Consider the following 105,195-nt stretch of genomic DNA (forward strand, 5'->3'; position numbering starts at 1 on the left):
CTTTTATGGTATAAAATAAAACAGAGAAACTTCAGGGGAAAATGGGATCCACTTATGAAATAAACAAAACTTAGATAGAAGGCAATGCCATGTTATTAGGCAAACATATTAATGAAGATAGAGTAAATAGCAACAAATCTAGTTAGGCTTCAACCTACTCATTTTCAATAGTATACTCTTACATAGTTACAAATTTCTAGTATATAAATGACATACAACATGTATTTATCAAAGTTAGAGAATCAGTAAATCCAAATATTTGGAACGTAGACAAGAAATTCATCAACACTTTCATCAATATTTATTTACACGTGTTATCATCATAAATATTGTTCGATAAATCCAAAATTAAAATCCTAGGTCCGTCACTTATATAGTTATATTTCGAGTCGTGTGGTACATAAAGTAATGCTGTAACTTGATTAGAAAGTAAACGGGTGGCATAATAAGGCATGACCCAATCATTAAAATCGGGAGGGTTGGTTATGTCAATACAACATAAGTAAATTTGGTGGGAGCACTTCATTCAAAAGGTATCAAACAATATTATTATACATGAATTTAAGGTTATAAATATATGTTTTATTACCTGCAGTCCTTTTAAAATAAGTGTAAAATAATAATATACACTGTATTTCTTAAAGTTCTAGAATAAAAATAGTAAATTAGTAATGCAACTTAAAAAATAACAAAAAAAAAAATCAATAGTAATACAGCATGGAGTAAATTAAAAATCTGTTGTCATATTATTATATTAAACCTTTTTTTTTTTTTTCATGACATGTAATTACACTAGTTATTTTAATTTTATTTTTTAGGGTTTGCTAAATACAGCCCTAAGGACTGTGTTTAAGGTGTATAAATTATTTGTACATTTATCATGAAAATCAGGGGGCAGACTTTTAATATGGAAGGTACAAATTTTTTTATGCACGCTAAATACAGCCCTGTATTTAGCATTTCCCTTATTTTAATCAGATTTTTTTAACGCACATTAAATAACATGTTGGTTTTATAATACTTCTTAATCAACTAATAATTGTTAACATTATCGTTTATTCCAAACAAAACAAAAATAACTTAAAAATATATGTTTCAAAGTACATCCGACTTCAAGAGTTAACAGACTCCTTCGTGAACTTTGGAAAAAAGGAAGAGTAAATTACATAAACCGTCCTTATGGTTTATCTATTTTTTCTTTATTCATACCTTGTTGAAAATATTGGCATAAACCATCCCTATAAAGATCAACTGATAACATAAAGTCATAAACCGTTCCTTATCCAGCTTAAATGACGAAATTAACCTTGCTTCAATATTTGACACCATCCAACAAAGGATGAATATGATAAAATGATAGACCATAATGACTGTTTTTGTAATCAACTTTTTCTTTTTTTAATATCTAAATACTTGAATTGAATATTTGAATATGTTTTAGGTTGAATTGCGAATTTGGTTTATTTTTTGATAACTTTATGCCCCCGTAGGATCGTTATTGGTTATATCCTTTTAAGTAATGTAACCAGTGAAAGATGAGTAATGTTTAAGCCATCATTATTATTTTGTAGCTTGTTCATTTCTTAAATCATGTAATATAAACAATATATGCTTATAAGAAGGTGCCTTGTCCCGTTCGTGCGTGGTTCGTCCCCCTCTCAGGGACGAGTCAACACCGGGGGGTCAGACTCGTCCCTGGTTCGTCCAAGGGTGGTTCGTGTGTGGCCAGACAAGTGGCTTGAGTTATTTTTTTCCTAACAGTTACTTGATTAATTTTTTTTTTTTGAAAGTTTCTATTTTTGACACATTTGGTCCCTAAACGACTAGTAAGTTCAAATTTGAAGTTTCAGCAGTTGGCAGATTTGGTCCCTAACGGATCAAATTCTTCAACACCAATATATCCACCACCATTTACCTATATTTCTACCATTAAACTCACATATTACTCTATAATCGTTCATAAAAATTTTCAAATCAACCATGTCAAACTTCAACAACCAATGAGCCGACGATTTCTACAAAGCGACTCTAAACTTCACACCCGCAAACCCAAGTTCAACACCACAAATATCGAACAACTTACCGTGAACACCACAATATCCAATGTTTTCATCACCCGTTCCTCCAATCCAACCGATGATGCCATATCCGAATGACCCCCGTTTTCATCAATTCATGCAAAGTTGCTTCAATCAATTCTCGCAACAACAACAACCACCGAATTTTTACCATGGTGGCTCATTGTCATCGACACCATATCCATCCGATCCCACTCCCACCCCCACACCCAAGCCGCTCCAATTCCCGTACCCAACCCTACACCTGAACCGTCCCGTCGCAGATGATGGAAAACAAAAATGATGTCTAGGCGCAAGAAGAATAAGGGACCAATGGAAACCACCAATCTAGAGAAAGCATCTTGGTCCGAGTTAGAAATGAAAATTCTAACCGAATGATGGATCGACGTTTATTAGGATCCACTCCTTGGCAACAACCAAACCGGCGACTGTATTTCGAGAAAAATCATAAAAAACTACAATGCCCAAGTGCCCATTTAACGAAGGCCTAATCAAGTGACGTGAAAATGGAGATAGATCAAAGAAAAAGTAACAAAGTTCAACTCCATTTGATCGGGTTATGATTCGCAACGAAAGAGTGGTGAGGACGACAAGCAGGTCATGGAACAAGCCCGTTCAGAGTTCTTCAATTAAACCAACACTCAGTTTAACATGTACGATTGTTAGAAGCTTTTGAAAGATGGGTTGAAGTTTCTCGTGGTTTCGGGTGTTGATGTGATGGGTCGAACCATGGAGAATATGCGGGATGTGAATGTATTGATAGTGATGATGATGATGTTGAAGACCCTGACCCTATCGACCTTTCAAAACCATACATTTTCAGTCGTGATCCGTTTGTGGCCCCTACTAAGTCAAAGATGCCACGGACCTCGGGCACATATGATGCGGGGTCGTCTTGGTCATCGCCTAGCTGCTTGGCTCAATAGGATTGGGAGCACCAAAGAAGCTCTTATGGACGAGCAACAGGAATCTCTTTCCATCATTCGTGGGAGGAAAAGAAACGCACCATGTACATGACTCAAGCTTTTGTTGGTCAAACCCAATGCAACGAGCAAGAAAAGGAATTCATCTCCCTCGCGAAAAAGAAATTGATGGTCGTGTATGCCCCGTTTCTTCACGGTCCCGACAACTAGTTTGTTTTACGTTTTTAGAAACAATGTCGTATTTCTATTTTTTTTTTCTAAGTATTTAGGAATGTTGTTTTTTTAAGTATTTAGGAATTTTTTTTAAAAGTTTTTAAGAATGTTTTTTTTAAGTAGTTAGGAATGTTTTTATTTTGTTTTATTTAATTTTAATTTTATTTTTAATGAATGTGTGTTTTATTTAGCTTTTTGTTAAATTTTGGGGGATTGAAAGTGTAGAATTAAAGAAAAAGTGTGTTAAAGACCTGTCTTTGATATAAGGTTGGTTTTGCAAGGATAAGTTCTTGAATGGGTTTTTTTTGCTGATGTAACGTTGATTAGGACTAGTCCTCCTGAGGACGAGTCATGGCATAAGGTGTTGGAATAAACTTGATTTGATTCAAGGAAAAATACTCACCAGATGATCATGTGGAACTTGTAAGGGCATTAAACATATTTGCCATGTATTTCGGGTTCCCAAAATAAGGTGATTGAGTAATGATGAGATGAGTAATTCGGTTGTGGCTTATCGCACGAATTGGAGAGGAGAAAACACACGAAATTAAAGAGAAATTATGTGTAGGGATTAACCTTAACTTAGGATTAATTGCTCTTTATTTATATGAAAGTAATTACACATTTAACCCCTCTGGTGTTCTGTCTTTACTTTACCAGCTTCTCTAAGATATCAATCACTAAACTAAACAAAGTAGCAAAAATCATAAGAGAAGAAAAGTTCACATAAGAGAAGTAATGTGTGTATCATTAGTCCTTTTAGTTACAATCACCTAATGCGAAACCCTATATTACGTCTTTAAGAGTAAATACGCCGATCATATATTTACTTAGACATAGGGATTTCAGTTATCACTAATCATCATATCAGAAATGATAAATGATCAGTGACGGTCACACTAACATAGTTCCAACATAAGGCACCCTCTAAATATACAATATCATTATGCATGTAATAATGATATAATCATAACACAGAAGGTTATGTTTATCATTTTTCATATTTTAAATCATAAGTATTGACTCAAGAATGACATACATGCTCCACAAAAAACTCAAACTCAAGCTAATTTATCAATAAAGTATCGACTGTACGTTATGAACATATATATTGTTCACATAATATGATCAAAGTAGCAAATACAATTAATCACTCTCTAGTTACATTACTTATAATGATATAAATTAACAATAAGTATCTTATAGAAGCATACATTTATTAAAGATTAAGCCAAATTCGTATTTCAGTTTATAAAAGATCCAATTCAGATATTTATAATTTTATAAATATAGAAAAGTAGGGGCGGAACCACATTGAATTGAGGGGTAACCCCAGGCTACGCATCCATTAAATTCATGTAGTTCAAATTTTTTTAAAAATAATATATTTTTTATTGGTGCTACGGGTCAAATAAATATGTGATACCGGTCAATGTAACCAACTTTAAACTTTTAAAATATTTTTCTATCAATAAAACTTAAAAAAGTATATGTGTATAACTAAATGATAAATTAAAACTACTAAAGTGCCAAAAGTTCTTAAATTCCATTGAAAATAGCCAAAAATCATTAAAAAATATTGTTAAAAATCATAATAGTTTAATCTTTATCGTTACTTTATGCTGAGGCTAATGGAAAAATAATTGTGTAGGGGTGAGCAAAAACCGAACCGAAAACCGAAAAAACCATGAAAATCGAAAAATCCGAACTGAAAGAACCGAAAAAACCAAAAACCATTGGTTTTAGTTTTCTAAAAACCAAAAGTTCCGCACAGTTGATCCAGCAAAAAAGAGAATCTAGTCTCCGTGAGTCTATACCAAAATTACACTTTCTGGTTCGGTTTTGGTTTCTAATGAAAACCGAACCATAAAAACCGAATCGAACCAAAAATATATATATATATATATATATATATTGTTTGTTTTATTTTATATTTATGTCATTTGATTATTAAATTTTTGGAAAATATGTTAATATATTTTCATTTTTAGGTGTATATAATAATATCGTTTATATGTTTCAAGTGAAAATACACAACAAGATTGATTTGCTTTAATAATTGTATAATTAAACAATGCGTAAAAGATATAAATAGTTTTATATATATATAATTTGTTTGAAGTTTGTACAACTTATTTGTATGGATATGTTGTCATTGTTGTAGTGCTAGTGTAACTAATATTATTTTGAAAACTTGTTGAAATTAATTATGGTGTAATTATAGGGTATAAATTTATAAATTTTTCAAGCTCAATTTGACCCAAACAACAAGTGGTTAATAACCGACTAAAACCGAACCGAAATAGACCCAAACCGAAAAAACCGAAAACCAATGATTTTAATTTTCAAGAACCGAATTATAACAGTTCAGTTTTCAGTTTTAGTCAAAAAACGACCCAAACCGAATCGTACTCACCTGCTATGGGTCGCTTTGTTTTCTGGGTCCGTCACTAAGAAAACACTATAAAAGGATAATAAAAAAAATAATAGATTACAAAAACCGTCCCTGTGGTAACTTCATTGATAACTGGTTTTGAATTTGTCTAACATAGAAGATTTCATTTCATGCATTACAAGCAGACAAAGTTAATAATGAATTAACATTAACATAAAAAATATAAGACTTACATAAATATAATGTATTCAAATATAATAAATCACATTCACAAGATTAAGAATTAATACAGAATGTATTCAAATACGTAAACGAAATCTTCAATATTGTTTATTACTCGCCTATAGATATTTAAGAATTGTTATTTTACATTGTTCGTATGCCATACGCCCATACGACACTAAACACTAGCAAGCAAAGCAAGGAGACTACGTGAATTCTTAATTAAACTTACAACACTAATTTTATGTAACAAAGAAGGTGAATGACAATTAATTAACACAAGTAGAATTAGTCATTGACAAATCTTATAACAAAAGAAATAGTAGTGTACGAAAGTTAATAGTGGTAACATGGACCAATATGAGTTGTCTCATCAAAAGCTTGATATGGACCAAATCACCAAAATATGAGCTGTCTCGTATCAAACTTTTGATGGCGCCATTTGGGTTTACGAAAGGAAAAAAAAAAGATTACTTCAACTAATTATTATAATCTTTGTATAACAAAGAGAAAGAAAAAAGTTACTCTACAAGACAAGGGCTTTTATGAACATGGTAGTGGGGGTGTAGCGAACATGTATCATGTGGTTATCCATGTGATTAAAAAAAAATTACCCCTCACCCATGACCCATTTACCTTTTTCCTCATTTGCATTTTGCCTACCCTGTTTTTTATACTTTTTAATAATAAAAGGGTAATCATAATAATTCATATACATATATATCGTCCCCATAGTTAGTTATTCTGACTTTCAACACCCGTATTTTCTTATTTATTATTTAACATTCATAAATACGTATCAATGCTTGTTCTTACATTTAACATGTGTTCGGTAGTGTTTGATAATGACTTAACTAAAAAGTCATGACTTAATTTTGATTGACTTAATTTATTAAGTCAATTAAATATGTTTGTTATTGACTTAAAAAGTCATAGACAAAAGCATTAATCTCCAACCATGCTAAATGATATAAGCTGAAACAGCCTCTCGACCTTTGTAGAGGTAAAGGTTGTTTACATCTCAACTTCCCCTATGTACACCTCGAGATATTGGGACCTAAAATCCATGAAAGACGACACTAAATGTTTACTTACTTACTCATTGATTATTTTTAACATTGTGATTGTTTTTTGAGTGATTTTAGATGCAATTTTAGATTTTACAATTACGTGAAGCCATGGATCTTCATCCGTTATACAATTATGTAGAGACATGAATTCTATGAGCATACGTGCATGAATAGTGCTATAAGCATATGTATGCATGCCAAGCATACGTATAGAAAATTTCAAAATTGTAACATCTTTATACTACCCATAAGTTATTTACCACAAAAGTTCAAATTGTTAGCAAATCATTTGTAAATTCTACCATTTGAATATGAATTAGATCGATCTTGAACTTTTTGTTATTAATTTCGATATTACAGGCTTTGTATAGATCACTAATGATCATTAATTTACTATCAACTATTTCTAATTCTAAGGAATAATCAAGTTTACCCAAGGGCACCTTAAAGAAATTTACAAATGGAAAAGTATACAAATCACTTGGTAGCTCCAGAGGTGATGAAAATGAACACAAACAGGTGTAGAATTTGGGTTTCAAACCGGCCCCCAGCTGCTGCCTATCTCCTAGCCTCTCTCTCCTATGCTCAGGCCACGTAATATATCCTCCATCTTTGGACAGTTTGCTTTTAGATCGATGATCGGTGACTTAAAACAATTAAAATACAATCGATATATATTGACTCGGACAATCGTACGGACCTTACCCAAATGCTGAATACTGTCACAATGGTAATTACCAAATGCCACATTGGTTGTCTTTGACAGTACCTTTCACTTTTATTATTATTATTATCGACCAACAAAAGTATTGCCGTATTGGATAAAATTTAAAAAATATATGTATTTGGCTAATAAAAAGTGTAATTTATTTTCATATTTAAGAAATTTTTAGATTTTTGAAATAAAACTAAAAATATAATGATAAACTAGTATGTAAGTATCTAATAATGCATGCTACAAATATACTCACGCAATGCGATTGCGGTTTGGTGGCGGCAAGAAAATCATGTTTTTTGTTTTGTTCATATAAATTGGATGCATATTCATCAAAATGGATGCGCAAAATAAAAAACTTGATTGTTTTGATTTTGGTAGATCAATGTGTTGTTAAACACCTAAGTAATGATAATTAGGTATACACTATGTTAGTTTTATGGACTTTTAATGCATCAAAATCATATTCTTAAATGTTTTTAATGTATTCTCATTTTAAAGGTGTTCCCACTTAAAAACCTACCTATGATGTAATAGGTAAAATGGAAGTATTGTTCATTTCGCATATAAAAAAGTTTTGTGAGTCAGAAAAAAAGTTTTGTTTTTTCGCCATAAATCCACTATATATACACACACATATACATTAGTCGTCAGCCGTTACCCAAATTTAATTTTTTTTTGTGGCTTCACCTAAGGTTTGCCAAACCGTGCACCACTATATTGGGCCCAAGCCATGACCTCGACGGTGTGTAGCCGCGTGGCTTGTGGCAAACCGTGTCTTCACAAAATGAGAAATTCTAGTCCCCTAAATGTTATTGTCGTAAAAAATTTTTGGTTTGCATCAATTTTGTTTTCTTCTTTGATGTTCCCTAAATCCCTTTGTTGATATGATTTTAAATATTTTTTTTTCTTTGATCATTTGTTTGCAACATGGTATCTAGCTTACGTTGTCTTAACCGGGTCCGCGCTAAAGAGCCCTCTCACCCTCAATACCTAGTAGGAGGATAAACTCTCAATTAAATCGCCCGAAGGCACGATATTTAATTGGGATAAAACCATGTCTGCTCTGCAGGATTCAAACTTGTTTCACTAGAGGACTTCATTGTGAATTTCCTTCAAATGTCTTTCTCATGTCTCGAACTCGAGACTTCCAACATATAAAGTTAGTGTTCAACCACAAAGCTAATAAAAGCCGATATTATCATTTGATATTCCTTCTATGATTTAAAAGATAAGATGGTGTTTTTCACTTTTGATGTTCTCATCTCTACTTTTGTGAGTTTGTCAACCAAAACATATTAAACTTCAAGGTTTTCAAATCTTGTAGGATTCGCGTTATGAGGATTTTAACTCCATAAACTAAACACCAAGGATGGTTCAATTCAATTTCGTTATAGATTAACTTGATCAAGTTGGGATTGAGTTTGGATTAAGTTGCTTTACATTAATCTTGGCTCGTCTGTATACATAACATTCAATTATAGAGGAATAATTTGTGAACGGAGTACAATAACAATATCATTTTAGTAAATTCGATAATAGTAGCTCTAAAAGCTATTTTTAGGTTAAGATAAACAAACAAAAGTGGCAAACCCATCAAGGCATGCATAGTGGATACTTCTTTTAATTTGTTGTTCCTCACATATGAAAACATGTGTTATTTCGTTTAAAGATGATTGACCAATAATATAAAGGTACTTTGTTATCAAAGTACTTATATGATTAAAAGTAGGGATGTGAGAAATGGAATAAACATCGATAAATTGATAAAAGTCTAAAAAATCAATGGTTTTGTTTTTTTTTTAAAGTTTTATCTTTTGGGTTGGGTTTCGGATTTATATGAGAAACCAATCGTTAAAAATTAAATCAAACTGAAATCATTTTTTAAAAGTTTTTTATGTATGTATCATTTATATATGTTATATCTATTATTATTTATTCTTAGTAAATATATTTAAACCTTTTCCATTCTAACTGTAAAATTAAACTTCAATCATCGTATGTTTAAGTGAAACTACAAAACAAAATTAATTCAGTTCATAGAAAATAAAAATACAAAGTTCAATACCTAAAAGATAAATCACTTAAAAGTATCAAATATGTGTTTTGAGCTTGTTATAAAATTATTTGTTTAATTGAACGTTATAATTCTAACTTAATAGCTATTAAATAATAAAAAATATTAGTTATAGCAAACAAAAGAAACTAAGGCCAAACCAATAACCGAAAATACAAAGAGATTAAGACTGAGGGGAGTGGGGCGATAGTTGGGCCGGGTCACCGTTCCTATCGCCAGCTACACCATCCCCGTGTAGCGATCCATCCAAAACGCCCCCTTCGACGACCGATTTCTATCGCTTAAATCCTCTTTGACCAAAGCAACTTTTTCAAATTTCAAGGCTTTTTTTATTTATATTTTTGTTTATTAACTTTTTTTTTTGAATTTTGAATTCAATGTATGGGTGATTAGAGTTGCAAGTTTTAAGGGAGGAAGAAGATATATCTATTTAATAAAAATCAGTTTTACACTTTAGTCCCTTTAGTTTTACTGTAGCTTCAATAATGCATTTACTATAATGGTTGAGTGACAAATAAATCTTTACTAATAAGGTTTAAAAATATATGTGGACCAATGATATAAGGAGAGAGAGTGAATAAAGAGAAATGAAAAATAATTCCATTGGTGATTATGGATGCTACATATGTTTGTAAACCATGTTAGTAAAAGTTTTTTTTGTCACTCTAGCATTATTCATTACGATTTTATATTCTAGTCCTTGACGTTTTAAAATGTTACAATTATGGTTTTTTGTATAGAGATTATTTTAAAGACATGAATTTCAAAATTTTATAAGTTATATATAAATATATATATATATAAATCGTATTTGTTTTTTTATAATTTAAAATGTATTTAAGTTAATCTAAGTTGTTTTAGTCTAGTTTTTTAATTAACAATGTAATGTCTTTTATATATTTCTATATGTATATATAATTTTTAGATATAGAAAATTTAGAAAAAAAAATATTAAAAATCAATAATTAAAAAGTGACACATGTCTAGAGTCTCCCATCTTCCTAGATAGTCTCACTCCCACTTTTTTAAGAGACTACCCAATGTGTGACATAGCGCCACATTTCTTTTAGCCGAAAAAGCATAGTCTCACTCCCACTTTTTTAAGAGACTACCCAATGTGTGACATGGCGCCACATTTCTTTTAGCCGAAAAAGCAAATCTAACGGTTTTGGAGTTTTCACTTCACCTTTCACTTTTAGAAAAAGACCAAATCAAACTATACAATGCATACCCGGCCAAAATACAAGTGCCACGTGGGTGGGCATGAGCACAAGCAAAACCTTGCCTGGTCCATGCAAACCCAAAATCCAACAGTACAACAAAATCGAACCTGTGACCTGGCCCGTTATCCCATCGGGCGGGTCGGTTCAAGTCACGTTGGGTTCAGTTGGATTCTCAGGTTATAGAGACATTTGTTCATTACATATCAAAACCCGAAAGTCCAACAAAATTGAACCTGTGACCCGGCTCGTTACCCTATCGGGCGGATATATTTGGGTTGGTTTCAGGCGGGCCTAGACTGGGTCTCGGATTTTTAGGTTATATGCTAAATCTTGCATACCATTTTCTTTCTCTGTCAAGTTATATTCGCAAGAAGATGTAATGGAAATTATATTAAATTTTGAATAAGTAATACAATTTTGGGGGTTGATTCAAAAATAAGATAGCCATGTCAACTCTATGCGTTTCTATCATATCACAAATTTAATGTTTCAAATTGTACTTCTCATTATAGCTCAATGGTTGAGTATCAGCTTTTCATGCTAGAAGTCTCGAGTTTAAGACATGGGAATGACATTTGAGGGAATTTCACAATAAAGTCATTCAGTGAAGCAGGTTTGAGTCCTGTAGAGGGGTCAAGGTTTTATCCAATTAAATGTCATGCCTTCGGGCGGTTTAGTTAGGAGTTTCTCCTCCTACTAGGTATTGAGGGTGAAGGGGCTCTTTAGCGCGGACCCAGTTAAGACAACGTAAGCTAGATCCCCTGTTGCGAGCAAATGATCCACATCTTTCAAAAAAAAAACTCTACTACTTGTGTCAAGGCTCGGAATGTTTTAAGCACATGACCCGATTTTTTAAGGTTTTGAAATTTATACTATCACTTTTACATCAATTACATTAACATCACTTTAAACCACTTGACATCGTCACCACCATCAATAGTTGTCGTCACCACTAAACCACCGTCGTCGTCATCACCACCGCATTGCGTGGATAACGTGGTATTGCAGTATACAAATTCTTCACCCTTTATTTTAAAAAAGTGCTACAAAATAGTTAGTTACGAAATGACAAAAATACCCTTAATGAAACCCCCTCTGGAAAGAGTTGAATACAAAATGACCATTCTACCTATTGAATTAAATTTCTCTACAATCCCTATTTTCTATAATATATCCACTGCTCCCTTTAAATTAATTACATGTACAGTAATTACGTACACAAATCGTCGTCACCGCGTTGCGCGCTTACCATGGTTGTATTACGTGATATTGAAGATACTCCGATAAGTGAACGATTGTCATTTGATGATCATCATAGATATTCTAACTTATAAAATGAAGATTTCTTTTGCAATATCTATTCTTCATTATTAGTGTCATAGATTATTCAAATACAGATATATACTATTATTACTATAACCTAGCGATTAATATCTTAAGGACCGTTTGATTCTCAGAATCTTTTTAAAGAAATTAGAATTTGTCAAAAGAATTAGAACATGAAGTTATTAGAATCTAAATGTATTGAAATCTGTTAAAATTAGAATTTGAATAAATTATAATTTGTTTCTTGTTTAGTTGACCGGAATTAAATGAAATAGAATGGAATTGACAATATAAATAATAATAATAATAATAATACATAAATTTTTATAAAATTAAAATAGTATTTATAAGATAATAAATGTTTTATTAACATTTCTAGTTATTATAAATTAATAAATTTTATATAAAATAATAAAGTTTTTATAATTAACACTATTCATTATTAAAAATAATTATTTTATAAAATTATTTATTTTTAAATAAATATAAAGTTTTATAAAAGAATAATGATTTTCTATAAAATTATGATTTCCAGAAACCAATTTAAATATTATTAGTTTATAAAATATTAATAGTTTTTATTTTTATAAAATAATAAACTTTTTATAAATTAATAAATTTTATAAATTAAAATATTTTTAAAAATAATAATAAAATTTTATAAAATAGAAATAAATTTTAATAAAATTACAATTTATTGTCAAAAATAATGATTAACAATAAAATTATTTTTAATACATAATAATAATAATAAAAATAATAGATAAATACACTTTCAAATATAAATTAAGTATATAATAAACTATATAATCACATAATAATAATTTTAGAAGAATTATTGTTAACAATTTTTTAATTCCATTAAAATTCAAAACTTTCCATTACATTTATCAAGGAATCTTGAATTTCTTCAAATGAAGGAATCCAATTCCTTTTCCTTAAAAACTAAACAAGTCATGGAATGGATTCTGAATTCCATTTTGTCAACCAAACATGATATTGAATGGAATTTAGATTTTCAATTCCATCAAACTCCAAAGAATTCTGCGAACCAAACACCCCCTTAGTCTATTTACAAGAATTCTTAAATTCTAAGCTTCCCAGATATAACCGAAAAGCTCACCAAAAGAAATTTCAAAGACAATTACAACATAAGCTAATTAGACTGCCAACATTTTCTTTTAGAAAAAACTCGTATTGTTTGGATTTTGGATAAATAAAAAATCGCTCAATCAAATAGATGCCCCGAAGGTGTCATATCTCCAAACTATGTTATCAAATAAATCTTTCTCCTCCTTTTCTATTTATTGCGGGTCAAGGCCGGGCTCTTCTTCTTTCAGGACTTTAGCTATTTAGGCTGAATGGAGTGAGCGGTTATTCGAACCCCTCTTTTTGCTAGATGTTTGACATGTGGAGTTTCCCACCCCATAGCGGGTTTCCTTTAGAGTGAGGGGTTCCCCATAACTCCCAATTATATAAGTAAAAAGAAAAAAGAAAAGAAAAAAGGTCCAATGAAGAAGCTCCAAAGTGTGTGGAGTCAAAAGAAAAAGGGAGTGAATGAGGCGTCTAAAATCGAACCGGAAAAAGCTTTTTATTGCAAGGAACGCCCTTGGGTGAGGGGGGGGGGACAATGTAGTAGGGGTTCCCGGGATGTTCACGTTGCGTTCCACATGCTTTTTGGGCGTTCCTTGGGAAGGAGACGCCTCACTCCGCATGACCTTACAATGCAACATTTTTATTGTTTAGTTAACTTGAAAGCGAAAAGGAAAAGAGAAGGGAGAGGAAGTTTTCCTTCACACCTCGAAAAAGAGTGGAAAAGTGTGAAACAAAAACAAATACACTTTCTTCTCTTATCCTCTGCACTCTTTTCCTTTCCACACATAAAAAATTTTAAGAATAGATTTTATCCTCTTAACTCTCTCATTTCCACACTTAAAAAAATTTTAAGAATGGATTTTATGATTTTCTTTCTCTTCTCCTTTAGGGGCAGTTTGGTTCGCAGAATGTTTTTGAGGGAATTGGAATTTGTTAAAGGAATTGGAATTTAAAGGAATTGGAATCTGAAAGTTTTAATATTTGTCTTGTGTTTGGTTGACATAATTCAATGGAATTCAGTTAAGGGAATTCAAATATAAACTATGTCAAATGACACAATTAACCTTTTTTATATTTTTATAATATAATTTTTTTCACTTTTATAATAACATACTGTTATACATCTAATCTAATAATAATAATAATAATAATAATAATAATAATAATAATAATATAGATGATAGATAATAATTACTCATATGCTCATTTACGGAGTAACACACCACATAGGCCTTATCGAAGACAAAAAGCCACCCATCAGAAACAAAAAACCCCATCACCGATTCACTGATATTTTTTTCACCCATCAAGGTCCAACAAGTACACACCTGTGTTACTCCGACGGTTCCCATCAAGATTTTGTTTTTTTTTTTCCGAACAACACACCTATCAAGATCCCTTTTTCACCCTTATTAATTTTCTCCGGTGGCTATCTATAATGGTTGTTACTCCGATCGCCGTGAATAAGTAGTGGCGGTAGTGACAAACGTCAGTGGTGGTGGCTTTTACTCCGATAAGCAGCGGTGGTGGTGGCTACTGTTACTCCGATAGTCAACAACGGCGACTGCTATTATTCCGGTAAGCAACAGTAGTGGCGGAGAGGATGATACGGAGAAGAAAAGATGAAAGGTAGGCTAAATGAAACTAAATTAATAATATAGGATCTAACTGTAAGGAGGTTTTTTTTTGTCAAAGAATTCAAACATTCCATCAATATATTGAAGGAATCTTAAATTATGTCTTTTGAGGAATTTGGTGAAAAATTTTGAATTCTAATTCCATCATTTATCTCAACCATACGTGATTAGGAATAGAATTTAAATTCCAATTCCTACGAATTTTAGGAAATTCCGTAAACCAAACACCCCTTTAGTTTTCATACTTAATTAACATAAGGAATTAAGTCATCAGCTCTTAATGAAGATTGAATTTGGCATCCGTAAACGTATAATAAATAAAAGTCAACATTCAAGTGGTACCCACCAAGGAGAATTTTATTTTACCACCCAAAACCAATACTGAATACTCCCTCTTTCATCTCTCAAATTACTATAACCACAAGCTTGTAGGCCATGGTATTGAGTAAAGCCGTAAAGCAATTATTAAGGGTGCCCCATCTATGACCTTAACATATATTGCCATTTTCATGCTTTACTATTTATAGTAAATAAATTTATTCTCTTTTGCCTTAAATTAGTGTTCATCTTGTTAATTGAAGTTTTTTTTATACAAGAATATACTAATTACCTTACTAACACGTTATCCGTGCAATGCGGAGGTAGTTGTGATAGTGACGATGTGGTGGTGGGGGCGGCTGTTGGTGGTAGATAAGACATCGAGTGATGTTGATAATTGATGTAAAGGGTTAATAAAGATATTTTCAAAGATAAAGAATTAATAGTATAATTTAATCATTAATGTTAAATGGGTAGTGTAGGTAAAAATATTTCTGGGGGTAATAAGTGAAAACATTGTAACACCCCACCAGTCGCGGAAACGTGAGATGCAACTGAAACGAGCTTGCAAATGGATACTACTCGAATAAACTATATAATATTCATTTAAATACAACATATAAATCCCATGAAAGAGATAACAAATCGAGGCATCGTGTCCGAGTCTAAAGATCTAGAATGCAATCAAATGATCCTTAAGTCCATCTATAGGAATTGTAACATCCCAAAACTTTTCGACGTTGACCGTTAATTTGTCGTTAGCGACCGTTAGTTACTATGTGTTTTATATGTGCTTACGTGAATTAAATGATTCACGTGAGCTATGTGTTAAAGTGACTTAAAGTAATGAAATTAATGTTGATAATGATTAATAAAGTTAAATAATGTTCCCGATAAAATATAAGGGTTGATAAGTGTTCCTGTAGGCGTTAAATGAGCCGTTAAGTGACGAAACGAGTTGTAACGAAGTGCGAGGGCCTAGATGTAAAGTTTTGAAAGTTGTTCCAGCATATATAGGGCATAAGTCACGACCCTAATGCCCTTTGATCAGATTAAAACCCTAGAAAAATCTTACACACAAAACCCTAGGTCAATTCCTCAATAACTAGTCGATTTTGGGGGATTTCGGAAGGGTTTTTGCTTGGTTTTTGATCCATTGATCAACCCTACTGGTATTATATCATCAATTGATTGTTGATTAAATTTTAAAGTAGGTTTTGTCCTTGTAGATTCGACCATGAGGGCTGGGGTTGTTGAAAGTGGATGTTTCGGTTTAAAACGACGTTTTCGTGAGTAAAATAATTAATAGAGTTGGTTAATGATGTGTCATATTTTATACCGTTTTCCACGTGATTTTATGACCAATTATTCGTTATTTTTATAGCTTTATATCCAACTTTCGATGCTTTGAGGTATTATTGAGTGTTTTTAGGTTGAAGAATGATTAGACGGATGGATTGATTGATTATGATGATTTATAGAAGAAACGAAAAAAGGATTCGGTCGAAATAAAGTAAAAGACTAACAAATCTAGCTAAGGAGCATGTAATGCCTGTTACATGAGTAACGACCGTTAGGCCTGTATGCTCTGTAACGGGTGTGTAAGTGCCGTGAGCAATCCTTCACTTGTGTAACGCCCGTTAAAAGTTTAACGGTCGTTAGGACTCGTTTTGTCAATTAATGCTAATTAATGATTTAGGGCTCCGTACTGTAGCGTGTGTAACATCCCAATTTTTTTTATGTTTGACTATTTGACTTTTCGTTTGTTAACGTTAGGTTTGTTTTGTTTATGTGCCATATAAGGGATTATGTAAATAAATGCATATGTGTTTATTATGATATGATCAATTTGATGATTAATGAAAGTAATTGAAGTAAAGTTAAGTAATTAAGTGCTTGTTAGAATGTTAAGACTCCCGGTAAGAAAGTTAAGCTATGAAAGTAACGTTTATAAGTCGAGGGACCTAAAATAGAACTTTAGGAGTTGATGGCCAGGGGTTAAGTGGCAATTAGACATCCCTAATTGTCATTCATCTGCACCATTACGTGATTGAGACCCCATAGTCGCCCCTTCCCTTTTCCATAGCAATCCTTCATTGAATTCTTCTGTTTCGTGGTGTTTCAAGCAAGTTTTGTTAAGATCTTGAATTCCCTAAGTCATCTACAGGTAATATAGGTAATCTTCCCTTTGAAATCTGATCTTATAAGTCATAGATAAGTATTCAATCCATGCCATGGGGTTTGGGTTGGGTTAATAAGTTGATTGATCATCGATTTCATGTTTTCGGGTGATCAAATGATTGTATTATGTTAGCAAATGATTAAAGGATCAATTGATTGATTAAAGTCATCAAAATTGTAATTAAAAAGGTCAATTTTATGTCCCCAAGTCGATTTAAAGAGTTAAAGTCGTTTAGGGTTCCAATAGGTATTGTTCAAGAATGAAAAAAGGGGGTTTTTCCCGTCCAGCAGTAGGTGCGACGCACCCATGTGGGAGGTGCGACGCACTCACTATTCCCGAGAGGAGGTGCTGTGTTCTGGTGTGGTACACCTAGTGGTAGTCATTGGGGGTGCGGCGCACCCATCATCTAGGTGTGGCATACCTAGTGTATTTTTGCTGAGTTTTGTCATTCGATACTTAGATCATTTGTGTTTCATTATAGGTAGTCGGGAGCACTTAGAAAGCACTATAATCAGTTCATAAGTTGTACCAAGGTAAGATAACATCTTTTGTCACCTGGTGGTACAACAAAACACGTTTTTCATAAGTAAAACCTTCCAAACGTTTATGTATGATTAAAAGTAAAGTAAAGGGGATTATGGGAGGTTGATATGGGATATGATGCTTACCTTTCTATGATGAATGACATGTATATGCAGGTTGCAAAGGCATAAGGTAAGTTCTCATATTATGGAATGAAGATATGCATATGAAATGTGAATATGATATGATGCTATGTGATGTTATATGGTCATGATACGATGTTATGCATAAGTTAAATGATCATGATATAATGTTATGCTTTTGATATGTGAACACATAATGGTGACATGTTTATGATATGATTACATGTATGGCTTTATCACCTAGTCACTAGTCCTTTGATTAGGATTACCATGTTCACGTGCACGTTAAGGTCCCTAAAGTAAAGATGATATGTGATTAACTTAGGTGAAAGTGTATCCTACGTTAGTATAAAGTAAAGATAAAAGTGATTAGTTTAGGTGAAAGTGTAGCCTAAACTAATGTAATAAAGAAGTCTCGAGCATATGTAAAGTTGTGTTAAGCTTAACCCGTGCTAGTTGTAAAGCTAGTGCGTACGTGGTCACTTGAGTTGCTCATTGTGGCATAGTTATGTTTGTTTATTCCGGGTGGAGTAACTAACCACCAATGCGTAAAGGCATAAACGGTTTATTCAGTTGGAAATGACTTTGTCTTTCCTTAATGACGCCGATGGACCCCTTATTGGTTACCCATCATGTCGGGTTTGAGGACTCCCTGTATGGTCTCTGACCGCCTACATACAACCCCACATCCCTAAGTATGTGTGACTTATGTCACATAGCCTACGTCTAGGCAAAAGAAAAGTAAAAAAATAAAGAAAGTAAAGAAAGATGAAAAGTAAAGCTTTATGATGATAGGCACACTTAGGATTATGATGTTCCTAATGTGTTATGCTATATGACGCTTACGATGTTTATGATGTTTTTTATGTTTATGATGCTCATGTGATATTAACATATAATGATGATATGATTTTGTTAATATATCTAATCGGAAAATGTTTTCAAATATGTTATTCTTACTTAGCTAATTTATTAGTTAACACTTGCTCTTTGAAAATGTTGTGCCATCAGATTAGATGAGTTTGGAGCTAAAGAAAGGATAGCTTGGTGAGCATGGGTAGAGACATTAAAGACGATAGCATTTATGTTTTTGATGCTTAAGCTACCCTTAGCCTTTTGTTTGGCTACTTCATTTATGATATTATGATTAAAGACTATGTAATAATGCTTGACATTTATGTTGGTGCCAAGACTTGTATTTTCTTTTATTATGTCGATGATGCATATAGTAACACCAAATGTTTTCAAATGTTTCATCCGGTTACGGATGGACAGATTTATATGAGATCTTTTTTCGCGATTATGAAACGCCGTTAGGCGAAAGTTTTTGAAAATCCAGGTTTCTAAATGACGGGTGTTACAGCGTGTAACGCCCGTTATACTCTTTAACGGCCGTTACACGGGGTTTTGATATATAAACGTGATTAGCGTTCTGCATCAAGGACGAACTTGGAGAGGTTTTATTTTAGCATAACTCATTGTTTTAGTATTATTGGAGCAAACAAGCTGTTAGGGTTTTCATTTTTCAAGCCTTGGATTACAATCATTGTTGCTACCGGATTCTTTTCAATTTATTGGTATAATATGAGTAGCTAAATTCTTATTCATCCATCTTGATGTAGCAAAACAATATGTAGGATTGCACAATGTTATTAATTCAAAGTTGATTTCAATTATCGTTGTGTCGAGATCTTGATGATTTAATTCCTTAATAATTATTATTTTGATGTTGGTGGCATATGTATTCTTCATTAGTGGTACTAGTCGAATACGTATGTGATTTTCTATTAATTATTTGTTTATAAATAGTTATCAATAGTTCATGGTATGATAGTGAATATCATTTTAATAAAAGGAGTTATTTTGTCAACGTGTTATGTAACGGTTGGTGGTACCACGTTATCTTCACATAGGTACAATTGTTAATTTGATAATCAAACAGCTAGTTGGTTAGGGAAATTGTTTTAAGCATTGGTGGTACCGGCTTTTACAAAGGAACTGGTTAATTGGGTGATTGAAATGATTTTACAAACGTTGGAGGTACCAGTTTGTGTCTTTTTTTTTGTCACGATTATCTTTATCAACTTAACTGAATTTGAACTTCATTTATGTGCAATCCAAATATATTGTTAAGCAAAATCATGATGGATGACTTTTAAATATCTTTTGTCATAAGATTATTTTTCTATCGTTTGAGGACAATCCCTGCCCCGGCCATACCGGATTTCATTTCGATTAATCCTCGGGATTACTAATTTTTAACTAACTTTTGCAAAGTGGCAATTCGGTCACAACCCCCCCCCCTTTTCTTGAATCACTTTATTTTTATGATTACTTACAAACTCCTTGTGTTCGACCTCGTACTTACCAAGTCACTATATTCCATACGAACGGGTACATTTCCCGCAAGTGTGTAGCAGACAGTAGCTAGGTAGTTCGTGATTATAAATTTTTAAACTTGAAATTACACATCAATTAACTGTGTCAAGATGCAAACTTAAATGTTGAATAATGTTGTTTTTATGTAAATAAGTGAATCCAGGTGCTTAACTAGATCCATGTGTGTTCAATTGTGTTTTTGAACCAAACGTTGCGGTTTTGAGTCGTTTTGATGATCAAAAGGAGGGATTCATGTTTGCAATTAATTCAAGGATCAATTGATGCTTTCAATGGCTTAATTGTGACCTAGTTAATGTTAATTTAATGGATATAAGTCGTGGTGGAGGTTTGGGATCCATTTGGAAGGAGATAAAGGAGAAACGAAGTGAAGAGTGATGGTTCGTCCAGTAGGTGCGGTGAACCTAGTGTTTTGAGGGGAGGTTTGGTAGTGTGTCATCAGTAGGTGCGGCATACCTTACCTTTTCTGTTATTGTTCCTTCATCTAGTGCGGCGCACCATGTATATGGGTGCAGTGTACCTAGCCTATTTGTGTTGAAAATCATTGTTTAATGCTTAGCTCGCTAATCATTCGTTCTAGGTTTCCGGGAGTATGTATCAAGCACTCTAAGCTTACTTTAAGTTGTTGTGAGCCCGTATAAGGTAAGATACATGACTTTTCTCACGCTAGAGGCAAAACAAAATGTGGTTTTCTATAATTAACCTCTTAATCGGATTATGTAACATCCCAAACTTTTCATGTTTGACTTGTTGACTTGTCTGTTAATTAACGATAGGTTCCGTCAAGTTTATGTGCCTTAAGTAGATGATGTGATTAAATGTATATGTGTTTAATATGTGATGATTAAAGTAAGTCGAATGAAAGTAATTAAAAGTAAAGTTAAGATAGTCAAGTGCTTGTTGGGTTAATAAGTGTCCCGGTTAGTAAGTTAAGCTTAGAATGCGATGTTTTAGAAGCTGAGGGACTTAAGATGACAAAAGGAAAGTGATGGCCAGGGGTTTAAGAATTAATTAGGTTTTCCTAATTCTCAAAAATCTATATCTTACGTGTGTGTGAGCCCTAAGCCCCCCCTCCCTCTCTTCCAAAGCAAATTCCCTCCAAAACCCTATGTTACTTGGTGTTTGATTGAAGTTTGATCAATATCTTTCATCCTTGTGATTATATACAGGTAATAAAGGTGATTTCCATTTGATTTTTGATGATATGAGTCAATCAATTAGATTCAAATCTGGTCTTAGGGTTTGGGTTGGTTTAATTGCAATCCGTTAATTGATTTCGAGTCACTCGGGTGATTAATCGAGTGTATAATGATGGTAAATGATTCAAGGATCAATTAGTGTTTTCAATGAGTGATTTTGGTCTTATTTTAAGTGTATTTGATGTTCATAAGGCCTGGAGTTGTGATAAAGTCGAATGGGAGTCGAATTAGGTTAAAGATGGAAAGTGCTGATCTGGTCATCAGTCTAGGCGAGGGCACTTTTCCCCCTCGGCGAGATCATCATGGCTAGTATGGGTCTGGAGTTTAATCTCGACGAGGTCACTATTCCCCTCTACGAGATCAAACAGCAGAAAGGTCTAAGGTGTGTTTAAGTGTCTAGTTGACTTATATTTCAATCATTATTGTATCATAGGTTGTCGGGAACACTTGTCAAGCACGGTAAACTCGATTGTGATTGTTGAGTACTCAATTGAGGTAAGATACATGACTTTTCTCACGCTGCAGGCACAACAAAAGTAGTTTTATTTAATTAACCTCTTAATCGGATTATCTTATGTGTGTTGGGTTATCCGGGTCTTGCGGGAGGTTATATGGGAACATATGCATGTTGAAGTAGTTAATTATGTTGTGATGACGTTTAAAGTTGAAGTAATTATATGCATGTGCAGTGTGATGATTACAATGATGTTTCCATGAAGTGTTTATAATATGTGTTGTTGAAATGATTTATGTTGATATGTTGACATTTAAAGTAGAAGTAAATATGTGCATATGAAGTATGATGCTTATAATTACGTTTCCATGATATGTTTAAGATATGTGTTGTTGATAATGTCGTTGATATGCCTTAATGTTGATATGTGATGGCTTATATGTGCACTTAAGAATGAAATGTCTAGTTCACTAGATACATGAAGAAATGTTATGAGATGTGCACGTTAATGTGGTTAAACGTTGAACTAGGTGTGAAACTCATTAGGTACTGAATATACCTAAAACTAACGTTTTATCAAAATGTGTGTATTTTACTTAGCTAATTTTATTAGATAACACTTGCTTTTATGAAAATATTGTGTCCTTCAGGATAAGCAGGTTTGAGCTAGGAAAGGATTAGCTCGGTGAGATGGGTGGATGCAATAAAGAAGACTAGCATAGTTTGTTGAATGCTTAGACTTCCCCTTTTAGCCTTATGTCTTGGCTACTTTCATTTACAATTTATGAACATGTAATCATGATGACATTTATGTTGGTGCCATAACTTGAATTTCATTTATATTGTTTTAATGATGCACGTTAGTAACACCATTTTATAAAGGTAACATCCGGTTACGGATGGAGCAGTTTTAAAGTGATCCTTTTCCGCTACTTTTTAAACGCTGTTTGGCAAAGTTTTTTTGAAATCCATGTTTTTAAAATGATGGGTGTTACAGATTATCTTATGTGTGTTGGGATTTCCGGGTTATGCGGGAGGTTATGTGGGAATGTATGCATGTTGAAATGATTTGTGTTGATATGATGACGTTTAAACTAGGAGTATATATGTGAATATGAATTATGATGCTTATAATGAAGTTGCTATGATATGTCTAAGATATGTGTTAATTGTTGATAATGTCGTTGTTATGACTTAATGTTGATATGTGATGGCTTGTATGATATGTCCAGTTCACTAGATACACGTGGGAATTGCTATGAGTTATGCACGTTAGTGAGATTAAATGCAAAAGTAGTCGTGGGACTAATTAGGTAACGATTGTACCTAATATTAAAGTAAAATGTGTGATGTGGGAAACCGTTCTAGCCTTAGTGTTAGTGTGTAAAAAGTAAGAAAGATATAAATACGTGAGAAATGTTATAGCTAAATACGTGAGATTGACGTGAGAAGTGTTAAGCTTAACCTATACTAGTTGAAAAGCTAGTGCGTACGTGGTTGCTTGAGTGACTCCTTGCGCCATAGTTACGTGGGACTAGCATTTTCAGGTGGAGTGACTAACCACCAATGTTAAATACGTGGGAAATGTTATAGTTAAATTAAGTTTGTGGTTTTTTCTTGCTTGAAATCGTTTTTATATCCTTAATAATTTCTCATATTAGCTTATGATAATAAGAAGATTTTATTAAGTCTAAAAACAATAAAATTGTAATCAACTGTTAAAATATTAGAGAAGGGTAATTTAATCATTTAAATTGCACGAGGGACAATTTATGTTATTAGTTTATTTCATACAACAATTTCCAGCAAGAGATATTTAGTAAAACTATTAACAAACTATAAGGATGGTCTTATATAATCTACTCTAAAATCTATGAAGCTCATAGAAAGAGTCTCCAACTCAATTACATTTAATTACATTAGATCATGTAACAAGAGTCAATTATAGGAAGTGACTAAATATTTTATTTTGGGGAAATGATATATCATCTAAAAAATCCTTCTAATGTTATAAATATATAAAAATTGTTATCAGCTAACTTTTTCTCATAATCTCATTTTTTCACCCCCCCCCCTCTTGATATGTCCATTTATATATATATATATATATATATATATATATATATATATATATATATTCCCATATCGTTTCTAAGTCGTTTTAAGCTTAATTATGTGCAATTTGTACCTATATTCGATGTTTTGATGGTATTGTTAGTGATTTCAGACTTAGAACAGGTACGATGGTTAGAAATGGCATTTGGATGGCTAAAAGATGCAATAGGATGGTTCGTGGACGAGCTCGTTTGAAGTTAAGATGAAAAATGTGAAGTTTTGATGAAAAGTGGATTTGTGCGGCGCATAAAAGGTTTGTGCGGAGCATATGTCAAGACAGAAAGTTGGATCAATTCTGGACAAAGGTTTGTGCGACGCATATCGGCAGTCATATTTGGAAACTTGGTTTTGTGCGACACACAGAATTGTTGTGTGGCGCACAAATTGAGTCGGCAGAAAACCTTTTACTTTTGCACTATAAATAGAAGACCAAAACCCTCTCATTCGATATACTTTCCCTTCCAGTAGAATTTAGGGTTTCTTGAGGCACTTTTCGGCAGCTTATTCGTTCTCAAAGATCTTTAGGTTGCTCAAGAGTTTCAAGGCATTCAAACATCGTATTTCTTAGCTTTTCATTCTTTCACACTTTGGTACAAGATGTTTACTCTTTCTTTTACACTTTGTGTTATGTTTATGATTATGAGTAGCTAAATACTTCATCATCTACTGAGATGAAGTGATACAAAGACGATGGTTGCATAGTTTTTAATCCAAGTTGATTTTCCTTAACGTTGTGTCGTGATCTTAATGAATTGTTTTCTTGTTCAATATTATTATGCTTGTTGGTGATATTTATACACATCACCTCCCCTCCCTCCCTTCTACCCATTTTTAAAATGGTAATTCTATCTACGAATTTTGCCCTCACTATTTATTTGTATTCATTTCCTTGTTAATTTATCAAAATATCCTTAATAAATTAATTTACATCATTTTCCCTCAATTACTAACATACTGCGATGTCTTCTTTTATATCAATTATCTTTACATCAATAACACACTAGTCAATGTCGCCACTAGTCGTTGCCATCATCACCCATCACAACCATCACCAAAACTAGTCGACACAGCCACCATCATTACACCACTGGCATTGCGCGGGTACCCCGTAGTTTACATATCTTGAGCATTTGCTTCGTAACGAAAGGTTGTCCTTATATCATGCTAGATTTAGGTATCCTGTCGTATCTATGTATTCCCAAGGTGAAAACATCTACATTTGACTGTAGAAGTGTGCACACTTCAAAAAACATTGAAATCATCCACACTTTCAGTTAACTAAACAACTTATAAAAGTTTGTCCCGTTTTTATTTGTGAAAAACTATATTGAAGTATAAATTTGTCAACACTAAAAAGTGTGACAAGTTATATATGATAGTTTACACCTAAAATTGTAGATTTTAAAACTTCACACATTTTAGTGTGGGCAAATTATACTTTAATATAGTTTTACACACATAAAAACATGACAACCTAAATATTATTTGTACATTTTGTTAAAAAAAAATTGAACTATCAAACTTATCTCATCAAATATATATATATATATATATATAATTTATCATTCAAATGAGATTTATATATATCAAAACTACAATAATAAAGTAATAAACTAAAAAAAAAATAAAAAATTTGAGACGTTTGTCACAAATTAACAACCAGCCAAAACTATTATGTTTGTTTCCTATACGGACACGACTATACCTAATAACCCAAATACAAATTAATTCTAGAGTAAATTACATTTTTCGTCCCTAAAGTTGGCACGTTTTGCGCTTTTTATCTCTTAAGTGAAAAAATTACAATTTTGACCTTAAACTTGGTAGAATTTTGCAATCGACGTCCCTTGGCCATACGGTGTTAAGTTTCAGCCGTTAAGTCCCACACGTGCAAAACACGTGAGGGACTAAAAGTGCAAAAGGTGACTAGTTCAAGGACGAAAACTGAAATTTACATTATATATTGTCATCATCTTCATCTTCTCCGGTTGAGTGGCCGGAAAATTCGCCGAAAAACTTAAAATGCTGATATCTCACTCGTTTCTTCGAATTAGACAACGAAACCACCACCAAACTTCTCAAAATTAATTTCCGCACGAGTCCTAACAAAAAGATTTCATATTCAACACTTGCCGAAAAACTCAAAATACCGTGGTCACAAAACCGAGCGTAATAGAGTAACCCGCCCTCCAATTAGATAAAACCGAGGCCTTCCATAACGAGAGTCGTTCCTCGACTAAATCAAATACTAGTTTCCAACTCTTGAATAAATACCTTAAGGCCCAAATACATGAAAGGAAAAGGGATTAAAGCACCAAAGTGTAAGAAACTATATCATTATGTCTATGTTATGTACTATACTATACATTTGTCTAAGTCATGTAAGAAACTTATTATTTTGGTCAAAAACATGTAAGCGATTACCAGTTTCAAACTTAGCTGGTTACCAATCCCATTTGTGTTGAAAAAACGTCTGACATGGCATTGACTAGATATATTATTTATTTATATACTCATTTTTACCTTATTTTAATACATATATACATATAAACACACACTATTCAGATCCAAGATTCCTCACAACCCTCAAAAAACCTTTTATCTTTTTTGTTGATCTACTCGACACTGTATCAGCTAAAACTCACCATTTCGAGAATTAAAAAAACTCTTCGCTATATTCAGGTAAATTCTCATCTATTTCAAGATTTATTGGTCTGTTATCTGTTTGATCGATTTTGTAAACAAAATTTAAGGGTTTTTTTTTAGGGTTTTCACTTGTTTTTTTTAATTGAATATTTATTTATTTCACTTGTTAAATATGATATTTAGTTATTTATCGATATTATCTTTTTTGTACATAGAAATGCATCAAGAGTTTACGATTCACTTGCATTATGATGGGGTTTTTTTTTCATTCATTACGATGTGAACATGGCTAGTTGTTAACTATTAGAATGACGCCAAAACCATATGTCGAGTTTCTGTATGGTATTGAGCAACATACTGGTGATCCTTTCACTGGGATGTACAATGTTTTACATAATGGGTTTGATTCATTGATGCCTTTAGCAAATTAGGAGGATGCAGAATGCTTTTTTAAGATTGGTCACTCAAATGGTTAAATGACAATGTATTTGGATTATCTTTCATTGAGACATATTTCAGTTTATTTCGCAACTTAAAGATGGTGTTGAAGGTGGGTTTGAGGAAAGTAAAGGTAGTAAGAAACCAGAAATAGAGGAAGGTGATGGTGGCAGGAGGAATTGTTGTAGGAGAAGGGAAAATTTTGGGAGAAAAGAGGTTAAAAAAGGTTATTATATTAGGGAAAATTAGGGTTATTACGTGGCATTTTAGTATGGCCTTATTTAAAAAAAAAAGGTGGAGCAACTGGTACACATAAGCTGGAAACTGGGTGTTTACATGCTTTTAACCAAAATAATAAGTTTCTTACATAACTTAGACAAATGTATAGTACACTACATAACATAAACAAAATGACATAGTTTCCTACACTTTGGTGTCATAATCCCAAAGGAAAAGTAGGACTTACAATGTAGTTTATCCGCTAGCTCAGAAATTTCGGGTCATCAACACTGCTTCCATAAAGATTAGACTTGTAGAAATTGATTTTTAACCCCAAAACAAGAAAAAAAAAACTCCCATAAGTCTAGTGATACACTCCACATTGGATTTAGATCAAGCAACAAAACGTCATAGTTTCATGTTACTGATCTTCTATCTCAAATCGATCTGGAAATTACAAGGTTTTATTCGAGATAGAGTTCTGGGCATGTTGATGTGATGAATTCTTCATTTCGTTGAGTTTAGTTGGCAGTTTGTTTTCCGGCGAGATTTTGAGTTTTCTGGCAAGTGTTGAATATGAAATCTTTTGGTTAGGATTCGTGCGGAAATTAATTTTGAGAAGTTTGGTGGTGGTTTGGTGGTCTAAATCGAAAAACGAGTGAGATATCTGCATTTTAAGTTTTCCGACGAATTTTCCGGCCACTCAGTCAGAGAAGATGAAGATGATGACAATATATAATGTAAATTTCAGTTTTCGTCCCTAAACTAGTCACCTTTTGCACTTTTAGTCCCTCACGTGTTTTGCACGTGTGGGACTTAACGACTGAAACTTAACGTCGTATGGCCAAGGGACGTCAATTGCAAAGTTTTGTCAAGTTTAAGGTCAAAATTGTAATTTTTTCACTTAAGAGATGAAAAGTACAAAACGTGTCAACTTTAAGGACGAAAAGTATAGTTTACTCTTAATTCTATCATTTTTTGTAAAACCCAAATTAGGTGATGGCATTCACTTTAGGAATCTTGGTTTTTGCGGCCCATTAAACAACCCTTTTCAATTATTGAATCGGCTAATACAAAAAGATCATGATAACAATAGCTAATGAAGGATTTCACATAAACTTTGAATCGACAACAGACAATCCTATGTACAAGCCCACTTCTCTTTTAAAGGAACAGTAACGGATAATATTATTTATTGGCCTAAGGAAATTAACGATAACCTCAAAATCAACCCCATTCAAGTTCATCAAAGATATATTTAATAGTCGGTTATAGATGGAATGAGAAAGTAATCATTTAGACTACCATCTAGTGATAGATAATGTGATTAAATCTAGAAAGATAAAATTACAAAACTGTTATAATAATGCATCCCAAATGAATATAGAGGTTATAAATTATATACAATTACGGATTTGTCCTCGTTGCAGTCAAATAAGTATAGCTTCGTTTTTAAACCAAGTGAATTGTGAAAATGATATCTTGAAAATTTGTGGTTGTGGTAGATTGGTAGTAATTTTAGAGATAACAATAACAATTGGGTCACTATTGGGTAGGACCCCTTTGTGTGTAAAGACGCTTAAAAGTAGGCACTTCAAAAGCCCATATTGAACATTATCACTAATTGTATCGGGTCCCTGTCAATTCTTAATGATATAGCCCGCTATCTTTTTTAACGGAAAACAAATATTAATATCCAGTTATCCTGAGATATCTAATGGCGAAAGTCATCCCAATACATTTAGCTAAAACGCTGGGTAACCAAAGCACACCAAAACCAATGGATTCAAACTATAGACTTTTGATCTCAAATCTTTATTTTAAATTTTCCCATGGCAATCGAACCAAAGCTATAGCCCACTTTTAAGACACAAAGAGATCTTTAAGAATTATCCCAATTAACTACCGAAGAACGTAAGAGTGATATTAGATCGCGATTTTGACATTTAGGCTCACTCAAATTGATCCTAAAATTTGATGTCGTCTAACAAATGTGTCTTTCGAGTTTTTGTCAAATGAAATTGATTTAGTATGAGTGATGATGCGACTAGTGAGTATTAGTTGCTCATTTGCTTGGCCATGTGTAACGCTTCTAGGTCATTTCATACAGGGGAGGCCTTGGGTACGCAAACCCTGACTTTCGTCTTGGGCCCAATTTTCTAAAGTGCGTAATACTATATTGATTCCATCTTCCTTATTAATGCCTAGAATATAGGGCTTTGTTTCATGTATTAAATAGTTGTACAATTATCATAAAATTCAGAAGGTGCACTTTTAATATGAAAATGTACAACTATATTATGCACGTTAAGGGAAGACCTAAGAGCTTCATTTAGCATTTTCTATAAAATATATACGTTTATATATTTGAATTCATTAGAGGTGAGTGTTTTTTATTTATTTATTTCCGATTAGGTTTGGACGCTAAGATTCTCGGAGCCGTCTCTGATTTGATATTTTAGCTAAAGGTAAACATATGAAAAGCTAAGTAAAGAAATCTTTAAATTGTGTACGAGAATGAACTTAAAAAAAAAAAGGAAAATAAAAAAAAAAAGTTGGCAACACATTATCGGATATAACTAAATTCGCTTGACTTATACACCCTAGTGGATCAGTGGATGCACATTTTTGTACAAACGCATTCTGTGTTTATCGACCACTACTTGCTTATTACAGTATCTTTATTTTATGTGTTCTTTCTCTTTCACATATTGTGTGGACCCAACGGTCAAGTCCCTCTTGCAGGTTGTTCGTCTAACATATATATAATTAGGGGGTGGAAGGCTCCAACCTTTCCATCTCCCTTCAACCAACCAATCAAATTACTCCATCTCATTTCAACCCTTCAACTTTTTTTTTAACCTTTTTTAGTGGCATCCGATACTCTCAACCTTTTCTTTAAAAGTTTCAATACTTATCCTTAACATTAAAAATTTGCATTCTAAACCCTTTAACAATATAGTTAACCAAATTATATTAAAAACTAACATTAATATTATTTAATAAGTTCGTTACACAAATACGATTAAAAACTAACACAAATATTAATTAAAAGTCACAATCCCAACCATACTTCTCGGCAATAGCTCGCTTTCGATTGAGGATCCATTCCAACATTGCCCCCGTAGCTCGATGATGTGATTTGTTGAAAAACTTGTAATCTTCATTTTCTTGCACCAGGGAGGGAGCCGACACCATTGAGAGAATAAGATTGATTTGGTTGAGAAGTAGAATGTCATGGTAGACGGGAAATTGGTTCGGGTCGATAGTATTGTTGCGAGGTCGACCTACTCGCATGAAATGGATCAACTGGTACTTGATGTTGTTGTCGCATCGTTTGTTTTGGCAGCCGATATTGTTGTCGAGCGGGTGGTTGTTGATGGCCTGCTAGACCGGTGTTGTTTCGATTAGCCCGTCCACGACCTTGCATCTTTGTATTTGTGTTTTTCATTTTAGGATCCATGATTTGTTGGCTAAGATATGGTGTATGTATGTTTGTGTGATGTAAATATAGCTGTGTATGTATATATATAACAATGGAGGAGTGTAAATTTCTGGGTCAAAAAGAAACCTCCGACTTCAAAAATTTGACGCATTTGGTCCCTGTAACGGTCACTTGCAGGTTTGAATTATTTTCGTTTTTAGCCCCTCAACGGTCACATTTGGTCCCCTCCGCTCCAACCTTCAACGAGCTTTGATCTCGCCCTCCCTCCATCTCGCTCCAACTCGCTGCAGTGGTAGCCGAAGCTCGCCATCTCCTTTCCATCTCGCAATGAGCTCGCGCTCAGCTCTCTCCCCTTAGAGTTTAGAAGACATGTACTTGGAAGAATGACATGTTTAGTAAGTTAATGTTCAGAATACTACAAAATGACATTTGTTGAGGAATGACAAGGTTAGTAATTAGAAGATAGTAAATTTCAGTTTTTCACAACAATACAAAATGACATTTGCTGACATATTAATCAGAGTTTTTATTTAAAAATAATAATTTTATCAATTTATAATGCTCAATTTTATTTTTGAGATAAAAGATCGATTTTGAACGAATTAAAAAAATAAAATGATTTATGGAAGAGAGATAAAAATGAGTGGTTGAGATTTGAGGAGAGAGAGAACAATGAGTGGTTGAGATGTATAAGATGTATTATATATTATGCATTAGTAGGTGTACATTGTTGAAAAGTTGAAAAAATTTGAAGGAAACAAATGCTTTATAATGTAGTATAAATAGTAGATATAGAGATTTTTATGATGTATAACGATTTTCAATTAAAAAATTATATTATTTGTTTTTTGTTTTTTAACAATAAATTTGGGCTCAATGGCATGACTATTCATAACCAACTTCAATTCCAGATCAACCACACAATGAGAATTATAATATTTATTCTATTTGAACTAAAACTTCTAATATTTTTCTCATACAAACACCTTGTCGTGTAAGGCACTATTTATAGCTGATAGAAGTCAATTCTATTAAGGCTTTAAACAGCTAACTATAAAAGTTATCCTTTTGTAAAATCAAGATTGAAATTATTTCAAATTTCGGATTAAAAATATAGACAATTTTAGAAAACGATATCATCCCAAATTGTCATGCATATAATAATGTTTATTTCAAATGATTTTATAATGAGATGGTTACAATATGTGAAAAGTCAATCAACTATACACTAAATTAAATATTCTCATTGAAATTAATCACTTTAAAATAAAATAAGTAAACTTTTCTTTAAATGATGAAAGTGAAGGTTGATAGGTTAAATATGGTTAATTTAGTAATTTCCCAGTCTTTTGCTTTACAAAAAATGTCCCACTTGAGCGTCACTTGTTCTTTTGATTTCAACTTACGTCCATTTCACAGATGGATAAGATCCGTTTGGACCGTCTCCTAAAATTTACCAAGATATCTTTTCTAGTTACTTAACATTACAAAAAATTTACCGATAAGATAGTTAAATGGTTTTAGAGAGACGTGTTGTCTTAGTTCAAATCTATATTTTAACATCTAATTATTAACTCTAAACACACTAACTAATAATAATTAACATTTTTTGATAAAAAAACTTAGCATGACAAGATGATCATTTATTTACTTGGAAGATGCCGTGGTGATGATCACCCGGGGTATGCGCTAGCGCCCTTGATAGACACTCCAAAACCCGCCAACCCTCGTGAAAAATTGTAGTTTTTTTAAAATTGTAGTTTTATTTGCATTTAAATGCTCTTTGAGTTTTCTTAAAGGCTAACTTTGGTTTCAATATTATTGTCTTTTCGTATAACTTAACTTTAAATTCAGAAGAAACTCATTTTTAGGAAAATCATGTCTTCATTCTTAATTAAATACATTTTACACACACTAAAATCTAATTTTAAGAACCACAAAGACCAAGGTCTCAAGTCTCTCTGAAAAACAATCGTTTGAGACTTTAAGTTGAGTATACTAACTTATTAACTTCATAAATTTTGTTCCTAATCAATAGTCTTCTAAGAAAAACGACAAATACCACTGAACAAGCAAATCACTTTTGGGTATATATAAATTTAGCAAATTAATTAAGAGCATTTTCAATGGTGTTTGATCAAAGACTTATTTTATAAAAAAATAAATAATAATAACTATTAGAATAGGTTGATGCCATTGGGAAAAAAAAGACTTTTTTATACAAAAGTTTGAACTTATTCAAGTGGTTGATGACATAGTTTTTTACTATAAGTTTCATTTTATCCACTTACAATTTTCATTTATACCCCTTATTTTTCATATTTATGTTTTCTACCCTAATTAAAATTACGAGTAAATATTTAATCTATTTTGTTAGATATTTACACTTAATATTAATATTTCTTTAAAAACAAAACTTATAATTGAAATGATCTCGTCAATACAAATCTAATGAGCCTAAAAACATATTTTTTTTTATCACTTTTTATTTTGATTGAAAAAATATATCTTAATAACTATTTTTGTTTAAGTAAAAAAAAAAATATGAGGTGGAAACAAAAAAAAAGGTTTTTGAGAAACTTGATGATTGTGGATGCTCTAAGCTAATTACACATTAACGATAAAATTAGATGCATGAAGGGTAAACTATGAATATTCATGCTGGTCAAGACTAATATGAAAGAGCTTTTTGGGCTAGAATATTCGTTTATAGATTTGTCTCTTATAATAATTAATACTTTTCTTTAATGGATTTAATTTAAGTTATTAAAAGTTGTTTTAACATCTGAAGTATGTCATCCAATTGCCTGAAAAATAAATGATACTCTATCTTTAATTTGATGTACTTCATACATGCATGTGTATTTTTTTAAAGGTGAATTTCGTTTAAAACTTCGTGTTGTAATTCGACAGTAAGAGGTTTAGCATACATTGTTTTAACCGAGTCCGCATTAGAGAGTCCCTCGAAGTAGAAATGCATATTTCAAATACTCAATGGGAGAAAAACCTCCCACTAATCCGTCCGAAGGTACAACGATATAGGGGTAAACCATGCTCTCTCAAACTTGAACTTGGGTATACCTAAACCAAGCTCATCATTAATATATCTCAAAGTTGGTGGAATTGAGATTTGAACCTGGAACTTATAGATCACTAGGGAAACTCCAAACCACTACACCAACTCATTATTAATATATGCTATGTGTATTTAAGTGTCGCTTTGGGTTACTTGATTGCAATACAATAAAAAAAAAACATGATTTATAGTGGACAAATAAAAAAAGTTAAATCGATATACTATACATTGGAGAAAGAAGACTCTAGAAAAACTAGAAACCTGTTGCTTTGTTTTTGGCATTTTGAAAACCAAAAGAAACTAGATTTTCAGGCTCCGTTCAAGATTATAAGGGGCAAGGGTGTGATGCCGATTTGTCAAATTTTTGGCAAAAATACATCCAATCAAAGCTTGACACATGGCCAAACAAAAAAAAACCAAATTTAGCCAAAAGTTATCAAAATAATGAGTGTATGGGATCAAACGGTTCCTATCAATCTACCGTTTTTTATACTCACCAAATCCTTTTTCCTTCCTTCTTCTCTTTTCCGGCGGCCATGCTTTCCGACAACAACTTCATTTTCCGGCGAAAATATAACAACTACTCCTTTGTGAGTTGTGTGGAATTTGACTTTTTTTTGTTGCACCATCATCATCTTCAACGTCTCACACATACATATATATATATATATATATATATATGTAACAAATGTAATGGTGGTTGTGTGGACTTTGGCAAAGAAATTAGGGAGGAGAAATTTTTTTTTATTATTTAAATGAAAGAGCCGTTCGGCAATTTTTAGTCATATATATATATATATATATATATATATATATATGATAGATATCAAATGAGAAGGTACCTTAAGGAGAGAAAGGATAGAAGGTTCGTTTTTTATTTTATTTTTTTGAACTTTTTTTTCATTTTTCACTTTTTTTATTCTCTTTTTAATTAACCAATTTCATATAAAAATTTTTAAAACTAAATATTTTACTTTCAAAGGGCGTAGCCCGTAAGTTATAGGCGAAGCCTCTCAGACTATGTCGGAGCCATGATAGCTAAGGGCGAAGCCCGTAAGGTAGATCACTCCATCACCGATCACTCCATATGACCTATCACCCTCAATGACCTATCACTCCCACCAGCTACCCTTTATTAATATCATTAAGAGCGAAGCCCGTACCGTACCCTTACATGTATAAAATTTATTTTATGGATTGAGTTAATTAAAAAAGAATAAAAAAGGTGAAAAAATGAAAAAATATTTAAAAAAAGCTATAAAAATTAAAAAACGGATCTTCCCTCCTTTCTCTCCTTAAGAACCTTCTCTCTAGATCTCTACCCTATATATATATATATATATATGTCTTTGATTTTTTTTGAGGTTGTTTACCTCGATCGATGCACACCCAAACGTTCACTTGCATCGGCCAAATGTGGTCGATTGAATGTGCCGATGAGCCGAGCCGATAGTTGCCGATGAAGAGGTTGTAGTGTTGTCGATTTGCTGATGGTTGCCGATGGACTTGCCGATCCATTTTACCGACTGTACCCTTGCCCCTAACACCCTCGTTCGGGTTTTTTTTCTTTTTAACTTATGTGAATTATGAGTATATGTTTGTTTTGGCTTCTTTATGATGTATTGAATCCATATCCTCATCAGTTCTCATTCCATTTTTATTTTCAGCTACAAAAAATATTTTATGCAATTAACAGGTCTAAAATATATTTAGTCTGTGATCAAATGAGTTGTAATAATATCTATAAATAGCCAGATTATGCATAATTAGATATGTTGGGTATAGTTTGTTCACCCGTGAGAAAAAGCCCAGTAAATAAGCCCAAACCTAAAGTCAATGATTTTTGTTAACTTTGGATAGAAGAAGTATTGTACTTAACAAATTTTGGGCAGCCACCATCATTAGCAGTTTAGCACAACAATAATAGAAAGAGAGTGAGAGTCAAAAGAGGGAAAACTTTCAGATTCGTTTTCTACCTACAACGGCCTATAAATCGATCGACCCAAAAAATTGAACCGTTGGATCGTCGAGATATAGTGGCTAAATTTTAGACGGTTGAATTTGTCTCAACATTTTAGACGGTTGAATTATAGGCTGTTGAGACAGACAGTACCTTCATAGCATCTGTGCCAATATTTTAGACGGTTGAATTTGTCTCAAGTGTTTTGGAACTCGAGATACAGTGGACGGAATAGAGGAAAATAAATTAAGTGATGTTTTTCTTCTTTTGTCTTTAGTTTGTTTCCATACATTTTGATACTTTATTCTAATGTATGATAATTGTTGTATACTACTAGTATATCTAGGAGGGTATGATTGTAACCTTATTATTTGGATCATTTTAGGTGTTTTTTTTAAATATAGGGTTATTGGTCCATATCCTCATCAATTCTCATTTATTTTTTATATTCAGCTACAAAAACTATTTTATGCAAGTAACTAAAATACATATAGTTTGTGACTAAATAAGTTATTTTTTACTATAAACGAAACACGACATATGACACCATTCTATAATTATTAACCTTTTCAAATTTTGGCAAAATTTAACAAAGTGGTAACATCCCCTTCAACTTTAATTACCTAATCGTTACTTTGTTGTCACATTAGATGGTTGCACATGTTTCCAAATTCCAACGTCTCATGAACTTTTTTTTGGTAATGTATATTTGTTGTGGGAAAATGAATATGGTGTTGTCTCACACCCAACTTAGGTGAAATACACTCACATACTATGTTAAAAAGACACATACAATTTTTAAAATACTATCTGTATAATTAATAAGTGATTAGGCCGCCATGAATTTTATGGAATAAAAAAACAAGATGTAAAGGTTTTTTTCTACCCAAATTGGGTCAGAAACAGTTCCACCTTCACTTCCCCATCTGTATAATATGATAACTCCAATAGCTTATCATCGCAAACTTCTTTTTGCAAGATTATAGTTAAAAAGACAGTTTTGAAATCCATGTAGAATAACCATGAATAACTTTGCACAAAAGAAAGCCGTAACATTCTTATAGATCCAACCTTTGCAATTGATGCAATGTTTCATACAAGTTCACACTTTACACTTATGTGTACAGTATACCCGTATGTTAAGAGTTTGAATCGACCTTGTTTTAGATCATATAGCCGTAACATATTTTTAAGCATCGTTTTTGGTTCATTAATTAGATTAGATGAAGCATAACATACCATATCACGATCCCATAGCGCATGATCAGAAATTTCCAAAAATATTATTAGAAATTTCGCATGGTGGTTCTGTTTATTCGTGAACATTGGTTTTTTAGTTAGTCGCACAAGTGACTAATTAATCATGCCTAGGCCTTTTCTTGAACGTATTTGACATTTTTAATTTTCGAAATGTTACCTAGACTCCAACTTCTGGATGTTCTGGTGATTTTATTCAAATTTTATTTTTGGATCATGAATATTTGTTGGGTCTATATAGTTCTCTACTGCTATGGCTTCAATGTTAAGTTGTGGGCTCATATGGAATGTCAAATATAAAGAAAAATAGTAGGCTAGCTAGAGGGACAATTACTATTCTTTGAAAGATGAGCCATTTTTTAGTCAGATGGAAGTTCTACCAATTTCCAATACCACACCAAGATATATGTCTAAGACAAGATTAAACTTGAAACCTCTTATAAGAAAATATAACTCATTGCCACTAAAACACTTTGTACTGGCCGGTTGGATGGTGATCAATCCTTTTTGTGGATGAAAGGATTTGTGATCCAAGTCCTCTCCACAAGGCCGGGACAAGCAAGTGCAACCAAAAACTTTTATATGTAAAAGCCACAAGATGTAAAAAGAGATACAGATTTATACAGTAGTACTTTGTGATAGAGCACTTTGTGGTAGCATTTTGTCATTTTGTGATTATCTTTATGTAACACGTACAGCTCCGTACTACTATACTATTGATAGAGTCATGACTACTGTGATGTGAGCTGGGGCCGAAAAAAGGAAAAGGTGGATGGGGTTTTTCTTGCTTTTGGCATAATGGCTCCCATCGAGGGGGACCTAACTACGGGCTATTAGTTCAGTGGGTAGGGCGTAGAGGCGACCATGTGCGCTCCACACGTTGTACTTAACAGACGTGATTAAAATACCGGTACAAAATCATATACACAATATATCTTAACCCCTGAAATTTTTGAAACTCGCCACCATAGATGATATAATTACCTACAATTCAGGACTACTGCATATAAGGTAGCTTTTATTACAAATAATATGAAGGAAAGTAACATGGTTTTATGGACAGAAATTGACAAAGTAACAACCGCACAAGGACAACAAGGAGATGGGTAAATGTTGCCTTACTTGACTCTCTTTATGCCTTCTCTTCAGCTGCATACAGTGCCTTGATTTCTTCAACATCATCATAGCTTCCAAGGAATATTGGAGATCTATCGTGAATCTTCTTCGGAACCAAGTCAAGTGCCTGTCAGTACAATGTGTTAGATTTAAGTTTCAAGCTTTATCTGACTTGACAGAGCTTTTGCCACGGAACAAGAAATGGATCAACAAACAATTCAAAAATGCCAACACGGGACGGTCAGCTTGATGAAATAAATAATATCCTAGATAGGCATATCCGCTAAGCTGGTATAATGTAAAAGTGGTTAAATGGCCAGGTTGATTAATATGTCAAAACTGGTTCGGGTCAAAGTGATGTGATGGTCAAACCTGACCCGGCCTAACAGCACCCTTTTAATATGTCTTCTTTATTGTACAAAGTTTTAATATTTGATAAGCTACCAGTAAAGCAGTATCTGAATTAACCCTTTCAATCGACACCTCAATAAAATATGATGCTTAAAGGGATCATTACCCGTTCCTTTCCGGTAAATGACTGTCCTCCAGCTTGTTCCATCAAGAACGACATGGGGAAGACCTCATAGAGAACCCTGTTTTGTATACGTTTAAAGCAGTTAGTAACAAAAGATTGCAATGTAATTAAGAAAATACCTTCTAAAAAGACATTTAATGTACCTTAGTTTCCCATTGGGACTCTTCTTATCAGCAGGGTACAAAAACACACCTCCATACAGTAAGGTGCGATGAACATCAGCAACCATACTGTAGCACACAAGAGAACATATTTTATTGTCAGTCATGTGAAACAAAATAAAGTTTTCCTACAAGAAACCAAGAAGAGGCATAAAAAAACTTTTCGTATTATTATCTGAGCCAATTTAAGTCACTGAGATGTATAGAACTAGCAGTGGTAAATTGACCCATTCATAAGTAAATGAATGAAATTGTCACCTATCCACCTCACCAACAAAACTTTATGATGATAAAACAATAACAATATAGTATGCAAAATTTTGAAAATTTTGTTGTATGCATGCTAGCTATGTTCAGAATAATGTCAGAAATATTGCGTCGTAAGTTAAAATGGATTAAGTTTCGATTATTCAGTTCAAGTACCAAATTAAAAAATTATAAACAAAGTGAGAGTATATTGTTATCATTGCAATTTGGCTTTACACAATCCAAGTACCTGCCAATGTATCTTAGAGACTTTGCCGATGAACCATCAGTTGGGAACTTGCATTTTTCCACAAACCTGAAACACATAATATGTCAAAAACACATCCTAAAGCGACCAATGAAAAAGGACACAAGAAAATCAATATACTTTGCGGTGGGACCATCCCAGTTCTTAGCATTTCCTTCATTAACTGAATAGATCTTTCCTTTCTTTGGGATCTGGAAAGGAAGTTGTTAGTTATGAAAAGCTTACATAAATGAACAAGCACCGTGTTGAAATGAAATGCAAGTAGAGTTCTAAAAAGGAAGTGCAAGCATAGTTAGCAAAACTCGAAGCCACGTTTGCAGCCAAAGGGTTGTAGACTTGTAGGTACTAAGATAGTTTTTCTTGAATTTCGTAACATGTTACAATGTTTAATTTTTCATCAAATATCCAAAATACTCTTCAGCAAAGACTGATAAAGGTGTCATATGAACCCAAATTAGTATCGTAAATGGCAAATCCTGCTTTTACTTTATTATGATTTTGATTCTCGACTTTGGATTATTAGTTTCAAAATAATCAGTTTGGAGCGCAAGATAAGAATAGATAAGTAATTACTGAGATAATCAGAAATTCTAACCAGCTAAAATTTAAATTAAAGTGGTTATCAAGTTATTTGATCCTTGATTTACAAAGATAGAAAAGTTGCAAAGGGGTTTACCTTGATGTCCGGGTGGGTGAGTATAAACTCTCCTAGAGATGGATCAAGAGTAAATCCATTGACACCAGATCCAGTACTTAACACAAACTGAAAAATAATATAATGTGCAATGAGTAAGTTAAATAATACATAAAATCTAAGCATCAATCATAAAAGTTAAAAACCTTGACAACTGAACAAGGTTCTTCCACTAGCTACTACACAAATCAGGAGATAACTGAATTATTAAAAACGAGTAAAGATCAAATAAGTCATAAAATACCCTTTGGGCAACATTCGACCCATTTGAGCGACCCGTATCCTTGAGTTATACAGTATTATAAACCATAGCCCGCATCTACCCAGTAGTAACAAAATCCATTAAAACGGCCGCCTAAAAAAAGAGATCATTCTCACCGTGCAAGAGCTACCATACATGCAATATCCAGCGGCTAGCATATTCTTTCCAGGCTGCAACACATCTTCTAAGCGTGCCTCATCGCCATCTTTTATCATGTAAATTCCAAAAATCTAGATGAAAGAAACATAACTTATTATGCAGGTATCTTGAAGAAATTCCATTGAATGTATGAGAGTTTAAGTAATAGCTCAAATGGGATGTCATACTGTTCCAATGGAAACACCACAGTCAATGTTCGAGGACCCGTCCAGTGGATCAAAAACTACACAATATCTGCATAATATATGCAAGTAAATTCCAAGAAATTATACCTAAAGAGACTACATTAAAAAGGAAAAGGAAAAAACTAGAAGGAAGGAGATTTTTGACTCAGAAAACAAAGAGAATTTGCTCACTTTCCACGCTTGGACGGTTCCACAATGATTGCATCTTCATCCTCTTCAGATACAAGTATGCACTGAAAGAATGGTAATTGAAAACTTTAGAAAGAAAACATGATAAGATGGGCAGATTGGGTAAGAATTCCTGTAGAAACGGGTATATTTCTACAACCAGTCATAACGGGTTGGGTGGAACCACAAAAAGGGAACGAACTGAGTTTCGTTTCCGGGTTTATGGAACACTAGTTTGTCAAACTTTTACACTTCTTTATAAGTAATCAAATGGTTAAACTTTTACTATGAAAAATCAAGGATAAACAAAAATTCAAAACTTTCAACTAAAGCAATTTAAGGAGTTGTGTGCATTAGTAATACACTTTGGCCCGTTCCCTTTTCACCCATATGTAAAACAAAGCCAACCCATTCATATGAAACAGGGTCAAACATGCCACACTAAAAAGGCACTCACCGTTCTGCCACTGCTGACCAAAGCCTTCACAAAGACTTCATTCGACAGAACATCCAATTTCTTCTGCTCTTCTCCCTGCAGCCAGAACAATCACACAATAAAGTTGTAGGAACACGAACAAAAATCCAACATGTATAATTAGAAAAAGGGCGATTCGTTTGACTTGCCTGAACATTGGTCTCCCCAGCAAGTCCAATGAGTTTTGCCAAACCTGCCTGCGCAATTTAACTTTAGACTATAAATCCATAACAAATCCTTCTCCTTAACATATATGGCAGGATGTTTATTGTTTCACCCCACCAGAACACAAGGCAAGAAAATTTTCCCTTTTTTGTTTTACACTTCATCAGTTAATTTTTCGTAACAACTCCGCGTATAAACTTTACAATCAGCACGATGGTAAACTACATAGAAAATTTTACCTTTCAACGTAATTTTTTTCTTTTTTTACCATTTTGATGTAGCCAACTTACACCATTTTTACCACTGACTCCGTGACTCTATATATAACCATATATCACAGCCAAATTTATACCCATAACACATATAATTCGAACAAAAAACAGAGTATATTGTATGTATATATATATATATAGAGAGAGAGAGAGAGAGGACCTTATTAACAGCAGCACAAACGAATTTGCAACCAAGAACAATGTGACTAAGCAAAATACTAAAATCACCCCGTGATTCCGGGTGCTTGGATTGTTCGTTCAACACAAACCGCGTTATTGTCATTAAATCCGTACGGAATGCATCTGCGGCGTGATCCATCTTCCTTTCTTTCACTTACTTTTCTTTTTTTGTTAACGATCGATCAATAGATATATAGATATAGATAGATATGGATACAGAAGACACGTTGTTACCTTTTTTAATTTCTTTCAATTTATTATTTTGTTTGACAATTAACAATAGGCCACTTTCATATTTCTTTATTATTATTTATTTATTATTATGAAAGATTGAATTTCATCGGCTGACAAAATCACGCATATCAATGGAAAATATGAAAGATATTAAATTAGATTTTTTTTTTTGTATATATATATATATAGGGTGAATGTATTTTAATGTAGATGAGGTTATCTGATGTCAGTGGAAGTTTAGATGACACGTGGCGTGAGGACGGCGTGACGGTGACGCTAGAGGTAGTCAGGTACAGTGTTTTAAGATTGATAGATACTGTGTGTACGTGACAAAAGCAGCTTCTTGTTCTGTTATGGAAGGTAGCGGGAGTTATGGACAAATTATTTCGGTTTGAAATAACATGTTTCTCCCCCATTCAATTAATTCTTCACTTTCTCATCAAATTTATCACATTATGTCGACGTTTTTAAACTCACGTATCACTATCGATAACATTATTTCACCCCGTAAAAAAAACCACAAACGGTGTCTTATTCTCGTCGCTTAAGACTCCATCAGCAAAAGTAGCCATGCCATGATGCCAAATTGCCAACAAAGTCGCTTAACCGCCAGTTGTCGGTTTCAACTCATGTACTATTGGAACGGGCCTTAGCATGACCATTTTTTTTTGGGTCAGTTTTGTCACATTCAGCGTATCCATGTACATTTTTTCTTACACTATTAGACATTAGATACATGGGCGTAAGGAGTAGGGTGAGTGAGGGTGCCTGGTCACCCCCAATTGGCCCAATAAGTCTTGTTTTTTAATAGCCCAAAATCAAAGTCCAATTGTTATATACATATGGGTCTCTGCCAATTGCTAACGGTCTATTATTTATGCAGTAAATATAAATATCTTTTATTAAATAATCTTATCTCTAATCAAAAGGTAAGGTAAAAAAGGGTAAAAGGCAATGACGGAGATTGAGTGATTCGACCTCCATTGATTGTTCAAAGCAATTCAAATTCCAAATAATTCCAAGTGATTTCGATTTTTCAATGATATCATCTTACATTCTAAATTTCTGATATTTTACTCTGTCTCTTTGTTAAAATTATCTTATAATTTGGTAAATTAACCTTCTAATGCAATGATACTTCATACTTGATCATGTTTTTCTTGTATTTGCACCACTTCACCACTTGTATTATTTATTTGATTGAGTTTATTTTTTAATATAGAACACACATACCAAATTAGGATCATAAACTTACTAGCAATACATAAAAAAAAAATAGTTTTAAAAGCAACATAGATGATTCAAGTTGTTGAGTTACAGTCTCACGACCTAACAACATTTTTGGTTACTATTAGCATTCTTATTGACTTTTTGTTTAGTTTATTTTAAGAGTTCTAGATTACTCTTGCTGATTAGTGCTTTACAATAATGATTTCAGTTTGAATCATGGTGCAAAAAAGAACTATCGATTCTTTTTCAAACGAAAACAGGACGTTGTTCATGGAAACCAACCTGAACTCGTACCTCAACAAGAACCCAAACCCCAACCTCCACCCAATGTTGAAAACCTTATGGAAGAATCTCCTATAGCTCAACCTAAAACAAGCATTCATAACTCAACAGATAATAACCAGATTCTCTAATTCGTGACCCGAGTGTTCAATCTCCAAGCTTAAGTTATCCAAGTGACCAACGTGATGAGATTAGACGTGCATATATTAAACTTGGGCCTTATCAGCTTTCTAAATCACATTACCCTCTTAAGCCTAGTGGTTCTCGTGGTCATATGTGTAGCTTTCAAGAAGCTTGGTTTAAGAGATTCTGGTAGTTAGAATATTCTGAAAAAACTGATTCTGCATATTGTTTTCCGTGTTATCTTTTCAGTAAGAAGCCTATTGGACGAGTTGGTTCTGATACATTTTCCGTCAAAGGGTTCAATAGTTGGAGAAAAGTGAATAGCGGCAAGGACTACGCTTTTGTCACTTATGAAGGTAACACTCTTGCATCAGCTCATAACTTTTTGGTTAGATGCTATGAAGATTTGAGAAACCGGCCATTTATGTCACATAGAGAATGTGATCGAAAGGCAAACACGTCAAGATATAATGGAAAAAAGATTACGACTTAAAGTTGTTATTGAATCTCTTAAGTGGCTTACCTTTCAGGCATGTGCTTTCAGAGGTCATGATGAACGACATACTTCCAAAAATCAAGGTAATTTTCTTGAACTGATGAAATATGTTGCTTCTTATAATACAGACGTTCTTAGAGTCTTGGAAAATTCCCCTCAAAATGCGAAGTATACATCACCAGATATCCAAAAGGAAATTCTCTTTATTTACGCATTGAATGTACAAAAAGCAATGCGAGTTGATATTGGCAAAAGGCAAAGTTCTGTTTGATAGTTGATGAGTCCCAAGATGAATCTAAGAAAGAGCAAATGGCCATTGTTGTGAGATTCGTTGATCAGTATGGAGATGTCAAAGAAAGGTTTTTAGACTTGGTTCATGTTAAAGATACAACTGCATTGACATTGAAAAATGAAATACTAGCTTCTTTATCTTATCATCAACTCGATGTTCAAGATATTCGGGGTCAGGGATATGACAGGGCTAGTAGTATGCATGGAGAATGGAGTGGGCTAAAAGCATTAGTTTTGAAAGAATGTCCTTATGCTTATTATGTTCATTGCTTTGCACATCAATTGCAATTGGCTCTAGTTGGAGCATCTAAGGACGTGAGTGAAGTGCATGCTTTTTTTAAGAATTTAAGTTTTATTGTTAATGTGATTGGATCTTCCAGCAAGCGTAATGATCAATTACAAGATGCTCAAATTGAGGAAATTTCACATCTAGCTGAAATGGGAGAGCTTCAAGGTGGAAAAGGAGCAAATCAAATGAGATTTTTGCAAAGGCCCAAAGATACTAGATGGAGTTCACACTTTAAATCAGTTTGAAGTTTGATAAGATTGATTGGGCCAACCATTACAGTATTGAATGACATTTGCATTTAAGGATCCACGTCTTCTCAAAGAGTTGTGCTAAATATGCATTGACAACCTTACTTTCATTTGACTTTATTATTGTTTTGCTTGTAATAAAGGAAATAATGGAGATGACTGACAAGCTTTGTCAAAGTTTACAAAGAAAAAGTCAAGATATTGTTAATGCCATGAATTTGGTTTGCACCACAAAGTTATTGATTCAGGATCTCAGAAAATAACATATGGCAATCAATTCTAGATGAAGTTTTTTTGTGTGAAAGTAATGAAATTGTCGTCCCTGATATGAAAGCTATTTATATAGATATAATTCGTTCCCGTCGTAAGAAAAATGATGTGACTACCGTTGAGCATCATTATCGGGTTGATGTTTTTATTGCTGCTATTGATAGCCAGTTACAAGAGTTGAACTCCAGATTTAGCGAGTCGGTTACAGAACTTCTTCGACTTAGTGTTTCATTGGATCCAAGGAAGTCTTTAAATACTGATGATATTTGTAAGTTGGCAACAAAGTTTTATCCTTTGGATATTACAGAACAAGAAAAGATCCAATATAATTAAAGCTTGAGTTAAGACATTTGCAGAATCATTAAAAACTGAAAAATGCCTCTTCACTCTTTGAGTTGTGTAAAAGGCTCCATGAAACCGGGATTTCTAAAAATTATGAATTATTTGATCAGTTGATCCGCCTTGTGTTAACTCTTCCTGTTTCAACCGTGAACACTGAAAGAGCTTTTTCAGCCATGAAAATAGTGAAAACCAGACTCCGTACTAGGATGAAGGATGACTTTCTTAAGAGTTGCTTGATGCTCAACATCGAAAGGGAGATTGCTAATAAGTTTACTACTGATCAAATAATTGATGATTTTTATTCCAAGCAAGGAAGGCGTGTTAAGTTTAAAATGCATTGGGTAATTACTTATAACTTTTACACTTTTAATAGTTTTATATAAATACTTGTAAAGTCTTCTTATTTATGTACTAATTAAGTGTTCATTTTTAACAGGGGACACATTAATTAGGCAATGAAGTAAAGAAGTAGCTGATTACTTTTGAAGATTGATCAATGAAGTAAAGAAGTAGCTGATTACTTTTGAAGATTGATTTTGGCAATTGAGAACCTCTTTTGTTAGTTTGAATGATTCTGAATTGGCAAAACCACTTTTATTAGTTTACTTTTGTTATTTTGATATATGATGTGGTAAACTTATGTAGTTTGTCATATATTTAAATGTTATTTTGGCAGAATTGTGATGGTATTTTGTAATGTATATTTCTCATTAGTCATTTATAAAAGATTTTGGTCTCCGACAACGTAAATTCCTGGTTCCGCCTCTGTATGGATAGTCTCCAACTTGTTTCCTTTACTACAGGTCTTATTTTTTTATATTTTTTTCTTCAGCATATCATTCTATTCCTACCTTTTCATTATACAAAAACCTGAAATGGAACTCAGCGCGCAATTTTCGAAAAACCCTCTATCAAACAACCCTATATATAAAAGGAATAAGATTGAGACTCGAACCATAGTTGATTCTTCCAGTGTCAAAGACCTTAATAATGGGTCACCAACATCATTGGCTACTACAGGTCTTATTGCATATGTAAATGTAGATTATGATGAATGTTTAACAATACGTCGTTCTACCTCTTATTCTATATATCTATTTGATATTCTTTAATAATGGTCTTCGGGAACGTCAAGCCGTCAAGGTATCATCTCATTAGTATCTTGATTGATGTGTTCAGGGCCAGCCCAACGGACATAGTGGGCTTTACATTCGCCTAAGACCCACATGTTAAAGGCCTCAAAATGATCAGGACTTGGGCTTAAGTAGTTTTAGCTTTGGGCTTACAATTGCTAAGAATAAATTAATAATCATTCTTTCAAATTTCATCAACCATTTCCTCTTGTTTTGGGCTTGTAATAGGGCACTTGCTTTGATATATTCTAATACTACATCGATGACAACACCCCTTCAAATTACACAGACGATTATCTTTGGAGAAATCCAAAAATCATAATTTGTAACTAACTCGCACCACTCTCTAGTGAATCTGTAACTCACTATTCTAGAAAATCAAAAGCTGTAGTTACAAACTTGCAATTCAAAAGCTGTAATTACTCTCCTTATGAATCTTAAAAAGTAAAAAGTTATGCCACAAGTTCCAAACCAAAGGCTGTGGTTACACCTTTTTTGCTTTACTTTCTTATTGAGTATTATCATCTTGCTTTTCGTTGGATGTCTTCTAGTATTGAATTGAGTTTTGTTGGACACAAGTGAATGTGTGATTTTAACGGGTTACAAGTGAGATTAATATATATGGTTGTATAGGTTGCAATTTCGAAGGAACACTTCTTATATGGGAGCTCTCCACACTCGAACATCGTAAGAAGGCGGTTCACGAGAGCTCTCCTCGAAAACGCCAACTTTTCAAAGAAATAAAAGAACCCTTTAACTCCTTGGAAATTTTTCTATTGTATGTAAATGCTTGTGGAACATGTAAATGCAAGTGCAGTCTCGTTTAAAACTTTCATTATGACTTTAGCAATGATAAATTAAATAATTGCTCCACATGCAAATAGCTTATTATTAATCCGCTAGGTGCAGCTGTCTCTGATATATCTATTACGAGACATTATTATAACTAATCTATACTATATTATAAAAAGAATAACCTCATCTTAAAAGTTACATAGACAAAATATCTAAAATATCCTTAATGATATATTACATTATTAGTTCATTAATCTTTTAAAATATCTCAATTAACTCTTTATATTAAAAACTTTTACATCAATTATCTATATCACTTGCCGCCTCTACCACCAATAGTCGCACCCGCTAACACCGTCGCTGCCACGAATACCGCCGCATAGCGCGGGTACCGTGCTAGTCATTACTAATAATCATTGATATTTTTTCAAAAAAATTAAATTATATCTACATCTATACTTCTCTATACTACTATACTAGATTTTAGACCCGTGTCCAACACTGGACACGGGATTTACAATATTAACAATATCAGATCTTCATACATTTAAGTCATAAAAGCTTACAATTTTAAAAAAAACACGGTTTTAAGTGTTATATTTTGCAAGTTGTAGTACAATAATCATAGGTTTCTCACTATCATTATTAGCCTAGACATATTGATGGAATTGTTTGCCGTAGTCATTCCACAAGGCACATGCTATATATAATAATTTCTCCATTATAATATATTTTGAAACAGATGTACTCATAATGTGATATTATTAGGAAAAATAATTAAGAATTAAAATATAAACATATTTGTGATCCCGAACTTGACATTCAAGTATATGTATTTAATCATGATGCGCGTTCATAACACGCATATGTTTATTTTCAATCACTTATTCTATGATAATATGATAACAATTAGGATTGTTATTATATTCTTTGATAACAATTAGGACTATCTAATATTTGTTAATAAGTCATTAGGTTTTCAAATAACTTTTTATAGAAAATATTTCATATGTTAAATTTTTTTTATTTAACTAAATGATTGTAAATTTTAAAAAATTCTCTCAAGTTGATGGCTAAAAATATATATAAATTAAGTGTTCAGGGCTAAAAAGTGTAAATTATTGATGCAAAAAAAAAGTGTAAATTAATGAGACTTTTTTTACAAATTAATATAAATACTAAAAATATATATAAATTAAGTATTCAGGGCTAAAAAGTGTAAATTAATGAGACTTTTTCTACAAATTAATATAAATATTAATATAATAATATATTTGGATAATGATTATTAAGATTTTTAATTTGTAGTTTATCTAAATTGTGACATCATCAAAAGTCAATTTGATGAAATCGAACGATGTGATTGGTTAATTAGTCATTAGTTCAACTGTCTTATAGTATATATTAAGATAAAGCAAACTACCCCTCTCCCTTTAGGTAATTAAGATTTTGAAATGACCATATTACCTCTCTTATTTATTTACTAATTTACTAACCCCTAAATAACCATATTAACCCATCTCAAATCAATTAATTTACAATCACTATCACGTCACCAACAACCACCGTCGCCGCCGTCGCACATCGCCACCACCACTGTCGCCATTGCCATACCGTCGTCGCAACCACCATCACCGCTGCATCACGCGGGCATCCGTCTAGTCTCTATAAAGCAAACTACTCTCCCCCCCTTTAAGTAATTAAGATTTTGAAATGAACATATCATCCTTCTTCGTTATTCAATAATTAAAATATCTTCACCTATTTACCTATAATACCTTTATGAAAAAATTACATCCTCCAACCCTTAAAAACCATACTAACTCTTCTTACATCAATTACTTTACATTCACCACCACGCCACCACCACCGTCACCGCCGCACATCACCGCCACCACTGCCTCTGTTGGCACATCTTCGTCGTTACCATCATCACTGTTGCATCGTGCAGACATTCATCTAGTAATATAATATAAAAGCTCTTATATCATCTTGAACCTTGTACACGAGATAAAAAATAAACTAATTTTATTTTATTTTAATCCTATCTAGTAGTTAATCGAGTAAAGAAAAAAAAAACTCAAGAATAATTGTTTCACCTCATATGTTCACCATAAATGGTAAGCCCACTCACGTTGGCACTCGCATCGGTTGACACCAAAGCTCCAACTTGATTCGCCCCGAAGCACTTGCACCCTGATGGTTTATGCTGGTGTCATCAATTCTATCGGAGTCCCGCTTATACGTAAAAAGAAAAAAAAAAAAAAACAATTACCAACCCCCGTTTATTTGGCGTTGACGGTCTCTGACCCTATAAATAGAAAATGACACCAGCGCATCTTCAAAAATTAACTTGACAACTAATGACAAGAAATCAATAATGTTTTGACATTACCACAATTCATTTCCTTACATTATATTGTGTGTGTTAGTGTTGGGAGGGTGAGGGACCAGTTAGCTTGAAAAAGAAAAAGTGAAGTTGAGGGTGGGGGACCTCTTAGCTTGAATTAGTGAAGGTAACTTCTAGTTAAATGTACCTCAACAAGGTAGTATTAGCCTAGTGCTACACTTCATTAAATTTAATTTTCTTCTTTATATAATTTTGTTAGTTAGATCACTTCATTCACACCCGCCCACGCTCACTATATATATGCTAAAATGCACATGAATAAGAACACTTTACTTCTAGTTTTTTACATTAATTTCAAAACATATATATTGAAATATGATTGAGTAACCCAACTTGTAAACCTAATACTCTAATATACATGTTTCATAGTAACAAATTCAGAAGAAATTTTGAAAAGCAAAAACTCATATTGTCAATGTCACGCACTCAATGGATTAGATATATCAGTGGGGTTTGTGTTGGAAGTCTCCAAATTAATGCTCGATTTCTCATGTATCTTTGTCCATTTTAATGTTTCTTTACATATCATCATCATAAAAAGACTATAAATTTGGGTATTCCATTTGTGTTAACAAGTCAATTTGACAATCTAAAAATATTTTAAATATATAATTTATTAAATTAGTCAATCCACCAACCTAATTGATCGAAAATAACATACGAATCTTATTTATTTTACTTAAAATTATTTGCAACCTGCTTGGCATATTTGATTCAAAATCAACTCGTCAACTGAACTACTAATTTCTAATCAGAGTTGTTCGAGTTGTCAGGTTATAGGCCAGGGTTCAATTTTTCAAACCGATTTTACTTTGGTTAGGATTAGATTTTTCATATGCATATGAAAAGGAAATAATATACACCAATATATTATTAAGGTGAAGTTAACTAAATTAATCTAAGCTATTTATAATTCCCAATCTCTTGGCTCGAAATTACGGAATATTTATAGGCTTTCAAACCACCGAGATAACACGCGTAATCTTTGTCAACTTTGACTAATTCTTCTCTACCAAATTGCATTTTTATATTATTATCAAAAATAACAAATATCAATCAATATCAATTATTTAGTCTTATCTGTAGAATTTTGTTTTCATAATAGTTCATGTTACACTCAAATTGTAATACTTTATATATATTTTATTAAACATGTATATATAAACACATTAAAAAAAAGTTGTTGCACTAAACAGGTTGGCAAGAACGTGATGGCTTTAAATAATATTATGAAATATGAATATAATATTTTTGCATTGCTTTCTACTCAAAGAATTTTTATCTTTTGGTCTCCATACCTTCCAATTTTTTGTTTTTTCTCCTCCCCTGTCTAACAGATCCTCTGTTTTCCCTTTCCTTTTCTTCCCAAAATTCTTTACAATTCTATGTTGATCCTATAAGTTTTCATCATATTGAATACCATTCATCCTATATATATCGTAATCGGGTCGATTTTCGTCGAATTTGGCGATCTTGACATAGTTTTCAGGTTAGATATTGTCTCCTTTGTTTATACATATTATTTAAAAGATTGTGATACTATGGTTTAAAGCTCCCTCTTTTTTTTTTTTTTTTTTTTTGCATTTTAATGAAGTGAAATGATATGGGTATTTAAGTTTAGTACTTTCAAAGACTTGTTAAAGTTGAAATATATGAGATTATATAAGTTTCATGTGAATTATTTGGTTTCCAAATGTTTATTTATGCTTGTTATAGTTTTGATCATAAAAACTATATTACTTCCCAACTTATTCACCCTTGATGGATCCAAAAACTACGAAATGGCCCTTTTGAAACCGGAAAATGTAAGAAAGAAGTTCTTAGAGGTGCCACAAATTGTATGGGGGTTAAATAATCAGAAGATTGCTTTTGCAAGAGCTTGTTTAACTGCAAGGATGTTAAATAGATCCCTTTTAATGCCTAGTTTAAGTGCATCTTTATTTTACAAAGAAATCGATAAATTAGAGCCTATTTCGTTTGATAAGGTTTTCGACTATGAGAAGTTTAATTCTCTTTGTGATGGTTTTGTGCATTTGAGTCAATATTCTAATGTTAGGAATCAAAGTGATGTATTTGAGCTTCAAAAAGGGAGTGGTAGGAGATGGACTATTGAAAAAGATTTTGATCAATTGAAAGAGTTTAGTAAAGAAGATTACGATTTATATGAGACTATTCGTGTAGTTGGGAAGAATCCGTTTCTATGGCATGATCATTGGCCGGTTAGCGATTATGCTAAGGTGTTTGAATGTTTAGTATTAGTAGGCGAAATTTCTCAAGAAGCGAATAAGGTTGTGTCAAAGATTAGAGAGTTTGGAAATGAAGTAAATAGTGTTACATCCTATCAAACACCATATGTTGCAATTCATATGAGAATTGAGAAAGATTGGATGATACATTGTAAAAAGCGTGAACAAAGATCAAACTTATCCGACATTTGTAGTAGTAAAGAGGAAATCATAACTAGAGTGGCAAATATTGCAGCCCTAAGACCGCCAACAGTTCTTTACCTAGCCGTGGCTAATGAACTTCTTGAAGGAAATTCCGTTTTAAATGGTTGGAAAGAAGGTATGCATCCGGTTGATAAGAAAGGACTAGGTGTAGTCGATATATACAAGCAACATCCGTATCTAATCCAAGCAGCAATAGACTATGAAGTTTGCTTGAGGGCGGATGTGTTTGTGGGCAATAGTTATTCCACATTTTCTAGTCTTTTGGTCCTCGAGAGATCACAAAAGATGATCAAATCGGGCATTTCTAATGCGTGTGGGATCGAAGGAAGGTGGCCTTCGTATGCTTATAACTTAGAAGGGGAATCCAGTGGTCCGCGACCATGGATGACAAATTTTTCGGATTCAAGTTTACAAGCAATTAGTTATGGTTCGAATAGTGTCTCTTGTTGAGTGTTATTTTTTTTTTCTTATAATCAAAGTGGCCACATTCACACAATCACACATACTTCCACTCAAAAATATTAGTTCACTCGAATTCTTTTAGTCCTGTTCAAATATTCATTTTTGTTAATATGTTAGCTTGTAAAAGAACCCTATTCATTGAGTACTTTATGTTATTATCCAATTTGTAAATCAAATGCAAATTTCCATGTTCTTTTGTTTTGAAATTTTTACTTTAGAGTCGTATAACTTGTCTAATTCCTCTAGTTTTTTTTGTTAATATTGCCTACTTGTTCATTGTTTTGTATCATACTTAAATAAGTAATGGTGGTGATTTAAACCAATTAAAGTAATCTTAACGAGTCACTATTTCATAGACTTATAAAATATGTACTAGTAATTTTTTTTCAAATGATGACAATATTGGATTTGAGTTGGGTACAAAAGTTTACTTGATTGAGACGATTCATGGGCCAAGTTATAACTCTTTATTTTGACATGTACTTTTACCTGAATGCCTTTTGTTACTGACCCGTGAATCGTGTCACTTTTAAAGGCCTAAAAATTTGCACTAAAGATTCAGCACCGTGAACAATTTTGATGCTGTTTATAGATTGTATCGAACGAATATTCATGCAGAATCTTAGTATTGTTGCCGTGTATAATGTCATATATGTTTGTTTCTGCCGTTTATACAAGGCTATTTGTAGTATTATTGATGTTGAAAGTACTCATGGCGGTTCAGTATTACTGTTTTATTCATAACTTGTTTGGAAGAAAGAAAATGTTATATTATTTTTAGGTCTCGTGACTTTAGTCCCCGTGATTAGTTTTTTTTTCCCCGTGCCTTCGGCCTCCCGTAAAAGAAACTTCAAAATCTCTCACTAGAAGAATTCACGATAGTCGCGTGTATTAGACTTTTTTGAAAGGTGTATTTCGACTCAGACGTGGCTGGAGGCAATTTTAACCAACTATCATTGGACCTCGCGAGATGCTGAGCATAAGCTGCAGTCTCTCAGCCCTCTCCTTGTGGAAAATTCCTAGATGGGAAACCCAAAGATTGTGTTAGCCAAGGCTCGATCCCACAACTTTAGGAGAAAACTCACCGGGGCTCCACATAGTGGGAAGTGTAAACACCCCTGGCCACTGGGGTTTAAGCCAGTGGTTAACGTGTATTAGACTTAACTAATCAACTACGAACACACTTTAAAACGTACTAATCAATTTGAATAGATTTGTTCGTATACATGGTGTTTTAATTTTTTTTATTCTTGCACGCTCTAAACAATGATGCTTTTGACAATGACCACACAAGACTTTAAGACCAAATCCATCTAACTTATTAATAAACAGTGAGTGTAAATGGAGTGGGACGACCCACCTATGACGCCCCCGCAACCTTGTCGCTGGCTAGCTTTTCTTTCCTTTTTTTCCAAAGCATGTTGGTAAAAAAAAATACCCACCTTTTTAAAGAAATCCAGCTAATAGAGTGTTATTGATTTCTTGTCAATTGTCAATTGTTGTTATTGTTTATGAAATTAACAATATGTTGCTATTCTTAAAAAAAAAAAAAGTGTAATGTTGATGGCAATTTGAGAGTAGCCTCACTCTAAGATTTTTGAAAGACTTCTAACACAATGAGATGGTGTCCTATGGTACAAGTCCACTCCTTTAAAAAGAAGCTCTAACTCCTCTTCTCAAGTTATTTTAAATTCTTGTAGTTCTTGACAAACCCAAGAAGCGAATAAGGTGGGTAATATTGTCTGCTTATTTTCTCGTAAATACATCCCTTAATTAAGACGATTTAAGGCAATTAGGGCGACTAAGCCGCCTTTTCGGGGAGGTGAATTTGGGAAATAACGGGTGGCAAAAGATGATCATACAAATGATACATGTGCAACTCGTGAAGCAGCAACTTGGTAACTAAAATAAGTAAATACAGTAAATTGACACATGATTCTTGCTAGACACATAATAGAGGTCCAACATGCTAAACAAAACTAAAAATTATAATCCAAAAATAAAGCATTCTCAAAAACTAAAATGCTACTACAAGTTATTTGATTACATGCTTAAATTATTAGACCCATAGTGCCATATATATATAGCCTCAACCTACAACTTTCTCAAATACAGTAATACCCAAATGTCAACTCTATGATATCACATTGTTTCGAAAAAGATAACAATAGACCATTGATTCTCCGGCATACTCAACCGAATGGGTAACAAAAAGATAGACAAAGTCACAAAATTACCCATTATGACCCGTTCCCACACTCACTAATTAGTATAAGAAAACCATTAGCTAGTATAATCATATCTAATGACAAAACCTCATGTGCACTGCTCGTTATAAAGGCAAGATACTGCTAACATGTTTCAATCCTCACAAGCAAATGTGCATTTTTATTTACGAGAGCAAGTACCCATGCATTGCGGCGGTGAGATGGTGAGGGTGATATGCCATAGAGTATGATAGGTCATAGAAGGTGATATGCCATAAAGTGTCATAGCCAAATTTCTTAGCTGTACGGGCTCTGCCCTCGGATTTAAAAATTCATCGAAAGTATATTGAATGACATCTCTAATGAAAAAGCATGAAATTTTGAGAACACCCATATAATTTTTATAATTTATCGATTTATGGTTTTTGAGATAAAAGATTTTGAAAGAATTAGATGAATAATATGATTTATGGAGAGGAGAGAAAGTTGTAGGCATTGATGTATGATACATTATGTATTATCATGTGTACATTGTTGAAATTGAAAGTTGAAACCTATTTGCTTTATAATATAATATAGACGAGCATAGTACCCGCGCAATGCAGCGGCGATAACATTAGTTTCGATGTGGTGGCGTCGGCGTCAAGTGGTGTTGGTAATTGATACAAAGATGTTTTATTTTTAGGGATAGTGAAAATCTTTTAAAAGATTATGGAATGGTTGTGTAAGTTAATTAATTAAGGGTAAAATGGTAATTTTGCATGTCCCAAAATTATAAACTTTTCAACATAGGGGTATAATTTTTATATAGTAGTATAGATAGTTCAAACTGAATGCTTTTTCTTAGCTTAAAACTTCCAAATTTGTTGTTCAAATTATCTCAACTAATTAGATACTAATGACAAGTGTCACTATGGTAGCACGTATACGCTCACTGACGTCTAACTCAATCCAACGATATCTAATCATGCCATGAACAGGGTAGTGACTAGTGACACTGTTTCCCACCCATGAAATAACCAAGGCTTTATAATCGACTATAACTTGGAGGAAAAAAAAAAAAACTTGGAAGCTGGCTTGTACTGGATTCCTAGGACAAAAAAGGGTTATGTGATCATGGTACGGTAATTTAGGACAACAAAAACACTTTTAGAACTAGCTTTTTTGCACACAATTGATTCTATCATATAGCTATATTTACTGTGTAGGTAAACCTATTTCACATATAATAACAACACATATATTTACTTCAATCCTCGCCCTTGGGGTTCCCAGAAGTATATTTAGGACTATGTCGCTTGCTATCATTTTGGTCGTAGATAGTATAATTGTAATTGTAATCGTACTATTTCGGCATCTAGTACTTTGTTAAAGGCCTTTGTTGATGAGTTAAAGGATTCAATTGAGAGTTTTAACTTGATTTTGGTATCAACTTGGGTTTAAATTAGATTTATTTAACTTGTCAACCCAAAGCCATTGACACCCCTAAACATGTAGCATTAGTACACCCGTATCATTTTCTTCTATCAAGTATGTTTTGCTTCTAAGAAATGTATTTACTCGTATAAAACATGTTATGTATTATTTTATATTTATTAACGATTTCTTAAATGTTTAGTTTCGTGTTTTTGATTATATTTCTTTCAGTTTAAACGTAAATATTTTTGTTTATGTTATATAACACTAGCTAATTAACCCGGATTCAATCCGGACATATTAATAAAAGTGTTATAAAAACCTATTTTCGTTACTTAAGTTGCGACAGTCTAATGGTACTCATAACCTCAAAATAATAGTCTCTATAATTGGTTTACTAACCCGCATAATATACGGATAATTTATAAATATATTATGAGAAAATTATTTAGATGATGAAAATTAAAAGACTATGTATAAATTATTAGAGTTTTGGAAAGAAAATAAAAACATTTTGTTTAAAAAAATAACATCATAAAATAACAAAAATAAAAATGAAATAAATTTTAAGAAGGAAAATATTTGTGACATCATAAATAAATTAAATAAAAAAGAACTAAGCTTTAAGAAAATTTTTGAAAGTGACAAATAAGCAAGTTTATTAAATGATTATGTCACAACAATGTTCTTTTATTTAGTATAAAGATAAAGATTTGATATAAAAGTAACAATAAATAGGATTTAATTATACTTTTATTGATATAATTTTTATAAACAACTACATAATACAAAAGAAATATTTATAATATAGTTAAATAAGCCCCTTAAAAAATTAAAATAAAATTAGAATAGGACATTTAGAATGAAAAAAAAAAACTATATATTAAATTGTTTAATAGTATAAAATTCTAAATTCGCGTTTGGTTCATATAATTTGATAGAATTGGGTTGAATTTTATTCTTTAATTCGTTTGGTTGTTCAAAAAAGGAGAATCTCATTCTGTAAAAATGTAAATATTTTATTATTTGATGGAATCTCCATTATTTGGGAATGGATAAAGGAATTTCATTCCTTCCATCACTTAATCTATACCTCCTTATAATATAAACCGAATCTCTTAAAATTCAACAAATTTTTTTTTCTTTCCAAAATACCACTATACACAATCAAAAGTGGCCTCCTTATTCACCCATTCTTTCCTGCCACCACTAAACACACATAAATTTGGTACAAATTTACAATTTAACCACTATTTTTTTTATAGGTACCGTCGCAACATGCGCACACCCATTTAATTTTTAAAAAATTAAAAGCATTTCGTCAATTTCATTTTTTTCGAATTTTAATTCTGTTAAAAGATTTTATATCTTCGAAAACCATCATTTGAACCAAAAGCACCATAAATATTTTTCACACACCCATAAAGACCAAAAAGATTTTCTTACTACATCGCTATGTCGTTTTTCCTTTACACAAGTAAAGTATATTATCTTCAATCATATAAAAATAAAATCCCAATTTTCCAAATGACCAAAACGCCTTCTCATCCCAACACAGCTCTGCTGCACTTCCCAAGGACAAAACCGTCTTTTAAAAGACATACACTCACTTTAAAGTCATCCATCCAATCCGACGTCGTTGGTCCCCACAACTGAACAGAATAGAACAGACTCATGTTAGTTACAAGTATAAATTAGGTCTAATTTAATAATTAAATTAAAATTTAAAAAATTTAAAAACCCCCAAAAAAATTAGGGCTTTTTGATCTTGATTTTGATTTCTATCTGGAATTATAGGTACATATACCTATACGTACATAAATTCTGTATCTATAGTTCGATTTCGTAAACTGTAGGAGATCTGGTTAAGAAAAATTAAAGAAAAAGTTACTGAATTTGATAATTGATAATGGAGGATGTGGAAGATGATCTGCAAAAGGCGTTACGGATGAGTATGCAAGGGGAATCGCCGGAGCCGAAACGGAGTAAAGATACTCCTGCCGCGGCGGCGGATGACGTGTCGCCGCGGAGGTTGCAGAGGGAGTTGATGGCTGCCGCTGCCGAGAAACGAATGATGGCGGCTTCGGTATCGGCTGCTAGGGATGTGAATGTTGGTACTAGTAGTAGTAGTGGTAGTGGAAGTGGTAGTGTGGTGAAAAATGTTGCGGTTTCGGAGACGAAGAAGGCGGAAAAGCGAGTGGAGCCGGAAGAGAAAAAGAGGAGTTTGGGGGAAGAGTTGTCGGTGGAGGAAGCCGAGAAGTTGTTTTCGATGGTGTTTGGGAATGAGGTTAGCAAGGGCATTCTTGCACAATGGAGTAATCAGGGGATTAGGTATATATTTTACTGTTTTCTTATCTATATATTGGTTTCATAGGTATTGTACTGCAAATTGATTTGTATACTGTTTGATTGTTTACCTATCGGTAGGGATAGTTTATATTGTGTTTAGATTGCTTTAAATCACCCCTGACCTTATTGAGCATGACATCTATTAGTTGAGGATTAAATATGGAAATTTGCCTCTAAACACAGGTTGCTATGATTAATTGATGTTTTACAGCTATATGATGCTATGGGTAGCCTTGTTTATGAGCTGCATATGTTAGATCCCTAGTATTGCTCTCATGTCAACTATCTGTCAGAGTAATTTGATTAATGTCTAGTTGATATTGCCCAATTGGTGGAGGTATTTTTTTGTGGATGGATAATAGAGTGTGCAAGGTTTATGGCATCATTACCTGATAGAAATTTAACTGCCAGATAGGTTTGGAAATTAAGCTGCCTGGGAAGAGAAAAGTTTTAAAGTTGGAAAATTGGCACACTAACTAATTTGATTATTTCTAATATGAAGGAATAATGTGAACTTCTTCTTAAGTACAAGTTAGCATTGAGTAGGGACATGCTCACATAGGGTTATATCCGATCATAAAATACTTGTATAACTTTTGTGATCTCATTTGGTGGAAGTGGAGGGCCCTGAAGAATCTTCTTGTTGGATATTCATAAGTTCCGCATGAATGCATGGCGTTTGCTTGCCTTAGGAACAGGGTTGAGTTGGCCACTTTCTAGGCCATAGAGGGTTGGTTCTCTTAGACACTTAGGCAATGTTCTTGCTTGTGAGTGATGCTTTTCAAATGGGCCTCTGCCTCTCTTATAGGAAGCAAATAAAGTTTGAGAAGGATAACTTTTATATAACTTCCCGTCACCCACTTTCACACTCTCCCTCAACCCATCCCATCCCTTCCCTCGTACAAGAATGCCTTTCCCCTTTCCCTGCCTCATCCTTTACCTTTTTCTTTTTTTTTGAATTTTTTCAGTTTAAAAAATAAAAGTAAATAAAATTGAGAGAAACGAGATAGGGTATAGACAGTTAACGAGACCATGGTCACCACCTCCGTCCCGTCCCGCACTGTAGTACGGTACGGCATTAGGGGGGAGGGGGGTGTTCCCCGCCTGGTACCTCTTGGTCATCGATGCAGTCCGTGTGGCCTAAAGAAGGAACCTTTTATTAGATTATTGATGTTAACATAAGCCTATGTTCAGATGAAAGCTTTAAAAGCAGCCATTGTAATATGTTGCAGGAAGATGTTTCATTTATGTGGACAACTAAATTTTTGGTCACACGAGTTTCAGTTCTTCAATATGACTATTAAACTGATGATTCATAATCAGAATCTATAGGGTGATCAAAAGCTTGTTAATGTAGGTTAGTCATATTAACTAAGTAGTTAAGGACCAAAATTTCGGTGTTTCGGTCAAGGACTAGTATTTGAAATATCGGTTATTTCAGTGGTATTTCGGTGGTATCTCGGTAATCGTAATATTATGAAAAATGTTATATAATATTATATATATACCAAAAAGATTGCAATTATACACACAAAAAGCAAGTATATTAAGTTAATACTCAATCTAAATATCAAAGTCAAGCTTAAAAGTGTCAATATTTGATAGAGTAGTGTTAGTACTTCAAAATTTTAGTGTTTCTTATGTTGTTTTTTAGTTTGGACAAAAATAATTTAATTAAAAAACAAAAAAAACTGAAAAACTGGTATACCACCGAAATACCACCGAAATTTGGACCGAAATTTGACCGATTTCAGTGAGATTTCGGTAAATTTCACCGAAAATCTCGGTACCGAAATTGTAGACAAAAATCTATACCGGTATACCAGTGGAGGACCGAAAACCGAAATACCACCGGTATACCACTGGTATACCACCGAAATCGACTACATAGCATATTAAACAATCAATTTTATTTTATGTATGTATTCTAATCGAAATCTGCATGTCTATTTTATGCCAGTTTGCTTTTATGTATTTTCAAAAAGTCAATGTTCCAGGAAGACTTTGCTGAAACATTATTGATGCACTTAGAGATACATCTGGAAAAATTAAGGTTTTTTGTATGTGTGTCTGCCACAAGAGTTAATAAAGTATACATTTTTTAGACCTTCCATTGCTTTATTTTCTTTCTTGTAACTAATACAACTGGCTTTAAGCACCAGCTCTGAAATGGTTGAAAAGTTTTATAGGAGGCTCCTATCCTTTGATGATGCTATGAGATCATTCTAGGTATTATGAACCTTCTACGTTTATGTACATCCAGCTTACTACGGACCCAATAGTACCCTTAATAATGCTTTATGAAAATAACCTTCAAATTTGAGGATAAATGTAGCCATTCTTAAAGATGTCTGGGGCCTTAGGGGTTCTTTTGGTAAATGGTTCATTGTTGGTCCAATAGGTGCGTATTAGACATCTCTATGACATCTGCCTCACAATTCTGGACATGAAGATCTGGGGTGTGAGTGTGTGACACTATCAGCGACATTTTTGTATTATAAACTTTAAAGATTAATTGTGCATGTTAAATGTTCGGAGGCTTTTGAGCTACAAAGCTTATAGTCCTAATCGAAAATTCAAAATTTTGCTGAAGATTGGCACTTTTGCAAGGATCTGTTGTTGGGTGCTAAAAGATCATATTTAACTGATATTTGGAGGTTTTATAAGTTGTACGTCAAAAGGTTAATCGTATGGTTTGTTTTTTATGCAATAAAGATAGATATTTGACAGAAAAACTGGTTAAAAGCTGTTACTGGAGCTTTTTAATATGATGCTTGTTTAGCTAGTGGGATCTATTAAAGATGGTCAGGATAGTATGCATCTTTCACAAGGATGGTCATAAGATGCAATTTATTTTTATATGCTATTGTTTATTATCGTATTCTTGCATTACATTATTGTTGATGAGAGGATGATAGGATAGCTAAGTGAATTCTCTATGCTGCTAAACGGAGTATTGTCAGTATCTTATATACTGTTATGCATGTATCTCTAGCTACTGTTGTAATTGTGCTAAATTGTATTAGTTTAAGATAGACATTTTTTTATGAGGCTAGATATAGATTTTATGAGGCCCATGAAGTGAAAAGGATGATTAGTTATTTACTTATAAATATAAATCTGGTTTCTTGCTTGAAAGGCTATATGTTGCCAACTTGGTTGATGGGAATCCGGGTGGTCCACAACTGGCGTTCTGGCGAATCTGTATTATTATTTGTGGAAAGTGTCTGCTAGTTGTTGTCACATCATATATAACTTGGATTCTTTACTAGAGGATTGTCACGATTATAAGTTCATGGAAAGCAATAGTCTTACTGGTCGCATATTCTCGATATAAGTTGTGATATTTTGTGATAATTATTTCAAAAGGAATGCTATCTAAAACCTTGCCCCTTTCTTATTCCTTGTAGGTTTAGTCCTGATGAGGAAACATCAATGGGCTTGGTTCAGCATGAAGGTGGTCCATGTGGTGTATTAGCAGCTATACAAGTAAATTTATTGATCTCTCGGTACCTCTTTTTGTTAACCTTTGTTTGTAGAGTGCAATACAGGAACACATAATTTATACCACTTTAATTGGAGTAAAGTTGATCACTGTCTCTTATTCTTAGCTACTGTTTTAAGTCCATAAAGGTTCCTTGAACTTCTTAACAGTAAAATGCGGAAATCCTCTGTTCAATAAGTTCATTAGTAATTATAGCTATAGGTGTGCATCAGATATAATAATAAAATACAAAGGAACTGAAACCTGAACCTACCAATAATCGTGCGCGTTTAGTTTCTAACTTGACCTTGTACCGAATAGGCAAATATATGGTATATATGGGTTTGGTTTGAAGAATCAAGCTTCGTACCTGCAGTGATGTTGTTTTGAATTTGAAAGAGACTAGTTAGATTTAAACTAGACTGGGTTGAATCAAGAACTGTTTTTAGGAAGAAAAAAAACAAAGAACTGTTCTGACAGAAAATGGAACCGAGAAATGAAACAAAGGTGATTCTGATCTAGCGGCATCATGGTTATATGATTATATCGGTCCGGGCCAAGTTTGGCACACCCTAGGTTAAAATTGGTATAAAGGATTTTATAGATGGAACTATGGAAGTAATTTTCTAGCATTGGTAATTTGGTATACAGATTGTGACACCCCTTTTGTTTACTATGTGTATAATAATCATTTGTTCAGTATTCTACTAATATTGTTTGAAAGAAAGGTTACTATCAGATAAAGACTAAATTTGGTGCAACCAAAAAACTTTTCAATGTGATTTAACATATTGATGCTGACATGCTATATTAATACAAATAAAAATATTGGTAGATGCCATTGACCTCTCTTCACAGTTAAATTTGTTTCCTTATGCAGGCATTTGTTCTTAAATACCTCTTGTTTTTCCCACAAGAGCTAGTTAAAGCATTGCCAAATTCACCATTGAAATCAGTTTCAAGAAGATTGCAGGATACTCAAGATCCCGTGTCAAATATCTTTGGGTCCCTAACTGAAGAAACAAAATCGAGGTGATCATTTGTTCTTATATTCTTATTCATGAGGGTGTGCATAGAAAAACCTTTACGCCAATGATGATGCTCAAAAAGAAGGGACAGATAATGAGAATTATGGTTAATGCAATTGGGGTGGGATTATTGACTTACTGATGAGGTTATTGGTAGTTTTTGGCTTTTTAAAACTGACATGTTTTAACAAAAGTTTATACTTGCAGAGCCTTGGTGAGGAGTATGTGTGAGATATTATTTCTATGTGGAAACAATAACAGCGCGACAATTGCATCTCTTAGGATTCTTGATTGTGAGATTGAGGGTAAAGATGAAAGCTCAAAAGATGAGGTAAGGTGAAGCTAGAGTAAAACAATGGTACTTTTACTATGGTCTAGGATGTTGTCTTTTACAGGTCAGAAATTTGGCGGGTCGGGTGGGTATTAGTTCTTATGAGTCAGACGAGTCTGCTTAACCGGTAAATGTGCTGTCCTAAATTTTTGTAAATATATATAAATAATTGTGTTGATTATGATGACAAATATCATAATGTTTTAATAATAATATAGGTTTTTCATTACACGAGTAATTATTATGGAGGTTTTGTGCACTAAGGATATGCTTTGGGAGATTTTCACTTGTTTGATCTATCAGACTATTTCGTTTTGAGCTTATTTTATACTGTTATATGTTTTTTATAAAACATTACCTGAATTGACCCATTTATATGTCCATCAAAATCTGTGCCTCGAGGTATTATGTTCGGATTTGTACATATACAATCTTGTAGGTCTTTTTTAATGATACTCAAGTTCTGATCAATATATTTAATCGAACAGAATGTTGCAAGATCTCTCGAAGGCCTTTCAATAGAATCCAGCAGTGATCTTCAGAAAGTTTTGACAGTTTGCACATTCACATCTCCCACAAGTGCAATGCAGAGACTTGAAGAGATGATTCCAATATTTCGTAGTCGTATGGGGGCACTGCTATTTCTGCTGTCTGCTTTGCTCTCTCGAGGACTGGTATGTCAATAAAAGAATCATTTTTTTTAAGAAAAAAATATGCACTTGTGACCGATTTGTGTTTTCCAATTTATCAATACCAACGTGTATCTGCTATATTATATGGCTAGCCATATGGGATGGAACTATTTAAACTGTTTTGGCTCATTGGGAATGTCCTTTACCTGTTTTTCATGAGACTCACTAACTAGTTGCGGGTTGCAACTCTTGAACGAACATTAAAACATCTGCACTTGTCCATATCCTGTAGAGGTGGCAATTTCTATCCATTTTTCTGAAAGGTAAGTCAATTTGGCTAGGCTGTTAAGATCATACTAAGAGGTTGCCGTGGTGGTTTATACTTTTATATCTGAGATCTAAATCTGATTCATTATTCCTCTTTTTTAGTAGTATAATTCATTTGAAATAAAAATTAGCTATGACAAAATTAAAAACGGTTCATAAGGCAAATATTAAAGCCAATCTGCACAATCAGATTGCTGTGCTTTCTCTCAATTCTACCTTTAGATCCTGCGATCCCGTGTAAAAGTCAACTAGAATGTTAACCCCATTTGATATATCGGATAGGCATTCTATCTTACGATCTATCATCTATCTTACCAAAACTTGACAAGGACACAAGGTTTTGCCTGGTAGGATCGTAGGATTGTACGAGCAGGATCGGGGTTAGTCACCCTGAATCTGGTTGATTTTTTTTATATTGGCTCAGATATAGAATGTTAAATTAAAAAGAAACGGTACCTGCCCGATCCACATTTTCCGACCTCATTTTTAATACGTGGAACAAAGTGATTTGGCTAGTCTATTTTAAGTTTCTGGTTTTTCATTAGTTTTTAATTCTTATTCATCAGGATACTGTTCAAGATGATAGGGATGATCCAACCCAACCTTTAGTTACCGCTCCGTTTGGGCATGCTTCGCAGGTATTGGAACCTCTGTCCTTTCAGTCATCTAAATTCTTGCTCTTATTAACATAATTGTGAGTTTCCACCTAACTTTTAGCTTTTAATAATCAGGAAATTGTCAACCTTTTGCTTTCTGGTATGGCCGTTGCCAATGTTTTTGACGGAAAAATGGACTTAGGTGGTGGCATGTTTGTTAAAGGTATTCTAAGATCCGTAGAAGTTGGATTTCTTACTTTACTAGAATCCCTCAACTATTGTAAAGTCGGACAATCATTGAAATACCCAAAGTGGCCTATTTGGGTTGTGGGAAGCGAGTCTCATTACACCATCCTATTTGCTCTCGATCCTCACGTTCAAGATGAAAATGAATTTGAAGGGAGAGAAACGACAATCCGTAGAGCATTCGATGCACAAGATCAAAGTGGTGGTGGTGGTTTTATAAGTGTAGAAGGGTTCCATCAAGTTCTCAAAGATGCAAAAGTGAATCTTCCTACTGAAAAGGTCAACCATCTCTGTGGTTCGGGATTTATTGTATGGAGTGAGTTCTGGCAAGTGCTTTTGGATTTAGATACAAGTCTAGGAGGATTAAAGGACTCGACAGGTTTGATGGGCAAAAAGGTCTTCGACCTTTATCATTTTAATGGGATTGCTAAATCAGTGACAGGAAGCGAGATTCCCGTACAAAGACCACGACTTACAAAGTTGCGGGTCTCAGTTCCACCAAGGTGGACCCCAGAAGAATTTATGGCTAACGTGTCACTACCTGGCTCTAGTTCGGGAGCTGATAGTTCAGGGAGCAAAGATGCACTGGTTGAAGTGTCAAAACCTGAGCGCACTCAACATGCTCCTCTGGTGGACTGCATTAGAACGCGGTGGGCTCGAGCCGTTTGCAATTGGGAAGGGGACCCACCTAGCATAGTTTGATGAAATTTCAATTGTGTGGGTTTGGCTTCGAATTTCAAGAGAAATTAAACATATACATAGAGGGGAGATGATTTGCTTAGTTGCGACTGTACAATAATGTGGACTGTCAAGTTGCGAGACGGGATGGGCCATTAAAAGTTTCTTCATGTTAGTGGCAAATCTGAAGCTGAAAAAGCTGAGTTGACTTGTACTTATGCATTGATAGCTGTATGTTGCTTCAGGCGTGATAGACCTATGATTACCTTTTAAACTCATTTTTAAACTGCCGATTTCTCAAAATTCTGGGTTTTTTTGTGGCAACTTTTTTCGTGTTAGTAGCTCGAATTCTTATTGGTGAATTATCTTAGCCTGTCTAGTTATTGTTGTCCCGATTAAAGTTGGACTAACTGTAAAAGAATCTGCTTTTCAAAATTTTATGCATACCATTTTAAGATTCTACGATTTTATGTTTAAGCAGGTCTTCATTTTCTAAGCACAAAATTAGTCATCAAGAGTTAAACTCACCGGTTGATACTAGGGTGTTCAAAACCGGATGTCTAAATATACTGATATCCTTAAGTTCGTAATCAATTTTGACATCCATAGTCCTATTTAAAGATTTGGATGTTCATAGTGGATATCCAATCTGACGTGCAATGACATGGTCAAATTACACTATAAAGCTTTAGATACTTATCATAGAGATGCCCGTAAGAGCATCTCCAAATAATTTTAATGAGTTTAATGTGGATCTTAATTAGGGCTCAACATTTTGTTTTGTTACTTTTTATTTTTAATTTCATTTCTCCTATTTTTTAGATACCATCTCCAGTTTAATCGATTGAGAAACTACACTATACCAATGTGAAGATTTGACAAGAATGTGAAGATTTAACCGCACGATAATGCGAGTTAGTAGTTAATAGTTGTTACTTAACATTCAAGACATGAGTATGACATCCAATTGGGCAGAGCTCGAAAATCTCCCAATAATCCACTCCTGTATGTAAATGTAGGAAGTGAAATTCGAATACTGGTGGATTTCCCCAATGTCTAAGACCTTACTAATGGGTAGTTGTATGATTTTCGAGAAGGGCCTCCGAGAACTCCGAGATGCCAGGAAGAATTTATTGTAACGGACTCTACCTGCATTTTTATATTTGCGGGGCTTTTAATCCTGTAAGAATAGTGATCAATAACATATTAGTTTTTCAACATTCTGGTCTATTATTTTCAACAACTTTTAAGTTCAAACAAGAAATAATAACCTCAGTACTGCACTTTAACATACTGTTTTAAGTATACATGCATGTCTTGGTTCATATTTGAATCTCACTATCAGGTGTCGAGGTACTATGAATCTCACTATCAGGTGTCGAGATACTCCTGCCTTCACCTTGGTGTTCTACATTGCTTGTCAGATTTGTTAACACTTCTTCATCTTGAGGCTCGTCAATGATTGTCTGAGTTGGCATTGACGGTGTGATGTCCATCGTGTTCTCTTCAGCAGGTACATCATGACTATAGTCGACTTTTTGTGTTCCAATGGATCTCTTATATTTCTCCTCAAAAAACCTTTGCTTCAACATGTTCATCTTTTGGCGTATTGAACCCTCTGAGGCTAGTATTTCCTTGTTTTCATACAAGAACATTGCTATATATACAACCAATGCGTATGTTGAAGACAAACTGGCAATCAGAAAAAGACCCTTAAAACTAGCCCATTTCAGCTTATAAAAAGATTGAGCTTGGCCATTTTGCCCGGGGCAATAAGCTTCATTTCCAAACCACTTGTCTAATATGTTTCTCATTTCCCTTTCTACCACCTTTGAAATAGCTTTTGAGAACTCAGCTACTCGTGGTGATCCTTTTGGTAATGCCTATTCATAAAAAAAAGGCACATCTTAACTTATTCCCCATAAAATGATCGAATGAAAAAGGCCAGTTGTATAAAAAAAGAAAGCAAATTTGAACTGATTCAAAATTTTTGATTTAAGTTATATATACTTACAAAACCAAAGCCTGCAGTGTGGTATATCTGACCCCCCACTATTAGGTACTTGTTGCAATTTTTGGCCTGCAACATCTTGAGATAAGGGATCCCATCAACAATGGCAGAAACTCCATTGTTTTCACTTCCATCAGAAAGGGCATTTTCATACTCTTTGAAGCTGCGATACTTCTTCAACTTGTCACTACGAAACCCCATATTTTTTAAGATACCCTCAACAAAAGAACCGTCTTGGAAGCCTACGTACTCTCCTTTTGCTATGAGTTCATATATATTAGTGACAGTTGGTTGAAGACCTTGTGTTGTTAATATGGATGATAAGCTTGCTGTGTAGCTGGAGGTTAGAACTAGATCAAAAAGTAGCCACACTATCAACACAAATCTAGATAGGTTGTTTATGATCTTCTCCCCTGCAAGAAATATTCCCAACTTAATTTTCACTTTGGTTACTCACACAGAAATAACTAATGCAGCACATGGGCCGGATTCAATTTTTTCAAGATGTAGTTCAACTTTTGAAATTTTGATGTTGAGGTTTTAGACGCTTAATTTATGTCTGAAGTAATCTTAACATAAGAAAAAGCGGATGAAGTTTTCCTTATTCAGGTTATCCATTGTAGATGGATTTTTTGTGTTTGTACTCAAATGTACCAAGCTTAAGCATGGTGTCCGGTGGCTGTTTCCGAACCTTTCCCCGACTACCCCTAAGATTGTACCAAGTGGAATTCAAACCTAAGACCTCTATTAAAGATTTTAGGGTGTTATTCACTAGACCACCTTAGAGATGGTTTGATATAATGCACATGTTTCTTCATATTTTCAGGTGTAATGATTACCTATAGCTTTAATCTAAGAGCTTGAATATGTACAAATAATGTATAGAATAGATTGAACTTGAGTACTAAACGTGTAATTCCATAGGGACTTACTGTGTGCAAAAACAAGGGTGGAGAAGATAAACCAAAAGGTCCTTCCGACTTGTTGATAAGGAGGGCCACGAAAATCTATGTTTACACGATGCTCTAAAACCCAAACAACAAATCCAGTGTATATAAGAAAGATGCATATTGCTATCCATAGCTTTGTTTCAAGGGGTTTCATAAAAATCCATTCATTCTTTCTGTCCTCATCCTTAACTGGAACAAGCATTCCAACTCCAAGCTCCGAGAATGGCAAAGTGAAGTCAACATAGTTTGATCTGTTCCACAAGATAGCCACATCCCCAACCACCATATCGAATTTCTATCAGATATCAAGAATGATAAAATAAATTATTAACATTAATCAGGAGTTTACATTGAAATCCAAATATATATATATATATATATATATTGAATTTAGGTAATTAATTACCCCAAGCGCAATCTGATAAACAAGATCATCGATATTTCCAGAGCTCTCGCCATCAGGACTTTCATAGGGAATGAATTCGTATTTTACAGCATATCGCATTGCATCTATGACTGCATAGAAAACATCTATACAAAATCCATTTGCATAAACTACATCTGTTATAGGGTCTCGTTAGGCCTCCATGAACTCCACAAACCCCCTTAAAGCTGGAACTCCCACTCGTAGTTTCTTATTGTCCCAACCTTCTGGGATTTTTGGAGTATCACCAGGCCATATGATGGCTTTAAGTATATCTTTACTAGTGGTGTAATCTAGTTTTTGATTGTTTCTCGTTTGTTTTGATAGTCCTGTCATTGGATTCCAAAATCCAATATGTTTCTCCCCATTTCCAATCACATTCACTATTTGGTAAGCCGAAGTTTGTAATTGTCCATTGACAACATGGAAATCGCCACTTAACCCTTTAATCCTCGTGTTTTGGATCAATGGAAGGAGTTTGGATCCCAATTGCGAAATTTCAATGGCTGCCAAGTCATGTATCTTCGTATTGGTACTTGGTTCATTCTCAATTCTTTGTAGTGCGGCCGCTAATGCAGATATAGAATCATAAGACCATATCCCAAACATATCAAGCTCAATTCTCGGCATATTAGGGTATTCTTTATGGAATCGTGTCCTCCATTTCCTCTCAAAGCTAGTTAGATGGTTGGATGGTGGTATATAAGGCTTTACCCCTAGTACACCTTGCATATAATCTAAATCTTGAGGATCCAAATGAGATAAGAAACCAGTAAGAACATCTGTTATGATCCATGCATATCCCGGAGCCATCATTCCAAGTTCGTATGCTTTCCTGAAAAAACGTGAAGCAAGAGCTGGTAACATGTGCACCACAAAAACTCGGGTTTTCGTGGTCTTTAATTTGTAGACTTGTTCCATAAGTGTATTATCCGAGGATGAAGGAGACAAAAGTGTGCAATACTTGACTCGAGTGCCAATGTTTCCCATGGCATCGAATAAATAGGGAATTGGTCCCCTTCCAAAATCAGTATCTTCAAAAACGAACACAACTTCCGTCCAACCAAATGACTTGATGAGAGCTGCTATAGGTTCGGCTTGTGTCGAGGAATTTTGTGCTATACGAATGAAGTAAGGGTTTTGTTTTGAAGAGAGACGGACTCGTTGCAGGAGATATTACCGGAAGTTTGAATGTATTCGCAATATCAAGTACAAAATGTGCCTGTGATGATTGTTGGGGTCCAAAAAAGGCAATAACTTGCGTGTTTTTTCGAAGGTCTATGGCTGCACACAAAGTTTAAGACAGCAATTCAAGAAGTTTGATAAAAAAATGAACATGTCAAAATACTTGCAGTAAGAATTTAACATCAATCTAGACCTACTCGAAGATGCCAAATTAGGTTTGAGAATACTCGACCGAACCTGAATGCAACTTCAAACCGACCCTAAAAAATCGGGCTAGGGTTGTGAATACTTGACACGACAACCCACTAACCCGCTAACCCACTAACCTGATTTTTTCCGGGTTTGGGTTCAGGTTCATCCATTGGGTTAACATGTTGAGTAGCCAACCCTAAAATAATTCTAGTTTATCTAATTCTTTTGATAGGTCGACCGACCAACCCATTTGACCGACAAATCCGCCAACCACAACCCATTTGACCTGAAATCAACGCATCAACTCACCAACCCGCCAACCCTATTTTTTGTAGGTTAGTGGGTTGGGTTCGGGTTGACAGGTTGTGTGTCAGGGTAGAAAAATTTCAAACCCGAAACATTTAATGGGTGGGGGTTAAGATCAGAGATTTTCGACCCAACAACCTAAACCCAAATCCATGACAGTCGTACAATATAATCCAAGCCTACGTATTGTTTACCGAATGCATTCCTTTAAATGGTTAAATAATAATGCAAAGAACACAGTTGAATGGCAAGACAGTTAATTGGTGTTGGCCACAAGATCGAACAACTAACCTCATGTTGTGTAAGGAGCAAATTTTTTCCTCTTTTAACCAACTAAGCTATGTGCCCAAGGGCATTAAACAAATATGTATTCAAACGATTTAGTATTTCTTTTATCTATAATCTATAACTACTATCAATATATCATAGATCAATTGGTACCGCCATCATGTGACCACATGGACCCACAGATGAAGACTACAAGTATTAACAATTGTAAATAAAGCAAGAACATGTGAACAAAGATTTGAATCTCGGACCTCATCCAAAATAGGCAACCCTTACCTCTAAACCAAGGAATCACTTGTGCCCAGAGTCGTCGCATTGCGCAGGTACACATCTAGTTATTATAACGCATGTTTAATCATAATCAAAATTGAACTTTGGTTTTGTTTCACATAAGCTTAGTGTAAAGTAAGGATATTTGAGAACGTCAGACCTATAAATTTGTAATAGATAGTATAATGAAGACAGAAAAATCCCCCACACTTGGAAGTTTTAATTAGAACCTCGGAGTCTCGAACTAGTTCAAGTTCGAGTCACACTTTGCATATTTACGGGGTGGATTATTAGAAGATTTTTCGAGAGATTTGTTAGACATTCCTGTAATGTGAGAGTAGGAGTAGAATAATATGTCGTTAAAAAAATTGTGGAAGTTTACTCAAGTACATTTCTAAGTGCGAATACTTAGAATCAGAATCAGAAGGCCTAATACTTGGAGCAAGTTCATAGTTTGACATACTTATAAAATGGTTAATATTGATGAAGATAGGGTACAAACCAGCAGAAGCAGCTCGGAAGTTGTCGAATTTGGAATCACGGAAATGGGGGTGAATGATGGTGGTGAAGTTATTGTGTCGTGCACCATAAAAGTCTTCAAGAGCCATTAAAATGCAAATCCGAGTGCTCCTCCCAACGTTGGAATCCATATCAAGAATCACCCCAATTCCTACTTCTCTTAACTCATTCTCGACGCCATTCGATGCCATCATCATCATCATCATCGTAAAAAGTAACACTATCACATGATGATTCCCCATAGAATCCTGCAGATTTGTTACATATCTTTATCTTTGTACCTAGAATATGTTACCAAATGGAGGGCAAAAATATTATTAATATATATGACTGCTCAGTGCTACAACTTATTACATGTATAAAATGAAGTAATCTATATATTAAGACCAATTTTGAATTTTCAAACAGCAAAGTATAAATTATAGCAAGGATTTTAATTATAACCCGTTGTGGCGGAAGCTAAAAAATTGCTCTAAAAATGCAAAGATAAAGTATGAAACTCTAATACAAGTCTTTTAACAATTTTATTAGAATTTTTATTTCTTTTCAAAAACACAATCTCTTCCCATTATATATTCGAAATTTAAGGTCGTACCATTCAACTACGTACTACATACCAATTTTAATTTTTTTTTACAACTACTATACTATTAATCTTGTGGAGGTTCGGTGTATAAGTTCATACATCTATATAACACAAACTATTGATGAAAAATACAAAAAAGATAGTCATATTTAAGGTAAGTCCTTGTGGGGTGAGACAGATCTGAACTTTTAACGAGTTACTTATGTTCAAGTACTTCGTCTAAGTCGAGTTCTGGATAGTTCTAGCATAGTACGAGTTCTAGCATAGTACGTAGTTTTACAAAAAAGATAGTCATATACAAAAAAGATAGTTTTAATGAACTTTTAACGAGTTACTTGAGTTCAAGTACTTCGTCTAAGTGTTTACTATATTTTGTAAAACAACACCACATAAGATTGCAGAACTTTTTATACCAAGAACGACTTACTTATACGTACCAAGTCAATTTTTATTAGTATTAATTAATATAAACAATATATATATACAAACTCTTACAAATGCGAATGTGTCAGTCGTCGTTGATGCCTATCTATCTATGTTTGTTGCTGGTCGTCGCTGCGCCGGTTGTCGTTGTTAAATATTAATCGCTGCTCTTTCGACGTTGTTGCTGTTTACTTTCCAAAAGTTCATCTGTGGAAGTTCGTCGTTGTCAGCTTAATTGTTTTGTACGAAAGGAGAAGATAGCTAGACGTTGACTTTTTAGAAATGAAATGGATAATAATAATACTTGTATAAAAGCTTATCAACTTAAAATAAAATGTTAAAACGACAAACGTTATACTATTATTTTTGATCGATCTTATTATCAACTTATTATCTTATTATATTATATTCTTATATTCGTGGATATGAAACATTAAAACCATTATATAACACAAACATAAATTTATTTTTACCGTACCGTTAAAGAACGTTTTAAAAATTTAATCTGAAAAATATTTATATTGAGAGTATCATATAGATAAGCGTTATATTTAAAGTAACTCTATTAAATATCATGTAAATTTATGCGATAGTTAAGATGAAATGATTGACCGTGTAATTTGTTACTCCCAATTTATGGAGTCGTATCGGTGCTTGGTTGTACGTTGTAAGGTGAGTCCGGCTGTTTTTTCCTCAGACCAGGAACTTATTGAGTTATGTACAAGGTGGCTTTGAGTAAGACAGCACGGAAGATCTTCAAGAGTATCGTTTTATTACTAGTTGATTTCTCTGGAGACCAGGATTGAGAAGATATTCGATCCAACAATAATTAGTGATGACAAGGTTTTCCATGATGTTGAGACATGGTTTGTGGTATTTTAGTGGATTGAAACAACGTTCTATTAATCATTTAATTGGAAGGATTAGAATAATTTTAATGTAAAATTATACTTTTGTAGTTGATACTATTACGTAATAAAAGAGTAGTAAATGACATATACTAAAAAAATAAAAAACTATTCATATAAATGATTTAATTTTAGTACAGTATCTTATAAGTTTTATATTTTTTAAGTTTATTATTACTTTTTTGAAATATTAGAAAAATTGCCCGTGCATAGCGGCGGAAATGATAGTTTCTACTTTTACCAATGTTTTGAGATGTATGATTAATTCCAACTATTATTATAATCCCGGTGAATTCTTAAAATCCGACGAGATAGAGAAAAATGAATAGAGATAGAAAGAAATATGAAAGGACCACAAGGATTACAAATATGAAGGGATTATTAGTCATGTTCTTGTGACCATGCAATCAGTGTGTCAAATAACTATATTAATACAAGATAAGAATGAATGATCTTTATCTATCATGCTAAAAATGAATAGTTAAGATCGTATCTTAACTTAAAAGTTGAATTTTTAAAATTTTTAGAGAGAAGTAGATGAAATGCTTTATATATAAATATAGATATAGATGAGTGGGAAAGTTAAAATAGGGATTCATTATTTTAGGGACCACTAGGGATACTTCTCAATCATTCATTTTTCATCATCTCCGACCACTACCATAATCCTCTGGCGACGACGACCACCGCCACCATGACTTACACATGTGTAAGTAAAACTTACATTGTACTTACATATGTGTAAGTTATACAACCACCATCACCACCACCACCACCATTATCTCCGACCACCACCATGATCTTCCGGCGATGACAACCACCACCATCACAATTTACACATGTGTAAGGTACAACTTACACATGTATAAGTTACATGTCCTTAATAGTTTTTAAAATAAGGAGTCTCTAATATAACCCAACCCAAGATGAAGTATATATATATATATAAGTGCTAATAATAATGGTGATCACCATATTGTTTTTTGTTTGTTTAATATACTTCACAGTATTATTGATTAGTCCACAATTTATAAAATTTTGATTTGTTTTTAATATCAAAAATTATAATAGGAAAAAGAAAACAAATACTCCGGTATATCTTATGAGAATAGCACATGCCACATGGAGCACGAGTTTACAATCTCTAAAGACTAAATCCTAACCATTCATGAAAACACATGGATCACAATCCGCATTCTCACTTAGAATAAATCTGAACCATCCTTTTCTTCTTCTACAAATCCAACGATTCACACTCTATGGCGCCATTCTCCCCAAAAATGAAAAAATTTCAAAACCACCACCACGAGTTTTTTTCCAAATTAGTGTAATGGGAAAAATTATTTACCAAATTAGTATAGTTTCAAAAATATTTACCATTATGGGTTAAAACATATTTTAACATGATTTCTATTAAAAAGATTTACAATAAGTAGATTTAATTTCTTTTGTACTATTACATATAAGGATTAATCGATTATGGCTTATTTTATTATACCATCATCTCAAGATTAAATATTACATGTTGATGCAAGCTTTTATAAACCTTGAAATGGTGATCAGATTTTTAGAAGTGGAAGCAAATCTTTTTTAAGCATGAAATATTCAACTTAACTGGAATGAAGATAATATAGGTGAAACTTAGATGGGTTCAAGTTGAATGATTGAATCTATTGATATCACAAAAGTTCGTCTTTTTATAAAAATTATTACTTGTCATCACTTATAAATATTGACATCAAAATAACAAAAATTATTATAAAAGAAACCGATAATATCAAATAGCTTCATTGGCTGATGATATAATTAACAGACCACAATCTTGTTAAATGTTAAAAGCGGATGATATAATTATAAAGCTTGAATTTACGTTCAACTTTTTGACCAAATGTTATAGATTTGTTAAAAGCTTAAGGTTATGCCCATATCGGAATAAATTTGTTTAGTTGAAGGTTTTGGTTAAGGATATAAAATTCAAATTTAACGGGATGGAGATAATTTAGATGAAATCAAATAGGTAGATATATATGAGATAGGTATTGTATTGTAATTTAGATGGAAGATAACTTGGGTGGAATAAGTTAAAAAAAATTTTTAAAACCATACTAATTTGGTAAATATTTTTAAACCCAACCCCAAGCTGACCCAAAACTTATAATCTACATTTGTGTAGATTGTGTCAAGCTGACCCAACCCAAGCTAACCAAGCTCACCCAACCTGACCCAGACCCCAACCTGACCCAACCCAACCCCAAGCTAACCCAACCTGACCCCAAGCTGACCCAACCCAACCCCAAGCTGACCCAACCTGACCCCAAGCTGACCTAAAACCCATAATCTACATCTGTGTAGATTGTGTCAAGCTGACCCAAACTAAGCTGACCCAACCTGACCCAGACCCGAAGTTGACCCAACCTGACCCAATCAAACCGTGACCTAAATCTGACCAAACTGATCATGCTGACCAACCAAGCTGATCCGAACCCAAGCTGACCCAGACAAAGCTGACCACCCAACCTGACCCAGAACCCAAGCTGACCAAACCAAGCGGACCTACCAAGTTGATCATAACCCAAGCTGACTCAGACCCAAACTGACCCAAAACCAGGCTGACAAAAGTTTGATTTATCTACGACCGCCATGTTTCATGTTTGATTCAGATTTTTTATATGTTTTAATTTTATATTGTTTGGTTAGATCGTTTGATTATTATTTCGCTTTTTATTGTTTCGATGAATCTTCGAGTCGCACAAAAAACTATTGATTCTTCATTAATTATTTGAATGAATGTTGTGGTTGTCTAAATAATTTTCTTTTTGTATTTTGCTACTCATACCCGGGTAATCATCCGGGTTGATTAGCTAGTTTTTTAATATAGGTTGGGTCAGGTTGACTTGCACATTTTTGGGTCAGCTTGTGTTGTAGTAACTGTTGTGTTAAGAAAGTATAATTAGTAAAAGCTTGTATTACAATAACAACCTTATTTGTTTAATTAACTGGTTTACGAGGTCGCAACCCATCACTTCTGACCCATATTCACAGTTTGCTACATCTCATTTTTAAGAGGTTGCAAGTCAAATTTAACCATTCATAACATAAATGGGTCAAAATTGTCACATCTTCCATTTGGAAATGAAACATAAGACTATTAATGCAGCAATGACTCAGTGTTTAGTTTTCATAATCTGAAAGCGGGGTAAATATCATGATCAATATATGATTCATTAAGTGTACGTTACTTGCAGATTTTGTGAATAACAATCCATGATACCTCAAGTTTATATACAGCAGATTAACATAACTAAAATGGCCTGTTTGTTTCACATGTACGAAGTACGTAAAATAGATCTTGATATGAAAAAAGGAAGCGAGATTGATCCACAAACTAAAGACAGCATATAACAACTTATATTCTAATCATTTGTTCAATGGGAGCTAAAATTAATTAAACTAAATCAAGTCAATAAAAGAAAGAGCAATGAACCTAAACAAACTTGAACTTTGTGAAAATCGAAAAGCTAAGAGCAATGAACCTTAACAAGAAACTTGTGGTGATTGAATTTCAATCAAACTTGACTGATAAGAACAGATATGGAACAAAATAAAAAGACGTGATGAAACTAATTGTGTCAGTAGAGAACATGATAGTAAGTACGAGACCAAAATATAGCATTATAGATACTGGATGAACACTCAAACTCTGAAGATCAAACAGCGACTAAGATATGGCATAATGGAAAATGTAAAAAGAAACAAAATGCTTTTCAACAGCATTGCCAGTCCTAAACACAAGGATGCATGTAAGTGAGGACAATTGAAACTTCAGCACCAACAGTTACCAGCAAAAGCAGAACGAAGAGCAGAAAACCGGGTGCATTGTAGAGCAATTCGTGCCAGATGCTTGAAATGAGGAAAAAAGTTCAATAAAAGTGGTTGCAAATAGATTTGTTCCTGCACCGAGAACTATTAGCCACGACAGGTATTTTCTATAAGGGATTTCCATAGCTATTCGGTTGGTTCAAACTGGGGTTGGGCCCTGGTCGCCAAGTGTCCTCCTAAGAGGGCGAGTGGCACCAGAGTGCAGAGCAAGAGTGACAAAAGTATAATGTATAAAGAGATTGATATGGCACCGGTGCTTTTACTGTCCCAAAGAACAAAAGTTTATATCATAAAAATGACAAAAAACGATCCCAGGGAAAAAGCATGAAGTTTGTTAACACACAGATCTCCATCCTTCTGATGTCCTCTTAATGATTTAAGAAAATCCAGCATAGCCACCTCCTGTTCCCATTACTAGATAAATGATGATCATTCCAGTTAAAACCATACCTCGTGAAGAATCCGGTGACATAAAACCTAAAGCAGATTATTTGATGGTCACTATTACCATTCCAATGATTTGGACACCGTCTCCTATCATTGCACATAGAGGTTATCAGTTGATCGGCTAATGAAACACGTCACTTACAATAAATTTCTATCTGGATACTTCCACCTCATTTTGCATTTGTGCTTGGTCAGATTCTTTGTCAATAAATCTCTTTCCACTTTTCTTTATAAAAAAAAAAATACCAAAAACAAAACCAGCCAAAGAGAAGATCTCTGTTAATGAGATAAAAATCAACCAGTGATAAGCATCCAAAGAGATGTCCATTTCGTATGGCTTTTCACAAAATTAAACCTTATATGTAAAACAGATCCATTCTGTTCCATTATGACTTGATATTTTTCAAAGTCAGCGTACAGCGTACAGCGAATGAGACCTGATCATAACAATGAATTTTTTTTGAACTTTTAAGGTTCATTTATAACACTACATGTGAAAACCTGGAAACAAACAATTTCGTATCCAGATGATGCTTTTATTCCTGTGTCTTAATTAAATTAATGTACGTATATATATAACAATCTTCAAATTAAGTGAATAAGCAGTGACATGGATTAGTTAAAATATAAGAATTACATGAATAAGATCAGACAACATACTCTACAGAAATCAAGGGGCCTTATCATCAAAGAGAACCTTATAAAAGCGTTTTCTTTCTTCAGGATCAAGTATGCCACCCAGATCATCTCCTTGACCATCTTCATCCGAGAGCTCAGGGATCGGCTCTTTTTTCCCTTCTTTCATTGCTATCATCCCCTTCTTTCTCCTCTTTTCTATATTCAATGTATGATGTCTTCTATTATACTCATGAAGTCCCTCTTGCATCAGTTCCCCAAATTTATCCTTTACAATGACAAGTGGATCTTTGTCAACCAATTCTGACCCTCTATATCCTTCTTTAAGAAGAACAGTATAAATTTGATACTTATTTGTAACATAAAATATTCCCGGATGCTTTAGGAGCAAAACATTCAATTTCTCGGGTAAACGAAACTCCCTCCTGAAATGACCTAGCTTCATTATTGATGCTTTCTTCCATAGTGTAAGTGAAAGAAATTCATGCAATAGCCCAATCGTTCTTTTTTCTAATTCCCGAGACCCTTCTACTAAGTGTCCCACATCCACATAAGGTGACATGTATGGAACCGAATCGAATTCACGAAATTTCTCCCATGATTTTACCCAAGTAGAGGGTAAAGAACACGGGAATGATGGGTTACAACCCTGTTTTTGAGCTATTCTTTCAATGGTGGAAACCGCTAGTTCTGGATCCCACTTGGTGAGTTCGATTTCCATGGTGTTTTTTCTTCCACCATAATTGACTACTCTGAACACATCAAGATGCTTAGGAATGATTCGTATCAAATAATCATCCGGTAATCCCAAACTTCTTTTAACTTCATGGAGTTTTGAGACATTGAGTCTATGATTGGAAACCATCATTAATAACTTCGCTAATCTCTCAACAATTTTCATTTCCTGCATATTCTTTACAGTTTCCTCTTCTTCTACCAGAAAAAGCATCCTTTTAGTTAATCGGCAGTAGTATTCATCTTTTTCAAGGTATGTTTCAAAGCAACACGGGTATTTCTTAAGCCAATTGAGGGCTTTCCCTTGAAGATCAAGAGACTTGAACTTCTTCTGAAGGAAATTAACCGATGCCACTTGATCAGGGCACCTCATGATTATGTTTTTAATTTGGTTATTCACAATCCACCGACGGTTTCTACTTAAGGCTGCTTCAAGATCTGGATCTTTTTTCATAGACCAAAGAGAGAATCTTCTGAGAATATGAAAATGGCATAAATATCGATTCTGAGCACAGATATTGGTCACCAGTTTCCCACATTGTAGCTTCATGATTTTCCAAGAACTAACCCTGTTTAAGAAAATACCGATATATTAATAATTTAATACAACAAACTTGATAGCAAATATTTTGCAGTTCTGTCATAATGCAACAACAACAACAACAACAACAACAACAGGACCCAATCCCTGCGCGGGGTATGGGGGAGGTAAGCTGTAGACAGTCTTACCTCTACACAAAGGTAGAGAGACTGCTTCCATAGGGACCTCCGGCTCTGTGATAATGCAAATGATCCTTTAGTATTACATATCAAACCAATAAGGAGTTGTTATAAAAGAATGTCAAATATAACAAACTATAAATCTAGTATGTTGCGGATTAATACTCCTTTATTTAAAAAAAATAAAAAGGCAGGGAGGGGGGCATATTCATGCCACCCCAGGGGAATGTCGAGCCTCCGGCTCTTATGTAAACGGCCTAAAAGGTATTATAGTGGCCATTTCCTAAACTTCTCCCTTGGCCATTCCAAGTTGTTAAACCAGTGAGGTTTAAACCCGGGTGTCTTTTGAAACCTACAATGTATCAAGGGCAATGTATGAATGTATCTATCATTCGTATTGATACACCATAAAAGTTATATAGCTAAATCTATCTGGTTGTAGTGGCAAACTCATTTGGGCATTTTAACAAACAGGTTATGTGCATCAATGATAACAGGTGTTGTTTAACTTCAGCATGTGTACATAAAACATACAGTAATAAAAATATAATTGGTTACATAAAAAATGTGACAGTATTTTTGAGTGTGTGGAGGGGGATTTATGAATGAAATAAGCAACAAAAGCTATAATAAGCAGTAGAACTAAATAAATATATATTAGTGATAAGAAAGAGAGATGTTACTTAATAGTTAGATATAGATGACAATGATGATGATGATGATTGTCTGCAAGTAGCAGGGAACAACAACAACAATTGATGATAGATGAGTTTAAGGTATCAACTTTGACTAAGATACGAAATGTTCAGAAATGATCACTCAGTATTACATAAGAAAAAAACTATAATTTTTTTCAAACTTAATTGCATAAAATACCTTCCGTTCCAATTTTAATTTCCCTGGTTTGACATTTTCAGTGTTCTTTTTTTCTTTTTTTTACTTTAATCATTCCGAGTAATATTTTTATTTGTGTTATATAATAATTGATATAAAATATATAAATAAAATAAATAAAATATTATATAACACAAATAAAAATATTGATGGTTAAAGTTGTAAAAGAATGACCTAAGAAGTCAAAATAAGACATTTAAATTGATACGTTGGTTACTGAGTTTTGCATTAGTTCAATTTTAAATTTAGGTATAAATTGAGACGGAGGTTACTGTTGTTTTGCATTAGTTCTCAATATTACCAATAGTTTTTATATTAGATTTTTAAATTTCAGATTTCATGAAAAGTTCGTTGCTATTTTATGTAATAACTTTATTTTTAGAATATATTTTTCTTATCTACATATGATTCTAAATCTTTTTTTCATTAGTTATTTGTAAGAATAACATTTTTATTTTTATTTTAAATTTTAAAGTGCTTAATCAACAATGAAAAATGGGTAAAAGAGAAGATTTTATTCATGTTGCATTACCATTAAAGTATTGGGTCTAAATTTAATTCAAACACTGAGAAGAAAGAACGCTAGTGCGAACCATGTTACGGTGAGGGTGATAAGATAAGAAAGTTATTCTCTACTGTCTTGTGTCAAGTAAAGTGAGTTGACTTCGTTTGAAGAATATAACCGCGTCTATATTGCTTTATCAATAAATCTAGTTTCAAGTCGACCAACACCTGATTTGTACCAAAACATAAAATATATAAGACATGTTAATCAACCTGCCGAACCCACCTATTCGGCTACTGGTAGTTACAACACTGACTTTGCAAAGTAATAAGGGCTCCTGGCTCAAGATACCTGTTAGAACCAAATAGTTTGTTTAGGTAACGTTGATGGTTGGCTATGTTTTAGTATCTATCTGTTGGGCATAACTTCACTTAGCAATTCAACATTAAAAATCCAAAAAACAGATAATAATAATGCTTTGTATCGCATTGTAATGTCACAAACGATTTACACGTTCATTTCTTAACCTGTGTTTTAGATACAAGGATTGGGGTCCCAACTGGACCATCTAGGCTGCCAACAGATATGCTAATAAAGGTAATTGTTTATCACCCCATGAACGTTATGGGCTAGAAGCCCTGTTTGCTTGCTGAATTATTTACAAGATATTGTTTATTGCAATCAGAATCCATTGCTTCAAGGAATAAGCATCAATTGGATGGACCATACTATGCACTCAATAGTTAGACTTTCATTCAACTTCTGGAAAAATATCTCACCGTATTCGTTCGTTGGCTAATGCATGAAATTAAGCAAATACTTGCACATAATGTACTGACCTTTCTGTCAGACCCTAGTTCTGGCACGCTTCTTTCTATCATTCAATAAAGCCACCAAAGAAGGAAGTGGCCTCGGCACTGGTATATGCATACTTCTATATAACTTTCTTATGTTTTCACCAACTCCGTTAGACGATCTAGTTGGTGAACAAGCAGTGGTGCGTTTGACTACTTTCACCATTAGCTCCTTTGACTTTGACTGTGAATCAGCAAGTTGGTCTTCGGAAACAGCCCGATCCATACCCATTTCATGTTTCTTCTGAACTTCAACATTTTCCTTCTGAAATGTAGTTTTAGGTTTGACTAAATCTTCATAAGTGATAGTGGAGTTATGGAGTCCAAGCCTTGCTCTCCCAAACAATGTCACAGTTGACACTTTGACTTCAGAAGGCACGGTCAAGATTTCTTCCTTGTTAACAAATGCTTGTGATGAATCCAACTGAGACCTTGAAATGGAAATATCCTCCTGCAAGTCTTCAATGACTAATGGAGACCCGAGATCAATGTCTAGAAGCTTCCATAGAGGGTCATCCATTGATAAATTACGATACGAGCAGTGCCTTTTAACATAACTAAGATCCATGGCTCTAAACTCGGGGGTGGTCGACACCACCCATCTAGGTGCAAGCAACCGTAGGGCCCACTCAAGTTCATCTCTAGAGGAATGCATAGAATAGCAAACATGCCAAATACCAGACTTATCCCTCATTGCTTCTTTAAACCGACTTTTTTTCAGTTTTTCGGAATCCAATGAAACATCCTCAAAGACGTACCACTGGGTTGATGGACGTATTATAAGCGGTTCAGGCTGAAAATTTGCCCGGGCTTGTGCTAGTTTTCTTTCTGCTCTTTCAGTAATTCTTGGAAAACCATCAAAAATATGGAATCTTGAAGTAGGATCTTGTGAAAGTATACTAGGTACGGTCAACGATAGAGACTGGAAACATTCGGGGTTGTTTTCTTTATCTATATAGATTTTTGAGCCAAACGTGTCACTCACACTAACAAGTATTTCTTCCTGACCAAGGAGATCACATGTCAGGTACACCGCACGAGCATCTGGATGCTTCCATATGCAATCAATTACCTGAATTAAGAGAAGCAGTTTTATAGCTACCTAGTTTAAAGGTAGAAAAATGAGTGGGTTGGATAACGAGTCAAAAGTAAAAATAGTTTAAAACAAATGGGGGTGGATTGAACCACAAACCCTTTTTTGTCGAAAGTTTTCTATCTTTCTATAACTAACTATTATGTTCAATATGATAACAAAAACTATATATATAGTGTGACTACACACGATGTTATATTAAACATGATCAAAACTCAAACAAAATACCAAATTAGCCAGTTTTCTAGTGGCAGCAGTCTCTCAAAAGTGACCTGCTTTCAAGAGGTAAGTTCTTTCCAGTGATATCTAACTTTAATGGTAGTCGTTAACCAAATCTTTAGATATGTCACTCTTTATCTTTAACATTGTCCTACTAGTTGTATAAATTGTCTTTGATGACAACTCATAACCCATTTGACTTGTTTTCAATTTAGCTAATTATTTTCTATTTGACCAATTAAAGTTGAGGTATATCACAAATCAAACCATTCATATGCAAGTCGCTCAAACTGACACCCATACTGTTAAGTGATATCGTTCACCTTCACGGCTATACTCAATCTCTTTCCATATCTCGTATGATGAAAAAAACTGGAAATCCTAAGCTAATGAAAGAGAGAGATGAGATTAAGGTCATAAAAAGACAGAATTCGTAAAAGACACAAGGAAGACACAAATTACTACAAGGGTCAGAAACTACCTGCCGAACTGCATCATGTTTGCTTGGTAGTTTTGAAGAAAATGCCCCAAATGTGCAGTCTAAAAAGACATAATCAAGTCGACACTTTGGTTCTTTGGATGTCGTGCCTATATATTTCTCAGGTAATTTTTGCAAACACTCAGGTGTAAGTCTGCAGTCTCCTGTGTGCAGGATGTTACCAAAGGTGCCTTCAAACAGAAACATGACCGCACCTGATGATTACATATAGCATGGCAGACAAATGGTTAATCAACAAATAATTTCCTCAATATCACATTTGGATCAAGTAATGATGATGGGAATATTACACATGATGAAAAAATTATTATCACGCAATAAGTTCCACAGGTGGCAACACACAAACTCATTTGTTTTGTTTAAACTATATCCTCAAAATGTTGATAGGAAATCTGAAGTGAATAGATACTTCAGCATATTGTAATGAAACAAAGGTTTGTAAAGCCTGAGCAATGGTCATGCAACCATTGTAGCATAATTGATCAGCGACACCTAAACCAGACATTTTAATATTTGTCTTCAATAGGTGACAGTCTTTTAGATTGTATATAAGGCATTTCACACTCCCAAAATCTAAGTGCAGAATTCAGGGTATGTCATGAGCATTTACATTTTGATAAACATAACTATGGCTTAAGGAAAATTACAAATAGCCCAAATATATCAGAAGTTGCACCTGATATTGCAAGCATGTCACGAGGGACGAAGAAATGCAGACATCAGCATCCATCCAAATATCCCAAAAGTTTTATAATCTTGCACATGACTACCAAACATAGTGACATAACCGCCTTTAATGATAATATATTCAATACCATGAGTTGTCAGAGTCACATCTAAGTATTTGACCATCCTAGAGCACAACATTAACGAGCATAGTGCCCGCGCGTTGCGGCGGTTAGAAGGCGAGGGCAACATAAAAGGGAGACGGTAGAGAAATAGGGCGGCGCGGAGGGTGATAGAAGGTTGATAAGAGCATGTAATGATTAGAAAGAATGGGGAAAAGAGGGTATATAAGAGTTTTATGTATAAGTAAGGGTGTAAGGGTATTATGGGAATACTGAAAAAAATGCTTAATTTCCTAAAATAAATGTTCAATATGTTTTATAAAGGAGTATAGATATGCTAAAAACATTTAGGACCTTCAGACATTTACACCCATATTTGTTGGCTTAATAATGTCCCATGTATTGACATTTTTGGGACCCAAATGCACTCTACAACCATATTATGATATCAGTCATTAGATTGAGAAAATAGTAGTAATTAAAATGAAGAAAATTAAAAATAGGTACCAGGACAATGATTAGCATCAAAAGCTGTAACCTTAAACTTTCCAGATGCCAGATCATCATCATCGACAAGAATGGTTTCACCAACCTCAATTTCCACAAACAATGATTCGTTGACCTTTCAAAACATATAATAAATATTTAATTAATAACAAGGATATATCATCAATGATTTACAAAAAAAAGGAGAGAGAGATGAATTTACATGTGGGTAATAAAGAAGGGTTAAGGATTTGGTGAGACGCGTGGCGTAAATGTTAATTTTGGAAAAACAAAAAGAAGAAGAGTGATTTGTTGAAGGGGTTGAAATCCCTTGTAAGTGATCTTTGTGTGCGTGTGTTAGAAAGTAATGATTTTTCGAAGAAGAAGAAGGAGTCCGCCATGTATCGACAGAAAATGGTAATCCTTTTGGCATTTCTATCGGCATCTCTTCCTCTTCCTCCTCCTTTATTGCAAATTTTTACTACTATTACTGTTTTATTTATTTGCAAAAAGGAATTGAAAAAAGGGAGCGTTTTTTTTTTTTCTATTTCAAAGCGCGATTGAGAGTTTTGAGGTAAATTTTGGTTTTTCTTTGGGCGGGTAAAATGAAAGAATGGAAATATATATTTGGAAGATGTGAAGATAGATGTACAAATTTTGGATGATGTACAAATTTTGGCTAGATGAACCCGGGATCGTCGAATAAAAAACTTTACATGTTTGAGCCAATTAAGATATGACTAGAATTAAACTTTGATAAACAAATAAAACTTAAATCATGACAACCCCATGTACCATTTGTGAAATTAAATCAACTTTATTAGTAAGGTCGGAGGGAGTACCCATTGGGTATACCGTCACCAGGTATCGGGTATCAATCGGGTAGTGAAAATTAGGTAAAAAATCAAGTAGGGAAATCTATGGGTAGGTAGTGAAACTTTGAACGTTGGCTTGTGGGTCCCCCTCCCTAAGTGGCTACTTTAAACTTTGTTTAAAATAAGAAAAAAAAATTTAACCCTTTATTTTTTTATTTTTTCACTTATAAAAATCCATTTTATTCTTTCATTTTTTACACCACAACTTCCATATAACTTCTTCGGTTTTTACAATTTCATTTTCAAACATCTTTTTTCACACACATTTTCATTCAATATCTTTCAAACTTATACACACATCTTTCCTTCTATACTTCTTAAAATGGCAAACAACAATACAATGAACCTTTGGGATTGTAAAACGACTATGCAAGAACACGTGAATAACGACACCAGCCACCGATCTCAAGTAAACAACGTCATTCAGAGCGTATCTGACAATAAGGTGGCTTACCAAGCCGAAATCAACTGACTTGAAACTCCCACTCGGGTTCGTAGTGCCGCCGAAAATGAGTATCTTGTATATCTTCGAGGGAAGATCGGGTGGATGAATCAAGTTATTTTTCAGCTTACAGTCGCCTTTTTCGAATAGATAAAATAAAAAATGGTGGATGAAAGTGACTTAACCCTATATCATGGTCAATGATTTTCACACTTTTTGTAACACTTTTACTTTGAACAAAATTAATAAATAATATAGTAGTAGAAATCTTACTTCTAAAAAGATGCCTTGTTATATTAAAATAATGTAGCAAAGAGCAACAATTCACGCGACTACACAAAAAAGCCCAGTTGAGTTAAAAAGATGACAATAATTATCTTACTTCTAAGCTTAGCTTTACTTTGAATAAGATACAATTTTGAGGTTTTAAGTTTAAAATAAATACAATTCTAGTGAACACCAGATAATATCAGGCATAACTAGTTTCACTCTAAAGTCTAAACATGATTTTCTTTACACCCAAACAAACTTAAAAAAAATGTTGTCCTCCAAATCCCATTTCTTAACTAAACCAATTCAACACCATTCAAATCTCCCCCTCTTTTTCACACACACTACTGTGTGTAATCCAAACCCTCAAAAACAACCTCTTGAAGAACAAAACATAACAACCAACACATCATACTGGACTAAAAAAATCCACAAATTATGCACAATCGATCGCAACGTAAACGAAGCAATCCGTCTTTTAAACCATCTCACAGTAAACGGATACACACCCAATTCTTTAAACCTCACAAGCATCACACACGCCCTCTGCGATTCCAATCGTTTCGCAGAAGCCCATCGTCGGTTTTTATCGTCTCTTAATGGTGTAACTATACCCGATGAAAGGACATGTAATGTGATCATTGCAAGGTTATTGGATTGGAATAAAAAACCACATTTTACTTTAAATGTTGTGTATAGAATTATGGGTTTAAAACCTTGTTTCGTGCCGTCTTTGATGAATTTTAATCGTTTTATTGATCAGTTTTGTGGGGTTTCGTGTGTCGGGTTTGGTCATTTGTTGTTGTTTCATATGAAGTGTTTGGGGCATTGTCCGAATGTGGTGAGTTATACTAGTTTGATTAATGGGTATTGTAAGATTGGGGAAATGGGTAATGCACGTAAGGTGTTTGATGAAATGTGTGAGAGTGGGATTAGGCCTAATGCGTTGACTTTTAGTGTTTTGATTCGTGGGTGTTTGAGGAAAAGAGATTTCGAGGGTGGGAACGCGTTGTTTGGGAAAATGTGGAAGACGATGGGTGAAGAAGAGGATCGTTTGATTAACCACGCGGCATTTTCGAATGTGATTTGTAGTTTATGTGAAGAGGGGTTGTTTAAAGAGGTGTTTGATATTGCGGAAAATATGCCTCAAGGGAAGAGTGTTGACGATGGTTTTGCGTATGGACAGATGATAGATTCGTTTTGTCGATATGGGAGGCATCATGGTGCTTCAAGGATTGTTTATATGATGAGGAAACGAGGGTGTGTTCCGAGTTTAGTTTCATACAATTCTATTGTTCATGGACTTGCTAAACACGGTGGCTATTTGAGGGCGTATCAGCTGTTGGAACAAGGGGTTGAGATTGGTTACGTACCCTCAGAGATTACTTACAAAGTTCTAATAGAATGTCTTTGTTTAGAAGAAGATGATCTTGGTAAAGCAAAGAAACTTCTTGAAATCATGTTGAACAAAAATGGGGTGGATAAGGCGAGAATTTACAATATTTATTTAGGAGCTCTATGTCGAATGAAGACTGATGTTTCAACCGAGCTTTTGAACACACTTGTTACAATGCTGGAGACAAAATGTCATCCAGATGTAGTTACTCTAAACACAGTTATTAACGGGTTTTGTAAAATGGGAAAAGTCGATGAGGGTATAAAGGTACTAGAAGATATGATTATGGGCAAGTTTAACGATTGTACCCCTGATAGTGTGACGTTTACCACAATTATTAGTGGATTGTTAAATGTCGGCAGGGCACAAGAAGCTCTCGATGTGCTTACTAAAGTTATGCCTGAAAAGGGTTTTAACCCAAGTGTCATAACTTACAATGTAGTACTCTGTGGTTTGTTTAAGCTAAATCTTTCAAATGAAGCAATGGACGTTTTTAACTCCATGGTTGGTGGTGGTGTGGTTCGTGATTGCACTACACACGCAATAATGATTGATGGATTATGTGAATGCAGCCGTGTAGATGACGCAAAGGTGTTCTGGGAGGATATCATTTGGCCATCCGGGGTTCATGACAGTTTTGTATACTCGGCTATCCTTAAAGGGCTTTGTTGTTCAGGGAAGTTTAACGAGGCCTGGGATTTTGTATATGAATTAGTAGATTGTGGAGTTAAGTTAAATGTAATAAATTACAACATTTTGATAGAAGGTGGTTGCAAGTTCGGCATGAAGAAAGAAGTGTACTTGATTTTAGGAGAAATGAAAAAAAATGGTGTGGCTCCTGATGCAGTTACATGGAGAATCATTCACAAATTACACAAGCAAAGTAAACAATTAGGCCTAGAAGAGAATATCAACATGTAATACAGGTTTGTTTTGTTTGTAGTTGCAGTGCTTGTATAAGTTGTAGTACTTATTTCAATAAGGAAAAAAAAGTAAAATCTATTTTCGATTGTTATAGACAAAAACGGAGCAAACGAATTACTATGTTTGATCTGGGTAAATTTCATACCATAGTGTAAAATTAATTAAAACTTATATAGATTTTGAGAATAATCCGAGAAGATTCAATCACAAGTTCACAATATACCGTGATATCCATATGATTAATTTATAAATAACTGCTGAAAATAGTTTAATACATAAAATTAGTTTTGAACAAACCCTAACCGAACATTAAAGAAACAAAAGATTACATCGAAGATGATTTTAGACGGACAACGGTAACATCAAGAGACACGGCTAGGGAGTGTTGAGGAACCCTAGCCAACAGTAACAAGTATATATAGGCTGCATATTTACAATCAGCCCCCTCATCATTTTTCTTCTTCCCAAAGCTACCCAGACTTCATAATTTAACTTCAGCCCTCGAGTCTTCAGTATGACAGCTTCAGTCCCTTTACTATCCAAAACTTCCTTTAAGTCCTTGGCATTCTAAAGAGTGTCATAAGAGGTCCTGCACATAAAAAGGACTGAATAACTAAACATAATTAAGTTGCCAAGATAACACCCCCCACAACTTAATTGTGGAAAATGTTGAACAAGTCTAGCTTGTCACAAAGGTGATTGTGTTGAGCAAGTGAAAGCCCCTTGGTGAAAATGTCTGCCTCATTGATTCTGAGGCAACCTTGACAATCTCAATGACTCCTGCCAAAACCTTTTCTCTAGTAAAAAATAAGTCAAGTTCAAAGTGCTTGGTCTTTTCATGGAATACAGGGTTGGTAGCAATTTACATTGCTCCATTACTATCACATTTGATTTGAACAGGATCATAAGTATAAACACCTAAGTCCTTGAGAATTTTCAAAACCCAGATAATTTCACATGTAACATAACCTAAAGTTCTAAATTCAGCTTAAGCATAAGATCTAAAGATTGTAGATTGTTTTTTGCTTTTCCAAGAAACCAGGGAACCACCTAGGAAGAGACAGTATCCAATGATACTCTTCCTGGTAGTAGCCTTCTTGCCCAATCGAAGTCAACAAAGGCACTAAGAGTGATAGAAGAGTCATGTTTGAAAAGAATACCCTTACCTGGAGAGCCCTTCAAGTATCTAACGACCCTCAAAGCCATTTTCAGGTGGGATTCATATGGATCATGCATATACTGACTCAGAATGTGGACAGAGTATGCAATATCTGGTCTAGTGAGAGTTAAATAAATAAGCTTACCAACAAGCTTCTGATACTTAGTGATATTATCCAATGGTTTGTCAGAATCATCCTTGAAACAGAGGGATAGATTACAATCTATGGGAGTTTGGGATGGCTTACATCCAAGAAGACCAAATTCAGAAATGAGGTTAAGGCAATATTTTCTTTGTGACAAACATATGTCACCATTAATATCAATAACTTCAATTCCAAGGAAATACCTAAGTAATCCTAAGTCCTTAATAGAAAATTTAGAGTTGAGAAACTACTTACAGTTTTCAATCTCATTAATGTTGTTACCAGTTTTAACAATGTCATCTACATAAACAAGAAGCACAATGAACACCTTATTATCAGTTTTAGTGTATAAAGAATAATCACTCCTACTATGCACAAAACCATATTCAGTTAAAGCACAAGTGAGTTTCTCATTCCACTTCCTAGGTGCCTGTTTAAGGCCATACATAGACTTAATCAATCTGTAAACCCCAAGATCGGAACTGGAATAATATATAGGAGGAAGTAACATATAAACATGTTCATCAAGGTCACCATACAAAAAAGCATTGTTAACATCTAATTGAAAAATTGGCCATTTATTATTAACAGCAACAGTGATAAGACATCTAAAGGTCACCATTTTGACAACTGGTGAGAATGTTTCCTCAAAATCAATTCCTACTCTTTGTGAGTATCCTTAGCAACAAGTCTAGCTTTGTATCTATCAATTTCTCCACTAGACTTATACTTAATATTTTAAACCCACTTATACCCAATGGGCTCCCTATTAGGAGTCAGGTCAGTCAACTCCCAAGTGCCATTTTTATAGAGGGCCTCCATTTCATTGTTCATGGCCTCAACCCATAATGGGTCTCTACTAGCTTCAAGATAAGAACTGGGTTCATTATGTTTATTCAAATTAGACACAAAGCATGAGATTTCAGAATTGAGATTAGAATAGCAAACAAAGTTGGCAATAATGTGCTTGGTTTTATTTCCAAGCACAAAGTCATGATATTTCTTGGGAGTTCTTATGGTCTTGCCAGACCTTCTAAGGTCAACAGTAGCAAGAGGGTCATTCCCATGAGTTAAAGATATAGAATTATCATTCCCATGGTCTTCATCATATTGAAGTGTTGCAATAGATGGTTGATCCCTAGCAGTCACCACAGTGCTACCAAAGGGACCATTATCATTGCCATCACTTTCAGTGATGTGAATTCTCCCCTCATCATTGGGATTTTGGGCATTGTTGGTTGAATTTTCAATTTCTAAAAAAATAGAATCAAGAGGATTTTGACAAGTCCTATTCTTGTCAAAAAGAGGTGGTTTGTGAGATTCATTAATCATTTTTAATGGAAAGACATTTTCATAGAACTTCACATCTCTTGAAAACAAGATAGCTTTATTTTCCATACTAAGAAGTTTATATCCCTTCTTTTCATTAAAGTACCCAATAAGGATATATTTTTCAGATCTACTAGAAAACTTATCATGATTATTTAAGATAGTAGATAAACAAAGACAACCAAAGGCCCTTAAATGGGAAAAATTAGGTTCACTTTTGAAAATTAACTCATAGGGTGATTTTCCAGACAAGACAAAAGAGGGTAACCTATTTATCAAGTAAGTGGTAGTTAGAACACAATTAAACCATAAATTAAGAGGCAACCCCCTTGAAACATAAGAGCTCTTGCCATATTGAGCAAGTGTCTATGTTTCCTCTCGACAACCCCATTCTGTTGAGGGGGTATGCACACAAGAGGTTTGATGAATCACACCATGTTCATTCAAAAAAGAATTCATTTTTTGGTTAATGAATTCACTCCCATTATCACTTCTAGCAATTTTAATTCTTCTTTTAAACTGATTTCTTATCAAGTTATAAAAACTGACAAAGTTGTCCAAGGTTTCATCTTTGCTTCTCAAAAAATATACCCAAACAACCCTTGTATGATCATCAACAATAGTGAGGAAGGATTTATATTTTTCTCTGCTTTGGACCTTATAGGATCCCTACAAATCAAGATGAACCAGATCACCTAGACAATTAGTTTTATGTTTACTTAAAGGAAAAGAGTCTCTTGTTTGCTTTGCCTTATGGCATGTCTCACGTGGTGAGACAGTAAGATCACCATCAAGTTGTAGCTTATTTTTAAGAGTGACTAAAACAGTTTCAGAGGGATGCCCAAGTCTATTATGCCAGACTTGGGTGGACAAGTGACATTCAAAAATAGTATGATTACTCAAGACATTGTTACCTTTGAACATATTTTTGAAAAAAAAAAATAGTCCCCCATTTTGTCTACCACTCCCAATCACTCTCTTTGTTAATAAATCATGTATAACAAAGCTATTTTGATCAAAACCAATGAATGCCTTACTGTCCCTAGTCAAGCTGTACATAGATAACAGGATGACACAATACTCTGGAACAAATAGAACTCCAAACAATACAATATCATCATTTAATCTTAGGTCACCAATTTTAAGAATCTTGGCATGGGTTCCATTTGGATGCCCAACAGTGAGGCCAAGATTGGATATGTCATGAACATTTGTTAACCAAGATTCATTGCAAGTCATGTGGGTGTTAGCACCAGAGTCAGTGATCCACCCTTCCTCTTACATAGTATTTTTAGCATTTTGATTGAAATAGAAAATTTTTTCAAAATGAGTGTTAAAAAAATAGTTTGAATTAAAAAATGTACCTGCCATATTGGCTTGCACACTTTTAGAAGGAGTTTTTTCACACAACATTTCCATCAATTTAGCATACTGATCAGGGGTAAGGTTCATGTTGGCACCAGAATCATTTCCAGTGCTAGAACTAGAAGATACAGCATAACTAGAAGCAGAAGCATTACCTTTCAAAAAAAAGCAGAAGCATTATTAACCATGACATTATTACCAGAAGAAGGTTTATAAAATGATCCAGAAGGATTTCTCCTAGCAGGGGTATCCCTGCCATACCCAGGAGGATATCCAACAATTTCAAAACACTTATCAATTGTGTGACCAACTCTATGACATTTATCACATTTAAGAGATGTATTAGGGACTCTTCTAAAGTCAGAGGTTTTGCTAGAGACAAGGTTTCTATTGTTACTGAAGTTTCTTTCATTCTTGTTGAAATACATGTTGTTTCTTCCTTTGTTATCAAAAGATTTAGCCAAGAAAGCACTGTTTTGGGATTTAAAAAAAGCTATCACCAGATGGAATACCCCTATGTGACTCCTCCCTAGAAATGATGGCAAATTTTGCCTTCACACTAGGTAAAGGGTCCTTAGTAAGGATATTACTCCTAGTAGATGTATAAATATCATCCAACCCCATGAGAAATTGCATAAGTTTCAAAAGGTTTTGGTGTTCTTGAATTTCTTTTGCAGCATTACAAGTACAAGTTGGTAATTTAGTGAGAGCATCAAATTGTTTCCACAAAGAGTTAAGTTTATGATAATATTCAGAAAGAGATGCCCCATTTTGAGTTAAAGAATTAATTTTGTGATGCAGGTTAAAGGTAATGGATCCACAACTTTATCATAGGTTTCTTTTAGTTCCTCCCAGATAGTTTGAGCATTTTTAGAGAAAATTTGACCTAAGTACAATTCCTCAGAAACAGAACTAAGAATCCAAGAGAGAACAAGAGAGTTACATCTATTTCATTGTCTAGCAAGAACATCATTATCATCAGATTTTACACAAGTACCATTAATAAAACCCATTTTGTTTTTAGTTTCAAGTGCTAATTCCATTGCACAAGCCCATGCTTTATAATTTTCAGTGCCTTTTAGTTTAAAGTTAATCAGTGGTACACATGAAGTGTCACTAGCATGCAAATAAAGTTCATCACCAAAGTCCAGTTTACATATTTGAGTACCCAACAAATCCATTACATCAAAAGGATTAAGATCAGCCATATAACACAGAGAATAAGCAAAAGACAAGAGCACAAGCAAGAAATACACACACAAAAAGAAAGACAGAACAAAAATCCCAAATAGGAAAGCTCAACATGGAACCAGATTCCATGTCACTCAAGTGCCTGGACACGTATCACTAGAGATCCAGAAGAAAAAAGGTTCGGATAATAAGCAAATAATATTAATCTTCAACAGATAAATAGAACAATATTGAACACATAAACACATTAAAGAAAACAGAGAACACACCCAAGTAGATTCGAGCACTTAACCATGTAAGAACATAAAATGCAAAGGGATGCAAACCTATAGGCCAAACTCTCTACACTTGAAGCCCTCCAAGCACAAAGCAATTTGCGACAGATAAAGTAGGAAGACAACTTACATTGTGGTCGCCAACAGTAATTCCAATATTATACCAAATAGGGACAGGCAACAGGAAGATATTGTGACAAGAGATTCACAAGGAATCAATCACAAGAGAACTGAATTCGCTACCAGAGATAAGCCTACAAACCTTTAAAGAAAGGTGAGACCAACACACGAGCAGAAGAGATGTAATAAGAAATATCAATTGATTCGTGAAAACCCTAGAAAGGAGAATCCCTAAATCAAGATAAACCCAATATATATATATATATATATATATATATATATAATTTTTTATAGAATCAATTGAAACAGATACAAGTCTGAATCAAGAAAGATTGCCAATCACAACCTAGCTCTGATACCATGAAATATTAATTAAAACTTATATAGATTTTGAGAATAATACGAGAAGATTCAATCACAAGTTCACAATATACCGAGATATCCATATGATTAATTTATAAATAACTGCTGAAAATAGTTTAATACATAAAATTAGTTTTGAACAAACCCTAACCGAACATTAAAGAAACAAAAGATTAGATCGAAGATGATTTTAGACGGACAACGGTAACATCAAGAGACACGGCTAGGGAGTTAAGGAACCCTAGGTTGCGTATTTATAATCAGCCCCCTCATCTTTTTTCTTCTTCCCAAAGCTACCCAGACTTCATAATTTAACTTCAGCCCTTGAGTCTTCAGTATGATAGCTTTAGTCCCTTTACTATCCAAAACTTCCTTTAAGTCCTTAGCATTCTAAAGAGTGTCACAAGAGGTCCTGCACATAAAAAGGACTGATAAGCCTCAAATTGTACATGTTTCCCTACACCGAATTGGACGTTTTGTACTAGTTTTATAGCCATTTATACTTGTTTTGTGGTACGTTATGGTATTTGCTAGTGGTTTCAGGCCTACAACAGGTATATTGCCCCAAATGGTAGAAAATAGCTCAGAAGTGGTCCATATGCACTAACCGAAGAAGAACAAAGCTGAAACGGCAACTCCCTGCAAGACCTCGCGGCGCGAGGATGGTCCCTAGCGGCACGAGTTGTGGATTTTCAAGACAGAACTTTTCACTGAAGTCCCTAGCGGCGCGATTAGGTTCTCTCGCGGCGCGAGCCAGGGTTTACAACCCAGTAGCGGCGCGATTAGGTTCTCTAGCGGCGCGAGTTGGGCACCTTCGAAGTCAGAACTTTGGCCTGAAGGAGCTAGCGGCGCGACCCGAGTTCCTAGCGGCGCGAGATCTATCTGACATCACCATTTTCTCTCTCCTGGGGTATAAATACCACCCACCACTCCATCCAAACCCTAGTCTTGGACATTTTCAGCTCACACACTTATACTTCAGCCGTTTTTCAAGGGTTTCAAGGGTTTTTCACTACTCCAACATCATTTAAAGACTTGAAGATTAATTTTAGCTATTGTTACTCATTGTAGCTCGATTGTAACTTCGGTTTAGATTTATTCTCTATATTGGGTACATTATGTCTTCCTTTCTACTTCAATCTTTAGCTTTTAACATTATGAGTAGCTAAATCCTTATACATCTATGAAGATGAAGTGAAACAATTAGTTATGGTTGCATAGTATTTTGAATTCAAGTTGGTTTTACTTAACATTTTGTCAAGATCTTAATGAAGTGATTTCTTCTACTTAAATATGTGTTCTTGGTGATATTTGTGTTCTTCCATAGTGGTACTAGTTGAATGCAAGTATTATTTTAGTTGTTTGTCTATGAACAACTTTTGCTAGGTCATGGTATGATAGTAAAGAATATAAATTTAATAGAAATTAATTTGTTAAGTGAATTTAACGGTTGGTGGTACCACGTTTCTTTCACAAAGATAAAATTGTTATTTAAATAATCAAACAAACTAGTTAGTCCAAAGAATTGTAATAGGGTTGGTGGTACCACTTGTTGCAAGAAAATTGGGTTGATTAGGTGATTGAGTGAACTTTACAAACGTTGTGCCCCCGTTTGTGTTTTGAACTTGTCACGATTATTGTCACCAACATTATTGAGTTATGAGCTTAAACCATATGCAACCTAAACTTCTTGTGTAGCGGATTCGACATAGATGGCTTTTTAATTATTTGTTACAACTCAAACTATTTTCGCATACTCTCGATTGACACCGGTTGAGTATTTAATTTATTTTACTTGTCGATTAATTAGCTTTCTGAAACGCAAAGTGACAACTCGGTCACAAACCAAACTTTCTCTTGATTTACGTTTTTACAACCTTAAGTACAACATTCAGTCCTTGTGTTCGATCCTGGTCTTACCAATTAACTATATTACATACGAACGGGTACACTGCCCGTAAGTGTGTGGTAGACAGTAAGCGGTAGATCTTGTTATAAATTATTAAACTCGATTTCACACATCAAGAACTGAATAACTAAACATAATTAAGTTGCCAAGATAACACATAGCTATAACGAGATCAAGAAATCAATCAACTAACTATCAGTAATCTCCTTCCAAATAACATGACCAAACCATAAAAACCTAATTTACTTTGAAATTAACGTTTTCCACACTTAGGCATAATAGTAAATCCGTTCGCATGAATAGCACAAAGATTAGTATTCTCGAACAACCCCAACAGATACATCTCAGAAGCTTCTTGCAGTGCGGCCACGATCCATCTATTCCATTTATAGGTAAACTCAATCCAAAATTTTATATTTTATTATTATTATCAAACTCCCGGCTCAGGATTCAACGATGTGAGGAGTCAGAATTATTTGAAAAATCAGAGAGAACTCGGATTGATTAATATATTTATGAAAGTAACAATTTATGAAATTATAAGTATAAAAGTCAACTATAAAAAACTAATAAACGTAACAAATTTATAATATACATATAATTCATTTTTTAACTTTATATTATTTCTTAACAAATAATAAACAAAACTAAATAACTATAAAAATAAATAAAAATAAAACTAAAAAGTAATAATAATAAGTATAATTAATATTTGGGATGAAAATAAATTAAAGTCCTAGATTTAATGTTAATGGGATCACATCCCAACACGTTTGATACACGGTCAAGAACAAAACCCTATGAAGAACATGTACCTTGCCTCCCCTTTTCTACAATCTAGGGTTTTTTACTTTCAGTTCATAATTCCCTAATCTCTCTATTTTTTTTTTATTATTTATTCTCTTGTAATTCCTTTACCAAATTCATTCAATTTCAATTTTTTATATCATTGGATTTTATTTAAAACTTTTTTGTTTACACAATTACAAATAGTTGATTTTTTTTATTTTGATAAGACGGGTTTATATTTTTGTATATTTCATCCGATTTTTTTTATATGTTTGTTATCATGTATTAAGTAGCTTTTAATTAAGTTTTTCATAAATTTGTTGCTTATACATCTACTCAATGCTAAATTTTGACTAATATGTTTTTTTAACGGCAGTAAGTTTTAGCTAATAAATAATATCTTCAAGTAAAGTGGTTAATCTATCAACTTCTAACTTCTTCTAATTTGATGCAAGATAATTAGCCAAAAGTTATTGTGGTTAGAAAAAATATACTATATATTAGTCAAAATTTAGTACTCAATAGATGCATAAGCAACATCTTCTTTTTACTTAAAAAATTACTTGATCATATTTGTCTATTTCTTACCATAATAAGATCTAACAACATAAAAACACCATCACATCACAATAACAAACTATAGAGAGATTTTATAATATCTAAAAACTCAAATAACAAATTTAATGTGTTACAACTTATAAGCTCACAAATCACCGGGGAATGAAAAAAAAATCCACATTAGATATTAGATAAAACTATAAGAACTGACTCAATAATACATATAAACTTAGAAATAAATACTAATTTTAGGATACAATTCTAAGATATTGTTGTATGAAATTGTTAACTAAAAAATTATACATGGATGTAAATAATCACAATGCTTTTTTACTATAAAATGATGAAGGAAAATTTTGATTAATTTAACAATGGATATAACCCATGAAACAAAAGCAAGAATACATCAACCAGAAATAACATTCTCTCAAATGTAAACATATTTACAGAAAACTTGCTTGAAAGCTACTAGTCACATGATAACAAACATATAGAAAATAATCGGATGAAAAAATACAAAACCTTATAATCAAAAAAATATAAACCCTTATCATCAAAATAAAACAAAATAAACTATATGTAATTGTGTAAACAAAAAAGTTTTAAATAAAATCTAATAACATAAAAAGTTGAAATTGAATAAATTTGGTAAAAGAATACAAGAGTAATAAAAAAAAAAAGTATTTAGGAAAGTATGGACCTAAAGCAAATAAAACTAAATTGTTGAAGAAGAGAGGCAAGGTATACATTGTCATAGGGTTCTGCTTTTAATCGTATATCAAACTTGTTGGGCTGTCAGCCCAATAACATTTGATCAGAGACTTTAACTTATTTTCAGCCTACATGTTAAATAAATTATTATTATTACTTTTTTAGTTTTAGTTCTACTAGTTAATCAACTCGGGTTTAATCCGGGCATGTTAATTAAAATTTTAAAATATAAAATAAATTAAAAATTTTTTATGTAATATCTGTTTTTAAAACATTATAACTTGATATAAATCTAATAATTCAATTAAAACAATAATTATATAGTTAATAAATCAACTAAATAAAAAAATACATTTTATTTGTAATAATATTATATAAGAGAGATTTTTTATTCTTTAAATAAATGATTGATATTTTAATTAAATATGCAAAAAACTATTTCTATTTTATTTATATATGACATCATAATTAAATAAAAAAAATTTTTAAGTGAAATATGAATTTACCACATACAAAATCTTTCTAATAATACCTATAAAAAATAATCTTATTTTATTATATATAGAGATTTTTTAATACTTATTTAGTTTTACTATTTTTGTTTAAAAACAGTATAAAATTAAATAAATATTATTTTTTATTATAAATTTGTTATGGTTTTTAGTTTTTATTGTTTATAGCTGATTTTTATATTATCTATTCTGACTTCTTTTCGATTTTTCAAAAACTTTTGTCTCCCCACCTCATCAATACGATCCCGAGTCATGAGTTATGTAATAACACAAAAAAAGTAACATTTTGGATTGAATTTACTTGATGGATGGAATAGACGATGTGACAACTTGAATTGGGGTATATATTTGAATTAATATTGGGGTGAATGAATTATGAAGTAAACGGGTGTGAATAAGGAACATTAGATTGATAGGAGTAAGAAAGTTGAAGGTTCAGATTCAAAATAAAAAAAGATGTAGATCGTGATATTTGTGTTATCTTCAGCTTTGTGTTTTGCTTTCTTTAACTGAAAACAAAATTAAATGTGACTTTTTTCCGACAACTCCTCGGTCAAAATATAAAATGAGAAGAAAAGGAAAAGGGAGAGACCACTTTGAATGGATTGAAAGAAGATGAAAACAAACAAAAGGAAAAAGAGATTACTTTTGAATGAATTGGAAAGACACATGAAGTGTTTTGATAGTGTATGAGATTTCATTTAGATAAGAAAGTACTATAATGATACAATATGAATTTTAAATTTCATTCACACGTGATTTAAATCATTTTATCTTTTTTAGTGATATTTTAGACAAACTATATAAACTTAAACTATATATATATATATACGAGAAAAGTGAATTTATGGCTATTAAATACCTAAACTTAGATATAGAACCATTACATACTAATTTTTTTTAATATTAATTGTATAAGATATAAATTATTGATAGATTAATAAAATCAGGATGTGAGGGATGTAGCCCAAGTTTAGGTATCTAACAGGTACATATTTCTATATATATATATATACACACACATATATTAACATTTTTTTGAACGAAAAATTTGGGCTCAGCGGCATGCCTCTTTATATATCTAACTTCAATTCCAAAGGAAACCCATGATGAAAAATTTTTGTCTCCATTCTGGAGAACAATTTGCTTGCACCAACATCTGAACCCAAGACCTATTAGTCTTAAGCTTCACCATATACCAATCCATCTATTGATGATTGGTATATATATATAGATATATAGATATATAAATATTAGCTATTATTAACCACTTTGATCCCAAATATAATAAATTTACATAAATAAAAATAAAAATAAATTTAATTTTAAGTGATAAAATAAAAAAGTTAATTTACCCTAAATACATTTTTATACTTGATAAAGTCCACAACTTGTTAAATTTCATTTCAATTTTCTATAATTGGACATTTTAATAGAAAATCTAGCTCTATGACTTAGTTTCAAATTTTTCTAAAAATTGGATTTTTCCTATATACAACTAATTAGATTTAGTTTAACGCATTAGTTAGTGTATATTTTAATGAACTTTGAGTTCCCTTAAAAATCAATGAATGCAATTAATACTTATTACAACTGCATTTAATAGTCATTAGATTAAGTTAATTTTTACTATTTTTAACTAAACCATAAATACATACTAAACTACTCTAAGAAAATCAAAGTTCATTAAATACACACAAATTAGTTCCAGGGTATTAGTTAGCAAAACTCTTTACTTTTATATATATAAACAAAATAAGATTTAAAATAGGGAAAGATCCATAAAAAGGTAATCGTCTTACCTAAATTTTTTAATAAAGGGAACCTATTTATTTTTCTTCTATTAAAAGGATCTCGTTTTTAAAAATTTTACAATATTGATAATGTTGTTAGTTTCTAACGTTAGCCCTCCGTTAAGTGTCACATCACCACTGTCACGTCATTAAATTTAGCTTACATGGACTTTGACTTAGACTATAAATATGGTAATCAAACAACAGCCCTTTGTAGTTTGTACATCAGTAGATTGAAAATTGCTCCAGAAATATAAATCCTTATTTCTAATATATTCGAATAGTCTTTATTATTACATCTCATTCCTTCAAGAGACTGCAAGATTAATGGCTTATATAGCAATTTTTGATATTTTATCTTTTTTAGTCGAATTTGATTTGATTTGTTCTCAAGGTTACTCACATTTTGAAATAGGGTTTTGAATTGTTTTTTTTAAATGAATTTTAAAAAATATCTGATATTATCGAGTTTGGTTTTGTTCTACAAATTTTAATCTGGCTCTGTTTTCCAACCTGGTTACAAATAATCACAAGCTGAAGAAACTGCGAAGAATTGCCCCTCTTTTTACATTAAATATGTGGTCAAACAATATAGAAATTTTATTGGTTGACATTTGTTTAGAAATGATACGGTAATGAAATGAAGGTGTGTTGATGGTTGTCCATACATTTCCACGATAACCAGGTGCATTAATGTATTGCAAACTTGCAATGCCTGATTCACTAACCATGTTTATCTAATAGTGTTTAAACCAAAATTTCATAGGTTATAATTTTTAACTCAGTGATAAAAACGATCCTATTGTGGTTATTGAATGTCTTTCACAATGGACCTGTCAATTCCCTAATTGGAGGAATGTATTAGTCTATAATCATTTATAACGAGAATAGGATTAAGAAATTAAGCATAATTTTTTCCCCAAAATACCCTAAGCATTAAATTTTTATATACTCTCCTTTCTTCATTCGCTCTAATCATTATATACTCTCGTCGACCTTCTATCACCCTCTGTCGCCACCCTCCTTCTCCACCGCCTCCCTAGATCTCCACCACCCGCCTCCCTTTTATATTTTCCTCGCCTTCTAGCCGCAACACGCGAACACTATGTTCGTCCCTTATAAAACATTTTTGAATTCTTTATTTTTGAAAACTCAACACTTTTTTATACCCAACATACCAACATTTTTTAATCCTAATTCCCCTATACACCTAACTTTTATACTAATATGTAATTAAAAAAAAAAACTCTCTTTAAATATTACATGCGAAAATTATCAAAAATAACATTAACGATTAAATTACACTACTGGTCCTTTATCTTTAAATGATTAAATATCTTCATTAACCTTTTAAATTAATTACTTTTACATTAATTATCTACACCACTTGACGCCGCCTCCACCACCAACAGTCGCTCCCACCACCACACCGTCGCCGCCACAACCACTGCCGCATTACACGGGTACTGTGCTAGTTTTTCTTATAAAAAAATGTATCCAATTTTCAGCAAATTTAAGATCTTTTCTACAATTTGCAAATATGTTATAACTATGTATATATAAATAAAAACGTATAGATATCTATTTTAATTTTCAGTTAAAATCCACGTAAGCCAAATTGGATGACGTGGCAATTATGACGTGACATTTAATGCACGGATGGCTGGTGTTAAAAACTAACAACAATTTGGTCCATCCCTTTATTGCGAAATTTTTAGAAACTAAATAGGTTCTCATTATTAGAAATTTTAGTTAAAAAAAAAAAAAAATTTATGTATTTTTCCCAAAAAAATAATATGGATATAAGCAATTACTCGTATAATTTTAAGTCTTACATATTATAAATTGAAACTGGGAAATTCAAATTAAAACTCAATAAACTTTGATTAACTAACTTTAATAAACCTCGTATACAATAGCATGAAACTAACTTTAATAAATCTCATATACAAACTTTATAAATAAAAGAAAATTAATGAATAACTACAGAAACACTAAGATTGTGTTTGATAAATAAATTTTTTGATACAATTTGATGGGCTTAGAATTGAATACCATTTATGTATTTGCTTGTTCAAAAATGAAAAAATTTCATTCCATTTGAATGTAAATATTCTATCCTTTGATAAAAAGAAGATTTACATACATCCTTCAATTTTAAGACATAATTACATATTTCCTTAAAGTATAAGTTTTTAATACATAAATACAATGCTTCTAAAACATAATTTAAGAAAATATATATGTAATTATGCCTTAAAAGTATTATTTGAGAGCGTGAGAAACATTTTCATTACATCTGCCTCTTGAATCTCCAAACGACAAAAAATTTCCTTCAAATTTTATTTTTTTAAATTTTATTTTAGGATCTGTTGATCCTTTGATTTGGTAATAGTAATCAAAAAAATAACAAACAGAAAAGAATAATGGCTTGGGCTGTGTATCTATCGGTGTTCCTTTTCCATTTGCTTCCAATAATTTGACCTATCCAGAAAAATTGTCGGCCTACGAATGTGGTTTCGATCCTTTCGGTGAGATTTCATTCATTTAAAAAACCATTATATAAACAAAACGTGTGATAAGGGTGTGGAGAATACCCCCTTTTCCTTACTTTTTACAATCTCGCTCCTTTTATTTTTTTTCCCCTCCTTCATGTAAGGAATGCACCTCCT

At 33.3% G+C, this 105,195-nt stretch overlaps 8 protein-coding genes and 1 pseudogene across 9 annotated transcripts; 3 read left to right on the forward strand and 6 right to left on the reverse strand.

Annotated features, from left to right (window-relative positions):
- Window positions 1–38,346: 38,346 nt before the first annotated feature.
- LOC122611349 (fructose-1,6-bisphosphatase, cytosolic) lies at window positions 38,347–42,586 on the reverse strand. The gene is made up of 12 exons (XM_043784368.1): window positions 42,212–42,586; window positions 41,764–41,811; window positions 41,597–41,671; window positions 41,143–41,204; window positions 40,954–41,020; window positions 40,744–40,857; window positions 40,348–40,434; window positions 39,792–39,862; window positions 39,654–39,719; window positions 39,140–39,226; window positions 38,979–39,054; window positions 38,347–38,588 (listed from the first exon to the last, which is right to left on the reverse strand). The coding sequence occupies exons 1-12, from the start codon at window positions 42,368–42,370 to the stop codon at window positions 38,478–38,480; spliced, it is 1,023 nt and encodes a 340-aa protein (XP_043640303.1). The 5' UTR covers window positions 42,371–42,586; the 3' UTR covers window positions 38,347–38,477.
- A 9,378-nt stretch (window positions 42,587–51,964) lies between these two features.
- LOC122579066 (O-fucosyltransferase 23) lies at window positions 51,965–53,492 on the forward strand. The gene has a single exon (XM_043751155.1). The coding sequence runs from the start codon at window positions 51,973–51,975 to the stop codon at window positions 53,272–53,274; it is 1,302 nt and encodes a 433-aa protein (XP_043607090.1). The 5' UTR covers window positions 51,965–51,972; the 3' UTR covers window positions 53,275–53,492.
- A 5,127-nt stretch (window positions 53,493–58,619) lies between these two features.
- Window positions 58,620–67,045, forward strand: LOC122579203 (ubiquitin carboxyl-terminal hydrolase MINDY-3). The gene is made up of 7 exons (XM_043751318.1): window positions 58,620–59,240; window positions 62,669–62,747; window positions 63,623–63,774; window positions 63,978–64,101; window positions 64,590–64,775; window positions 65,627–65,698; window positions 65,792–67,045. The coding sequence occupies exons 1-7, from the start codon at window positions 58,819–58,821 to the stop codon at window positions 66,602–66,604; spliced, it is 1,848 nt and encodes a 615-aa protein (XP_043607253.1). The 5' UTR covers window positions 58,620–58,818; the 3' UTR covers window positions 66,605–67,045.
- Window positions 67,046–67,806: 761 nt separating this feature from the next.
- LOC122579998 (glutamate receptor 2.9-like) lies at window positions 67,807–72,952 on the reverse strand. The gene is made up of 5 exons (XM_043752267.1): window positions 72,709–72,952; window positions 69,948–71,249; window positions 69,524–69,836; window positions 68,595–69,004; window positions 67,807–68,463 (listed from the first exon to the last, which is right to left on the reverse strand). The coding sequence occupies exons 2-5, from the start codon at window positions 70,044–70,046 to the stop codon at window positions 67,903–67,905; spliced, it is 1,383 nt and encodes a 460-aa protein (XP_043608202.1). The 5' UTR covers window positions 70,047–71,249; window positions 72,709–72,952; the 3' UTR covers window positions 67,807–67,902.
- LOC122610551 (glutamate receptor 2.1-like) lies at window positions 70,119–72,967 on the reverse strand. The gene is made up of 3 exons (XM_043783531.1): window positions 72,709–72,967; window positions 71,127–71,249; window positions 70,119–71,083 (listed from the first exon to the last, which is right to left on the reverse strand). The coding sequence occupies exons 1-3, from the start codon at window positions 72,965–72,967 to the stop codon at window positions 70,119–70,121; spliced, it is 1,347 nt and encodes a 448-aa protein (XP_043639466.1).
- Window positions 72,968–78,204: 5,237 nt separating this feature from the next.
- On the reverse strand, window positions 78,205–79,296 carry LOC122610552 (annotated as a pseudogene).
- Window positions 79,297–79,462: 166 nt separating this feature from the next.
- On the reverse strand, window positions 79,463–81,094 carry LOC122579843 (protein WHAT'S THIS FACTOR 1 homolog, chloroplastic). The gene is made up of 2 exons (XM_043752093.1): window positions 81,069–81,094; window positions 79,463–80,908 (listed from the first exon to the last, which is right to left on the reverse strand). Exon 2 carries the CDS (start codon window positions 80,887–80,889, stop codon window positions 79,639–79,641), a length of 1,251 nt encoding a protein of 416 aa, XP_043608028.1. The 5' UTR covers window positions 80,890–80,908; window positions 81,069–81,094; the 3' UTR covers window positions 79,463–79,638.
- Window positions 81,095–82,903: 1,809 nt separating this feature from the next.
- On the reverse strand, window positions 82,904–86,854 carry LOC122578148 (protein artemis). 2 transcript variants are annotated; one of them, XM_043750043.1, is made up of 4 exons: window positions 86,621–86,854; window positions 86,419–86,533; window positions 85,106–85,317; window positions 82,904–84,384 (listed from the first exon to the last, which is right to left on the reverse strand). In XM_043750043.1, exons 1-4 carry the CDS (start codon window positions 86,840–86,842, stop codon window positions 83,305–83,307), a joined length of 1,629 nt encoding a protein of 542 aa, XP_043605978.1. In that variant the 5' UTR covers window positions 86,843–86,854; the 3' UTR covers window positions 82,904–83,304. The 2 variants fall into 2 exon arrangements, with proteins under 2 accessions (XP_043605978.1, XP_043605979.1); XM_043750044.1 differs by lacking the exon at window positions 86,621–86,854 and adding an exon at window positions 85,800–85,889 and having other exon boundaries at window positions 86,419–86,501.
- Window positions 86,855–88,198: 1,344 nt separating this feature from the next.
- LOC122580025 (pentatricopeptide repeat-containing protein At3g18020) lies at window positions 88,199–90,400 on the forward strand. The gene has a single exon (XM_043752295.1). It carries the CDS (start codon window positions 88,253–88,255, stop codon window positions 90,299–90,301), a length of 2,049 nt encoding a protein of 682 aa, XP_043608230.1. The 5' UTR covers window positions 88,199–88,252; the 3' UTR covers window positions 90,302–90,400.
- Window positions 90,401–105,195: the final 14,795 nt, after the last annotated feature.

Source organism: Erigeron canadensis, chromosome 8, assembly GCF_010389155.1.
Source record: "Erigeron canadensis isolate Cc75 chromosome 8, C_canadensis_v1, whole genome shotgun sequence".
Lineage (NCBI taxonomy): Eukaryota > Viridiplantae > Streptophyta > Magnoliopsida > Asterales > Asteraceae > Erigeron > Erigeron canadensis.

Excerpts from the sequence above, each read along its gene's own strand:
- LOC122611349 (XM_043784368.1), bottom strand. The coding sequence starts at position 42,370 with ATGGATCACGCCGCAGATGCATTCCGTACGGATTTAATGACAATAACG. Across the intron at positions 41,205-41,596 it reads TGGTCAGCAGTGGCAGAACG|TGCATACTTGTATCTGAAGA; the intron begins GTGAGTGCCTTT and ends CCATTCTTTCAG. Across the intron at positions 39,863-40,347 it reads TCACCCACCCGGACATCAAG|ATCCCAAAGAAAGGAAAGAT; the intron begins GTAAACCCCTTT and ends CTTCCTTTCCAG.
- LOC122579066 (XM_043751155.1), top strand. The coding sequence starts at position 51,973 with ATGATATGGGTATTTAAGTTTAGTACTTTCAAAGACTTGTTAAAGTTG.
- LOC122579203 (XM_043751318.1), top strand. The coding sequence starts at position 58,819 with ATGGAGGATGTGGAAGATGATCTGCAAAAGGCGTTACGGATGAGTATG. Across the intron at positions 59,241-62,668 it reads TGGAGTAATCAGGGGATTAG|GTTTAGTCCTGATGAGGAAA; the intron begins GTATATATTTTA and ends TATTCCTTGTAG. Across the intron at positions 62,748-63,622 it reads GTGTATTAGCAGCTATACAA|GCATTTGTTCTTAAATACCT; the intron begins GTAAATTTATTG and ends TTCCTTATGCAG.
- LOC122579998 (XM_043752267.1), bottom strand. The coding sequence starts at position 70,046 with ATGCGATATGCTGTAAAATACGAATTCATTCCCTATGAAAGTCCTGAT. Across the intron at positions 69,837-69,947 it reads TTTATCAGATTGCGCTTGGG|AAATTCGATATGGTGGTTGG; the intron begins GTAATTAATTAC and ends GATATCTGATAG. Across the intron at positions 68,464-68,594 it reads ACACTGCAGGCTTTGGTTTT|GCATTACCAAAAGGATCACC; the intron begins GTAAGTATATAT and ends TTTTATGAATAG.
- LOC122610551 (XM_043783531.1), bottom strand. The coding sequence starts at position 72,967 with ATGGGGAATCATCATGTGATAGTGTTACTTTTTACGATGATGATGATG. Across the intron at positions 71,250-72,708 it reads CTTCCGAGCTGCTTCTGCTG|CCATAGACCTTCGAAAAAAC; the intron begins GTTTGTACCCTA and ends CTTTGTGTGCAG. Across the intron at positions 71,084-71,126 it reads GGTAATATCTCCTGCAACGA|CACAAAATTCCTCGACACAA; the intron begins GTCCGTCTCTCT and ends TCATTCGTATAG.
- LOC122579843 (XM_043752093.1), bottom strand. The coding sequence starts at position 80,889 with ATGAAGCTACAATGTGGGAAACTGGTGACCAATATCTGTGCTCAGAAT.
- LOC122578148 (XM_043750043.1), bottom strand. The coding sequence starts at position 86,842 with ATGCCGATAGAAATGCCAAAAGGATTACCATTTTCTGTCGATACATGG. Across the intron at positions 85,318-86,418 it reads TGATGCTAATCATTGTCCTG|GTGCGGTCATGTTTCTGTTT; the intron begins GTACCTATTTTT and ends TGTAATCATCAG. Across the intron at positions 84,385-85,105 it reads AACATGATGCAGTTCGGCAG|GTAATTGATTGCATATGGAA; the intron begins GTAGTTTCTGAC and ends CTCTTAATTCAG.
- LOC122580025 (XM_043752295.1), top strand. The coding sequence starts at position 88,253 with ATGTTGTCCTCCAAATCCCATTTCTTAACTAAACCAATTCAACACCAT.